At 43.5% G+C, this 121,896-nt stretch overlaps 3 protein-coding genes across 6 annotated transcripts; all 3 read left to right on the forward strand.

Annotated features, from left to right (window-relative positions):
* The first annotated feature begins 2,820 nt into the window (after window positions 1-2,820).
* On the forward strand, window positions 2,821-28,136 carry LOC110501811 (signal transducing adapter molecule 2). 2 transcript variants are annotated; one of them, XM_021579646.2, is made up of 14 exons: window positions 2,823-3,027; window positions 5,482-5,566; window positions 8,307-8,382; window positions 9,249-9,344; window positions 13,954-14,100; window positions 19,191-19,257; window positions 19,434-19,635; window positions 19,828-19,922; window positions 20,091-20,173; window positions 20,685-20,772; window positions 20,893-20,947; window positions 21,225-21,393; window positions 25,026-25,186; window positions 25,692-28,136. In XM_021579646.2, the coding sequence occupies exons 1-14, from the start codon at window positions 2,988-2,990 to the stop codon at window positions 25,858-25,860; spliced, it is 1,533 nt and encodes a 510-aa protein (XP_021435321.1). In that variant the 5' UTR covers window positions 2,823-2,987; the 3' UTR covers window positions 25,861-28,136. The 2 variants fall into 2 exon arrangements, with proteins under 2 accessions (XP_021435322.1, XP_021435321.1); XM_021579647.2 differs by lacking the exon at window positions 9,249-9,344 and having other exon boundaries at window positions 2,821-3,027.
* A 7,317-nt stretch (window positions 28,137-35,453) lies between these two features.
* On the forward strand, window positions 35,454-103,776 carry LOC110501812 (voltage-dependent L-type calcium channel subunit beta-4-like). 2 transcript variants are annotated; one of them, XM_036959227.1, is made up of 14 exons: window positions 35,454-35,725; window positions 36,611-36,694; window positions 73,829-73,948; window positions 74,197-74,319; window positions 81,428-81,558; window positions 84,213-84,289; window positions 85,381-85,400; window positions 86,107-86,187; window positions 91,673-91,731; window positions 95,544-95,653; window positions 97,625-97,776; window positions 98,223-98,318; window positions 98,897-99,091; window positions 100,861-103,776. In XM_036959227.1, the coding sequence occupies exons 1-14, from the start codon at window positions 35,675-35,677 to the stop codon at window positions 101,113-101,115; spliced, it is 1,554 nt and encodes a 517-aa protein (XP_036815122.1). In that variant the 5' UTR covers window positions 35,454-35,674; the 3' UTR covers window positions 101,116-103,776. The 2 variants fall into 2 exon arrangements, with proteins under 2 accessions (XP_036815122.1, XP_036815123.1); XM_036959228.1 differs by lacking the exons at window positions 35,454-35,725; window positions 36,611-36,694 and adding an exon at window positions 50,683-51,101.
* Window positions 103,777-104,546: 770 nt separating this feature from the next.
* LOC110501814 (ADP-ribosylation factor-like protein 5A) lies at window positions 104,547-120,517 on the forward strand. Of its 2 annotated transcripts, XM_021579651.2 has the most exons (6): window positions 104,547-104,966; window positions 109,668-109,728; window positions 113,457-113,604; window positions 113,831-113,914; window positions 114,409-114,560; window positions 119,783-120,517. In XM_021579651.2, exons 1-6 carry the CDS (start codon window positions 104,921-104,923, stop codon window positions 119,829-119,831), a joined length of 540 nt encoding a protein of 179 aa, XP_021435326.1. In that variant the 5' UTR covers window positions 104,547-104,920; the 3' UTR covers window positions 119,832-120,517. The 2 variants fall into 2 exon arrangements, with proteins under 2 accessions (XP_021435326.1, XP_036815124.1); XM_036959229.1 differs by lacking the exon at window positions 109,668-109,728 and having other exon boundaries at window positions 104,551-104,966.
* Window positions 120,518-121,896: the final 1,379 nt, after the last annotated feature.

Here is a 121,896-nt window from a genome sequence, read left to right on the forward strand (position 1 = left end):
GTCTACCTGTCTCAGCTAAAGTGGGGTGGCAAATACTCAGTAGGGTCTCTACTAACCAAATATGCTACGTTTTGGAGGGGAACTGTGTCATACATACCAGCAGCACTTCATTATCTACCCCTTCCATAGCCCCCAATGCAATGCACTGTAATAGACTGTACATGGTATACATATTGGCTTTTAGAGAGAAAGCTTTTACCTGTCTCAGCTAAAGTGCATGGGAAACTTTAACTTTAACACTATTATGTTGCTTACCCGGTATGCTTCCAGTGTGAAATCAAATGACAATTTAGACAGACAAAATGTAATCAATGATGAAATGACATACATGTTAACAACCCAGATTAATTTAATGGCGATGGTAATGGGTGCATCTTTACAGATTTAAATCAGCTCTTGGCCAGTCTTGACATGTGCCAAAACATGCATATGGAAGCAAGCACAATATGAGTCTGAAATGCACTTTTCACCTGTTTTATACTTTATTTAAAAAAATGTTGTTTTAACTTGTGCTCCTTCCCTTGTGCTCCTTCCAACCTCCCTTTCAATTATTGGGTAGAACTTCCAAAATAAATCTCTAATTTGATAGGCCTACCTGTAAAAGGGGAGGGGTGTCATATCCCCTCAACCAGTATAAAAGTGAATTAAAGGATAGACTACTTCCCCTTCAGAAATACCTGGCATTACAGTATCTGGTACTGCATGGATGTGATGCTTACCTATTAATACCTGGCATTACAGTATCTGGTACTGCATGGATGTGATGCTTACCTATTAATACCTGGCATTACAGTATCTGGTACTGCATGGATGTGATGCTTACCTATTAATACCTGGCATTACAGTATCTGGTACTGCATGGATGTGATGCTTACCTATTAATACCTGGCATTACAGTATCTGGTACTGCATGGATGTGATGCTTACCTATTAATACCTGGCATTACAGTATCTGGTACTGCATGGATGTGACACTTAACTATTCATTTTCTCATCGGTGCCCCAATTTAATGCCTTTGCTGACCTTGAAAGATAATCATGACACTATTGCTTATAAAATAATCTTGTCTATGTTATTACCCTTTTAATCTAGGTAACAGGCCTTTACTCTATACCAGTGTTTCCAAACCCTGGTCCTCGAGTACCCCCAACAATACACATTTTCATTGTAAGCCTGGAAAAACACACTCATTCAACTCATTGAAGGCTTGAGGATTAGTTGACAAATTGAATCAAGTGTGCTTGTCCAGGGTTACAGTAAAAATGTGTACTGTTGGGGGTACTGGGGGACCAGGGTTGGGAAACACTGCTCGATACGGCAAAACTTCATAGATAAGACTTGTAAATAATTTTCTCCATTGCTGTTCAGAAAGCGTGATTATACTGTGTCTTAGCCTGGTTAATATTCATGACATTTATTATTTTTTATTTAAAAGGTTGCTTTTGTGTTTATTTTCTTTTTTGGTGTATTGTTTTCAGGACTGTGGATACTGCTGGGTCATTTAAAGCGGTGTTGATGGATATGTACAACACTGTCCCCCTCCAAAACTAACCATATTTGATTATTTCCCACCACACTGAGACAGGTGGAAAAGTTCTCTACTAGCCAATATGTATCCCATGTACAGTCTGTTACAGTGCATTGGGGGCTATGGAGGGGGAAGAGAATGAAGTGCTGCTAGGTATGTACGACACAGTCTCCCTCCAAAACAAAACATTTTTGGTTAGTAGACACCGTACTGAGTATTTCCCACCCAACTTCAGCAGAGACAGGTCAAAAAGCTCTCTCTGCAAGCCAATACGTATCCCATATGCCGTATATTGCAGTGAATGGAGCGGGTGAGGTAAGGAGTCTACAAGTACTCTGCATTAAACCCGTTGCCGAGCACAAGAGACCTATTTCAGTTTTACAGACTTTATTGAGTAATTCCAATAACATATATTTGTATTTTATTAAAAGTGTATTTCTTTAAATATTGCCTACATATACAATAGCTTTCAACATACCAGTATTTTGTGTACACTTTCAAAATAAATGCTGGTATAAGTAATACATTATTAAAAATAAAATCCGCCAAATGATCCTTTTATTTATTCAAATGTAGTTGCAATGCTATGCAAAACAGTTGAAATGCACTAGTTCCCAAAAGTATCATTATTCCCCAAATATAGCATGTCTTTGCAATGGGACTCTTATTCCCTCCCAAAATCAGCGTGCTGCCAGTTTAATATCAAATATTTGTATAATTAGCTGTGATAATATCCTGCTGCTTGTTGAACGGTAATCCCAATGCTAAGGAACCGGTCCACCAAATCAGGAAATGAAAGTCGTAAACTGGGCCTGCGCGGTATTTTATGGGACTGTTTCGGCAACGTTTGACGTTACCGTGAGCAGTTTTGTTTAGTGCTTGTTTTGGCGCAAACAAAATATTGTGTGCGTAGCCTATATTTCTAATTACAACAAATGATGAATATCGATCGGTGTGGCCATTTAGACAGATTTACTGCTGTTGCTGCATGACTCTCTTTTTTACGTCATGCTTTTCGAACCATTCAATTTTTATTAAAGCCTTATAATAAAATAAAATGAACATTGGGATATTCTCATACGTACTTGTTCCTCCCTAGGGGTGGCAGTGTAACGTTATACCAGGATTTTTAATTGGGTCATAAGATGTGTCTTTTTATCTGCCTGTACATTATACATTTGAATGCAGAAATACAGCAATGTTAAATGTACGCTAATTAATGATCTTAACATATACATTAATCAATAAGTGTCGATATGATTTCAGTTCTATTTATTTTCCATGTAATGCTCGCAAATGTGTTCAGGCATTTTCGCAGCCACCTAACTGTACGGAAGAGCAACTGGTGAAAGTGTACAGGGTTTGATGGATGAGCAAGGGATTTTTTTACGTTCTTGAAATAAATATTCTAGCTACATTTTCTTTCTCAACAACGTCGGTTTATTTAAAGAAGTAGACATGCCTTTATTTGCGCAGAATCCATTCGACCAAGATGTTGGTAAGTTGAGCGCTTCATTTGGCATGTTGGTTAGCAGTGACCTAGCGTAACTACCGTAGCTTCGTACATGGCGAAACCTCTCGCCCGCAAGCTAACAACAACAACTAGCCAGCTAACGTTAGCCGGGCTGCATGTCTGTAGCTAGCTACCTTTACGTTCTGACCAAATGTGAGATTATCCACATAGCTAGCTAGTTATGCGGTTTGGTAAACTCGGTAACTAGCTTGTAGCAGACAGTCATCGGCCAGACTTTGTGCTAGCTATGTTAGCTAGTTGTTGTGTCATCACTTTATCGTAATGAACGATTTTCAATAACAAGACTGACTAAACTGCAACAAGCTCACACATTAAACAAGAACAACATTATCTAGCTAGTTAGTTAATTTAGCTTAATGCATTCATGAGTTGGGTTAGTTTTAGGTTTACTGAAAGGGAAGGAGGGTCTTGTATGCAAACGTTGTATGCATATAATATACAGTGCATTCGGAAAGTATTCAGACCCCTTGACTGTTTACACATTTTGTTACGTTACAGCCTTATTCTAAAATTGATTTAAAAATGTTATCCTCAGTCTACACACAGTACCCCATAATGACAAAGCGAAAATAGTTTTTAAAACATTATTTACTTATTTACATAAGTATTCATACCCTTTTCTATGATAATCGAATTGAGCTCAGGTGCATCCTGTTTCCATTGATCATCCTTGATGTTTTTCTGCAATTTGATTGGTGTCGACCTGTGGTAAATTCAAATGATTGGACATCATTTGTAAAAGCACACACCTGTCTATGTAAGGTCCCACAGTTGACAGTGCATGTCAGAGCTGAAACCAAGCCATGAGGTTGAAGGAATTGCCCGTAGGGCTCTGAGACAGGATTGTGTTGAGGCACAGATCTGGGAAGCGTACCAAAAAATGTCTGCAGCACTGAAGGTCCCCAAGAACACAGTGGCCTCCATGATTCTTAAATAGAAGAAGTTTGGAACCACCGAGACTCTTCATAGAGCTGGCCGCCCGGCCAAACTTAGCAATCGGGGGAGAAGGAGATGACCAAGAACCCGATGGTCACTCTGACAGAGCTCTAGAATTCCTCTGTGGAGATGGGAGAAACTTCCAGAAGGGCCACCATCTCTGCAGCACTCCACCAAATAAGCCTTTATGGTAGATTAGCTAGACGGAAGCTACTCCTCAGTAATAGGCACTTGACAGCCTGCTTGGAGTTTGCCAAAAGGCACCTAAAGACTCACACCATGAGAAACAAGATTGATGAAACCAACATTTAACTCTTTTGGCCTGAATTCCAAGTGTCACGTCTGGAGGAGACCTGGCACCATCCCTACGGTGAAGCATGGTGGTGGCAGCATCATGCTGTGGGGATGATTTCAGGGGCAGGGACTGGAAAATTAGTCTAGATCGAGGGGAAGATGAATGGAGCCAAGTACAGAGAGCTCCTTGATGAAAACTGGCTCCAGGACCTCAAACTGGAGCAAAAGTTCACCTTCCAACAGGACAACGACCCTACGCACACAGCCAAGACAACACAGGAATGGCTTCAAGACAAGTTTTTGAATGTCCTTGAGTGGCTGAGCCAGAGCCCGGACTTGGAACTCGATGCGAAAATAGCTGTGCAGTGACGATCCCCATACAACCTGACAAAAGCTTGAGAGCATCTGCAGAGAAGAATGGGAGAAACCCCTCAAATACAGGTGTGCCAAGCTTGTAGCATCATTCCCAAGAAGACTTGAGGCTGTAATCGCTGCCTCAAGGCTGTAAAGGTGCTAAAACAAAGTACTGAGTAAATTGTATGAATACTTTAGGTAAAGCGTTTTCATTTTTTCATTTTTTTTTACAAATTCGTAAAAAAATCAACTTGTTTTTGATTTGTCATTATGGGGTATTGTGTGTAGATTGATGGGGGTGTCATACATTTTAGAATAAGCCTGTAGTGTAAAACAAAATGTTGATCAAGTCAATGGGTCGGAATACTTTCCGAATGCACTGTAGCTAGCTAACCACCTCTAGGGTGAGCAGTTTAGCCATCATCTTTGGAACAGATGCTCTCGTATCTCCCAGTGTCCTTGTAGCTACAATAATACGAATTTCACTCTGTACAGAAATATATAGTTAGCCATGTGTAATGGCTTTATCACAAATAAAATAGTCTATTGGTCGCGTACACAGATTTGCAGGTGCAGCGAAATGCTTGTTTCTAGCTCCCAACAAAAAAAGTGCAGTAATAAAAAAATACCTACCAATCACATAATCCAAAAAGGAAAAAGAAAGCAATTAAGTCAGGTCTGGGATGTCCACATTTATATTGCGTGACTAAGTAATAATACATATGGTCTGAGCAAATCAACACGGTGACTGTGCCATCTTGTATCACAAATCAGATACGGAATAATTGTATTTTCCCAAATAACCACATGTATCTCGGTGTACCACATTTTCAGAGAAAGCCACCAATGAAACCAATACAGTGGAGGACTGGGCTCTGATTATGGATATCTGTGACAGAGTTGGACAGACGCCCAATGGGTAAGTTGAAGTGCGAATTCCTATTTCTAAAATATCAGCATTGTTTCTAAAATGTTTTCATTTTTTGGAAAAAAAACAAAAAAAAAAAACAGTACAGGTTAGGTTATTGTATGGGACAATTTACAAACATTTGAAAGATAATTAGGTAAATTTGTTTTGGTTTCCTTTATTTATTTTTTAAATGAACCTTTAACTTTGTTTCATCTTGATATGCGACGAACATTAATTAATTGAAGGTTAATTGTTGATGTACAAATCGAAATGTACCGATTTTAAGGTTGTAGTTATTGGTGCGGTGGGTTCACCAGAAATGAGGTTCCTGCTGAACAAGTTATAATGCCACTGCTCTAAACTAACTCCAGGACTCAAGTTGAGGTTATTGGTTATGATTTTTTTTTATAGCTATGGCGTTGAATAGCAGTGACTCAAAATGCAATTCATATCTGTATGAAAAAGTATGCAGTCACCACTGGCATTCGCTCTGGATAAGAGTGTCTACTAAATGTAAATACAGTGTTTCAGGAAGTATTCATACCCCTTGACTTATTCCAAATTGTTGTTACAGCCTGAATTCAAAATGTATTAAATATTTTTTTTTAAATAAACATCTACACACACACACAATACCCCATAATAACAAAGTGAAAACATGTTTGCAAATGTATTAAAAATGAAATACAGATCTAATTTACATAAGTATTTACATCCCTGATAGTTAAAAAATACCTTTGGCAGTGATTACAGCTTTGGGTCATCTTGAGTAATCTTGGGTTGTAATAGTAGTAGAGGGAGGGATTTATTTCAGCTTTTATTTCTTTCATCACATTCCCAGTGGGTCAGAAGTTTACATACACTCAATTAGTATTTGGTAGCTTTGCCTTTTCAATTGTTTAACTTGGGTGAAATGTTTTGGGTAGCCTTCCACAAGCTTCCCACAATAAGTTGGGTGAATTTTGGCCAATTCCTCCTGACAGAGCTGGTGTAACTGAGTCTGGTTTGTAGGCCTCCTGGCTCGCACACGCCTTTTCAGTTCTACCCACACATTTTCTATAGGATTGAGGTCAGGGCGTTGTGATGGCCTCTCCAATACCTTGACTACGTTGTCCTTAAGCCATTTTGCCACAACTTTGGAAGTATGCTTGGGGTCATTGTCCATTTGGAAGACCCAGTTGTGACCAAGCTTTTAACTTCTTGAGTGATGTCTGAAGATGTTGCTTCAATATATCCACATAATTTCCTTCCCTCATGATGCCATCTATTTTGTGAAGTGCACCAGTCCCTCCTGCAGCAAAGCACCCCCACAACATGATGCTGCCACCCCCGTGCTTCATGGTTGGGATGGTGTTCTTCGGCTTGCAAGCCTCCCCCTTTTTCCTCCAAGCATAACGATGGTCATTATGGCCAAACAGTTCTATTTTTGTTTCATCAGACCAGAGGACATTTCTCCAAAAAGTACGATCTTTGTCCCCATGTGCAGTTGCAAACCGTAGTCTCTCTTTTTTTGTGGTGGTTTTGGAGCAGTGGCTTCTTCCTTGCTGAGCGGCCTTTCAGGTTATGTCGATACAGGACTTGTTTTACTGTGTTTATAGATACTTTTGTACCTGTTTCCTCCAGCATCTACACAAGGTCCTTTGCTGTTGTTTTGGGATTGATTTGTACTTTTCACACCAAAGTAGGTTCATCTCTAGGAGACAGAACGCGTCTCGTTCCTGAGCGGTATGACGGCTATGTGGTCCCATGGTGTTTATACTTGCGTACTATTGTTTGTACAGATGAAGGTGGTACCTTCAGGCGTTTGGAAATTGCTCCCAAGGATGAACTAGACTTGTGGTCTACAAAAAACAATTCTGAGGTCTTGGCTGATTTCTTTTGATTTTACTATGATGTCAAGCAAAGATGCACTGAGTTTGAAGGTAGGCCTTGAAATACATCCACAGGTACACCTCCAATTGACTCAAATGATGTCAATTAGTCTATCAGAAGCTTCTAAAGCCATGACAAATTTCTGGAATTTTTCAAGCTTTAAAGGCACTGTCAACTTAGTGTATGTAAACTTCTGACCCACTGGAATTGTGATACAGTGAATTATAAGTGAAATCTGTCTGTAAACAATTGTTGGAAAAATTACTTGTGTCATGCACAAAGTAGATGTCCTAACCGACTTGCCAAAACTATAGTTTGTTAACAAGAAATTTGTGGAGTGGTTGAAAAACGAGTTTTAATGACCTAAGTCTATGTAAACTTCCGACTTCAACTGTTTATGCTTCATCACAATTCTATCCCTGAAATCTAAAGACCCTTCCTTGGACTTCATGTTCCTGTTTCTGCTTTGACATGCCCAGTCAACTGTGGGAACTTTTTTTTAAATAGACAGCTGTGTTTCATGTCCAAACAATTGAATTGGCCACAGATGGACTCCAATCAAGTTGTAGTGACATCTCAATGACGATCAAAGGAAATTGGATGCGCCTGAGCTCAATTTGGAGTGTCATTATGTAAAATAAATTTGCATAATTTCACTTTGCTATTATAGGGTATTGTGTGTAGATGGGTGAAAAAAAATATCAATTTTGAATTGCAGCTGTAACAACAAAATGTGGAATAAGTAAAAGGGTATTAATACTTTCTAAAGGCACTGTAACTGTATATTGAAGATGGTATACTTTTGGAAAACTCATGTAGGAATAACCTTCTACTTGAGCCATAATAACCATGTCTCTACCTGCCATTCTTCTCCCAGAGCCAAGGACTGCTTGAGGTCTGTGATGAAGCGAGTCAACCACAAGGTCCCACACGTTGCCATGCAGGCCCTCACCGTGAGTTCTTATAACTTACTTTATTATTAAATGTGGTATTCAAGACACCTGGAGCAAAAGCTGCATATCATTTGGTAGACCGTTGAAAAACCTACTGCTTAACTGTGTAATAGGCTTTATTAAACATGAATAACCTGATGTCAATAGAGAAATGGTCTGCATAGGGTGTGGGGTTAGTGTAAGGTCAGGTGTTTTAGTCTCAGCATGGTGTCAGGCCCTGGAGCTTGTTTAGTGACTGAGATCATAGACACAGTTAATGAGTCATGAATCCTTCTATAGAATGCATAGCAGAGTTTAAACAATTTGTTTGTATAAAGTCTGAGTGTGAATTTATTGGTTCAGGCATAAGCCTCAGTGACACCCTCCAGTCTGACGTAATAAAGTATTTGGGAAGAGTGGTCCATCTCCTTCTGCTCTTGGCAGTTATAGAGCTCTGAGCTCGTAACTCTCCTGCTCTGGGTAGCCAGTCAACCACAGTGTGATGATCCATGGCCCTGGATCCATTTGTTTTACTGCTTTGGTCTGTTCTCTCTGCTGCTTAGAGTTTTTATAGAGTGATGAGGCTAAGCCTCAGACCATGTGAGCCTTCTCTCTGACTCACCATTAGGGTATATAGTCACATGGCTGTTCCATTTTTTTGAATTCTCTCCTCACTCAGTCAACTTTAGCTCCCTCTGTCATAAAATCATGCATCATTTCAATGGTGTTACATTTATTAGTGTTAATACATTTATGTTATTCAATTAAATGTGGAATTGTGGAAGAGAATAAAAGCGTTGGGCTACTTCTCTTGCTGTAATGTGAAACTTCTTCATAAATAATCTAAACTGACTACTGTACTAACCTGGCTTTTCTCCCTGTTACAGTTGCTGGCTGCCTGTGTCAATAACAGTGGAAGAATATTTCACTTAGAAATCTGCTCGCGGGAGTTTGCCACTGAAGTCCGAACTGTGTTGAGCAGGGTAGGGAAGCTGTCTCAAGTTTTTTTTCTTTTGCAATATTTGTGATGAATTGAGGATGTTAAGACTTACACACGTGAGCAAGCATAACAATTAAATCAAATTGTATTTGTCACATGCGCCAAATACAACCGGTGTAAACCTTACCGTGAAATGCTTACTTATAAGCCCATAACCAACAATGCAGTTCAAGAAATAGTTACTCAAATACTAAAATATTTAGTGGGGGGGGGGGGTCAGTGTAAATAGTCCAGGTGGCCATTTTATTCATTCTTATGGGCTGTAGGTAAGAGCTGTTAAGGAGCCTTTTGGACCTAGACTTGGCGCTCCAGTACCTTTGGTAGCTCCTTACAGTCAGATGTCAAGCAGTTGCCATACCAGGCGGTGATGCAACCGTTCAGGATGCTCTCGGATGCTCTCGGTGGTGCAGCTATAGAACTTTTTGAGGATCTAGGGACCCATGACAATTTTTTTTTCAGTCTCCTGAGAGGAAAAATGTGTTGTGCCCTCTTCACGACTGTCTTGGTGTGTTTGGACCATGATAGTTTGTTGATGTGGACACCAAGGAACATGAAACACTCAACCCACTCCACTACAGCCCGCTGATGTTAATGGGGGCCTGTTCAGCCCTCCTTTTCCTGTAGTCATGATCAGCTCCTTTGTCTTGCTCACATTGAAGGAGAGGTTGTTATCCTGGCATCACACTGCCAGGTCTCTGACCTCCTTATAGGCTGTCTCATCGTTTTCGGTAATCAGGCCTACCACTGTTGTGTCGTCAGCCAACTTAATGATGCTGTTGGAGTCGTGCTTGGCCACGCAGCCGTGGGTGAACAGGGAGTACAGGAGGGGACTAAACACGCACCCCTGAGGGGGCCCAGTGAGGATCAGCATGGCGGATGTGTTGTTGCCTACCCTTACCACCTGGGAGCAGCCTGTCCAAGATCCAGTTGCAGAGGGAGGTGTTTATTCCCAGGGTCTTTAGCTTCATGATGAGCTTTGTGGGCACTATGGTGTTGAAAGCTGAGCTGTAGTCAATGAACAGCTTTCTCACATAGGTGTTCCTTTTGTCCAGGTGGGAATGGGTAGTGTGGAGTGTGATTGAGATTGAGTCATCTGTGGATCTGATGGGGCGATTTGCGTATAGAACTGGGTCTAGGGTTTCTGAGATAGTGTTGATGTGAGCCATGACCAGCCTTTCAAAGCAATACATGGCTACCGACGTGAGTGCTTTGGGGTAGTCATTTAGACAGGTTACCTTAGCTTTCTTGGGCACAGGCGCTATGGTGGTCTGCTTGAAACATGTAGGTATTACAGACTCGGGCAAAGAGAGGTTGAAAATGTATTTGAAGACACTTGTCAGTTGTAACACACATGTTCTGACTACACGTCCTGGTAATCCGTCTGGCCCCATGGCCTTGTGAATGTTGACCTGTTTAAAGGTCTTGCTCACATCGGCTACTGAGAGCGTTATCACACAGTCGTCTGGAACAGCTTGTGCTCTCATGCTTGCTTCAGTGTTGCTTACCTCGAAGTGAGCATAAAAGGCACTTAGCTCATCTGGTAGGCTCGCGGCTGGGTTTCCCTTTGTAGTCTGTAATAGTTTGCCAGCCCTGCCACATCCGACAAGTGTCAGTGCCGGTATAGTAGGATTTAATCATAATTCTGTATTGACTCTTTGCTTGTTTGATGGTTCTTCTGAGGGCATAGTGGAATTTCTTGAAAGAATCCAGATTAGTGTCCCACTTCTTGATAGCTGCAGCTCTAGCCTTTAGCTCGGTGCGGATGTTGCCTTGTAATCCATGGCTTCTGGTTTTGGATATGTACGTATTATCACTGTGGGGATGACATTGTGCACTTATTGATAAAGCCGGTGACTGAGGTGGTATACTCAAATCAAATAAAATTTTATTTGTCACATACACATGGTTAGCAGATATTAATGCGAGTGTAGGGAAATGCTTGTGCTTCTAGTTCCGACAATGCAGTAATAACCAACAAGTAATCTAGCTAACAATTCCAAAACTACTACCTTATAGACACAAGTGTAAGGGGATAAAGAATATGTACGTAAAGATATATGAATGAGTGATGGTACAGAGCGGCATAGGCAAGATACAGTAGATGGTATTGAGTGCAGTATATACATATGAGATGAGTATGTAAACAAAGTGGCATAGTTAAAGTGGCTAGTGATACATGTATTACATAAAGATGCAGTAGATGATATAGAGTACAGTATATACATATGAGATGAATAATGTAGGGTATGTAAACATTATATTAGGTAGTATTGTTTAAAGTGGCTAGTGATATATTTGATCATTTCCCATCAATTTCCATTATTAAAGTGGCTGGAGTTGAGTCAGTGTGTTTGCAGCAGCCACTCAGTGTTAGTGGTGGCTGTTTAACAGTCTGATGGCCTTGAGATTGAAAAACAGCTTCTGTCTCTCGGTCCCAGCTTTGATGCACCTGTACTGACCTCGCCTTCTGGATGATAGCGGGTGAACAGGCAGTGGCTCGGGTGGTTGTTGTCCTTGAGGATCTTTATGGCCTTCCTGTGACATCGGGTGGTGTAGGTGTCCTGGAGGGCAGGTAGTTTGCCCCCGGTGATGCGTTGTGCAGACCTCACTACCCTCTGGAGAGCCTTACGGTTGTGGGCGGAGCAGTTGCCGTACCAGGCGGTGATACAGCCCGACAGGATGCTCTCGATTGTGCATCTGTAGAAGTTTATGAGTGCTTTTGGTGACAAGCCTAATTTCTTCAGCCTCCTGAGGTTGAAGAGGCGCTGCTGCGCCTTCTTCACGATGCTGTCTGTGTGGGTGGACCAATTCAGTTTGTCTGTGATGTGTACGCCGAGGAACTTAAAACTTACTACCCTCTCCACTACTGTTCCATCGATGTGGATAGACGGGTGTTCCCTCTGCTGTTTCCTGAAGTCCACAATCATCTCCTTAGTTTTGTTGACGTTGAGTGTGAGGTTATTTTCCTGACACCACACTCCGAGGGCCCTCACCTCCTCCCTGTAGGCCGTCTCGTCGTTGTTGGTAATCAAGCCTACCACTGTTGTGTCGTCCGCAAACTTGATGATTGAGTTGGAGGCGTGCGTGGCCACGCAGTCGTGGGTGAACAGGGAGTACAGGAGAGGGCTCAGAACGCACCCTTGTGGGGCCCCAGTGTTGAGGATCAGCGGGGTAGAAATGTTGTTGCCTACCCTCACCACCGGGGGCGGCCCGTCAGGAAGTCCAGTACCCAGTTGCACAGGGCGGGGTCGAGACCCAGGGTCTAGGGTGTCAGGTAGGGTGGAGGTGATATGGTCCTTGACTAGTCTCTCAAAGCACTTCATGATGACAGAAGTGAGTGCTACGGGGCAGTAGTCGTTATCTTAGCTTTCTTGGGAACAGGAACAATGGTGGCCCTCTTGAAGCATGTGGGAACAACAGACTGGGATAGGGATTGATTGAATATGTCCGTAAACACACCAGCCAGCTGGTCTGCGCGTGCTCTGAGGGCGCGGCTGGGGATGCCGTCTGGGCCTGCAGCCTTGCGAGGGTTGACACGTTTAACTGTTTTCCTCACGTCGGCTGCAGTGAAGGAGAGTCCGCATGTTTTAGTTGCGGGCCGTGTCAGTGGTCATTTACTCCAATGTTATTGGATGAATTTTGGAACATATTCCAGTCTACTAGCAAAACAGTCCTGTAGCGTAACATCTGTGTCAGACCACTTCCGTGTTGAGCGAGTCACTGATGCTTTAGTTTTTGCTTGTAAGCAGGAATGAGGAGGATATAATTATGGTCAGATTTGCCAAATGGAGGGCGAGAGAGAGCTTTGTCTGTGTGTGTGGAGTAAAGGTGGTCTAGAGTTGTTTTTTTCCTCTGGTTGCACATGTGACATGCTGGTAGAAACGAGGTAAAACAGATTTAAGGTTGCCACCATTAAAGTCCCTGTCCACTAGGAGCACTGCTTCTGGATGAGCTTTTTCTTGTTTGCTTATGCCCTTAAACAGCTAGTTGAGTGCAGTCTTAGTGCCAACATCGGTTTGTGGTGGTAAATAGATGGCTACGAATAATATTGATGGGAACTCTTGGTAGATAGGCTGTAGACCACACTATCATAAGGTACTCTACCTCAGGCGTGAAATACCTCGAGACTTCTTTAATATTAGACATCGCGCACCAGCTGTTATTGACAAGTAGACACACACCCCTGCCCCTCGTCTTACCAGAAGTAGCTGCTCTGTCCTGAATACCAAGCCAGCTCTATATTATCCATATCGTTGTTCAGCCACAACTCGGTGAAACATAAGAAATTAGTTTTTAATGTCCCATTGGTAGGATAGTCTTGATTGAATATCATCCAGTTTATTCTCCAGTGATTGCACTTTGGGCAGTAGGACAGATGGTAGTAGCGGTTTACCCACTTGCCGTTGAATTCTCACAAGGCAGCTCGACCTTCCCCTGTATCTCCATCTTTTCTTCACGCGAGTGACAGGGATTTGGGCCTGGTCTTGGGCGCCATTATTATCATTCAGCTGGCTCTTTGTGTCAATGTTTTGTTTGTATCTACCTCTGTCAAATAAGTAGCCTAATAATAATTATTACTATTCCCAATGCAGGCCCACAGCAAGGTGTGTGACAAGCTGAAGGGGATGATGGTGGACTGGTGTGATGGGTTCCAGAAAGATCCACAGCTCAGTCTGGTCAGTGCCACCATCAAGTCTCTGAGAGAGGAAGGGGTCGTCTTCCCATCCTCTGGGTCACAGGTAATGTAGTCAACAACCTATCGTCTATCACCCTAACCCAGTGTTGCCTCTATCATTGTATAGGCCAGGCAGTTTCCTCTCACTACTAACTCTGTTACCCCCTTCCTAAAATAGTTTGTTTTTTATTTGTTTCATTTGATAATTTTGGTGCCAGATGGCCTGGATGTGCCTCACCTGGAAAATAAAACCGTTTGAACCGCAATGTCTTTAAAAAAAGTTTATTTTTTAAATTATTTTTTAACTTTTACCCCTTTTTTTTCTCCCCAATTTCGTGATATCCAATTGGTAGTTAGTCTGGTCCCCCATCGCTGCAACTCGCCCCCGAACTCGGGAGAGGTGAAGGTCGAGAGCCATGCATCCTCCAAAACACAACCCTGCCAAGCCGCACTGCTTCTTGACACACTGCTCGCTTAACCCGGAAGCCAGCCGCACCAATGTGTCGGAGGAAACACTGTCCAGCTGACGACCGAAAACAGCTTCCAGACCCTTGGCCCACTAAAAGGAGTCGCTAGAGTGCGATAAGACAAGGAAATCCCGGCTGGCCAAACCATTCCGGGACCCGGACGACGCTGGGCCAATTGTGCGCCGCCTCATGGGTCTCCCTGTTGGCTGGCTGTGACATAGCCTGGGATCGAACCTGGGTCTGTAGTAACACCCCAAGAACATATACTACCCACCACTGCGACCTGTATGTTCTCCTTGGCTGGTCCTCGCTTCATATTCGTCGCCAAAAACACTGGCTCCAGGTCATCGATAAGTCTTTGCTAGGTAAAGCTCCGCCTTATCTCAGCTCACTGGTCACCATAGCAACAACCACCCTTAGCACGCACTCCAGCAGGTATATTTCACTGGTCATCCCCAAAGCCAGCACCTACTTTGGCTGCCTTTCCTTCCAGTTCTCTGCTGCCAATGACTGGAACGAATTGCAAAAATCACTGAAGTTGGAGACTTCTATCTCTCTCACTAACTTTAAGCGTCAGCTGTCAGAGCAGCTTACCGATCTCTGCAGCTGTACAAAGCCCATCTGTAAATAGCCCATCCAACTACCTACCTCATCCCCATATTTGTTTTTATTTTTCTGCTCTTTTGCACACCAGTATATCTACTTGCACATATATCATTCCAGTGTAAATTGCTAAATTGTAATTACTTTGCCACTATGGCCTATTTATTGCCTTACCTCCTTAATTAATTTGCACACACTGTATACAGATTTTTCTATTATGTTATTGATTGTATGTTTGTTTATCCCATGTGTAACTCTGTTGTTTTTGTCGCACTGCTTTGCTTTATCTTGGCCAGGTCGCAGTTGTAAATGAGAAGTTGTTCTCAACTGGTTGGGCTATTTACAGATTGGTTATGTGCAGGTGTGATCTGTGAGCTGCTCTGACAGCTGGTGCTTAAAGCTAGTGAGGGAGATATGAGTCTCCAGCTTCAGTGATTTTTGCAGTTTCCAGTCATTGGCAGCAGAGAACAGGAAGGAAAGGCGGCCGAAGGAGGAATTGGCTTTGGGGGTAACCAGTGAAATATACCTGCTGGAGCGCGTGCTGCGGGTGGGTGCTGCTATGGTGACCAGTGAGCTGAGATAAGGCGGGGATTTAACTAGCACCGACTTATAGATGACCTGGAGCCAGTGGGTTTGGTGACAAATATGAAGCGAGGGCCAGCCAACGAGAGCATACAGGTCGCATTGGTGGGTAGTATATGAGGCTTTGGTGACAAAACGGACGGCACTGTGATAGACTGCATCCAATTTGCTGAGTAGAATGTTGGAGGCTAATTTGTAAATAACATCGCCGAAGTCATGCATTGGTAGGATAGTCAGTTTTACTAGGGTATGTTGGGCAGCATGAGTGAAGGATGCTTTGTTGCTAAATAGGAAGCCGATTCTAGATTTAATTTTGGATTGGAGATGCTTAACTTCTTGGTGACTGGAGGGCAGTATTGAGTAGCTTGGATGAATAAGGTGCCCAGGGTAAACTGCCTGCTACTCAGCCATAAAAGCTAGAATATGCATATAATTAGTATATTTGGATAGAAAACACTCAGAATGATTTTATTTTTTTTTTATTTCACCTTTATTTAACCAGGTAGGCTAGTTGAGAACAAGTTCTCATTTGCAACTGCGACCTGGCCAAGATAAGGCATAGCAGTGTGAACAGACAACACAGAGTTACACATGGAGTAAACAATTAACAAGTCAATAACACAGTAGAAAAAAGGGGAGTCTATATATACATTGTGTGCAAAAGGCATGAGAAGGTAGGCAAATAATTACAATTATGCAGATTAACACTGGAGTGATAAATGATCAGATGGTTATGTACAGGTAGAGATTGGTGTGCAAAAGAGCAGAAAAATAAAAATAAATAAATAAAAACAGTATGGGGATGAGGTAGGTGAAAATGGGTGGGCTATTTACCAATAGACTATGTACAGCTGCAGCGATCGGTTAGCTGCTCGGATAGCAGATGTTTGAAGTTGGTGAGGGAGATAAAAGTCTCCAACTTCAGCGATTTTTGCAATTCGTTCCAGTCACAGGCAGCAGAGAACTGGAACGAAAGGCGGCCAAATGAGGTGTTGGCTTTAGGGATGATCAGTGAGATACACCTGCTGGAGCGCGTGCTGAGTTTCAAAAACTGGTTGAATTATGTCTGTGAGTATAACAGAACTCATATGGCAGGTGAAAACCTGAGAAAATCCAACCAGGAAGTGGGAAATCTGAGGTTTGTAGGTTTTCAACTCATAGCCTATCGAAGATACAGTGGGATATTGGTCATGTTGCACTTCCAAGGCCTTCCGCTAGATGTCAACAGTCTATAGAACCTTGTTTGATGCTTCTACTGTGAAGGGGGGCCGAGTGAGAGAGGACTGAGCCAGGATTCTGGCAGATTGCCATGAGCTCGTGATGCGTGGTCATGTGAAAGTTAGCTTGCATTCCATTGCTTTTCTACAGACAAATTAATTCTCCGGTTGGAACATTATTGAAGATTTATGATAAAAACATCTTGAAGATTGATTCTATACTTCGTTTGACATGTTTCTATGACCTATAATATAACCTTTTTGGAAGTTTCTTCCGTCCTTTCGGCTGGACTTGCACGAGTGTTTGGATTTGTTTACCAAACGCCCTAACAAAAGGAGCTATTGGGCCATAAATGATGAACTTTATCGAACAAATCAAACATTTATTGTGGAACTGGGAGTCCTGGGAGTGCATTCTGATGAAAATCATCAAAGGTAAGTGAATATTTGTAATGTTATTTCTGACTTATACAATATAACGGATATCTTTTCTGCTTGTTGGTCTCTGAGTGCCTTACTCAGATTATTGCATGGTATGCTTTTTCCGTAAAGTTTTTTTTAGATCTGACTCAGCGGTAGCATTAAGGAGAAGTTTATCTAAAGTTCCATGTATAATAGTTGTATCTTTTATCAATGTTTGAGTATTTCTGTAAATTGATGTGGCTCTCTGCAAAATCACTTCATGTTTTGGAACTACTGAACATAACACGCCAAAGTAAAATAAGATTTTGGGATATAAATATGCACTTTATCGAACAAAACATTTGTGTATTGTGTATCATGAAGTCCTATGAGTGTCATCGGATGAAGATCATCAAAGGTTAGTGATTAATTTGATCTATTTCTGCTTTTTGTGATTCCTCTCTTTGGCTGGAAAAATGGCTGTGTTTTTCTGTGACTTGGTGGTGACCTAACATAATCGTTTGTGGTGCTTTCCCTGTAAAGTATTTTTGAAATCCGACACTGTGGCTGGATTAACGAGAATTGTATCTTTAAAATGGTGTAAAATACTTGAATGCTTGAGGAATTTTAATTATGAGATTTGGCGCCCTGCACTTTCACTGGCAGTTGGCGGGGTGGGACGCTACCATCCCAAATATCCCAGAGAGGTTACTGTGAGTCTGGAAGGAGAGTTTACAGTCTAACCAGACACCTAGGTATTTGTAGTAGTTGTAGTTGTCCACATATTCATAAGTCAGAACCGTCCAGAGTAGTAATGATGGACATGTGGGCAGCGATCGGTTGAAGAGCATGCATTTTATTTTGCTTGCTTTTTAAGAGCAGTTGGAGGCCACGGAAGGAGAGTTGTATGGCATTGAAGCTTGTCTGGAGGTTAGTTAGCAGTGTCACAAAGAAGGGCCAGAAGTATACAGAATGGTGTCGTCTGCATAGAGGTGGATCAGATAATCACCAGCAGCAAGAGCAACATCATTGATCTATACAGAGAAAAGAGCCTGCCCGAGAATTGAACCCTGTGGCACCCCCAGAGACTGCGAGAGGTCTGGACAATGGGCCCTCCGATTTGACACACTGACCTCTGTCTGAGAAGTAGTTGGTGTACCAGGCGAGGCAGTCATTTGAGAAACCAAGGCTGTTGAGTCTGCCGATAAGAATGCTAGCAGAAGGGGATTAGAATTCCGTTTGTGATTGTATTTGAGGGACAGTCTGGTACTCTATTAATTTGGTTGAAATGGTGGGCTGAGTGTCCTATTCTATATTAAAGGCCCAATGCAGTCAAAATTCTGTTTTTTCCTATTTTGTATGATATTGTACAACAGCTGATGAAACTAACCCTGTAAAACAGTTAAAACATTTGATCAGTGTTATTTCCTGATAGTTGCTGGTTGAAAATACAATCTACACAAGACCTTCTAATCAGCCGTTTTGCTTGAGAAATACTGCAGCAAATACCTTAGTTATATGTCAAATTGCGTGACTAAGATATCTACAAAACGTAAATGAATGACCGATTTCTTATTTTAGATGAATTCTGACGCTACGGCGTCTCAAGATGGACAAACAGTACTTTTGCTGCTTTTTTCTTATTTTTCAAGCAAGGTCTTTTAAGGGAGTATGTAAGCACATTTGTTTGGTTCGCCTAGCTGAGTTTGGGTAGCCGAACCAAAGCATGCTGACGCCTTTACTCGCTCTCAGTTTACTACCAAAATACTGCCTGTAAAGCCTGTAGTACCTATCAATCCCTACAGGTGGCATCAGTCACAGCTAATCCCAAATCCCCTCTGCTCTGGAAGGCTTCTCTCTAACCAACCACCTCTTATCAACAGGGGTCCAGCCTAAAGGGCACCACTCCAGCTGTTAGTAAACCATCTGACGATGACGACCTAGCCAAAGGTACAAATAATATCCAACAGATTCTAGAATACCACATCATATTACATTATGAATTGTGCATGTTGATGAATTAATTAAAACATTTATTAGACACATTAAAATCATTGAGAAGGACACAGTGTAGAGCAGTGTATTTCAATTTTGTTCCACTGCCTCTGTCCTCCTCCCATCTGCAGCCATCGAGCTGTCCCTGCAGGAGCAGAAGCAGTATGTGGAGACGCGACCTCTCACCGTGACCGCCGATCCCCCCTTCAATACCAACGGTGGCGGGGGTAGCAGGGATTCCCGGAAGTTGCGGGCGCTCTACGACTTTGAGGCGGCCGAGGACAACGAGCTCACCTTCAAGACTGGAGAGCTTATCCTCGTCCTGGACGACAGGTAACTAACGACATGCTGCTATGGAAACCTGGCTCTGACCCATATGATGGCCTGCTGTATAGGCAAATATGGGAACAAAAGTTCTTCAGTTACATGTCTGTTGTTCTGCAATGCATGCATTCATTTAGTTTACAATGGGAAGTGTTTACTTACAAGAATGTTTGAACTGATTTAATCATGTTGATGCCAAAGTGACCCAAACTGGTGGAAAGGAGAGAACCACAGAGGAGTAGGTCTCTTCCCATCCAACTTTGTCACGACCAACCTCAACGCTGAGCCTGAACTAGGTACGTTTCCCCTCTTTTCCTGTCCAGTACCATACCTCACTCCTGTACCACCATACGGAGAGTCTTTCTAGTCAAGTGTTTGGTTTCATGTTTTAAATCCTGACTCTAAAGTGGCTCTGAATAAGAGCGTTAGCTAAATGTGTAAAATTTAAATTCCTCTCCTAACAGTAACGTATGTGGAGAAGACGCCAGCCCCGGAGGAGCCCAGCATAGAAGCCAACGTAGAGCCTGAGCCTGTCTTCATAGATGAGGTGGGTGCTTCTACGTACCGTACCTACTGCATGACCGTCCATACATGTAGGCCTAAATCATGTTGTATCATCATGTATCTTTTCTTCTTAGATATAATCAGTCCACCATCAGTTTTGACCGTTTGACCATTGAAAACCCTCTTCATCAGTCTGTCAGTTGTAACTTAGTAAAGCGTTTAGAATGGTTGATAAAGTCTGACATGGCTTGTTATACAAAGTTGTAATGTAACATCGTATAACAAGAATCTTTCTCCCCATCTCGCACCCCCCCTTTCCCTTTTTTCTCTCTTCTTCCCCCTCTGTTCCTTCCCTTCTCCCCCGCTCTCATCCCCACCTTTCCCTTTTTTCTCTCTTCTTCCCCCTTCTTCCCCCTCTGTTCCTTTCCTTCTCCCCCTCTCTCATCCCCACCCCTCTTCCTCCCTCCCTCCCTCTCTCTCATCCCCACCCCTCTTCCTCCCTCTCTCTCCTTTCTTGCTCTCCCCTCTCTCTTCCTCCCTCTCTGTCTCTGCAGGAGAAGATGGACAGAGCGCTGTATCTGCTCCAGAACACAGACCCTGCTGATGCAGCACCTGACTGCCAAGAGCTGGTCCAACTGGAGGGTATAAAACAATGACATAATGCTCTGATAAATCCTAGTAGCCATGCTCACTGACACTGCAGTTGGACTATTTTCTAACACAGACACACAGTCTCACCTGATCAATGCTTTACCCACCCAGGTGCTTGTGAGCAGATGAATCCAATGATTGATGACAAGCTGGAAGACATTGACAGGTAAAATGAATTTAACTGTAGTATAATTAATTATTCATATTGGACTATATTTTCAATTGTATGTTAGAGGCTATACTATTTTATGTCAGTTTTATTTCTATTGGTTAGGCATGTGTGTTGTACAGAGTTATTCAAATTGTATGTATTTATACATACTTGATATAGTTTATATTGACTGTATCTGGATGACCGCTACGATCATCAGTCTTTGTCCTACTAATGTCGTGATGACCTCTATCTCCACCCCTCCCACTCTCTCTCCCTCCCTCCCTGGCAGGCAACACTCTGAGCTGTCTGAGCTGAATGTGAAGGTGCTGGAGGCCTTGGAGCTCTATAACAAACTGATGAACGAGGCACCGTTCTACACAGCCTACTCCAAACTGCAGTCCCAGCAGCAACCGCAGCAGCAGCCCCAATACGCACCTGCCTCCCAAGTCCCCATTCAGGTCAGGAAAAACAGACCACTGTCACATACACTACTTGACCAAAAGTATGTGGACATCTGCTCGTCGAACATCTCATTACAAAATCGTGGGCATTAATATGGAGTTGGTCCCCCCCTTTGCTGCTATAACAGCCTCCACTCTTCTGGGAAGGCTTTCCACTAGATGTTGGAACATTGCTGCAGGGACTTGCTTCCATTCAGCCACGAGCATTAGTGAGGTTGGGCGATTGCCTGGCTCGCAGTCGGCATTCCAATTCATCCCAAAGGTGTTCGATGGAGTTAAGGTCAGGACTCTGTGCAGGCCAGTCAAGTTCTTCCACAACAATCTCAACAAACCATTTCTGTATGGACCTCGCTTTGTGCACGGGGGTGTTGTCTTGCTGAAACAGGAAATGGCCTTCCCCAAACTGTTGCCACAAAGTTGGAATGACATTGTATGGCATTGGCATTGCCATACAATGTGGCATTGTATGCTGTTACGTTAAGATTTCCCTTCACTGGAACTAAGGGCCCTAGTCCGAACCAGGAAAACAGTCCCAGACCATTTTTCTTCCTCCACCAAACTTTACAGTTGGCACTATGCATTGGGGCAGGTAGCACTCCCCTGCCATCCACCAAACCCAGAGTTGGCCATCAGACTGCCAGATGCTGACACGTGATTCATCACTCCGGAGAACGCATTTCCACTGCTCCAAAGTCCAATGGCGGTGAGCTTTACACCACTCCTGCCGACGCATGGCATTGCACATGGGGATCTTAGTTCGCTCGTTGCAAACTAATTTGCCAGAATTTCACCCGTTAGACAAAATACGGAACGTTTCTGTATTTCACTAAAATAATAAACGTTTTGTTTTCGAAATTATAGTTTCCGGATTTGACCATATTAATGACCTAAGGCTCGTATTTCTGTGTTATTATATTATAATTGAGTCTATTATTTGATAGAGCAGTCTGACTGAGTGATGGTGGGCACCAGCAGGCTCATAAGCATTCATTCAAACAGCACTTTCCTGCGTTTGCCAGCAGCTCTTTGCAATGCTTCAAGCGTTGCGCTGTTTATGACTTCAAGCCTATCAACTCCAGAGATTAGGCTGGCAATACTAAAGTACCTAATAGAACATCCAATAGTCAAAGGTATATGAAATACAAATAGTATAGAGAGAAATAGTCCTATAATAACTACAACCTAAAACTTCTTACCTGGGAATATTGAAGACTCATGTTAAAAGGAACCACCAGCTTTCATATGTTCTCATGTTCTGAGCAAGGAACTGAAACGTTAGCTTTCTTACATGGCACATATTGCACTTTTACTTTCTGCTCCAACACTTTGTTTTTGCATTATTTAAACCAAATTGAACATGTTTCATTATTGATTTTATTGATGTAAAAGTATTCGGCCCCCTTGAACTTTGCGACCTTTTGCCACATTTCAGGCTTCAAACATAAAGATATAAAACTGTATTTTTTTGTGAAGAATCAACAACAAGTGGGACACAATCATGAAGTGGAATGACATTTATTGGATATTTCAAACTTTTTTAACAAATCAAAAACTGAAAAATTGGGCGTGCAAAATTATTCAGCCCCTTTACTTTCAGTGCAGCAAACTCTCTCCAGAAGTTCAGTGAGGATCTCTGAATGATCCAATGTTGACCTAAATGACTAATGATGATAAATACAATCCACCTGTGTGTAATCAAGTCTCCGTATAAATGCACCTGCACTGTGATAGTCTCAGAGATCCGTCAAAAGCGCAGAGAGCATCATGAAGAACAAGGAACACACCAGGCAGGTCCGAGATACTGTTGTGAAGAAGTTTAAAGCCGGATTTGGATACAAAAAGATTTCCCAATCTTTAAACATCCCAAGGAGCACTGTGCAAGCGATAATATTGAAATGGAAGGAGTATCAGACCACTGCAAATCTACCGAGACCTGGCGTCCCTCTAAACTTTCAGCTCATACAAGGAGAAGACTGATCAGAGATGCAGCCAAGAGGCCCATGATCACTCTGGATGAACTGCAGAGATCTACAGCTGAGGTGGGAGACTCTGTCCATAGGACAACAATCAGTCGTATATTGCACAAATCTGGCCTTTATGGAAGAGTGGCAAGAAGAAAGCCATTTCTTAAAGACATCCATAAAAAGTGTTGTTTAAAGTTTGCCACAAGCCAGCTGGGAGACACACCAAACATGTGGAAGAAGGTGCTCTGGTCAGATGAAACCAAAATTGAACTTTTTGGCAACAATGCAAAACGTTATGTTTGGCGTAAAAGCAACACAGCTGAACACACCATCCCCACTGTCAAACATGGTGGTGGCAGCATCATGGTTTGGGCCTGCTTTTCTTCAGCAGGGACAGGGAAGATGGTTAAAATTGATGGTAAGATGGATGGAGCCAAATACAGGACCATTCTGGAAGAAAACCTGATGGAGTCTGCAAAAGACCTGAGACTGGGACGGAGATTTGTCTTCCAACAAGACAATGATCCAAAACATAAAGCAAAATCTACAATGGAATGGTTCAAAAATAAACATATCCAGGTGTTAGAATGGCCAAGTCAAAGTCCAGACCTGAATCCAATCGAGAATCTGTGGAAAGAACTGAAAACTGCTGTTCACAAATGCTCTCCATCCAACCTCACTGAGCTCGAGCTGTTTTGCAAGGAGGAATGGGAAAAAATGTCAGTCTCTTGATGTGCAAAACTGATAGAGACATACCCCAAGCGACTTACAGCTGCAATCGCAGCAAAAGGTGGCGCTACAAAGTATTAACTTAAGGGGGCTGAATAATTTTGCACGCCCAATTTTTCAGTTTTTGATTTGTTAAAAAAGTTTGAAATATCCAATAAATGTCGTTCCACTTCATGATTGTGTCCCACTTGTTGTTGATTCTTCACAAAAAAATACAGTTTTATATCTTTATGTTTGAAGCCTGAAATGTGGCAAAAGGTCGCAAAGTTCAAGGGGGCCGAAGACTTTCGCAAGGCACTGTATATATAATATTTAAAAAAAATGTTTTTTAATCGGCTGATTAATCAGTATCAGATTTTTTTTGGTCCTCCTATAATCGGTATCGGTGTTGGAAAATCATAATCGTTCGACCTCTACTATGGAGATTGGAAGCTCGATTTTATACACCTGTCAGCAACGAGTGTGACTGAAATAGCCAAATCCGCTAATTTGAAGGGGACACACATACGTGTGTGCGGCCTCGGTGAAGGCAGAGAAGCTATGCCAGTGTCCAAAATGGCATCCTATTAATTGCCTAGTTAAATAAAAAATATCATATGGTGGGCTCTGGTCAAAAGTAGTGAACTATAAAGGGAATAGGATTCCATTTCAGATGCAGACCATGTGTGCTGTTTGTCCATTATGATGGCTGTCAGTCCCTCCTTGGAGACGAATGGGAGATTCCAGTGGTCATGCTTGGACTGTTTTACCACCTCACTTTCTGCACTGCAAATCAGTTTAGAAACAATCTCTTCCTTGTTGTGTACCTGGCTGCACCTGTAGTAATGTTGGTTGTATAGTTTAGTGGAGTAATGCAATGTACACTGTACTATGAAATGTGTTTTACCCAATTTCACATTGAACTTTCTCTTTTTGCTCCCCTCCTCCCTCTCTCAGGGTTACCCAGGTCAGCCTGGTGGTTCCTACATGCCTCCAGGGATGCCCCAGGGCCCCCCAGCCCAGCAGGCCTACATGGGCTCTGACCAGCCCGGACCCCTCCACTCACTCCACCCTAACGTCACATCTCCCAACGGTCAGCCAGCACAGCTTCCTTACAGGTAAGCCTCGTACTTTACAGGGTTACACGTCTCCTCTGTATACCGGTACTTTACAGGGTTACACGTCTCCTCGGTATACCGGTACTTTACAGGGTTACACGTCTCCTCGGTATACCGGTACTTTACAGGGTTACACGTCTCCTCGGTATACCGGTACTTTACAGGGTTACATGTCTCCTCGGGAATACCGGTACTTTACAGGGTTACACGTCTCCTCTGTATACCGGTACTTTACAGGGTTACACGTCTCCTCGGTATACTGGTACTTTACAGGGTTACACGTCTCCTCTGTATACCAGCCCTGACTAGGCAACTAGCTAGCTAAATGGCAGCCATTTTGTGAGGTCGTTCTTGTGTCTGGATGTTTGTGTTTTCAGACATGGATTTGTGAGTATTACATTTTTGGGGGTGGCATTGCTCCTGTGTTGAGGGTTAAATGTCTGTCTTAATGCTTGTGTTAGGCAGTAGGTGGCTAATATTGTACCATTCTGTCTTTTCACCGCAGTGTACCATATGCACCTGCCGGATACCCTCCACAGATGGGTGTGGCCCCACAGATGGACATGTCGGCCTATCAGAACGCCAACCTGCCTCCAGCCTCCTATCAAATGGCTGCTCCATCGCAGCAGGCCCCACACCAGCAACAGGCCTACTATCAGCAGCCTCTCCTATAAAGGCAGGCCGTGCAATACTATCAGGGCTGTCTGAGTGAGAAGCAGCATATCCCCACCAACAGACACAGTACAATGACACAATCCTCCCCCTCTTTTGTCCTTTATGAAAAGATTATGGCAATGGTATGAGGTATGCTTGTATAGGCTTGTGTCCCAAATGGCAACCTATTCCCCATGTAGTGCTCTACTTCTGACCAGGACCCATAGAGCTCTGGTCAACAGTAGCACACTATTTGGGGAAGAGAGTCATTTGGAACACCGCCTAGATTGTCACAAAGGTCAGTGTCTTTCTGAGAGGTGTGGAGCCCACAGGAGGAGACCAAATGCCAACCTACCACCCACCCACCACGGCCTGTTTGGAAGGGATGAATGTTTTGAAACAGTATGTGAAATAAGTACTTTTCCTTGTCTTGGTTTGCCTCTTTAAAACAGTGAAGGGGGCAGCTCATCAGCTGATCATTTCCAAACTGCTTCATTAATGTTGTGTGTATTTGTCCTTGTTCAGAGATATCTTTTGTTTGTTTGCTTTTTAATCATCTTCTATTTTTAAATGTTTGTTTTTCTGTTCACCGTCTGGTTTGGTGTCTGTCTGGAGATCAGTCCAAATGAAGGAACCCATGGCTGGCCAGGACCAGGGTTCGAGTCAATTCGAAATGGAATTGACCCCAACCCTGGCCAGGACTTTTCTATCCCCCTCTCTAACAGCGTCATCCACTTTAGTTGACCCTTCTTGGGGCCAAAGGTTATGGAGTGCTCTAGGTATGTCGTCTTGTTCTATAATCAGTACCATGTTTTATTAGATACTATGGTACAGTTAGAGATTAGCTTCCCATACACTGCCTGCCTTGCAACACTCTTTGGGTGTTTAATATGTTCTAAGAGTGACACATTTTATCATTTTCATTTCTGTGCAACTTCGATGTGATTTTGTTATGAAATGAACTGAAGTCATTGTTAAATACATTTAGAATTGTGACCATGCAGCCTTTCCAAATTAATGCTATTGTAGGTTTAGTGCACATTTTCATACACAACTTTTTTAGTAATGCAAATGTAATCTAGCCTGGGTGCCTGTCTGTTTCTACTCTATTGCCAACTCCTTATGGAATTTGTCATGTTTGCCTTGACAATGACAACAATGCAGTTGGCAAGACAGCATAAACAGATCTGGGACCAGGCTAAATGGAATCTTCAGATTATAGGGTTGTTGATTAGCAACATTCATGTGCCAAGGCTCTTGGCAACTTGGTAGATGTCCTATATACCTTGAGTAACAAGTTGTAATCGCAAGGAATAAGAGATTGATTGGAAAATGAGCCAAGTCCTAGCTATATCTTTCTATGGTCCTTCTTCACTCACTCTTCTGTTGAAAAGGCTTTTGACCATCGACGTTAGTAATAGATGTTTGTAATTATTAAATTAATATCGGTGTGCTTTTCATGTTTCTGGGCTGTAGGAGGTCACGTTTTCATATAAATCTTTTGTGGAAATAATGGTTATCTTTGGAATGGCTGTTTGCTCTGCATTTGGACCTTTAATTAGAAATTGTAAATGACATCACTTGTATATTATCTTTCTCTGGATTATATCCATATGATCAGCTATTATTTTATGGTTTATAAATGTATGGTATGCTTTCCCCTTTAATACTTTTTGGTTTTACTTTATTTGTGTCAGAACAAATGGCTACCGTTAGAACTGGCTCATTGATAAATGTGTGAATTGTACAAAGTTTTATAGCTAGAGAACTGTTTGGCCTAAAATGTTCATCTGAAATTAATGAAACTGTTGGGTGTAACCGAGGACCAGATTTATTTACTCCCCCCCCCCCTTAGCTGGATAGTCTACTCTGACTAAAATAATAACTGTGTCCACTTTATTCTTTTCTTTATCTGCATCTGAAAAGGTGTTGTAAATTAGATGTAAAATATCTTCTGGCATTGTCGGTATTGCACCTTAACTTTGTAAACAGTTTATTTACCACTGGATGCCTTGTTTTCTTTAGAAATAAAATCAAAATGGAAACATCTTTGGGAAAGGAATTGACCCTGAAGCTGCTGTATATCTAGAACTCTATATATTTAAAAAATATTCCAGGGAGTGTTCCCATTCAGTACTACCGATTTATTATAACTGACTCCATGTTTTGTTACTTCAAGATTTCTCTGTGTTATCATTGTAAATCCTTTTGTAACACCGTCAACTCTAATATTCTTTAAAATAAAATGTACCTGTGTTCACAGCTTTCTACTGATGGATGCAGTTTTTTTCATGTTGCAATATGTGTTCTCTGAAAACTCAGATGGACATCTTGTAAGTGTGTGCTGTTTGAGGGGATACTTTTGAGTCGTTCGAGAACAGTTCAATGACACATTTCTGATGTAGAAAGATAATAAAATGAATGTCTATATGCAACACAGATGCTGTATCTTAATTTGACCCAGTTTCTCATAGCAGGAAAATAATCAACTGGAAATGAGAATTATGTAAATTATCATTATTGGCCATTTTTTTTGTAGGGGCTGAATTTTTTTCCGTTGGGCTAATCATGTCTGAAATTTAAAGTGTAAATTACAAACTTTGGACACCTTTTAAACTTTGAATACACTACAAGTTTGCATTTCCTGCTGTGCAGGAAAATACCTGCAACAGGATGATCAAATTAAGATACGGCATCTATAATATTCAAGACAGATGGTGTGGGAATTTGATCTCACGTACAGAACATACTCCTATTCCCTTGTGTTACACAACTTAAGTCTCAAGTCTTTTCAGTTTCTCGTTGACCATGTATGGCAGGGGTAATAACCTCTTACCCGATAAGGTCTGGAGCTGGAAGGTTTTTTTGTTCCACTTGATACTTAATTGCACCAACCTGGTGTCCCAGGTCTAAATCAGTCTATGATTAGAGGGGAACAATGAAAGAAAGCAGTGGAACTGGCTTCGAGTGATGTATGGGGTCATATCTATTTGGAAGAGGGAGACCCATAACCACTATTCATCTTGTACCTGTGGAATTGGAGGACTGGAGGTAGTTCCTTATTGTCCGATATGTCATGTTCAATGGGTCACAAGTTTTGTTTCATCCTTTCGACTCTGTGAAGGGGTTAGGTCCATTCTGTTATAACAGCTTTAGTGAGGGGTGTGAACAATGGTCTACTGAGCAGGAAACATATTCACACGACATTAAACAAATCTCTCCAGAGAATCTCACTGTGGCCAGGAGACACGTTTTATTCAGTCAGCCTTTTCTTTATGATGTCTTCATATGATAGCTGGGGTGCTTTAGTGTAGTAAGGTTCTAGCACAGAGGTTGAAGGTTCAACAAGCCTGGTGTCCTGTCTAATTATCCCACTTCATGTGAGCTGTCTTTGGGTCTTGTTCTGGCTTGTGTGCATTTCCAAGATACTCTAGGGGCAATGTTTCCCAACTCCAGTCCTCCAGTACCCCCAACAGCACACACACATTTTTGTCGTTCCCCCAGACAAACTCACCTGATTCAACTCATTGAGGGCTTGATTAGTTGACAAGTTGAATCAGTTGTGCTTGTCCAGGGTTACAATAAAAATGTGTGCTGTTAGGGTTACTGGAGGACTGGAGTTGGGAAACATTGCTCAATCGCAGGGTCAATTTCTTGACTCTTTCTCCCACTCGAAAATGTCCTTGGAGAAGACTGAATGTACACAGTGTACAGAAATATTATGAACACCAGACATAGACTGATCAGGTGAATCCAGGCAAAAGTTATTATCCCTTATTTATGTCACTTGTAAAATACATTTCAATCAGTATAGATGAAGGGGAGGAGAAAGGATAAAAAATAAGGATTCTTAAGCCTTGATACAATTGAGACATGGATTGTGTATGTATGCCATTCAGAGGGTGAATGGGCAAGACAAAATATTTAGGTGCCTTTGAAGGAGGTATGGTAGTAGGTGCCAGATGCACCAGTTTGAGTGCGTCCAGAACTGCAACGCTGCTGGGTTTTTCACACTCAACAGTTTCCCTGTGTGTATAAAGAATGGCCCACCACCCAAGGACATCCAGTCAACTTGACATAGCTGTGGGAAGCATTGGAGTCAGCATTGACTAGCATCCCTGTGGAACGCTTTTGACACCTTGTAGAGTCCATGCTCTGACAAATGTAGTGTTCTGAGGGCAAAGGGGGGAGCAGCTCATTATTAGGAATGTGTTCCTAATATTTTGTGCACTCAGTGTGGTCCTCCATTGCTATGCCTACATGGTTAGTGTTATCTGGGATCCTTGGGACGTCCCTACCCTAGAGCCTAACCCTATCCCCCTCCTACCCTAAACCCTAACCCTTAACTATCATGTTTCAGGAGAAGACCCAGATACAGACAGATGGAAACAGGAGACAAAGGGCTGTGAGACATGGGTTTGATCCTAGACACATGAAAAATAGGATGTATACTGAGGGTACCAGGCAACAGAAGACGAACAGCAGAAGGGCTAAAGATCTTGGAGATGGGGAAAGGGCTGATAATCCAGGGAGAAAGTTTGCGGGACTCCACCCAGAGGGGCAGATCTTGGGTGGACAGATCTCGGGTGGACAACATCTTGACTGAAGGTATGACGACCTCTTGCTCCGGGAAGAGTGGGGGATGATATCCCAGGGAACACTCGAAGGGCGAGAGACCTGTGGCAGAGCAAGGATTGGTGTTGCAGGCATATTCAATCCACACTAGTTGCTGGATTGAGTTGGACAGGGGGTGGAACCCGGAGGACAGGCTGGCCGACGACCTAATGAGTGTGCAGAACGCCTTCCAGAAACGGGACGAGAACTGAGGACCCCGGTCGGAGACCATGTCCACTGGGAGACCATGGATCCGGAAAACATGCTGCACCATGAGCTGGGCCATCACTTTGGCAAAGGGTAGCTTGGGGAGAGGAATGAAGTGGGCGGCTTTGGAAAACTGGTCCACTACTGTCAGGATGGCGGTTTTGCCATCGGACGGGGGAGACCCGTGACAAAGGATATGTGAGAACAGGGACGGTGAGGAACAGGTTGAAGGAGACCAGCCGGAGCTTGCCGGGAGTCTTATTCTGCGCACAGATCGTGCATGTGGCTACGTCAGGAACTATGGTAGGCCACCAAAAGCGTTGTTGCACAAAGGCCAGGGTCCAAAAGGAGCCCGGGTGGCAGGCAAGCTTGGAGGAGTTGGCCCACTCCAGGACCGGGGAGTGGACAGCGTCAAGAACAAACATTCGGTTATCTGGGACCAATCCACCACCGCTCTCACCTTCGGATGTAGAGGGTGAGGATGTCGTCGAGGTAGACGAAGATGAACCGGTTCAACATGTCTGGAACACAGCCTGGAGCCTGGAACACAGCAGGGGCATTGGTAAGGCCAAATGGCATGACCAGATACTCGAATGACCGCTGGCCGTGTTGAAGGCAGTCTACCACTAGTCACATTCCCGTATCTGCACCAGGTGATAGGCATTTGGTAGGTCCAGCTTGGGGAACACGGTGGCCCACTGGAGCGCCAAGGAAGGCCGAGGAGATGAGTGGTAGTGGGTAGTGGTTCTTCACTGTGATGTCATTGAGGCCCTGGTAGTCAATGTATAGGCGCAGGGTTTTGTCCTTCTCCACAAAGAAGAACCCTGTGCCAGTGTTAGGAGAATTATATTATCCTGTTCATTAACAAATTCAATTATGTTACCCTCAGTCTGTTATATCAGGATTTGTAAGATACTGATAGAAATTAAAACAGACAGAGTCCCAGTCTACCAAAGTTAAATGTTTATTCAAGGAACGTTCTGACGTGCACAGTACAAGACCTTCAATTTATAGTGACACACATACTTCCACACAAACCATCAAATAGGCCCGCCAATAGAGATTAGGGGAGTACGTGAGAATAGTGTCTTCCTACCCTCCCCTAAGATAGGGAGAGACCTGGGACTGGGAAGTTCTCAGTGTCCCAGCCAAGGTCGCCCCGAATCTGGCTCAGACAGACAGTCTGTTCTCAAAACACTAGACACATTGTTCCCAAAACGTTGATTCTGACTAAAACCACACACAGTATTATAATATAATAATCAAATGATTCTAACACTTACACTCATGTATTATAATAATCTAATGATTCAAATCAATTTCATACAATCACATGGTTTCAGACCTATGGTTTCAGGAGTGTAACATTCTAATCATTTATTAAAACACATTTCCTCATCAGGAAGAAAGAAGGATGGATGAACCCTGCAGCTAGGAAGTCCTTAATGCTGGTCTCCATTGTCTTGGTCTCCGGACCCGACAGAAAGTACAGTCGTCCCCGGGGCGGAGTGGTGCCTGGGAGAAGGTTGATCCTGCGGTCATAGGATTGGGGCGGCAGGAAGCGTAGTGGCCCGGGCCTTACTGAACACCTCCCGGGAATGGAGGAGAGGTCCGGTGCAACTTCCAAGTCCCCAGAAAGACATCCCGGGGCAGGCTGTGCTGACTTCAGGCAATGAGCATGGCAGAACGGGCTCCAGCCCATGATGGCACCAGCGGCAGGGTAGCCTAGTGGTTAGAGCGTTGGACTAGTAACCGGAAGGTTAAATCCCAGAGCTGACAAGGTACAAATCTGTCGCCCTGCCCCTGAACAGGCAGTTAACCCACTGTTCCTAGGCCATCATTGAAAATAAGAATTTGTTCTTAACTGACTTGCCTAGTTAAATAAAGGTAAAACATTTTTTTTTTAAATAAGACCAGTCAATAAGGGGATTGTGTCTCTGGAGCCAAGAGAATCCCAAAACCATGCAAACCTGAGGAGACTTAATGAGCAGGAATTGGATCGCCTCGCTGTGGTTCCCTGACACACGTAGGTTGATGGGGGTGGTATTGTGGGTGACCCGGCCTATAGAGCGCCCGTCCAGCACTCTAACGTCCATGGGAATGGAGAGGGGCTGAGTGGGGATGCCCAGCTTGGACGCCAGGATAGCGTCCATAAAGCTCTCATCAGCCCCAGAGTTGATGAGTACCCTGAGTGATTTCAACTGATTCCCCCACAGCAAGATGGCTTGAAAAGGGTTGCGAGTAAGGGGAAAGGAAAAGTTATTCGTATGGCCCACCAGCCGTTCAGCTGGAGACAGCCTAGCTCTGCCTAGTTGCATCGGCTCAGAAAGAGGTGAATTGGCAGACTTCGGGGGAACTCGGGTAGCCTCGGGTTCTCTCTGCAACGGAGCCGCCTGGGACTTCCGGGATGTCTCGGAGGCGAGCCTTGGGTGGGTGAGTGAAATCGAACCTCCTCTCCTTTGCTCCCGTAGTCGCCCATCGATCTGAATGGTCAAGGCGATGAGCGAGTCGAGATTCATCGGTGGTTCCCAGGCAGCAAGCTCGTCTTTTACTTCCTCCGATACTCCGTGCAGGAACATGTCGAACAGCGCTTCCGGGTTCTAGGCACTCTCAGCTGCCAACATACAGAAATCAACTGCATAGTTGATTCCCACACTGTGGGAGTCTTGCCGTAGCTGGAGTAACTTTCGGGCAGCCTCTCTCCCGGACAATGGAGCATCAAAAACGTTCTTCACCTCCGCCACGTGTGACGGATGTGAAACGGCTAGCTAGTTAATGGTGGTGCGCGCTAAATAGCGTTTCAATCGGTGACGTCACTTGCTCTGAGACCTTGAAGTAGTGGTTCCCCTTGCTCTGCAAAAGCCGCTGCTTTTGCGGAGCGATGGGTAACGATGCTTCGTGGGTGACTGTTGTTGATGTGTGCAGAGGATCCCTGTTTCGCGCCCAGGTATGGGCGAATGGACGGTCTAAAGTTATACTGTTACATTGATGCTGTTGGCCCGGATCACTGGTTGCTGCGGAAAAGGAGGAGGTCAAAAGGGGGGTGAGTGTAACGGATGTGAAACGGCTAGCTAGTTAGCGGTGGTGCGCGCTAAATTGCGTTTCAATCGGTGACGTCACTTGCTCTGAGACCTTGAGGTAGTGGTTCCCCTTGCTCTGCAAGGGACGCGGCTTTTATGGAGCGATGGGTTCCTATATTGCCGTAGCCCAGGCAAGAGCCCTCCCGGACATTGCGTGTTGAGGTATGCTATCTTAGAGCGGTCCAAGGGGAGGGAACACTGAGCGAGAAACGCCCGACAGGTGCCCGACTCTCGGTTCCGGGCGAGGTAAGCGGGGTTCCCGGGAAATCGGGGTGGCCGGGTTACTGAGGGACTGGGAAGTTGCCATAGTGGTAGGCTGCCTAACAGACAACTCGCGGAATTGCTCCAATAATGTGTTCAATGCTCGGTCATGACGTTTGGCCAAAGTCTGGAACCCTTCCATAAGACCATGAAGCAACTCCTTGTGCCTTCTAATGGTGGCTCCTTGGGAGGAGATGGCTTGCGGAGCTGGTCTGAGTCTGCTGGGTCTGTCATGGCCAGTTCATACTGTCACATTTCAGGAGAAGACCCAGATGCATAAGGTGTCAAAGTAACAAAGTGTATTACTAGAACAGGGGGCTGGCAAAACGACAGGTCAAGGGTAGGCAGAGGTCAGCAATCCAGATCAGAGTCCATAAGGTACAGAACAGCTGGCAGTCTCAGGGTCAGCGCAGGAAAAGGTCAATGAACCAGGGTGGTGTGACAAGGTACAGAATGGCAGGCAGGCTCAGGGTTAGGGCAGGCAGAATGGTCAAAAACGGGAAAACTAGAAAACAGGAACTAGAAAAAGACAGGAGCAAGGGGAAAACACTGGTAGGCTTGACGAACAAAGCGAACTGGCAACAGACAAACAGAGAACACAGGTATAAATACAGTGGGGATAATGGGGAAAATGGGTGACACCTGGAGGGGGGTGGAGACAAGCACAAAGACAGGTGAAACAGATCAGGGTGTGACATTAAAATAACCCTTACCGTAACTTTTATTTTATTTTTTTCCATTTTACCTTAACCGTTTTAAATGTCAACTTCAATGGGGTGACATCAGATTTGGGATCTCCCTTTCCATGCCTGTTATGGAGAGGAAGAGGAAGCCCCTGGGAGAGGGAGTGCTTTGATCAACCAATCACACTCTCTTGACTAGCAGTGGATTACAAACAGTATACTTTAATAGAGGGCATCACAGCTATCTCTCTTGATCCCATCACCACACCACAGCTCCTTAGTCTGTTGAAATGTAAATATTCAATGTGTGTAATGCTATATATATGTTTTATGTCTGTTTTGATATGTTTACCCTGTAAGACAGAACACCAAATACACATGTATATTTAGTGTTAAGCTAATGGACAATAGTTTTATTGTCTTATCAATTCCCAAAATACATTTCAACAGGATTTCTTGTTTTCATATTTCATTCTTGGGTAAATTGTTACATTATTGTCATTCCAAATACATATGTACACACTGGCAGAGATTGTTCCAAGGTCAAAAGGAAATACAAACATAATATACAAACCTGTAATAAAACAAAACTGTAATGTAAGAAGATGATGTAAATAGAAACATCAATACATTCTCCAGATGAGAATGACAGATAGAGCCATTGACATAATGTAAATGGTTAGTAGGATGGATGATGCGAGAGGAAGAGCTCAGCAGCCAAGAGCGTGCCAGTTGCGCGTGCACATCTGTCGCGTAACCTACAACAGCAGCACAGAGTAGCACTACTGCACGCGCGCAAACAGATACCGGTTGGTTAATTCACACGAACTGTTTACCAAGAAAGCACTGTATCGTATCGTTCCTCTCTCTGTTGACAGTTTGTAAGCAACAGTGCAAAGCTGGAGGAACCAACTCAACAACCGCAACAGCAGTTGCCATGGACCGGGACAGAGAGGCAGCCTCCCCCTTGGACCGACGAACTAGCCGAAATGTCCCGGCACATCTACACCCGTCACGGTGCAGGCGATGGACTCCAGAAGGTAAAGTACCGCAATATAGTAGATACTCTGCTCTATAGGTTTCTGACTCTGTTCTCTTACTGCTGTTTATAAAACGTGTTAAATTCCCATTTTGCACATTTATGTGTAATTAACATTATCCTGTGGGATGACTATCAACTTCACTGCACCAAAATGGGGAAAGCATTCTCTATGAGGCTACCTACCTTCAGAAAGTTAGTTACAGATTCATGTTGGCTATATATTTATTTATTAATAGGCTAGTTTCTTTATTTTCTCACGTTTGTGAACAACGCTCAATAATCCGTGGTACGTCATAAATGTCGCACTGTATGTGATATAGTCGTGATCAGTGTGACGTTTAGCAGATGGTATGTGAATTTGATTGATGTGGTCTGAAATAGGGTATTTAATAATTCATCCATGTAGCTGGAATCCATTGATGAAGGGCAGACTGACTGAACACATGACCTAGTTTTACAGCCTCATACCAAAATATTAGAGCATCATACATATGTATCATCTTACAGCAAATAGTAAACATGTAATATATAGGTTCTAAAAATGACACACTTGTTTTTAAGTTTTTAAGGCAGAAATAAAATTTGATGCAGGTGTATTTTCTCTGCAATAAGCTACATCCTTAGTTCTTATGAAAGGTCACAAGCTGAGCTAAAGGTTAGCCATTAGTTTGGGGAGCCAATGCAAGTCTTCAGGTCTCAGCCAGAAGTGGACAGCAGGCTACACCGTTACAGACAGGATGGAAATGCATACAATAGGGACAGGCTATACCCAGGCACCTGATCACCCGTAGGGCCCCAGTGTTCCTTATGGTGCCCTTGTTGTCGTGCTGCAAAGTGAGTGACAGTGAGAATGAGGTGTGTGTTTCTGGCTGTACCTACTCAGGTGAATAGAGGGACCTACTCCAGACGCAGCCGGCTAAAGAGGTCTGACGGGAGCACCAACTCCACCAGCTTCATCCTCAGACAGGTGAGAGAGACAGATGGGTAACACATTACTACTCAATTACAATAGATCCCGATGCAACAACGTGTTATCACAACGTTTTTACGAGAGAAATTACAGCATTACTACACAGCAGGAGCAAAAATTGTATCAGGGCACAAATCCCACTACGGTACACTCTATGTTTGTCCAAAACAGGCTGTGCACAATACTATAAACCATATTTGCTGATAGTTTTTCAGCAGTGACTGCTCTTGTAATCCACAACCAGTTGTGTTATCCAATTAACAGTTGCATACTGTCTGTACTACACCCTGTACAAAATGTATTGTCTGAAGGAAACATTCTGAATGGTTCAATTATTCTGGGATAAGAGAACGGTCAACGAGACCGATATTGCTTCAACATGGGGTTGTCACCTCTGTTGCAGAGGAGCCAGTGGCCTTGATTTGAGTGTTATCGGGAATTCACTTCCTCTCATTATCTCTGTATTCACTCTCTGTATTCACTACCATTCATGTATTATTTTTTTATGAACGATTGAGACATATTGTTATGGACAAAGTCATAGTTGTCTCAGCACCTGTGTTCAACTGTATAACAAATGTAAAATAGTCCTTCGGTGTAAAACTACTATTGTGTAATACAGAGGGGACCATTTGCTGCTGGACTGTGAGATCCAAACTAATGGGTTGCCTAGGGAACTGGCTTCCATCAAGGCTATTCAACAACACAAGGACACCTGAATGTTATTGCCTACCTTTGTTCTGCTTCTCTATCTCTCTGTCAGGGGGCTGGTCTATCACGTGCTAGCTAGCGTTTGTGTCTGTGTGTCTGTAAAGCTTAACAAATCAGGTTCAGTTTGGATGAGATAATTGACATGAACAAAATACACGACAGATTTTCAGAGATAGTATGTCTAGAGATTTGCTGACACTTATGACTGACTATGAAGGATGTTATGAAGTCTTGCGCAGTTATAAAGCTTAATGAATGCATATATAAGGGGGGCTATGGTCAAGTGTTACATATTACGTTATACACTGAGTGTATAAAACATTAAGGACACCTTCCTAATATTGATTTGCATCTGCCCTTTTGCCCTCAGTACAGCCTCTACAAGGTGTCCAAAGCATTCCACAGGGATGCTGGCCCATGTTGACTCTACAAGTGTCGAAAGCGTTCCACAGGGATGCTGGCCCATGTTGATTCTACAAGGTGTTGAAAGCGTTCCACAGGGATGCTGGCCCATGTTGATTCTACAAGGTGTCCAAAGCGTTCCACAGGGATGCTGGCCCATGTTGATTCTACAAGTGTCGAAAGCGTTCCACAGGGATGCTGGCCCATGTTGATTCTACAAGGTGTTGAAAGCGTTCCACGGGGATGCTGGCCCATGTTGACTCTACAAGTGTCGAAAGCGTTCCACAGGGATGCTGGCCCATGTTGATTCTACAAGGTGTTGAAAGCGTTCCACGGGGATGCTGGCCCATGTTGATTCTACAAGGTGTCCAAAGCGTTCCACAGGGATGCTGGCCCATGTTGACTCTACAAGGTGTCCAAAGCATTCCACAGGGATGCTGGCCCATGTTGACTCTACAAGTGTCGAAAGCGTTCCACAGGGATGCTGGCCCATGTTGATTCTACAAGGTGTCCAAAGCGTTCCACAGGGATGCTGGCCCATGTTGATTCTACAAGGTGTCGAAAGCGTTCCACGGGGATGCTGGTCCATGTTGACTCTACAAGGTGTCGAAAGCGTTCCACGGGGATGCTGGCCCATGTTGACTCTACAAGGTGTCGAAAGCGTTCCACAGGGATGCTGGCCCATGTTGACTCTACAAGGTGTCGAAAGCGTTCCACGGGGATGCTGGCCCATGTTGATTCTACAAGGTGTTGAAAGCGTTCCACAGGGATGCTGGCCCATGTTGATTCTACAAGGTGTCGAAAGCATTCCACAGGGATGCTGGCCCATGTTGACTCTACAAGGTGTCCAAAGCGTTCCACGGGGATGCTGGTCCATGTTGACTCTACAAGGTGTCGAAAGCGTTCCACGGGGATGCTGGCCCATGTTGACTCTACAAGGTGTCGAAAGCGTTCCACGGGGATGCTGGCCCATGTTGACTCTACAAGGTGTCGAAAGCGTTCCACGGGGATGCTGGCCCATGTTGACTCCAATGTTTCCCACAGTTGTGTCAAATTGGCTGGATGCCCTTTGGGTGGTGGACCAATCTTGATACACACAGGAAACTGGTGAGCTTGAAAAAGACAGCAGCGTTGCAGGTCTTGACACAAACCGTTGTGCCTGGAACCTACTACCATGCCCCGTTCAAAGGCCCATTTATACATCTGAATGACACACATACACAATCCATGTCTCAATTGTCTCAAGGTTTAAAAATCCTTCTTTAACCTGCCTCCTCCCCTTCATCTACACTGATTTTTTGTGGATTTCACAAGTGGGGGATCAAAGATTTCCCCTGGTCAGTCTATGTCATGGAAAGAGCAGGTGTTTTTAATGTTTTGTACACTCAGTGTATGTTACAAAGAGGTTGGATCATTCAATGTGTTTGCTATACAAATGTATTTAATCTACTTTATATATAGGTCACTGCAGTCATGTGCTGTTTGAATGGTTACTTTGCATACTGTGGTATTTCAGGTCGCAGATGCGGTCTGGATAGGCAGAGAGTCTTAGTCTTCCTCATTCGATGTTCACCATATCCTACTTAAATGATACACTATTAACCATAGTGACCTAGTTTTAGGTCACTAGTTTTAGGACCTTGTTTTAGGCAGGGTAGCCTAGTGGTTAGAGCGTTGGACTAGTAACTGAAAGTTTGCAAGTTCAAATCCCCGAGCTGACAAGGTACAAATCTGTCGTTCTGCCTTCATTGAAAATAAGAATTTGTTCTTAACTGACTTGCCTAGTTAAATAAAGGTAAAAAAAGTAATAATTTAAGTCTTTGAATTGGAAGTAGAGCACAGTTTGTTCCATTCACAGTTTATTTATCTCTGAAATGGTAAATGCTTACCCAGTTGTGTCTTGCAGACAGGCATCTCACGCTGTTTGCCAATTACACTGGTATAATACGTGTGTGCCCCATTGAGGCAAAAGGTTAGAGGGAAAAGACAGCTTCTCACAAGTCGTCTAGGTAGACAAGGCATGCATTATTCATTAAAAATACACATGCACGCACGCACGCACACACACACACGCACACACACACACACACACACACACACACACACACACACACACTCACAGAGAGATATCCTGCACTGTTGCCTGGCTGACCTTCCTCATAACACTATATACAGTGCCTTGCGAAAGTATTCGGCCCCCTTGAACTTTGCGACCTTTTGCCACATTTCAGGCTTCAAACATAAAGGAATAAAACTGTATTTTTTTGTGAAGAATCAACAACAAGTGGGACACAATCATGAAGTGGAACGACATTTATTGGATATTTCAAACTTTTTTAACAAATCAAAAACTGAAAAATTGGGCGTGCAAAATTATTCAGCCCCCTTAAGTTAATACTTTGTAGCGCCACCTTTTGCTGCGATTAGAGCTGTAAGTCGCTTGGGGTATGTCTCTATCAGTTTTGCACATCGAGAGACTGAAATTTTTTCCCATTCCTCCTTGCAAAACAGCTCGAGCTCAGTGAGGTTGGATGGAGAGCATTTGTGAACAGCAGTTTTCAGTTCTTTCCACAGATTCTCGATTGGATTCAGGTCTGGACTTTGACTTGGCCATTCTAACACCTGGATATGTTTATTTTTTAACCATTCCATTGTAGATTTTGCTTTATGTTTTGGATCATTGTCTTGTTGGAAGACGAATCTCCGTCCCAGTCTCAGGTCTTTTGCAGACTCCATCAGGTTTTCTTCCAGAATGGTCCTGTATTTGGCTCCATCCATCTTCCCATCAATTTTAACCATCTTCCCTGTCCCTGCTGAAGAAAAGCAAGCCCAAACCATGATGCTGCCACCACCATGTTTGACAGTGGGGATGGTGTGTTCAGCTGTGTTGCTTTTACGCCAAACATAACGTTTTGCATTGTTGCCAAAAAGTTCAATTTTGGTTTCATCTGACCAGAGCACCTTCTTCCACATGTTTGGTGTGTCTCCCAGGTGGCTTGTGGCAAATTTTAAACAACACTTTTTATGGACATCTTTAAGAAATGGCTTTCTTCTTGCCACTCTTCCATAAAGGCCAGATTTGTGCAATATACGACTGATTGTTGTCCTATGGACAGAGTCTCCCACCTCAGCTGTAGATCTCTGCAGTTCATCCAGAGTGATCATGGGCCTCTTGGCTGCATCTCTGATCAGTCTTCTCCTTGTATGAGCTGAAAGTTTAGAGGGACGGCCAGGTCTTGGTAGATTTGCAGTGGTCTGATACTCCTTCCATTTCAATATTATTGCTTGCACAGTGCTCCTTGGGATGTCTTTTTGTATCCAAATCCGGCTTTAAACTTCTTCACAACAGTATCTCGGACCTGCCTGGTGTGTTCCTTGTTCTTCATGATGCTCTCTGCGCTTTTAACGGACCTCTGAGACTATCACAGTGCAGGTGCATTTATACGGAGACTTGATTACACACAGGTGGATTGTATTTATCATCATTAGTCATTTAGGTCAACATTGGATCATTCAGAGATCCTCACTGAACTTCTGGAGAGAGTTTGCTGCACTGAAAGTAAAGGGGCTGAATAATTTTGCACGCCCAATTTTTCAGTTTTGGATTTGTTAAAAAAGTTTGAAATATCCAATAAATGTCGTTCCACTTCATGATTGTGTCCCACTTGTTGTTGATTCTTCACAAAAAAATACAGTTTTATATCTTTATGTTTGAAGCCTGAAATGTGGCAAAATGTCGCAAAGTTCAAGGGGGCCGAATACTTTCGCAAGGCACTGTAAATGCATGTTAGAGGCAACATCTGCCAGAAATGCCTAGTGACTCTTTCCAGAGTGGGGATTTACTGAGGATCTGCTTAATGATACAATCTGGGATCTGGGAATCTATTCAATGGTCTTTTCAATGCTACTGTTTTGCTGAAAAACAAGTCCCAGATTGAATCTTTAATGGCCCACCTCAGAGAAAGTTGCTGCACTTATTCCGAGTAATTCCTGTCCTAGAGCGGAAATTGTTAATCGGTTCCACCTCGAAGACTGACGCAGGCTGCTAATACGTATTCAGGCATTGGGGGTGGGAACGTTGTGTTGATCACTATGTGTAGCAGAGAAATAACATTAAATAGCGCACTGACACAGCTGTCACTGTAACTAGCTATCATGCTAACCTTAGCTAGCTAATAAAAGTTGTGTGTACCGTTTCAGAAAAAGACTACCAAGAGACTAGTCTCCGCTTAACTGTGCCTATATTAGTGGTTGACATGTTGAGGGTTGGCGTTTGTCTGACTCCGTCACGACTTCTGCCGAAGTCGATGCCTCTCCTTGTTCGGGCGGTGTTCGGAGGTTGATGTCGCCGGTCTTCTAGCCATCGCCGATCCATTTTTCATTTGTTTTGTCTCGTTTTCCCACACACCTGGTTCTCATTTCCCTCATTATGTGTTGTGTATTTAACCCTCTGTTTCCCCCATGTCTTTGTGTGGTATTGAACAAAACACTATGTGTCTGACTTTGTGCTCAAAGGAATCAAATTTTTCTGAAGACGACAGAAAAAGCTTGCCTGCCTCTCATAGTGCATCAAAATTATTTGAGCACGAGCACTGCGGTCAAAACGTAAGTACAGTCGTGGCCAAAAGTATTGAGAATGTCACAAATATTAATTTCCACAACGTTTGCTGCTTCAGTGTTTAGATATTTTTGTCAGATGTTACTATGGAATACTGAAGTATAATTACAAGCATTTCATAAGTGTCAAAGACTTTTATTGACAATTACATGAAGTTGATGCAAAGAGTCAATATTTGCAGTGTTGACCCTTCTTTTTCAAAACCTCTGCAATCCGCCCTGACATGCTGTCAATTAACTTCTGGGCCACCTGACTGGTGGCAGCCCATTCTTGCATAATCAATGCTTGGAGTTTGTCAGAATTTGTGGGTTTTTGTTTGTCCACCCACCTCTTGAGGATTGACCACAAGTTCTCAATGGGATTAAGGTCTGGGGAGTTTCCTGGCCATATAGATATTGATGTTTTGTTTCCCAAGCCACTTAGTTATCACTTTTGCCTTATGGCAAGGTGCTCCATCATGCTGGAAAAGGCATTGTTCATCACCAAACTGTTCCTGGATGTTTGGGAGAAGCTGCTCTCGGAGGATGTGTTGGTACCATTCTTTATTCATGGCTGCGTTCTTAGGCAAAATTGTGAGTGAGCCCACTCCCTTGGCTGAGAAGCAACCCCACACATGAATGGTCTCAGGATGCTTTACTTTTGGAATGACACAGGACTGATGGTAGCGCTCACCTTGTCTTCTCCGGACAAGCTTTTTTCCGGATGCTCCAAACAATCGGAAAGGGGATTCATCAGAGAAAATGACTTTACCCCAGTCCTCAGCAGTCCAATCCTTGTAACTTTTGCAGAATATCAGTCTGTCCCTGATTTTTTTCCTGGAGAGAAGTGGCTTCTTTGCTGCCCTTCTTGACACCAGGCCATCCTCCAAAAGTCTTCGCCTCACTGTGTGCGCAGATGCACTCACACCTGCCTGCTGCCATTCTTGAGCAAGCTCTGTACTGGTGGTGCCCCGATCTCGCAGCTGAATCAACTTTAGGAGACTCAAACTCAATCAGCATGACAGAGTGATCTCCAGCCTTGTCCTCGTCAACATTCACACCTGTGTTAAGGAGAGAATCACTGACATGATGTCAGCTGGTCCTTTTGTGGCAGGGCTGAAATGCAGTTGATTTTTTTGGGGGGGGATTCAGTTCATTTGTATGGCAAAGAGGGACTTTGCAATTAATTGCAATTCATCTGATCACTCTTCATAACATTCTGGAGTATATGCAACTTGCCATCATAAAACTGAGGCAGTAGACTTTGTGAAAATTAATATTTGTGTCATTCTCAAAACTTTTGGCCACGACTGTAAACACTCCCCTATTCCCAGGATGGGCAGGCATGCATAATAATAAATCAACATGCTATATTTTTTATATGAATCTGGTGAAATCCACAAAGTACTTTAACAACTGTTACACGGGAAAACAATATTTAACACTTCTCTGTTGTATCAATGACATTAAAATCATAATTGAAAAAAGGCGCAAATGTACATTTGTTCCACCTGAGCGAGTCTGACCCCAAGTCATAAACCACTATGATGACACACCAAATGTGTTTGATGGATCACGGGAATAGAGCAGGAATAGGCTTCTGTAGGCCACAGTCCAAGCTATATCTTCCAATGGTGCGACTAGTGTCGGCATCCTAGATTATTAACGTTGACCACTATTGTAATTTGCTCCATGGCTCAGGCAGCCAAGTACCAGAGACAGAAAAGGAAGGGAGACACCCCACTCGCTGTTTTTTTTCTGGTTCAATGAAAGTCAGTGAACTAGGTAGACCAGACCCAGCTGCTATTGCTTTGGTGTCTATGGGAGACCCACCCGTTTTGTAGACCGGAACTGACTATTTTTTTCAATAGTAAACGGCCTAAGTGAACAATCTTCATATTTCCTGTAGCTAAAGACGATCTATTATGTTGCCCAACTCAGTCGTGACTCACACATTTTTCAGGTGTTTCCGATTAATGAACAATGCCATGCTGGTGGGTGGTACCATTCAAATAAAACCCAACCCTAAAAAGAAACATGGGCAAAAATAATTTGAGCGTCATTTCATAGGAAAAGACACGTCATTGGCATGAATATGCATGAAGAGGGCAGTTCGGTTTTGTCACTTCAAGCCCAAATATATCATACTTTGGCTATAACGATGACTTATTGACTTACATCATTGTGCAAAATCATGGGTAAGCTCCGCCGATCTTCTTTCAGCTTGAAAAAGTGGATTTCTACTGGTGTGGGCGTTCAAGGTGTTAGGGTTAGTCATGGATGAGCATGACAGTGTCTAGAGATGCAGATCTTGGGTGATCTTAAAAATGTACCCAACTCCACAGCCTGTTCAGACCAGGGGTTGCTCTGAGCTGTGTGTTTGGACAGTAATCTCCTCACAGAAGAGAATGGTGTCTGAAGGGTGTTAGGGACAGAAAGAGAGGGTTGAGAGTAATGAGGGAAGGATGGAGTGATTCTGAGAGGTTTCTGAGAGAAGCTTAATGAGGAGAAAGAATCGAGCTAGAGAAGACAGAGTCAAGAGAGAGGAAAGGTAATGGACACGTTCGTGAAAAGTTGAAATGATTCAGACTGTCAAGCGATGCAGCAGCATTTAATGTGTTCATCTCTCACCCCCAGATGTTGTGTTGAACAGTGGCACGTGAGCTTCCTGTATCCAGATGTTGTGTTGAACAGTGGCACGTGAGCTTCCTGTATCCAGATGTTGTGTTGAACAGTGGCACGTGAGCTTCCTGTATCCAGATGTTGTGTTGAACAGTGGCATGTCAGCTTCCTGTATCCAGATGTTCATCTCTCACCCCCAGATGTTGTGTTGAACAGTGGCACGTCAGCTTCCTGTATCCAGATGTTAATCTCTCACCCCCAGATGTTGTGTTGAACAGTGGCACGTGAGCTTCCTGTATCCAGATGTTCATCTCTCACCCCCAGATGTTGTGTTGAACAGTGGCATGTCAGCTTCCTGTATCCAGATGTTGTGTTGAACAGTGGCACGTCAGCTTCCTGTATCCAGATGTTGTGTTGAACAGTGGCACGTCAGCTTCCTGTATCCAGATGTTCATCTCTCACCCCCAGATGTTGTGTTGAATAGTGGCACGTCAGCTTCCTGTATCCAGATGTTCATCTCTCACCCCCAGATGTTGTGGTGAACAGTGGCACGTGAGCTTCCTGTATCCAGATGTTCATCTCTCACCCCCAGATGTTGTGTTGAACAGTGGCACGTCAGCTTCCTGTATCCAGATGTTGTGTTGAACAGTGGCACGTCAGCTTCCTGTATCTAGATGTTGTGTTGAACAGTGGCACGTGAGCTTCCTGTATCCAGATGTTGTGTTGAACAGTGGCACGTGAGCTTCCTGTATCCAGATGTTGTGTTGAACAGTGGCACGTGAGCTTCCTGTATCCAGATGTTGTGTTGAACAGTGGCACGTCAGCTTCCTGTATCCAGATGTTGTGTTGAACAGTGGCACGTCAGCTTCCTGTATCCAGATGTTGTGTTGAACAGTGGCACGTCAGCTTCCTGTATCCAGATGTTGTGTTGAACAGTGGCACGTCAGCTTCCTGTATCCAGATGTTGTGTTGAACAGTGGCACGTCAGCTTCCTGTATCCAGATGTTGTGTTGAACAGTGGCATGTGAGCTTCCTGTGTCCAGATGTTGTGTTGAACAGTGGCACGTCAGCTTCCGGTATCCAGATGTTGTGTTGAACATGGGCACGTCAGCTTCCTGTATCCAGATGTTCATCTCTCACCCCCAGATGTTGTGTTGAACAGTGGCACGTCAGCTTCCTGTATCCAGATGTTGTGTTGAACAGTGGCACGTCAGCTTCCGGTATCCAGATGTTGTGTTGAACATGGGCACGTCAGCTTCCTGTATCCAGATGTTTAATGCTGGCTTTGTGATGGGATAGTCATAGAATTGCAATGAGTCATTCAAGTTCTATGGGAAAATTACATGATCCGATCTGACCTATGACCCTGATCACATCTCTTAGTCTGGGCTCTGTCCCATGAACATGTTTTTAGCTCACGACAACCCCTTCTTTACTGAAATCAAGAAAAGAGGACTTTAACAGACTGAAATTACATTGCGTCTTTGCGGGGTGTACCAACAATACTGTAAAATATGAGATAATCCCATCCCATGTGATTTCATGGTAGCAGGCTGACTTTAGTTGATCTGAGGTGGTATTATTGAGTTATAGACTGAATGAACAGTAGTTCCACAATCCGCATCACTGGCTAACTCTGTCTGACAACCTACCAGTTCTATTATTGTACACTACAGTATTAAAGACATCCCTGTTCAGTATTTGGTTCTGTTAAGTAGTGAGTCATAAAATAAAACACTTTCCAAAGATGGGATCAATAAAGTACTACTCTACTGTTCTCTACTCTCTGCAGCTCCTTTGCCTAATTCAGTAGTGACTATACTACGGTCATCTCTAAAACGTTCAGGTCTTCTGCACTGAGATGAGATCATTTATCTCATCCTAGGTACTGGACAGAAACTTCCAGCCATGATTTTTCTGGGGCTCAAAGGTTACATCCATGACTGTCTTGAGTTGGGAAGGGAGGGTTCTTATTTAGATCTTCTAATTGAATGGGCTTCAACATTTATTCACCACTGAAATAAATCACAATTTGGGGTGAAGCGAAGCAGCGAAGCAGCGAAGCAGCGAAGCAGCGAAGCAGCGAAGCAGCGAAGCTCGTCTGAATTCACTGAATGTTGCCCGAGATGTAATTTCCTTTCTAAATCACAAATATGTGTCCCAAATGATCCAAATGGCACCCTATTCCCTCCTACGTAGTGCACTACTTTTGAGCAGGGCCCATAGGGCTCGGTCGAAAGTAGTGCACTATATAGGGAATAGGGTGCCATTTGGGACATTAACAATGTCTTAAATAAAACCATCCAGTTAGCCTATTTTTCTACTTTCAGTTATAGCATCAGCAGCTATTGGGAACTGATTACCTGTAGCTGAAAAATTAGGGACAGATGTAAGTTAATCAGTATCCTGTGCTATAAACACACACACACACAACTGTTGGTCATAATTACCATTTTATAAAGCACTGCTGCGAAAGCAAGAATCTCAAATCAATTGTATTTTGCACATCTGAACCAATAAAGATCTGATTGAGTCACTGATGTTATTCACAGCTCATTAGATGACATTGCAAACAAACCAACAAAAAGTATTACGGTAAGGCTTGATTTTCCCTCTTTCGTAGGTCGCCTGGCTGAACTCTGGAACAGTTTATTCAGGAGTTTCTTCTTCATGAGGCTATGGACACAGCTCTCCCACTTCTCACCCTTTCTCACTCTCCTCTCGCCTCATCTTCTCACCCCATCCTCACCCTTCCACCTCCTCTCCTTACCCCCTCTTCACCCTCCAGTTCATCCCAAAGGTGTCCGATGGGGTTGAGGTCAGGGCTCTGTGCAGGCCAATCAAGTTCTTCCACACCGATCTCAACAAATCATTTCTGTATGGACCTCGCATTGTGCACAGGGACATTGTCATACTGAAACAGGAAAGGGCCTTCCCCAAACTGTTGCCACAAGTTGGAGGCACAGAATCGTCTAGAATGTCACTCCTTTGGCTCAACTTACCCCACTCTCCCTTACATTGACATCTCATAGAGTGCATTGACAACAAAATCCTTGCCCTTTTGAAAATCGAATTGATTTTGAACCCTAATTCAGATTAGATATAAATACATTATAGTACAGTCAGACAGAGTGTCAGCTCTTGGTGCAGCAGGGTTTCTCTCCCTGGACATCTGTAGTGCATGAATGCTCTCTGCTGCCTGCTTCTAGATACTACTGAACATAGGCCATATAATCTCACACCTTAGAATACTGTACGTTCAACTCAACTCTAATTTTAAGTTATAGGTGGTTTTAGCTGGTCTTTATAGTCTGTATGTATTATGTAAGGTATAATCAACGAGGGGCTATGCGTTCTATGGAAAATAATGGACAACGTGGAAGGTGTGTTCCACGACGCTCTAGCAGGGTGGAACTGACCTTCCACAGGGTTGCATTATTCTCCAGTGAACGCATAGAGCCCTGAGTTGATTGTCACTTTTATGCCATTGCTATAACTTAACAGAAGTCGGGGGTGGATCTCAGGGGTTTACCACAGAGGTGGGAGGTGGATCTCAGGGGTTTACCACAGAGGTCAGGGGTGGATCTCAGGGGTTTACCACAGAGGTGGGAGGTGGATCTCAGGGGTTTATCACAGAGGTCAGGGGTGGATCTCAGGGGTTTACCACAGAGGTGGGGGGTGGATCTCAGGGGTTTACCACAGTGGTGGGGGGGGGGGGGGGGGGGGGTGAATCTCAGGGGTTTACCACAGAGGTGTGGGGTGGATCTCAGGGGTTTACCACAGAGGTGTGGGGGTGTGGAAAGGATGGACACTCCTCTTCCTCCCCAGTATCCTAAAAGGGTGGGGTAGGAGAGACTCAAACCTGTCCGGGTGTAATTTTTTATATTTTCAAACTAGAGCAGTGGTATTTCAACTATGGGTCAGGACTCAAAGTGGGGCCCTGGGCATGTGATCACACATTATATCTTCTTAATTTGGGTTGTTGGAGGATGATTTGGGTCACAGGAGGACTGTCAATTTCTCATTTGGTTCTCAAGCTAAAAATGTTGAAGAACCACTGAACCCCCCCAGCACTACACATCTGATTAAAATAACCAACTCATCATCAAGCTTTGATTATCTGAATCAGCTGTGTAATGCTAGGGCAAAACCAAACGTGTGCCCAGGGGGGGTCCCAGAACCAACTTGGGGAGACCCTGGACTAGAGGATGGCCAGTTTGTAGCAGTTGCACCTGCTGTAAGTCTCTTCATCACTAGAGGGCGACATTGCTCCAGTCTTCCACCATGCCTTGAGAAAGGAACCCACACAATGTGATGTGTTTCACTGCAATTTAACTTGATTAAAGCAAAGGGAAACACTCGTTTGAAAATCTATACATTTCTAGAAATGGAATCAGAAATGACCAAACATATACCATGAATATATTGCATCATTATGAAATAAAATAGATGTATGTCTAATTGTATATCACATGAGATTAGTCTATACACATTCATTTGTATTTTTTGTTATATTTTTTTCTTGACCCTTTGATCCCTTCCAATTATAATGACCTAGTGAATCTGTAGACTGCATGTTGGGTGTTTTATGGTCCCAGTGGCTCCATGAAGATGGTTTAACACAGAACCTGGGTATTGGAACACTGTGAGGATCAACACTGTGATGATTAACACTGTGTGGAACAACACTGTGAGGATCAACACTGTGAGGATCAACACTGTGAGGATCAACACTGTGAGGATCAACACTGTGATGATTAACACTGTGTGGAACAACACTGTGAGGATCAACACTGTGAGGATCAACATGGGTCAAGATCCAATTTGTAATGATTCATGTATGGCATGATGCTGTGTGTGTGAATGATGTGACAGTGTGTGTGTGTGGCTGTTAAACCTGGGTGATTAGGTCAGGAGATCCTCACACACACACATACAAACACACACACACTCTCGCCTCTTCAGCAAGCCACCTTATGACAGAGGAAAATTAAAAAGAGAGAGGGGAAGAGGGGAGGGGATAAAGGTAAAGAAATAGGGGAGGGGGATAGAGGTAAAGAGAGAGGGGAGGGGGATAGAGGTAAAGAGAGAGGGGAGGGGGATAGAGAGAGAGAGGGGAGGGGATAGAGGTAAAGAGAGAGAGGGGAGGGGGATAGAGGTAAAGAGAGGGAGAGGAAGGAGATAGAGGTAAAGAGAGAGAGGGGAAGGGGATAGAGGTAAAGTGAGAGGGGAGGGGATAGAGGTAAAGAGAGAGAGAGAGAGGGGAGGGGATAGAGGTAAAGAGAGAGTGGGGAAGGGGATAGAGGTAAAGAGAGAGAGAGAGAGGGGAGGGGATAGAGGTAAAGAGAGAGTGGGGAAGGGGATAGAGGTAAAGAGAGAGGGGAGGAGATAGAGGTAAAGAGTGAAAGAGAGAGAGATGGAGAGAATACAACACAGGGTTTTAGACACTGGTAAAGAAATACAAGAAACCACTGTTAGAGGTGGAGGGGAAAGTCGGCTGCTCTCAAGCTACAGACCCTCCTCTTCTCCCGTACCTCTTCCCTTCCTATCCCCTCATCTCCTTTCCTTTTCTCTCACTTCCTTATTCACCATCAGTGAGAATGCTTTTCCAAGCTGACTGGAGCATGAAGCAGCCAATCAGAAGCCTGCCCCCCTGCTCTGTCATCAGCCTGTGATTGAGGAATGGTTGGCTCTCCTCTCCTGCTCTCTGTTTGGAAGGGAGATAAAATGCCAGGTCTGGATCTAGACAGCAGCATCTGAGGATAACTGAAGCTCTGCGTTGCCTTATTAAGATGATGGAAATAAGGACAATTCTTTAAGCTAGGGGGGGAAACCATCTAATTCACCGTCAAGGCTCAGGGAGGAGAACAATAAGAAAAACTCCACCTGTTTCTCATTTCTGCTTTAGTGTTGTTGTTTTCTAGAGGGAATGTAACCCCTGTTAATCCATCTCTGGTGCTGGTTCTTCAAGCCATCCTTGCTATTTTTGTCAATTCTCAAGAGGTGCTTGTTGGAATATCAAACCTCCATGTATGATAATTTGTACCTACATGGATTGGAAGACTCGGAGGCGGTGAGTAATGGGGTGTAGTGTAAGGGTAGACCATGTAAGCAGTGGTAACTGCCTGTACGGTGCTGTTATTCTCTCATTGTTTGCGTGTGTGAGAGAGAGAGGGAGAGAGCGAGAGAGAGAGAGATGCCTGTGTATTGACAGAACCACACAGTTGATGCTGGTTGAACATGCAAACACACACACACACACACACACACACACACACACAGGGTTGGGGGAGGCTGGAGATTCAGCTTGTATATTATGTTTCCTCTGTTGAGTTGGAACAGAGTAGGTGGGTGGACCATGGAGGGGGGGAGGTGAGTGGAGGGGGAGAGGGGGAGAGGAGAGGAGGGATGGGGGGAGGGGAGGGGGAGAGGAGGGATGGAGGGAAGGGGGGATGAGAGAAGAGGGACGCATGTGTCTCTGTGTTACTGTCATCTCTTAACTGCACGGTTCTCTTGGTTCTCTGTAGGTTCTCTTGGTTCTCTTGGTTCTCCGTAGGTTCTCTTGGTTCTCCGTAGGTTCTCTTGGTTCTCTGTAGGTTCTCTTGGTTCTCTGTAGGTTCTCTTGGTCCTATGTAGGTTCTCTTGGTTTTCTGTAGGTTCTCTTGGTCCTCTGTAGGTTCTCTTGGTCCTCTGTAGGTTATCTTGGTCCTCTGTAGGTTATCTTGGTCCTCTGTAGGTTATCTTGGTTCTCTGTAGGTCCTCTTGGTCCTCTGTAGGTTATCTTGGTTCTCTGTAGGTTCTCTTGGTTCTCTGTAGGTTGTCTTGGTTCTCTGCACAGTTCTCTGTAGCTTCTCTGTACGGTTCTCTGTGTGGCTTTGTGTGATGCCACTGAAGGAGAACAGGCAGAGGAACCATTCCTTCATTCCATATCATTGAACACTGATCTGGACATACAGGGCTCTCTCTCGACCATCTACCATGCCTGTGGATGACTGATTAGCCAGTAAATGTTGTAACTCTCGCTGTGTGTGTGTTTAGCCAGCCGAGCCCTAGCCTTCCCTTTAAGGTTGTGATTGCTTAATGTATCCTTCTGTAGCCTCTTGGAACAGAGAGCTGCAAACATTTTGTCTCATTTAAAAGGAAAGCGTCTCACCATTTTCCTTCTCTCGCTCTGTTGTTTTCTCCTCTCACTCTCTTTCTATCTGAGGGAAAGGTGTAGTAAAGACAACACACACATAGGAATGCCGACGATCAAAGAACCTTGAGGTCTAAAACACAGAGCGATGCCGCAGTCCTATCAGTGCATGGAGATAGTGTCTGTCGACCTACGCAGAGCTACAACAGGTCTTCATAAACACAACCATTATCCTCCATTGCTATGGAGCAACCCAGCTTTACGTTGACGTGTGATGGGCATCAGTAAGAGAACCCCATGTTGGGGCTTGGTGGGGAGGGTAGGGAGGGAAAGGGGAGTATAGATTCACACTGTGTTGGGGCTTGGTGGGGAGTGTAGGGAGGGAAAGGGGAGTATAGATTCACACTGTGTTGGGGCTTGGTGGGGAGGGTAGGGAGGGAAAGGGGAGTATAGATTCACACTGTGTTGGGGCTTGGTGAGGAGTGTAGGGAGGGAAAGGGGAGTATAGATTCACACTGTGTTGGGGCTTGGTGGGGAGTGTAGGGAGGGAAAGGGGAGTATAGATTCACACTGTGTTGGGGCTTGGTGGGGAGTGTAGGGAGGGAAAGGGGAGTATAGATTCACACTGTGTTGGGGCTTGGTGGGGAGTGTAGGGAGGGAAAAGGGAGTATAGATTCACACTGTGTTGGGGCTTGGTGGGGAGTGTAGGGAGGGAAAGGGGAGTATAGATTCACACTGTGTTGGGGCTTGGTGAGGAGTTTAGGGAGGGAAAGGGGAGTATAGATTCACACTGTGTTGGGGCTTGGTGGGGAGGGTAGGGAGGGAAAGGGGAGTATAGATTCACACTGTGTTGGGGCTTGGTGGGGAGTGTAGGGAGGGAAAGGGGAGTATAGATTCACACTGTGTTGGGGCTTGGTGAGGAGTGTAGGGAGGGAAAGGGGAGTATAGATTCACACTGTGTTGGGGCTTGGTGGGGAGTGTAGGGAGGGAAAGGGGAGTATAGATTCACACTGTGTTGGGGCTTGGTGGGGAGTTTAGGGAGGGAAAGGGGAGTATAGATTCACACTGTGTTGGGGCTTGGTGAGGAGTGTAGGGAGGGAAAGGGGAGTATAGATTCACACTGTGTTGGGGCTTGGTGAGGAGTGTAGGGAGGGAAAGGGGAGTATAGATTCACACTGTGTTGGGGCTTGGTGGGGAGTGTAGGGAGGGAAAGGGGAGTATAGATTCACACTGTGTTGGGGCTTGGTGAGGAGTGTAGGGAGGGAAAGGGGAGTATAGATTCACACTGTGTTGGGGCTTGGTGGGGAGTGTAGGGAGGGAAAGGGGAGTATAGATTCACACTGTGTTGGGGCTTGGTGGGGAGTGTAGGGAGGGAAAGGGGAGTATAGATTCACACTGTGTTGGGGCTTGGTGGGGAGTGTAGGGAGGGAAAAGGGAGTATAGATTCACACTGTGTTGGGGCTTGGTGGGGAGTGTAGGGAGGGAAAGGGGAGTATAGATTCACACTGTGTTGGGGCTTGGTGGGGAGTTTAGGGAGGGAAAGGGGAGTATAGATTCACACTGTGTTGGGGCTTGGTGGGGAGTGTAGGGAGGGAAAGGGGAGTATAGATTCACACTGTGTTGGGGCTTGGTGGGGAGGGTAGGGAGGGAAAGGGGAGTATAGATTCACACTGTGTTGGGGCTTGGTGGGGAGTTTAGGGAGGGAAAGGGGAGTATAGATTCACACTGTGTTGGGGCTTGGTGGGGAGTGTAGGGAGGGAAAGGGGAGTATAGATTCACACTGTGTTGGGGCTTGGTGGGGAGTGTAGGGAGGGAAAGGGGAGTATAGATTCACACTGTGTTGGGGCTTGGTGGGGAGTGTAGGGAGGGAAAGGGGAGTATAGATTCACACTGTGTTGGGGCTTGGTGGGGAGTGTAGGGAGGGAAAGGGGAGTATAGATTCACACTGTGTTGGGGCTTGGTGGGGAGTGTAGGGAGGGAAAGGGGAGTATAGATTCACACTGTGTTGGGGCTTGGTGAGGAGTTTAGGGAGGGAAAGGGGAGTATAGATTCACACTGTGTTGGGGCTTGGTGGGGAGTGTAGGGAGGGAAAGGGGAGTATAGATTCACACTGTGTTGGGGCTTGGTGGGGAGTGTAGGGAGGGAAAGGGGAGTATAGATTCACACTGTGTTGGGGCTTGGTGAGGAGTGTAGGGAGGGAAAGGGGAGTATAGATTCACACTGTGTTGGGGCTTGGTGGGGAGTGTAGGGAGGGAAAGGGGAGTATAGATTCACACTGTGTTGGGGCTTGGTGGGGAGTGTAGGGAGGGAAAGGGGAGTATAGATTCACACTGTGTTGGGGCTTGGTGGGGAGTGTAGGGAGGGAAAGGGGAGTATAGATTCACACTGTGTTGGGGCTTGGTGGGGAGTGTAGGGAGGGAAAGGGGAGTATAGATTCACACTGAGCACTTTTTACACTATCCCTCCATCTGTCTTCCTGTACACTGAAATGACACTGTTATTACACTACTATTATACAGGCATGAACCTTTTCTACTGCTGTATGTTCTATTGCTGTATGTTCTATTGCTGTATGTTCTACTGCTGTATGTTCTATTGCTGTATGTTCTACTGCTGTATGTTCTATTGCTGTATGTTCTATTGCTGTATGTTCTACTGCTGTATGTTCTATTGCTGTATGTTCTATTGCTGTATGTTCTATTGCTGTATGTTCAATTGCTGTATGTTCTATTGCTGTATGTTCTATTGCTGTATGTTCTATTGCTGTATGTTCTATTGCTGTATGTTATATTGCTGTATGTTCTACTGCTGTATGTTCTACTGCTGTATGTTCTATTGCTGTATGTTATATTGCTGTATGTTCTACTGCTGTATGTTCAATTGCTGTATGTTCTATTGCTGTATGTTCTACTGCTGTATGTTCTATTGCTGTATGTTCTATTGCTGTATGTTCTATTGCTGTATGTTCTACTGCTGTATGTTCTATTGCTGTATGTTAAATTGCTGTATGTTCTATTGCTGTATGTTCTATTGCTGTATGTTCTATTGCTGTATGTTCTACTGCAGTATGTTCTACTGCTGTATGTTCTATTGCTGTATGTTCTATTGCTGTATGTTCTATTGCTGTATGTTCTATTGCTGTATGTTCTATTGCTGTATGTTCTATTGCTGTATCCTCAAGATCCTCAAGATCTGTCCAAGTCTATTTGTTTGTATCATCTGTTCTGTGAGAGGACGTCTCGTTGTTTCTTCTCCAAGGCATCTCTGCTCCAGAATAGCTCCTATATTCCTGTAGACTGTTGTTATTAGTGCTTATCACAGGTCTGTAGGTGTCAGTGGCTGCCGTTTTCGGAAGTGAGACGATAGACGATACAGAGTGAATTGTTTTGAAGATGCAAAGAGACTTTCTCCCCAGAAAGGGTGGTAAAAATCGGACCCCTCTGCGTGGGCATCGACTGTAGTGCAATGTTGTGCCACCGGCCAGGGCCAGCCTGGGTCGGGCCAGCCAGGGTCGGGCCAGCCAGGGTCGGGCCAGCCAGGGTCGGAGATGCCAATGTCATTTTTCATTTGTAGAGGAAACAGTTCCTGGATTTTGTTTGCTGGAGTGTGTTCAAGCACTGCAGCTCCGTTCGGAAATGCGTCAAATATGGTGACACACTGGCTGATGGATGAATCAGACTCCCCCCCCTCACTCAGCAAGCTGTTAGAGCTGCTGTAGGAGCAATCATCATACGGGGAAAACACATTTCCCAAAACTTACATTTCCATTTAAAGATGGAATCCACAGTAGGGAAAACAGCGCCACTGACCGCCCCTCAAACATTGTTATTGTTTTGTAGAAGAAGCAGAGGTGGGAGTGCTGGGGGAGGTGGGGAGTGCTGAGGGAGGTGGGGAGTGCTGGGGGAGGTGGGGAGTGCTGAGGGAGGCAGGGAGTGCTGGGAGAGGTGGGGAGTGCTGGGGGAGGTGGGGAGTGCTGAGGGAGCTGGGGAGTGCTGGGGGAGGTGCGGAGTGCTGAGGGAAGTGGGGAGTGCTGGGGGAGGTGGGGAGTGCTGAGGGAGGTGGGGAGTGCTGGAGGAGGTTCGGAGTGCTGAGGGAAGTGGGGAGTGCTGGGGGAGGTGGGGAGTGCTGAGGGAGGTGGGGAGTGCTGGGGGAGGTGCGGAGTGCTGAGGGAGGTGGGGAGTGCTGAGGGAGGTGGGAGTGCTGGGGGAGGTGGAAGTGCTGAGGGAGGTGGGGAGAGCTGAGGGAGGTGGAGAGTGCTGGGGGAGGTGCGGAGTGCTGAGGGAGGTGGGGAGTGCTGGGGGAGGTGCGGAGTGCTGGGGGAGGTGGAAGTGCTGAGGGAGGTGGGGAGTGCTGGGGGAGGTGGGGAGTGCTGAGGGAGATGTGGAGTGCTGAGGGAGGTGGGAGTGCTGAGGGAGGTGTAAGTGCTGGGGAAAGTGGGGAGTGCTGGGGGAGGTGCTGAGTGCTGAGGGAGGTTGGAGTGCTGAGGGAGGTGGAAGTGCTGGGGGAGGTGGGGAGTGCTGAGGGAGGTGGGGAGTGCTGGGAGAGGTGGGGAGTGCTGAGGGAGGTGGGAGTGCTGAGGGAGGTGGGGAGTGCTGAGGGAGGTGGGAGTGCTGGGGGAGGTGGGAGTGCTGAGGGAAGTGGGCAGTGCTGGGGGAGGTGGGGAGTGCTGAGGGAGGTGGGAGTGCTGGGGGAGGTGCGGAGTGCTGAGGGAGGTGTGGAGTGCTGAGGGAGGTGGGATTGCTGCCGGAGGTGCGGAGTGCTGAGGGAGTGTCGCGCATCAATCATTTTTTTGCAGTACATATACTGGCATGCTGCTGTTCTGTCACGTCTGCAATGATATCCGAGGGGAAAAAAACGATGTTTGTTGTTTGCAGTAATTACTTTGTTGTTGTAATATCGCAATCGGACGTGGCAGTTTCACCATTAAGGAGTCTAGCTTTAAATAGATGGAGGTCCATTCCTGTTTTAGGGGCGATGGATCGTTCATATCATCTGGCACTATGACAGTTAAGGTACCACAGTTATCTGCTGTACTCAGTCCTCAGACACTGTCTACACTGTGTCACCTGTCAAATGCTTTGTCTTTGACCAATGTTAGTCTGTCCACGAGAGATGAAGTACTTACTATGTAACATAAAGGGTATTGTAACGTCTGTCAAAGACTTTTCGATGGAAACACTAACGAGCAACAGTTGTTCTGGTGCGCTAGTTTTTAGTCACTGATTAGTTGGACAAATCACAATCTAGCAGGTATGAGCATCATCAGAATTTACAAAGGGGAAGGGACATTTGGCCCATAGACTTGCAGATCAAAGGGGGTTGAGCTACTGCCCCACTTCTGCTCCTGGTTCTAGTATCTTATCACATACATCTCCTTAGGAACTTAATCGAGCATCTGACCCAATTACGCACAATTTTAATAAATACGAGATTAGTAAATACTCTACCACAAAGTAACTACTGTATGATATTGGACCAATGTTAGTCAATTTACTGTACAGCTAAGAAACTAACCATGGCAATGACATCCAGGATATAAAGTGATCCAGGATATAAAGTGATCCAGGATATAAAGTGATCCAGGATATAAAGTGATCCAGGATATAAAGTGATCCAGAATATAAAGTGATCCAGAATATAAAGTGATCCAGGATATAAAGTGATCCAGGATATAAAGTGATCCAGGATATAAAGTGATCCAGGATATAAAGTGATCCAGGATATAAAGTGATCCAGGATATAAAGTGATCCAGGATATAAACTGATCCAGGATATAAAGTGATCCAGGATATAAAGTGATCCAGAATATAAAGTGATCCAGGATATAAAGTGATCCAGGATATAAAGTGATCCAGGATATTAACTGATCCAGGATATAAAGTGATCCAGGATATAAAGTGATCCAGAATATAAAGTGATCCAGAATATAAAGTGATCCAGAATATAAAGTGATCCAGGATATAAAGTGATCCAGGATATAAAGTGATCCAGGATATAAAGTGATCCAGGATATAAAGTGATCCAGGATATAAAGTGATCCAGAATATAAAGTGATCCAGGATGGAGTTATGGTATTGGTAGTTAGACAGGGAGAGAGAGGGCATGAGTGGTTCTCTGAGAGCTTCAGACTGACTGGGATCAGATAGGAGTTGGAGCAGAGGACAGAGGACAGAGCACAGAGGACAGAGCACAGAGGACAGAGCGCATAATAACTGACATTACACAGTGGAAGTGTGGTGTATACTGTACATAATAACTGACATTACACAGTGGCAGTGTGGTGTATACTGTACATAATAACTGACATTACACAGTGGCAGTGTGGTGTATACTGTACATAATAACTGACATTACACAGTGACAGTGTGGTGTATACTGTACATAATAACTGACATTACACAGTGGCAGTGTGGTGTATACTGTACATAATAACTGACATTACACAGTGGCAGTGTGGTGTATACTGTACATAATAACTGACATTACACAGTGGCAGTGTGGTGTATACTGTACATAATAACTGACATTACACAGTGACAGTGTGGTGTATACTGTACATAATAACTGACATTACACAGTGACAGTGTGGTGTATACTGTACATAATAACTGACATTACACAGTGGCAGTGTGGTGTATACTGTACATAATAACTGACATTACACAGTGGCAGTGTGGTGTATACTGTACATGTCTGACTGTTGGCGTGTCTTTGGCTATGCCGGATTAAGTGATATGACATGCTACTCTATAAAATCATTTTTCTGTAATTAATATTACCTGATTAAGCTAATAAGGTAGATAATTAACTAGAAAGTCGGGGCACCACGAAATAATATTTATCGAGCTGAAAAAGGAGAATGCAATAAATATTTACTCTGAGCTGCGCTTCGGTAGGTTGGTCGTAGATGCTGGCCGTGTTGCCCAACAGAGATCTTCCTTGTCCTTTGAAGAGTGTCTCTGGTGGTAAACTGGTTACTTGGTAGTATCGTGTAGCTTGTTAGAAGAGATCCTTTGTCTGTCCTTTCCTAGCCCACGTTTACAGCTGCGGTTGCTAACCGGTTGCTAGGAGGTATCACTTCATTAGTGAATAAGAGTTCAAAGTTCATACCAAATTGCCATACTTTAAGCTCATGCTATATTCTGGCTGGTATGGTCAAAATTCATCCATTCGGCGTGTCGCTCATCACCTTCACATTGAATCACAATGCTAATTTCGTTAGGTTATTATCTGAGCCCTTTTAACGTAGGTCTGTTGTCCACACGTCCTCGAACAGAAAGTTATATTTTCGTAAAGGGCTTAAATAGTGGAGAGAGAGAAGGGTGCGTTTCATAGTTTATAACCAATGTCTTTTCACAGGGGCGGGCCACTGAGTGAGCAGAGCTTTAACCTTATGAAAACCCAATTTATATAGTTTATAACCAATGTCTCTTCACAGGGGCGGGCCACTGATGAAGCAGAGCTTTAACCTTATGAAAACCCAATTCTCTCATTTGGAAGCTAAAATTACATTTCATCTTTTCACAAATAGTTTCATATTTAAACATTTCAAATGCACAACAATTCCATGTTAATCTGATAATGTGTAGACTTTCCAAGATACAGTTTATGTCATCCTATCATTAACAAGAATGTCTCAGATGACAACCGAACTTACATCATATTCATTAAGTACCAACGCATATTTTAAACTGTCTGGATTACCGAAATATGTTCCTTTCCCCCCACCTTTTGATGTTCCCAGACTATATGTTTAACAAAGGCTCTTCAAGAGTCTTTCTGTAGAGTCAAGAGAGAGAGGGAAGGGAGAAAGGTATTTATGGGGGGGGTCATTAACCTACCCCCAGGCCAACGTCATGACACTGTAGATAATAAAGGTGTGGTGGTCTCATTTGGATTTCTTTACTGTCCCATATTTCTGGACTTGTTACTGTACGTAATGAGGTAGTAAATAACAGTTATTTGTATTAATGAAAATCTTGCCCTGGAAGCATGAATCCTTATATAACTGCCTCACTGGTTGATTTCAATGTTTTTTTTCAGTCTTGGATATTTAGAATTTTCCCAAGATACCCTTTTTTTTGTTCTGCATATTTGTGAAGTTTTGTAAGGGACAGACGATGCTCCAGTTTTCCTATACCTTTGGGTTCCGTGGAATGATATCCTTGGCCAATGAAGTCGGTGGTGGATGGAAGAATTGCTTTCAAATGTTTTCATGACACGTCATTGTTATCTGGTATACATATTCAGTATACATCATGAATATTGTTTTACAGTGGATTCACAAGATCTTTACATTCCTCGGTCTGGCTCAGAGGGAACCCTTATGAAAAATAGTATAGTATACTATGGTATAAATACTATAGTATTCACTGTAGTATTTTTGCAGAATTGACTGTAGTATTTACTATAGTATTTATGTTTTATTTTCTCCTTCAGGAAACCTACTGGAGAAATACTAAAAGAGCAAATTTTCCATAACCGTACATACGGTATATTTACGAACATTGATCCAAAATCATACATTAGTTACTGTGCGGGAGAGTATTTACTAATCTCGTATTTACAACAAAAATTGTGTGGAATTGCTCAATTAAGTTCTGGGAGGAGATGTATGTGATACGATACTACAACCAGGAGGTAGGTAGGACTGGGATCTGAACAGATAGTTCAGTGCTTCTGCTCTGTAGGGAACATAATATATGGTCTATACTTGGCATGTAGGTTTCTCACTTATGGGTGGCACAAATTGTGATATGGGGGAGGGGAATGGGCAGGGTATATGCATATTAAATACTGTAGTATATACAGTACTGTAGTTTAAAAGGGTTGTATTTTTGTATACAGTACTGTAGTTTAAAAGGGTTGTATTTTTGTATACAGTACTGTAGTTTAAAATGGTTGTGTTTTTGTATACAGTACTGTAGTTTAAAAAGGTTGTGTTTTTGTATACAGTAGTGTAGTTTAAAAAGGGTTGTGTTTTTGTATACAGTACTGTAGTTTAAAAAGGGTTGTGTTTTTGTATACAGTACTGTAGTTTAAAAAGGGTTGTGTTTTTGCGGACTGTAGTGTTTTTTACGAACATTGCTGTAGTATTTACTAGTATTTTTTGCGGATAATACTGTAGTATTTACAATAGTATTCTACAGTATACTACAGTTTACTATATACTATATAATAGTAAGTACTGTAGTATTCTATAGTAAACTGTAGTATTTTTTCATTTGGAAGGGGCATCCTTGACCACTATGATAACACTTAGGCCATGAAGCATATGCTCTATCACAAAAAATGGAATAAGGAAAAGCATTCGTTCCACTGTGAAAGTTGGTCTGGATTGTAATTAGTTAGGATTGTTGTGCAAAGGGAAGCGCTATTCCAGGAGAAAACATTGGTGGGAGGGTGTATTGTAAAGCAATACATCATGGGTAACTGCTCATGTCAAGCAACTTTTTGTAAGCATGTTTCTCTGCTCCCGTGAGCTTATGCACAGCTATATGTGTGTCTCTCTCTCCCTCTCTCTCTCTCATCCTCCCTCAGTATAGCTAAGTCTCTCCCTGATCCTCCCACTGTCTTCCCCATCCTTCCCCAGTATGGTGGAGTCTCTCTCCACATCCTCCCTCAGTCTCTCCCATCCTCTCTCCCATCCTCCCCAGTCTCTCCCATCCTTCCCCACTCTCCCATTCTCCCTCAGTCTCCCCCATCACCCCCCAATCTCTCCCAATATAGCTGTCTCCCCTATTCTCCCCCATCCTCTCCAGTATTGCTGAGTCAGCAGTAATGGTAAGACAGACCAGCTGGCTGCCTGTTCTAATGTGTTCCAAAGTGGAGTGATCGTCTGACTGTGAATCCCGTGGAGTGCTGTTGAAGTAAACCCTCCGCTTTCTGCTGAACCACAGAACAGCTTGTCTGCCAGTATAGAAACACATTGCTGCCTAAATGTATGTCTGAGGAAGATGATTCATCTTAGATGGTAGTGTTGGAGGAAGTCCTTTGTGAATTATTAACTATTATTATATTTAAGATGGGGTTTAGTGACCATGTTAGATTTATTTATTTTGTCTTATCCAAATGCATCATATCTTTCTTATATTCTATTACTGTGCCATGGACCCATGTAGTCAGTGGAGAATTTTCCTGTTAGATCTTCATGCTTCAGCAGTTGAGAAGATGCATGTAGATTGCAGTGTGGTCCACTAGGTTTGTACCAGAGGATGGGGGAAGGTTAGGTTAAGAGTGGAGAGGAGAGGTGGAGATTAGGTTGAGAGCAGAGAGGAGAGGTGGAGGTTAGGTTGAGAGTGGAGAGGAGAGGTGGAGGTTAGGCTGAGAGCAGAGTGGAGAGGTAAAAGTTTGGTTGAGAGCAGAGTGGAAGGTTAGGTTGAGAGCAGAGAGGATGGGGGGAGGTTAGGTTAAGAGTGGAGAGGAGAGGTGGAAGTTAGGTTGTGAGCAGAGTGGACAGGTGGAGATTAGGTTGAGAGCAGAGAGGAGAGATGGAGGTTACGAGTGGACAGGTGGAGGTTAGGTTAAGGGTGGAGAGGAGAGGTGGAGATTAGGTTGAGAACAGAGAGGAGAGGTGGAGGTTAGGTTGAGAGTGGAGAGGAGACCGGAGATTAGGTTGAGAGTGGAGAGGAGAGGTGGAGATTAGGTTAAGAGTGGAGAGGAGACCGGAGATTAGGTTGAGAGCAGAGAGGAGAGGTGGAGGTTAGGTTGAGATTGGAGAGGAGAGGTGGAGATTAGGTTGAGAGCAGAGAGGAGAGGTGGAGGTTAGGTTGAGAGTGGAGAGGAGAGGTAGAGATTAGGTTGAGAACAGAGTGGAGAGGTGAAGGTTAGGTTGAGAGCAGAGAGGAGAGGTGGAGATTAGGTTGAGAGCAGAGAGGAGAGGTGGAGGTTAGGTTGAGAGCAGAGAGGAGAGGTGGAGGTTAGGTTGAGAGCAGGGAGGAGAGGTGGAGGTTAGGTTGAGAGCAGAGAGGAGAGGTGGAGGTTAGGTTGAGAGCAGGGAGGAGAGGTGGAGGTTAGGTTGAGAGCAGAGAGGAGATGTAGAGGTTAGGTTGAGAGCAGAGAGGAGAGGTAGAGGTTAGGTTGAGAGCAGGGAGGAGAGGTGGAGGTTAGGTTGAGAGCAGAGAGGAGAGGTGGAGGTTAGGTTGAGAGCAGGGAGGAGAGGTGGAGGTTAGGTTGAGAGCAGAGAGGAGAGGTAGAGGTTAGGTTGAGAGCAGAGAGGAGAGGTGGAGGTTAGGTTGAGAGCTGGGAGTAGAGGAAGGGGTTGGGTTAAGCGTGGATAGGAGAGGTGGCGGTATAGGCTCATCGCTGGTACACAGAGAAACATGCTACTCTGCTGGCTTTATTCCGTATTGTACAGTGGAAAACCCTACAACCCATATATGTAAATAGGCCAAAGGAATGTCATGCCTCACATGGTTGTGACATCATGTGTGTTACAACATGTCACAGTATATCTACAGAACCCTCCATGTCTCCAAATGTCCCTGTGTTGTTAGGTATTTATTGTTTCTCCTAAAGCCAGTGGAGCTCCATAGTCCACACTGTCCACACAGGAGAGGGGGAGGTTGCTGTTCTTCACAGGTTATAGCATGTGAAAATGATATAGACACTGAATAATTTTGTGAGCGAATGGAAGAGAAGGTGGTGGTCGTGGTTGATATACGCAGTGCCTAAGATCGTTTGTCAGAGAGAGAGAATATGAATTTCAGCAGTAGTAGCAGCAGGAGCAGTAGTGGAGATGATAGTGGCCCTCTTCTCTCTCGTCACTGAGCCTGCTGTCCTTATGTAACATGTAATGTGGTCACATGACTGACTGGGGTCAAGGGGCAGGGGGTGACGAGTGGCTGATGGTGATGCTGATGCTATGGGGCCTGTGAGTCTTACAGTCCAGTACAGTAGCCTACAATGTGATAGGCCAAGTGGACAGACAGCCAGTGTTAATCAGTAGTTGTCTGCACAGTATCTGCACAGATGAAACCCTGCCTAGGGCATAATGAGTAACTTATTACGTGTCATTATGATCAAGCTTGTCTAGAGGTAGGATGTGTGCCTTGTCTTCTCCTTAGCAACATCACACGTCACAGTAGACACATCGTGACCCAGAACTATCAGTTGTCTTTGTGACTGCACACTGAGCTGATCATCGTCACCGGCACCGCTGATGCCTTGCAGCACCTTCGTCAGGAGGCCTGAAATATGAGTCCCCTCGGCTCCCCTCAGAATCATCCACCCCCTCACAGCAGGCATGTGCTGTGTTCTGGCATTTGGGGCTTCGCTGTGCTGCTTTTAGTCTTTTTCTGTCTCTCTCTCTCTGTCCCTCTTTATGTGTCTGTCTCTCTCTCTCTGTCCCTCTTTATCTGTCTGTCTTTCTCTCTCTGTCCCTCTTTATCTGTCTGTCTCTCTCACTCTGTCCCTCTTTATCTGTCTGTCTCTCTCTCTCTCTGTCCCTCTTTATCTGTCTGTCTCTCTCTCTCTGTCCCTCTTTATCTGTCTCTCTCTCTCTCTGTCCCTCTTTATCTGTCTGTCTTTCTCTCTCTGTCCCTCTTTATCTGTCTGTCTCTCTCTCTCTGTCCCTCTTTATCTGTCTGTCTTTCTCTCTCTGTCCCTCTTTATCTGTCTGTCTCTCTCTCTCTGTCCCTCTTTATCTGTCTGTCTCTCTCTCTCTGTCCCTCTTTATCTGACTGTCTCTCTAATACTCTCTGTCCCTCTATGTGTCTGTCTCTATCTCTCTCTGTCCCTCTTTATGTGTCTGTCTCTATCTCTCTGTCCCTCTTTATCTGTCTGTTTCTCTCTCTCAGTCCCTCTTTATCTGTCTGTCTGTCTCTCTCTGTCCCTCTTTATGTGTCTGTCTCTCTCTCTGTCCCTCTTTATCTGTCTGTCTCTCTTTCTCTGTCCCACTTTATCTGTCTGTCTCTCTCTCTCTGTCCCTCTTTATGTGTCTGTCTCTCTCTCTGTCCCTCTTTATCTGTCTGTCTCTCTCTCTCAGTCCCTCTTTATCTGTCTCTCTCTCTCTCTCTCTCTCTCTCTGTCCCTCTTTATCTGTCTGTCTTTCTCTGTCTGTCTTTCTCTCTCTGTCCCTCTTTATCTGTCTGTCTCTCTCTCTCTGTCCCTCTTTATGTGTCTGTCTCTCTCTCTGTCCCTCTTTATCTGTCTGTCTCTCTCTCTCAGTCCCTCTTTATATGTCTCTCTCTCTCTCTCTCTCTCTCTCTGTCCCTCTTTATCTGTCTGTCTGTCTTTCTCTGTCTGTCTTTCTCTCTCTGTCCCTCTTTATCTGTCTGTCTCTCTCTCTCTGTCCCTCTTTATCTGTCTGTCTCTCTCTCTCTGTCCCTCTTTATGTGTCTGTCTCTATCTCTCAATTCAATTCAATTCAAGGGGCTTTACTGGCATGGGAAACCTATGTTAACATTGCCAAAGCAAGTGAAGTAGATAATAAACTAAAGTGAAATAAACAATAATAATTAACGGCGAACATTAAACTCACAGAAGTTCCTGAAGAATTAAGATGTCATATTATGTATATATACAGTGTTGTAACGATGTGCAAATAGTTAAAGTACAAAAGGGAAAATAAATAAACATAAATATGGGTTGTATTTACAATGGTGTTTGTTCTTCACTGGTTGACCTTTTCTTGTGGCAACAGGTCACACATCTTGCTGCTGTGATGGCACACTGTGGTATTTCACCCAGTAGATATGAGAGTTGATCAAAATTGGGCTTGTTTTCGAAGTCTTTGTGGATCTATGTAATCTGAGGGAAATACAGTGCCTTGCGAAAGAATTCGGCCCCCTTGAACTTTGCGACCTTTTGCCACATTTCAGGCTTCAAACATAAAGATATAAAACTGTATTTTTTTGTGAAGAATCAACAACAAGTGGGACACAATCATGAAGTGGAACGACATTTATTGGATATTTCAAACTTTTTTAACAAATCAAAAACTGAAAAATTGGGCGTGCAAAATTATGTATGTGTCTCTAATATGGTTATACATTGGGCAGGAGGTTAGGAAGTGCAGCTCAGTTTCCACCTCATTTTGTGGGCAGTGTGCACATAGCCTGTCCTCTCTTGAGAGCCAGGTCTGTCTACGGGGGCCTTTCTCAATAGAAAGGCTATGCTCACTGAGTCTGTACATAGTCAAAGCTTTCCTTAAGTTTAGGTCAGTCACAGCGGTCAGGTATTCTGCCACTGTGTACTCTCTGTTTAGGGCCAAATAGCATTCTAGTTTGCTCTGTTTTTTTGTTAATTCTTTTCAATCTGTCAAGTAATTATCTTTTTGTTTTCTCATGATTTGGTTGGGTCTAATTGTGCTGCTGTCCTGGGGCTCTGTGGGGTGTGTTTGTGTTTGTGAACAGATCCCCAGGACCAGCTTGCTTAGGGGACTCTTCTCCAGGTTCATCTCTCTGTAGGCGATGGCTTTGTTATGGAAGGTTTGGGAATCGCTTCCTTTTAGGTGGTTGTAGAATTGAACAGCTCTTTCTGGATTTTGATCATTAGCGGATATCGGCCTAATTCTGCTCTGCATGCATTATTTGGTGTTTTACGTTGTACACTGAGGATATTTTTGCAGAATTCTGCATGCAGTCTCAATTTGGTGTTTGTTTCATTTTGTGAATTCTTGGTTGGTGAGCGGACCCCAGACCTCACAACTATGAAGAGAAATGGGTTCTATAACTGATTCCAGTATTTTTTGCCAGATCCTTCCTAATTGGTGTCTAGATGGAATTTGTATTTGTGGTCCTTGTAACTAGACCTTTTTTTTAACACCATTATTTTGGTCTTGCGGAGATTTACTGTCAGGGCCCAGGTCTGACAGAATCTGTGCAGAAGATCTAGGAGCTGCTGAAGGCCCTCCTTGGTTGGTGAAAGAAGCACCAGATCATCAGCAAACAGTAGTAGGGTGAGGCCGGGTGCTGCGGACTGTTCTAGTTCCCTCGCCAATTCGTTGATACAGTTATGTTGGAGTCATTAAAACTAGTTTTTCAACCAATACACAAATGTCTTGTTAACAAACTATAGTTTTGGCAAGTCGGTTAGGACATCTACTATTGTTGTATTTCACTGTATCACAATTCCAGTGGGTCAGAAGTTCACATACACTAAGTTGACTGTGCCTTTAAACAGCTTGGAAAATTACAGAAAATTATGTCATGGCTTTAGAAGCTTCTGATAGGCTAATTGACATCATTTGAATCAATTGGAGGTGTACCTGTGGATGTATTTCAAGGCCTTCCTTCAAACTCAGTGCCTCTTTGCTTGACATCATGGGAAAATCAAAAGAAATCAGCCAAGACCTCAGAAAAACATTTGTAGACCTCCACAAATCAGGTTCATTCTTGGGAGCAATTTCCATACGCCTGAGGGTCCCACATTCATCTGTACAAACAATAGTACGCAAGTATAAACACCATGGACCACATAGCTGTCATACCGCTCAGGAAGGAGACGTGTTCTGTCTCCTAGAGATGAACGTACTTTGGAGCAAAGGACCTTGTGAAGATGCTGGAGGAAACAGGTACAAAAGTATCTATATACACAGTAAAACGAGTCCTATATCGACATAACCTGAAAGGCCGCTCAGCAAGGAAGAAGCCACTGCTCCAAAACCGCCATAAAAAAGCCATAATACGGTTTGCAACTGCACATGGGGACAAAGATTGTACGTTTTGGAGAAATGTTCTCTGGTCTGATGAAACAAAAATAGATCTGATTGGCCATAATGACCGTCATTCTGTTTGGAGGAAAAAGGGGGAGGCTTGCAAGCCGAAGAACACCATCCCAACCGTGAAGCACGGGGGTGGCAGCATCATGTTGTGGGGGTGCGTTGCTGCAGGAGGGACTGGTGCACTTCACAAAATAGATGGCATAATGAGGCAGGAAAATGATGTGGCTCTATTGAGCTTGGTTGCAAATGGGTCTTCCAAATGGACAATGACCCCAAGCATACTTCCAAAGTTGTGGCAAAGTGGCTTAAGGACAACAAAGTCAAATCAAAATGAAATTACATTTTATTTGTCACATACACATGGTTAGCAGATGTTAATGCGAGTGTAGCGAAATGCTTGTGCTTCTAGTTCCGACCAAGCAGTACTATCTAACAAGTAATCTAACAATTTCACAACAAGTACCTTATACACACAAGTGTAAAGGAATGAATAAGAATATGTACATAACAATATATAGATGAGTTATGGCTGAACGGCATAGGCAAGATGCAGTAGATGGTATAGAGTGCAGTATATACATATGAGATGAGTAATGTAGGGTATGTAAACATTATATAAAGTGGCATCGTTTAAAGTGGCTAGTGACACATTTATTAAATCCAATTTTTTATTATTAAAGTGGCTAGAGATTTGAGTCAGTATGTTGGCGACAGCCACTCAATGTTAGTGGTGGCTGTTTAACAGTCTGATGACCTTGAGATAGAAGCTGTTTTTCAGTCTCTCGGTCCCAGCTTTGATGCACCTGTACTGACCTCACCTTCTGGATGATAGCGGGGTGAACAGGCAGTGGCTCGGGTGGTTGTTGTCTTTGATGATCTTTTTGGCCTTACTGTGACATCGGGTGGTGTAGATGTCCTGGATTGCAGGTCGTTTGCCCCCGGTGATGCGTTGTGCAGACCTCACTACCCTCTGGAGAGCCTTACGGTTGTGGGTGGAGCAGTTGCCGTACCAGGCGGCGGCGATACAGCTCGACAGGATGTTCTCGATTGTGCATCTGTAAGAGTTTGTGAGTGTTTTTGGTGACAAGCTGAATTTCTTCAGCCTCCTGAGGTTGAAGAAGCGCTGCTGCTCCTTCTTCACCCGCTGTCTGTGTGGGTGGACCATTTCAGTTTGTCCGTGATGTGTACGCAGATTAACTTAAAACTTTCCACCTTCTCCACTACTGTCCCGTTGATGTGGATAGGGGGCTGTTCCCTCTGCTGTTTCCTGAAGTCCACGATCATCTCCTTTGTTTTGTTGACGTTGAGTGTGAGGTTATTTTCCTGACACCACACTCCGAGGGCCCTCACCTCCTCCCTATAGGCCGTCTCGTCGTTGTTTGATAATCAAGCCTACCACTGTAGTGTCATCTGCAAACTTGATGATTGAGTTGGAGGCGTGCATGGCCACTCAGTCATGGGTGAACAGGGAGTACAGGAGAGGGCTGAGAACGCACCCTTGTGGGACCCCAGTGTTGAGGATCAGCTGGGTGTAGATGTTGTTTCCTACCCTCAACACCTGGGGGCGGCCCGTCAGGAAGTCCACAGGGCGGGGTCGAGACCCAGGGTCTCAAGCTTATGACGAGTTTGGAGGGTACTATGGTGTTAAATGCTGAGCTCTAGTCGATGAACAGCATTCTTACATAAGTATTCCTCTTGTCCAGATGGTTTATGGCAGTGTGCAGTGTGATTGTGATTGTGTTGTCTGTGGACCTATTGGGGTGGTAAGCAAATTGGATTGGGTCTAGGGTGTCAGGTAGGGTGGCGGTGATATGGTCCTTGACTAGTCTCTCAAAGCACTTCATGATGATGGAAGTGAGTGCTACGGGGCGATAGTCATTTAGCTCAGTTACCTTAGCTTTCTTGGGAACAGGAACAATGGTGGCCCTCTTGAAGCATGTGGGAACAGCAGACTGGGATAAGGATTGATTGAATATGTCCGTAAACACACCAGCCAGCTGGTCTGCGCATGCTCTGAGGGCGCGGCTGGGGATGCCGTCTGGGCCTGCAGCCTTGCGAGGGTTAGCACGTTTAAATGTTTTCCTCACGTCGGCTGCAGTGAAGGAGAGCCCACAGGTTTTGGTAGTGGGCCATGTCAAAGCGAGCGAAGAAGTTTTTAGTTTGTCTAGGAGCAAGACATTGTGGTCCGCGACGGGGCTGGTATTCTTTTTGTAGTCCGTGATTGACTGTAGATCCTGCCAAATACCTCTCGTGTCCGAGCCGTTGAATTGCGACTCTACTTTGTCTCTATACTGACGCTTAGCTTGTATGATTGCCTTGCGGAGAGAATAGCTACACTGTTTGTATTCGGTCATGTTTCCAGTCGCCTTGCCCTGATTAAAAGCAGTGGTTCGCACTTTCAGTTTTGCGCGAATGCTGCCATCAATCCATGGTTTCTGGTTGGGGAAGGTTTTGGAGTGGCCATCACAAAGCCCTGACCTCAATCCTATAGAAAATATGTGGGCAGAACTGAAAAAGCGTGTGCGAGCAAGGAGGCCTACAAACCTGACTCAGTTACACCAGCTCTGTCAGGAGGAATGGGCCAAAATTCACCTAACTTATTGTTGGAAGCTTGTGGAAGGCTACCCGAAACATTTGACCAAACAATTTAAAGGCAATGCTACCAAGTACTAATTGAGTGTATGTAAACTTCTGACCCACTGGGAATGTGATGAAAGAAATAAAAGCTGAAAAAAATAATTGTCTCTTTTGTTCTGACATTTCACATTCTTAAAATAAAGTGGTGATCCTAACTGACCTAAGACAGGGAATTTTTACTAGGATGTCAGGAATTGTGAAGAACTGAGTTTAAATGTATTTGGCTAAGGTGTATGTAAACTTCCGACTTCAATATGTTGAAGAGGGTGGGACTGCATCCCTGTCTCACCCCACCTCTCTCTCCCTCTCTTTCCCCTCTCTCAATATCCCCCTCTTTGCCTTTCTCCCTCTTTCCCCCCTTCTCTTTCTGTCCCTATCCCACTTTCTTTTTAGCCCCTACTTTCTATTTATGTACAGTCTGTCCCTACAGCTTCCTCTATCTCCACTTCACACTTTCTCGTTACGTCATTTCCACTCTGACTGAGTGAGTGGGTGTTGTACCGGGGAACTCTCCCACCCGCCATTGACTCGTTAATAAGAGAAAGGGTGGTGTGTGTGTGTGTTGTGTGTGGCATCTGGGGGGCAGCTCTTCTGATCGTAATGACATGAGACTGGCTCTGCCTGAGGCTGGGTGGGGGACCCAGCCACCGTATCCACCCCCACCCAGGGAGACAGAGACCGCGACACACTATCTCTCTGTCTCTGTCTCTCTTTCTCCCCCCTCTCTCTTTTGCTTGCTCTCCCTCCCTCTCTCGCTCTCTCTTTCGCTCTCTCTTTCACTCTCTCCCTCCCCTCTCTCTGCCCCACTCTCTCTCTGTCTCTCTTATTGTCTCATTCTAATCAGACCTGTGCTCTTCTGAGAAAGGACTATTGAATACATTAGCAATAGACTACTTTGATCCAGGAATCAAAAGATCCCACACAAAAGGAACAATCCCCTTGAAGGTTGATTAACCTTGTTGCACCGGGCCTAAAAAGGCAACAGACGTTGACCAAGCTTTCTTTGAACCTTTTAGATAAATGAATCCCACTGCTGCTTCCAGTGAATCTAGTAGAAGTTGTAATGACCAACCACACTATACTGCACGTCATGGTGGTTTAACTGGTCATCTACCCTGTCGCTCACTCACAGTTCTAACGCTAGTCCACTCTGCTCCCTTCAGTCTGACATTTGTTTTTGAATTATTTGTGGGTCTGTGTAATCTGAGGGAATATGTCTCTCTCTCTCTCTCTCTCTCTCTCTCTCTCTCTCTCTCTCTCTCTCTCTTTCTGTCTGTCTCTCTCTATCTCTTTCTCTTTGTCTCTATCTCTCTCTCTTTGTCTCTCTCTCTCTCTCTCTCTCTCTCTCTCTCTGTCTGTCTCTCTTTCTCTCTCTCTCTCTTTGTCTCTCTCTCCTTCACTCTCTCTCTCTGTCTTTCTGTCTCTCTCTCTGTCTTTCACTCTCTTTCTGTCTCTTTCTCTCTCTCTGCCTGTCTCTCTCTTTCTCGCTCTGTATTTTTCTCTCTCTCTTTGTATCTCTCTCTCTTTGTCTCTCTCTCCTTCACTCTCTCTCTCTGTCTTTCTGTCTCTCTCTCTGTCTTTCACTCTCTTTCTGTCTCTTTCTCTCTCTCTGCCTGTCTCTCTCTTTCTCGCTCTGTATTTTTCTCTCTCTCTCTGTCTCCTTCTCTCTTTCTCTGTTTGTGTCTATCTCACTGTTCAGTTCCTCCTCATGCAGTATTGATCCAGCCAGTCTCTCTTTATTCCCACTCTCTCTCCACTTAATGTGGTTTCCAATGTGATCACTTCAACTAAGATCGGCTGGGTTGCTCACCGCTCGCCAGCTGTGGGCTTCAAAAACATTCCTATATTTGTGAGTTGTGTCTCCCGGCTCACCAGCTTTAATCAGGGTCCCTGTGATCCCGCTTGGAGAGGCATATTCCCGCCCACTCAACGTACGGACTCCACCTCTGTAGCACCTGGCTGCAGGCCTATCATAGCCACCTTCACTCAGTGCTCAGTACATTCTGACAATATTAGGACATGGGCTCCTGAGTGGCGCAGCGGTCTAAGGCACTGCATCTCAGTGCAAGAGGCCTCACTACAGACCCTGGTTCGATTCCAGGCTGTATCACAACCGGCCGTGATTGGGAGTCCCATAGGACGACGCACAATTGGCCCAGCGTCGTCCGTCCGGGTTAGGGTTTGGCCGGGGTAGGCCGTCATTGTAAATAAGAGTTTGTTCTTAACTGACTTGCCTGGTTAAATACGTTTAAATAAACAAATAAAAATACTGTAGGGTAACCATATATCCTTTTATCTGTTCAGGATGACAGCTTTCATAGTGATGACACAGCTCACAAACTTCACTGACCTGTGTAAGCATGGTAAACATTCCTCATAATAACAATGACAACTACAGAGGGGTTCAGACAGCAAAAATATGTCGTCTTTTTCAGGGACAAATGTCACAAATGTCTTGGCCCTTTATAGGGTTCAGCTGACTCCTACACTAGCCAATCATTTTACTGTTGTCTTCTTTCCTGCCTGTTGCCTGACTGTTACCTGACTGTTGTCTGACTGTTACCCAACTGTTATCTGACTGTTATCTGACTGTTATATTGTCCCTCTGCAGGGTTCAGCTGACTCTTACACTAGCCAATCATTTTACTGTTGTCTTCTTTCCTGCCTGTTGCCTGACTGTTACCTGACTGTTGTCTGACTGTTACCCAACTGTTATCTGACTGTTATCTGACTGTTATATTGTCCCTCTGCAGGGTTCAGCTGACTCCTACACTAGCCAATCATTTTACTGTTGTCTTCTTTCCTGCCTGTTGCCTGACTGTTACCTGACTGTTACCTGACTGTTACCTGACTGTTATCTGACTGTTATCTGACTGTTATATTGTCCCTCTGCAGGGTTCAGCTGACTCTTACACTAGCCAATCATTTTACTGTTGTCTTCTTTCCTGCCTGTTGCCTGACTGTTACCTGACTGTTGTCTGACTGTTATATTGTCCCTCTGCAGGGTTCAGCTGACTCCTACACTAGCCAATCATTTTACTGTTGTCTTCTTTCCTGCCTGTTCCCTGACTGTTACCTGACTGTTACCTGACTGTTATCTGACTGTTATCTGACTGTTATATTGTCCCTCTGCAGGGTTCAGCTGACTCTTACACTAGCCAATCATTTTACTGTTGTCTTCTCTCCTGACTGTTGTCTGACTGTTACCCGACTGTTATCTGACTGTTATCTGACTGTTATATTGTCCCTCTGCAGGGTTCAGCTGACTCTTACACTAGCCAATCATTTTACTGTTGTCTTCTCTCCTGACTGTTGTCTGACTGTTACCCGACTGTTATCTGACTGTTATATTGTCCCTCTGCAGGGTTCAGCTGACTCTTACACTAGCCGACCATCGGACTCAGATGTCTCCTTGGAGGAGGAACCGGCAGGAGGAAAGCTGGAGAAGGAGCAGCAGGCTGCTGTACAGCTGGAGAGGGCCAAGGTGAGACACCTGCAGGGTGTTCCACTGTGGAGCCTTATGCTATACTAGGCACATAGGGCCCTTGTTCTGAACCTATCATTGGAAAGGTCCCAGAATGCAAGGCTGGTTGAAATGAAGTTATTTATTAAAACCACATTCCAACCAGAACTGGTATATTTGCAGAACATTTTGCCCACTGGGTTATGGTTGAGCTTATCTAGCTAGGCTAGGCACTCTTCTTATACATGGCTTTTCCTGTATCGTCTCAGGCCAAAGCGGTGGCCTTTGCTGTGAAGACTAACATCAGTTACTGTGGAGCCCTGGATGAGGATGTCCCTGTGGCAGGAACCGCCATCTCCTTCGATGCCAAGGACTTCCTGCACATTAAAGAGGTACAATATACTGTACAGTACATAACAACCCTACTGCTACAGCTATGCCTGTGTCTGAAATGGCATTCTATTACCTATGTAGTGAACTACTTTTGGCCGGAGCCCATGAGTAGTGCACTATATAGGGAATAGGGTGCCATTTCAGACAACCTATGTTTGCTGCAAGCCATATCTGTTCAAGGGCCATTATGGATGAATCAATATCAATAATGCATGTCCCGTTTTAGATCCGAGAACAATGGACTAGTGAGTGTGTATACAGCCTAGTATGTCTGTGGAGTTTACACACTCTTGTCATTGTGTTGTTTTGTGTTGACTTTCAAAGTTACATAGAGTGTGTAAGCAGTCGCCTAGGGCCCCCGGCCGTTAGAGGGCCCGACCCAAAATATGTTTTTCTTTATTTTTTGGGGGGGGAACTCAGTCAGGGTTTCAACTTGCTGTTGAGAGTTAGAATAGTAGAATACACAAGGTGCAAGTTCTAAATGTGGTTGTGCATCAGCAATTTTCAGTTTTTCTCCTGCTTTGTCACTCAGTTAGCCCATGTCAGCTAACATTGTTTAGATTGTTAAGTTAGTCTAGCCAGTTATCTAAACGTATAGTAATCATGTCCGAATACCAGTGGTGTAAAGTACTTGAGGTAAAATACTTTAAAGTACTACTTCAGTAGTTTTGGGGGTATCTGTACTTTACTCTACTATTTATATTTTTGACAACTTTTCTTTTACTTCACTACATTTCTAAAGAAAATAATGTACATTTACGCCATACATTTTCCCTGACACCCAAAAGTATAAATGTGTATAATTGCAGGAAATTAGCTTTAAAATTACAACATTTTCTCTCCACCCCATGGTAAAATGTGTATACCGAAAGCAAACCTGCTTTAAAACGGCAATAATGTCTCTCTTCCCAATGGCAAAATTAGTAGAATGACATGACATTTGTTATAAATTGCTCAATTGTCTCTTCGCCCCATGGCAAAATGTGTAGAACTGCAGAAAACTTGCTTTGAAACGGCAACATTTTCACTACGCCACATGACAAAATGTGTAGAATTGTAGGAAATTAACTTTAAAGCGTACATTTTTCTGTCCACCGTCATTTCTCTCCACCCGCTTGGTGGGGACTAAGATTGAATCATACTACACCGGCTCTGATGCTCGTCGGATGTGGCAGGGCTTGCAAACCATTACAGACTACAAAGGGAAGCACAGCCGAGAGCTACCCAGTGACACGACCCTACCAGACGAGCTAAACTACTTCTATGCTCTCTTTGAGGCAAATAACACTGAAACATGCATGAGAGCACCAGCTGTTCCGGAAGACTGTGATCACGCTCTCCGCAGCAAATGTGAGTAAGACCTTTAAACCGGTCAATATTCACAAGGCCGCAGGGCCAGACGGATTACCAGGACATGTACTGCGAGCATGCTCTGACCAATTGGCAAGTGTCTTCACTGACATTTTCAACCTGTCCCTGACTGAGTCTGTAATACCAACATGTTTTAAGCAGACCACCATAGTGCCTGTGCCCAAGAACACTAAGGTAACCTGCCTAAATGACTACCAACACGTAGCACTCACGTCTGTAGCCATGAAGTGCTTTAAAATGCTGGTCATGGCTCACATCAACACCATTCTCTCAGAAACCCTAGACCCACTCCAATTTGCATACCGCCCCAACAGATCCACAGATGATGCAATCTCTATTGCACTCCACACTGCCCTTTCCCACCTGGACCAAAGAAACACCTATGGGAGAACGCTATTCATTGACTACATCTCAGCGTTCAACACCATAGTGCCCTCAAAGCTCATCGTTAAGCTAAGGACCCTGGGACTAAACACCTCCCTCTGCAACTGGATCCTGGACTTCCTGACGGGCTGCTCCCAGGTGGTAAGGGTAGGTAACAAGACATCCGCCACGCTGATCCGCAACACAGGGGGCCCTCAGGGATGCGAGCTCTGTCCCCTCCTGTACTCCCTATTCACTCATGACTGCACGGCCAGGCATGACTCCAACACCATCATTAAGTTTGCCGATGACACAACAGTAATAGGCCTGATTTTGCGAGTCGTAGAACCACTGAATTCTAATTTCAAAGCTGTGGCAAGTTTAGCGTAGTCATTTAGCACGTGTTGCTGTTGTAGACTAATGAACCTTGTCACGTGTCTATTCGATGTTCGCTTCAACAGGTAAACCCTGTCACAACCCGTAGCGTTCGTGTAGCCATCCAACGCGTCCTCTATGTCAGCTAGGAACGTCTCAGTATCGTTTGGCTGACCTGGAACGGGGTCAAAGGTGGGGAAATTCTTGATGAGTTTGTCAAGGTATTCCGCGCCAGGCGAGCGGAGAGGGTTGGCTTCATCCTGTGGAGAGATTGGGGCCGAAAGGCCAAGAGGAGAAGCCAAGCCTTGTTGTTGTTGGCCAAGAGGCGCAATATTACTATGTGCCGAATGGCCAAGAGGAGAAGACTGAGGGACACATGAGGGAGGCAAGGTCTGAAACCTATTGTCTTTACTCCTGTGAGTACAGGGCTCCGGTTGCTTGGATTGGTAGTCACGCTGTAGAGCGTGACCATTCTGGATTTCCTCCAGATGTTTCCTAAGGGTACCTATTTCCTCCGCTTGGGGCTGTTTTTCTGCAAAGGGACCAGGACGACTGATCCGTGTAAAGGAAAGAATGAATGGGGCCATGTATCGTGAGATTTTGAGTGAAAACCTCCTTCCATCAGCAAGGGCATTGAAGATGAAACGTGGCTGGGTCTTTCAGCATGACAATGATCCCAAACACACCACCCGGGAAACGAAAGAGTGGCTTCGTAAGAAGCATTTCAAGGTCCTGGAGTGGCCTAGCCAGTCTCCAGATCTCAACCCCATAGAAAATCTTTGGAGGGAGTTGAAAGTCTGTGTTGCCCAGCAACAGCCCCAAAAAATCACTGCTCTAGAGGAGATCTGCATGGAGGAATGGGCCAAAATACCAGCAACAGTGTGTGAAAACCTTGTGAAGACGTTTGACCTCTGTCATTGCCAACAAAGGGTATATAACAAAGTTTTGAGAAACTTTTGTTATTGACCAAATACTTATTTTCCACCATTTGCAAATAAATTCATTAAAAATCCAACAATGTGATTTTCTGGATTTTTTTTTCTCATTTTGTCTGTCATAGTTGAAGTGTACCTATGATGATTACAGGCCTCTCTCATCTTTTTAAGTGGGAGAACTTGCACAATTGGTGGCTGACTAAATACTTTTTTGCCCCACTGTATATAAATATAGGCAAGTCAGTTATGAACAAATTCTTATTTACAATGACGGCCTGCCAGGGAACAGTGTAACAGTGTAACCCACTTTTCCCTGGCAGGCCGTCATTGTAAATAAGAATTGCCTTGTTCAGGGGCAGAACGACCTTATCAGCTCGGGGATTCGATCCAGCAACCTTTTGGTTAGTGGCCCAACGCTCTAACCACTAGGCTACCTGCCACCCCAAAAAGACAAATACATAGTCAAGAAAGAGTGTGCTCTTTCCAGTCTTTTCAGTCCTCTGAAGCAGGTCGTCAGCAGATTGTCACTGTCAAAAACACTGTCCTTGGAGAGCAATTCTGAGGTAATAATTTTGCACGGACTGAGCAAGTATTTATTTTTTTTGTATTTATTTTACTCCCTTTTTCTCCACAATTCCAGTTGGTAGTTACAGTCTTGTCCCATTGCTTCAACTCCCGTATGGACTCGGGAGAGGCAAAAGTCGAGAACCATGCGTCCTCTGAAACACTTCCCCGCCAAGCCACACTGCTTCTTGACACACTGCACGCTTAACCCCGGAAGCCAGCCGCACAAATTTGTCAGGGGAAACACCGTACACCTAGCGACCGTGTCAGCATGCATGCACCCAGCCCGCCACAGTAGTCGCTAGAGCTCGATGGGACAAGGACCGGCCAAACAAGATCCGGCCAAACCTTCCCTAACCTGGACGACGTTGGGCCATTTGTGCGTCGCCTCATGGTTCTCCTGTTCACGGCCGACTGCGGCAAAGCCCGGTATCTAACCAGGATCTGTAGTAACGCAGCTAGCACTGCGATGTAGTGCCTTAGACCACTGCGCCACTCACTGCGCTTTTGTATGTGTTACATCCCCTGAACAACTTCAAAACATCATCCTGTTTAACAACAACCCTCTCAAACATTTGTAATGATGCTTCCATTTGGTTTACCTCTGACATAAAGTTGTCTGAATCAAATCTTGAGAAGAAAACATTCAGTTCATTAACCATGTTCTGGCCCTCATGTCTCCCAAGGTCAGCACTGTTTTTTCCCCTGCCTATGTGGGGGGCACTAGACATGGATTTAATACCTTGCCAGGCCACCCTGTGTTTCCTGAGGAGAGGCTCCTCTCCACCCTTTGCTTGTATGCCTCCTTGTTCACCAGTATCTGTCTTTTGATCTCACATTGTACATCTCTTACATCCTGTCTATCACCCTCAGCATGAACTGATCTCACGTTGTACATCTCTTAAAGCCTGTCTATTCCCCTCAGAATAAACTGATCTCACATTGTACATCTCTTAAAGCCTGTCTATCACCCTCAGCATAAACTGATCTCACATTGTACATCTCTTAAAGCCTGTCTATTACCCTCAGAATAAACTGATCTCACATTGTACATCTCTTAAAGCCTGTATATCACCCTTAGCATAAACTGATCTCACGTTGTACATCTCTTAAAGCCTGTCTATCACCCTTAGCATAAACTGATCTCACGTTGTACATCTCTTAAAGCCTGTCTATCACCCTCAGCATAAACTGATCTCATGTTGTACATCTCTTAAAGCCTGTTAAAGCCTCTTAAAGCCTGTCTGTTACCCCCAGCATAAACTGCCTTCTTCCTATTAGATGTTGATTTTAGATGTTTTGATACCTAAGGCTTATTGTTAGAGAAGATTTTTCAGGTTTTAGTAGACACAATTGACAACACAGAAGTTTACAGAAGTTTGAAACAACATCTGTGAGTTCATCGAGATCAGTGCTGCTGTCCTCAAATACCTCCCACATTGTACAGTCAAAACACCCCTGGAGACCAGATACCTCCCACATTGTACAGTCAAAACACCCCTGGAGACCAGATACGTCCCACATTGTACAGTCAAAACACCCCTGGAGACCAGATACCTCCCACATTGTACAGTCAAAACACCTCTGGAGACCAGATACCTCCCACATTGTACAGTCAAAACACCCCTGGAGACCAGATACCTCCCACATTGTACAGTCAAAACACCCCTGGAGACCAGATACCTCCCACATTGTACAGTCAAAACACCTCTGGAGACCAGATACCTCCCACATTGTACAGTCAAAACACCCCTGGAGACCAGATACCTCCCACATTGTACAGTCAAAACACCCCTGGAGACCAGATACCTCCCACATTGTACAGTCAAAACACCTCTGGAGACCAGATACCTCCCACATTGTACAGTCAAAACACCCCTGGAGACCAGATACCTCCCACATTGTACAGTCAAAACACCCCTGGAGACCAGATACCTCCCACATAGTACAGTCAAAACACCCCTGGAGACCAGATGCCTCCCACATTGTACAGTCAAAACACCCCTGGAGACCAGATACCTCCCACATTGTACAGTTAAAACACCCCTGGAGACCAGATACCTCCCACATTGTACAGTCAAAACACCCCTGGAGACAAGTGATACTGTTGTCATTCCAGATCTGGACAGTTTTAACTGTGGGTTTCTCCCTCTCCAGGAGCTGACAGTAGGTTGGCCTGAGGTAGACCACATTTTGGTCTGATGTCCCCAGGGGAGGTCTGGTGGTAGCAGAGAACGCATTTGGTATTGTCCCATAGCACAAGTCAAGAGTCTTATTTTTCCTAGTGTGACATTTCACATACTGGTGGTATGTGCACAGGACTTTGTGCAAAGTACAGTTGTTAAAATCCCCTAAAATAAATGTGAGTGCGTCTGGCGAGATAGATTCCAGTTTCTGTGACAGATTATAAATCATCTCTGGTGCCTTTTGCTATATTAGCTTTTGGTTGAATGTACACCACGGTAACAAACAATTGAGGGAACTCACAGGCAGATAGTAGGGTCACAGTGCCACAGAAAGCAGTTCAATGTCGAGGGTTTCAGAGTCTCTCTCTTACCAGGATCCATTTACACCACTGGTCCCTGACAAGCAGGCAGACGCCCCCATCATGATGTTCCCTGTGATGCTCAGATCACGGTCCACTCTGACCAGAGTGAAGCCGGCTCCACTTCCCTGTCCGGGACTCTGTTATCCAGCCAAGTCTCAGTAAACGCCAGCAAACAGGCCTCCCGGTATTCGTGTTGGAAGCCAAAATTTGCTGACAGCTCATCTGCTTTAACCCTCAGTGACAGGGCATTGATCAGCACGTGGTGGGAATGGAAATTTGTTCTTTAATTTTTTAACTCTTTGTCTGATTGCCCCATGTTTTCTACGTTTGCATTTGGGTTTGTAATCCACTCGCAGACAATCAGGGATTAGATGGGTCATTGGGATATCTATCGCGTTTGTGTTTGGTGTTTGAGTTGCATTGTAGTAGGAACTCTCTGCTGTATTGGATTCTGCTGCCAGTAAACTTTTTCATCATTTAGTCTGTTTGTAGCAGGTCAACATGATCAACAAGATCAGTCCAACACCCCACCACTGTAAAGCCATTGTTGACAGATGGCAAATAGTTTACAAACAAAGTGTTCAAATTCATGTTGCAAGTTCTAGCAACAGACCTAGCAACAGGAGCTAGAACTCATCGAATCCCATTGTGACGCAGAGGGGGACACTATTTGGCATGACAGGCCCCCAAAAGGCTAGAGCCGGTCCTGACTGTATGTCTATGAATTGTTACACACTTCTGTTCTAAGACATTCGCTTTGTGTTGCTTTGCCCACAGCCACATATAGTGTGTATTTTTCCTTGGAGTTTGCACACTCTCTTCTGTTCTGTTGTTTTGTGTTGTCTTGTCCACTACAGACGTACAGTAATGAGTGTACATGTCAGTGTATAACAAACACACACACACTCACTTCACTCATTGTGTTGTTTAATGTTGTCTTGTCCACTACAGAAGTACAGTAATGACTGGTGGATCGGCCGGCTGGTGAAGGAGGGCTGTGAGATTGGATTCATCCCCAGCCCTCTGAAACTAGAGAACATCCGTCTACAGCAGGAGCAGAAGAGAGGTACACGCTCTTACGGGTAAGGCCCTGGTTGAGGGGCTGGGCAGGGGCTGGGGGGTGAGACGTTTACTGTGGGGGTGGGCTTGTTTGGGCAAATGGGCTGGGCTGGTGCTGGGAGGGTTTGGTAGGGTGGAGGGGCTGTGTTGGAGGGTGGGTTTAGGGTCTGGGGGGTTGGGTTGGGTGGAGGGGCTGTGTTGGAAGGTGGGTTTAGGGGCTGGGGGATTGGTTGGATAGGTGGAGGGGCTGTGTTGGAAGGTGGGTTTAGGGGCTGGGGGTTGGTTGGATAGGTGGAAGGGCTGTGTTGGAGGGTGGGTTTAAGGTCTGGGGGGTTTGGTTGGGTAGGTGGAGGGGCTGTGTTGGAAGGTGGGTTTAGGGGCTGGGGGGTTGGTTGGATAGGTGGAGGGGCTGTGTTGGAGGGTGGGTTTAGGGGTTGGGGGGGTTGGTTGGGTGGAGGGGCTGTGTTGTAGGGTGGGTTTAGAGGCTTGGGGGGGTTTGGTTGGGTGAAGGGGCTGTGTTGGAGAGTGAGTTTAGGGTGTGGGGGGGTTGGTTGGATGGAGGGGCTAGGTTGGAGGGTGGGGTTGGGGGTGTTGGTTGGGTGGAGGGGCTGTGTTGGAGGGTGGGTTTAGGGGCTGGGGGGTTCGGTTGGGTGAAGGGGCTGTGTTGGAGGGTGGGTTTAGGGTCTGGGGGGGTTTGTTGGGGTGTTGAGGGGTGGGTTGGGGGTTGGAGAGGGGATAACTGTTTCTAAGAAATGTCCTGAATAAGCATTAATCAACTATTTATTAACGACTTTATTAAGCATTGGTAAAAGTATTATAAAAGTTTACTGAAGAGGGAAAGCGACATGGGTGCGTCTGATGAGAGGCCACCTACTCCAGGTGTGGCTCTGCTGTAACTAGGGTGGTTTACTCATAATAACAGATTGGTGACACTAATATGAAAGAGATGGTATGCATCATCTTATATAAGTTTCCTCATAATCAACTATGACAGAGAGAATAGTCATTCTCCCACTATTGAGTCATTCAGCTCTGTTTTAACTCTTTGTTGTCTACTTTAAAGGACACTTCAGCGTTGGCCTCATGTTGCCGAGGGTTACGTTATGTAACAATTGTGGTAAAACAGTGGGTATGTCATCTCACATAGTGCCTCGATAGATATTATCTCCAAGACAATCACTGCTCATAAATTATATATTAGCCTCTTTAATCCCAGACCCTTTGTTATCACAGTTCCTGGAACAATGTGTTGTCAATACTCATCTGTTCTAGAATGTATTTATAGTATTCATCCATTCTACTGGTAGACCATTCTACTGGTAGACCATTCTACTGGTAGACCATTCTACTGATAGACCATTCTACTGGTAGACCATTCTACTGGTAGACCATTCTACTGGTAGACCATTCTACTGGTAGACCATTCTACTGATAGACCATTCTACTGGTAGACCATTCTACTGGTAGACCATTCTACTGGTAGACCATTCTACTGGTAGACCATTCTACTGATAGACCAGTCTACTGGTAGACCATTCTACTGGTAGACCATTCTACTGGTAGACCATTCTACTGGTAGACTATTCTACTGGTAGACCATTCTACTGGTAGACCATTCTACTGGTAGACCATTCTACTGATAGACCATTCTACTGGTAGACCATTCTACTGGTAGACCAGTCTACTGGTAGACCATTCTACTGGTAGACCATTCTACTGATAGACCATTCTACTGATAGACCATTCTACTGGTAGACCATTCTACTGGTAGACCATTCTACTGATAGACCATTCTACTGGTAGACCATTCTACTGGTAGACCATTCTACTGGTAGACCATTCTACTGGTAGACCATTCTACTGATAGACCAGTCTACTGGTAGACCATTCTACTGGTAGACCATTCTACTGGTAGACCAGTCTACTGGTAGACCATTCTACTGGTAGACCATTCTACTGGTAGACCATTCTACTGGTAGACCATTCTACTGATAGACCAGTCAACTGGTAGACCATTCTACTGGTAGACCATTCTACTGGTAGACCATTCTACTGGTAGACCATTCTACTGATAGACCATTCTACTGGTAGACCATTCTACTGATAGACCATTCTACTGGTAGACCATTCTACTGGTAGACCATTCTACTGGTAGACCAGTCTACTGGTAGACCATTCTACTGGTAGACCAGTCTACTGGTAGACCATTCTACTGGTAGACCATTCTACTGGTAGACCATTCTACTGGTAGACCATTCTACTGGTAGACCATTCTACTGATAGACCATTCTACTGGTAGACCATTCTACTGATAGACCATTCTACTGGTAGACCATTCTATTCTAATGCTAAATATTCAACATGGACACAAATCAAACTTTAGTTTAGAAGTGCATTTAAAACTGTAACAAACTTTACAGTAACAAATAATAAAATGAAAGAGATAAAAAACAAGCAAAAGGCAATAACAGAGAATAATTAAATAACATTAAAACACCAAGGATGTCTAAAGTAACAATAAAATGACTGATTAAAGACAGAGAACTCTGTTATTTACCCTGTTTCTCCTGAGGATGGGAGTTGTGTGGGACTCCCGTGATGGATGAGACTATCTGTCTGTGTTCCACATTAATGTTTCTTCTCTCTATCTCTGTCTGTTATCCTTTGTGCCTTGCAGTAAGTCCAGTGGGAATTCCTCCTCCAGTCTAGGAGACATGGTTTCAGGCGGGTTCAAATCCAACCCTCCCTCTGCAGGTGAGCCTCCAGACAGAAGCCTATTAGGGGAAGAGCGTCTCTCCAGGTCGAGCGCCTCCCTACCCGTTTGTCAGAATTATTAATTTATCATCTATGATCTAATTGTCCTTGTCTCTAACATGCCATATCATTGTTGCTCAGTGTGTTGTTTATTAACTATTATTATTTATGTATTATTATTATTGTTTATTATATGTTTATTAACATATCAAATCCAGTGTTAGACGAACTGTCGGTCACTTCACATTAGTGAACTATGAACTGAATGGTTATCAGAGTATATGTACTCAATGGCATTGTTCTACTCTTATGAGAAAAATCAAGTTACTTCAAAATGCTGCAGCTGCTCAATACAAACGTTTAGAGTAAGTTAATATGTGAAAATAGGGAACAGTGTCTGGAGGTTGGGTGGATGGAATGTGGAGTTGTGCGATCTTTGTGTCTTCCAGAATGTGCCATGCACGTTCTATTGGACTGGAATGAGGTGAGCCATGCACTCTCAGTCCACTCCTCCTCCTCTTCCTCTTCCTCCAAGAGGATTATGGACAAGCATAATGTCCATGCATTGAGTTTGTTTTAAGGCAAACATAACCCTATAGCCCAAACCCTGTTGGGCGAAATTGTATGGTTTGATGACAAGTTAAGATGAGAGATGGTTTATCCAAATATAAGGATTTGCTCCATCTTATATCCATCTTAACATAAATTGAAATATTACTCTCTTAATTTGAAATATAAAAAAAATTGTAAAAAATAAAAACTTTTAAAGGATAATGCAACTTACCAAAGGCTTTAGCAGACTCACTTAACAAGTGTAACCAAGGCTGTCACCTGCAAAGGAAGGTTTGGAATAGAAGCAACAAATAAATCAAGTGTTTTCACCACTAATATACTGTCTACATACTGTATATGTAGTACTTCATTTATTTGTGTGATAAGGTATTTGCATCCATTATTGTACTCTTGAAATATTTCCATCAGTATTAGAGGAGTACTGAAAAGGTATCTCTCTAACGTGTTGTACTGTATATTGTATTAAGTTTCTGCCTGGCGTTCATAGGCAATTATCAGTTGTTTTCTCATTTTTACAGGAAAACAGAAGCAGAAAGTGGTGAGTAGTAATAACATGTTTTATTCACTTTAATCCATCCACAGGTAAACCCCAAGATCTGTCACCACACAGAATCTGCTTGCACCTAGACTAATCATATACTGTATTATATATATTACTGTGTTATTCATCTAGGTGCAATGGCATCCTCCATATCAGCATTTCAATCTTTATTTTAGGCATACAGACTAACTAATAGGTTGGACTTTATTCACCCCGATTAATATCTTAGGAATAAATACTATGAAGTGTCTTTGCAGACCTGATTGAGCTCACTTTAATACCATGTAGACCTGTCTTCTTTTATTTCATTCCAGCCCTGGCAAGTACCAGGGCTTAATGATGCTATTAAATTGATTGACCAAAGAAAAATAGGAGTCGCATAAATGAATTGGATGGCTCATCTTTAACAATGACATGCTGGCAGTATTTTAATTATAACACTTTTTCAGCACATTATCAGGAAGTAAAACAGAAACGTCCCAATGTCTTAATAGCATAACTTAATGACTGTAATATACAGTAATATATCCAGCTACTGTTATACTCATTATTTTGTACCTGTGTTGTAACACTGTTGTACCACTGTAATTCCACAGATACACTTTCTTGGTATTAAATAATACTTAATAAAAGGACATAATGGTGAATGGCATGTTACTGTTGCTGTGTCTGTGCTCCCTCTAACCCTCGACCTCTGCTACAGACTGAAAACATCCCTCCCTATGACGTGGTCCCCTCCATGAGACCAGTGGTCCTGGTAGGACCGTCCCTGAAGGGATATGAGGTAGGCATCATGACAATAATATTTTCAGTCTCTTGTAAAGTGTTTTATTCGGCCTCCAATACAGCTAGTCAGAACAACTGCAATATTTGGTTGTGTGCGATACAGGGACTCCAATTCCCAGCTCTCCCTTTTGGAATCTATATTGAGGGCCGTCAACGTGCAGACTAGTGGTTGAGATGCAGCTTCATTGAAGAGGTTCGCTGACAGTGAATAACTCCCCCGTTCATTGTCAGAGTAGATATTTGGAGCTATCCAAAAATAACAGCTATGTCTGGCTTATCCATTCCTTGGTAACTAACCACCAATGAGGGTTTGCAGAAAAAGGAGGGCAGCATCTTTTCCTTGATATGTATGGGGGAAGTGGGGAGCCAGGATAGTCGTCGGTCCACATTGCCGCGCCACTGTGTTGCTGTGGTAACAACCTTCTGGGTAAAACACATCAGTCTGAAAAAGTAGAGCATGGCTTGAAATTAGAAACACAGAGATAAACAGCACCAGAAGAAGCTCTCTGTGTGTGTGTGTGTGTGTGTGTGTGTGTGTGTGTGTGTGTGTGTGTGTGTGTGTGTGTGTGTGTGTGTGTGTGTGTGTGTGTGTGTGTGTGTGTGTGTGTGTGTGTGTGTGTGTGTGTGTGTGTGTGTGTGTTTGTGTGTGTGTGTGTGTGTGTGTGTGTGTGTGTGTGTGATAATACATTGTAAAAAAATAAACAAGACAATTTATGCGAAGGTTATGCGAAGGTGGATGGAATGGAGGCACAATTTCTTCTTCTTAATGTGATTTTTTCCTCCAATTTACAGAGATGTGTCTATTGGTCCAAACGATCCAATTACACTGACTTGTGTGAACAGCATGATGCTGTTGTTATTAATGCTCAATGTCAAGAGACCTTACCGAACATCCTTTTTCCTCTAAAAATGTCCCTTGTGAAATGTAAAAGAAAATGTTTTAACGTTGCCGTGAAATATTCTGAACAAAAATATAAACGCAACATGCAACAATTTCAAAGATATTACTGAGTTACAGTTCATATAAGGATATCAGTCAATTGAAATACATTATTTAGGCACTAATCTATGGATTTCACATTACTGGGAAGGGGCACACCCAATGGGGAGCCAGGCCCAACCAATCAGAATGAGTTTTTCCCCACAAAAGGGCTTTATTACTGACAGAAATACTCCTCAGCACCCCCTCAGACGATGCCGCAGGTGAAGAAGCTGGATGTGGAGATCCTGGGCTGGCGTGGTTACAAGTGGTCTGCGGTTGTGAAGCCGGTTGGACGTACTGCCAAATTCTCTAAAACGACATTGGAGGTGGCTTATGGTCGAGAAATGAACATTGAATTCTCTGGCAATGGCTCTGGTGGACATTCCTGCAGTCATTATGAAAATTGCATGGTCCCTCAGAACTTTAGACATCTGTGGCATTGTGTAATATGACAAAATCGCCAATTTTAGAGTGACCTTTTATTGTCCCCAGCACAAGGTGCACTTGTGTAATGATCATGGTGTTTAATCAGCTTCATGATATGACACACCTGTCAGGTGGATGAATTATCTCGACAAAAGCTCAAATGTTCACTATCAGGGGATGTAAACAAATTTGTGCACAAAACCTGAGAGAAATATGTTTTTTGTGCACATGGAACATTTCTGGGATCTTTTATTTCAGCTCATGTAACTGTAACAGTATAACGTTAGTCCGTCCCCTCGCCGGGCTCGAACCAGGGACCCTCTGCACACATCAACCACTGACACCCACGAAGCATCGTTACCCATCGCTCCACAAAAGCTGCGGCCCTTGCAGAGCAAGGGGAACCACTACTTCAAGGTCTCAGAGCAAGTGACGTCACCGATTGAAACGCTATTAGCGCGCACCACCAATAACTAGCTAGCCATTTCACATCGGTCACATAACATGGGACCAGCACTTTACATGTTGCGTTTATATTACATGTTGCGTGTATATTATCCAGGCCAACCAGTGGTTGCAGGAATATGCTCAATGCTTGAACCGTTGTCGGGGCGGCAGGTAGCCTAGTGGTTAGAGCATTGGACTAGAGCAAGATCGAATCTGACAAGGTAAAAATCTGTCGTTCTGCCCCTGAACAAGGCAGTTAAAATAAGAATTTGTTCTTAACTGACTTGCCTAGTTAAATAAAGGTAATAAAAATGTTGAAATATGTAGACTAGTTTATTAAATCTCATCTGCAAGCATAGCCATCATATGTTAAAGACTCAATAGACTTCATAAACAAGATCTCACCATTCACGGGATTAACAGAAGACTGTATTTTGGTCACGTTAGATGTCGAGTCTATATACCAGCATTCCCCATACCGGGGGCTGGCAGCCCGTGCTCACGATTTGAGAGACCGTGATGCTAACAACTACCCACCAATAAACGTTATTCTAGAGCTGGCTGAATATGTTTTGACATATAACTATTTCAGGTTTGATAATGAATACTACCTCCAAACGAATGGATCATCGATGGGCTCCACATTCACTCCGAGCTATGCTAACTTTATGTGGGTCATTTTGAACATTTTGTTAACAATGAAAACAAAAATCCACTTGTGAGTAAAGTCCTGAAGAGGTATCAATATATTGACGAGAGAAGAGCTGTCAGACTTGATACCATTACTCAATGACATTGACCTCAATCTCAAATTCACTATTGAATGTGACACTAAACGTGTTCATTGCCTCAATATGTTTATTGAGAAATCTAATGGAACCCTGTTTACAACTCTGTATAGAAAAGAAACAGACAGAAATACTTTATTACAGGGGGACAGCTTCTACCCGAGCCATTAAAAAGGGGACTTCCAAGAAGCCAGTTTTTCAGACTGCGCTACATGCCACTCCACAGAGGACTATCTAGAAAAAGCAGCGGATTTGCACAATAGTTTTTTAAGAGGCTACTCTCCACAATGTGTGGATTAAACTCTTAATTTGGCATTAGGGAAAACACGAGATGAACTGCTACAAAAAGACCCACTAGAGCTAAAGAACACTATAATGTTCACCACCACATGAACTCGCGCAAAGTGGGAGATGCTGTCAAGAAACACTGGCATGTTTTATCATCAGACCCAGTTTTGCCAGCTGAATTTAACAATCCACCACTTATTGTATATAGGAGAGGTCGCAATTAACGCGATTATTTTGGTCCAGCCACAAAAGAAAATGAGCCAGGCTCTTTTACGCCTGTTAAGGGATTTTTTATCAATAATGACTAATTATGTATACATTTCAATCAGGACTGACTAATCAGAATACTATTATGTTACTGTATATGTATGAATTTTCTTTTTAATCCTAGTACTGAATATAATGTGTGTAAATATAATCAAGAATTAGAACAATGACTGTCTGTTCATTTGGTAGAAATGAATTAACTTATCGTCAGACTGGCTAGAATGCTTATCTACACAGGAAGACCTTGGCTCGGTCATAAATGATCTAAATTGGTGAGAGACGATGCGGGAAGGCTTGAGAACTATACTGCCATTGTACCGGAGTGGTGAAGAAACGGGACAGTTCGAAAACTAATGACGTCATTTTCAGTTTATAACCTGTGGTAAACTGTATCATGTTCAGTACTCTCGAGAGTAAACGCTACTGATTGATTTTGAGACTGGTCTCTGTCCATTTTATACAAATAAGGGTCTTACAAATTCTTAGGAGTGCACAGAGTGTTTAATTGAATTGGTTAAATAAACATAAAGGAATTTAATTCCTGTAACAACGCCCTCTTCCGAATGGTAGCTATAAATGCAGAGGTTGTGCACAGTGTAACAATATGATGTGTGAATATTGCTGTGACCCACATACAGGAAAACTGTTCACAAAAATGACATTAGTAAATGCTCCACCACCCATGTTATCTACATGATGAAATGTCCATGTGGGCTGTGTTATGTAGGTAAAACCTCTTGTTCTTTCAAACAGAGAATTAGTTAACATAAAAGTTAAATCGGGAGACATGACAGGGATTATCCAGTCTCAGTACATTTTAATGACCAAAAACCTTTAGATTTTGTGTCATAGAGAAAGTTAAGATATCAGACAGGGGAGGTGATATAAATAATACTCTGAGCAAAAGAGAATGTTTTGGGATTTTCACCCTCTAGACATTATTTGTTAAAGGTTTTAATGATGAAATGCCTATGTATGTTATGCTGTAAATGTGAACATGAATTAATTCCACCATTTCAGATTACTCTGATGTTTTTATTGTGCTGTACCCAATGATTTATGAAAACTTGCTTGATTGGTTGATGTCCTCATTGTGGTTTTACAGACGTGTTTAATATGTTTAATGTACACACTTTATTCGAATATTTATGAAATGTACATTGTTATATTTGTGTAACACTTATTTTCCCTCGACTCCAAGCCCATTCGTTGCATCGAACGAATGTGAGTGGAGCTATAAGGGTGCTATTTAAAAGAAAGCTCACCAAGCTCTGACGAAGGCCTTGAGGTTGAAACTTAAAGCTGTGATACTAGCAAGTGCGGGTTTCCTCTTTTCGTCTTATCTTGTTCAACTGTTACCAGGCACCTGCAAAAAAAGATAGCTCAGATGTGCAAGTGCCTTTTGAAATTTGTTCAGTGTATATAGAATACGGTTATTGTTGTGTGCAAAGCACACAAATTGTCTTCAACTCCTTGTCGTTATATATGTGGATATACCATATAATTGCTCCCTGCTCCTTGCTGGCCTTGTCCTTGCAACTACAGTTCTTTTCATCTTCAGATTCTAATTGAAATACCTTGCAAAAATAGCATTCATGTAGACTGGTCTGACCTGCTATAGCCCAATTCATCACACCAAGTTTTTATGACACTTCATTTTAGGCCTTAATCACCTTATTTAATGTACCCAGGATTAATTCTGTAGAAAATTAGGTGGAAAGAAACCAGAGATCATGCTTCTCCTTTGCTGGATGTTTTGGACCAGTGGGATAATTCACAGGCAAGGCAAGAGGAGCCTGGTGGGACCTAACGGTTGGATGTCATAATGAGGAATATGGAGAAATCTTTATTGGATAGGTATTGGTGGTGGATAGGGAAATATGGGACAGGGTCTTAGCACTCATGCTGCGTTCATACTGAAATTTAGCACTCATACTGAAATCAAAAAGGAAGACAAGGTTGACAACGGTTCTTTTGACAACCTTGGGCACCTTTGTCCATAACATGTGCTATTTTTTAACATTGAACATCAAGGTATGTAGCTTCACCATATGAAATGGGTCTTGTCACAAGGGCTTTCTTGCCATGAGGAAGGCTCTTTGAAAGGCTTGCTGTAGCTGTGAGGAATTGTCAATGCATTTCTACTCGTTTATTTCCTTTCTGGCTGTCAACCTTTTTCACTTTCCCTCACTTTCTCTCTTTCCCTTCTTTTTCTCCATCCTTTCCTAACTTTCTCCTCTGCCATCCTCTGCTGCTCTTCCTGGCTCTGTGTGCTGCGTGTGCAGGTGACAGACATGATGCAGAAAGCGCTCTTTGACTTCCTGAAGCACAGGTTTGATGGCAGGTGAGGAGTTGTGTTGTCAGCACTATCCCTGTCCCTGCGTACTGTCAACCCTATCCCTTCATATTGCACTTACACTCTGCCTGCTTACTGTAGCATCAGGCTCTCAGCTGCTCATGGCACCTATGCAAACTACTATAAGCTAGTGCGGAAAATACACTGAATGTACAAAAAATGACATAGACTGACCAGGTGAATCCAGGTGAAAGTTAGGATCCCTTATTGATGTCACCTGTTAAATCCACTTCAATCAGTTTAGATGAAGGGGAGGAGCAGGTTAAAGAAGGATTTTTAAGCCTTGAGCCAATTGAGACATGGATTGTGTATGTATGCCATTCAGAGGGTGAATGAGCAAGACAAAATATTTGAGTGCCTTTGAAGGGGGTATGGTAGTAGGTGCCAGGTGCACAGGTTTGAGTGTGTCAAGAACTGCAATGCTGCTGGGGTTTTCACCCTCAACAGTTTCCCTGTGTGTATCAAGACTGATCCACCACCCAAAGGACATCCAGCCAACTTGACACAACTGTGGGAAGCATTGGAGTCAACATGGGCCATCATCCCTGTCGAATGCTTTCGACACCTTTTAAAGTCCATGCCCCAACGAATTGGGGGTGCAACTCAATATTAGGAAGGTGTTCCTAATGTTTGGTATACTCAGTGTAAACACCTTCCTAATATTGCGTAGCACTCCCAATTGAAGTGGATTTAACACATCAATAAGGGATCATAGCTTTCACCTGGATTCACCTGGTCACTCTTTGTCACGGAAAGAGCAGGTGTTCTTAATGTTTTGTATTAAACTATTAGGCTATTTCTTCACATAATAAGTGCAGAAATGCACACATGACAGTAGGCTATAAATACAAATGTTCCATTAGCAGGAAAACACCATTATCAAAAGTGACCTCAAATGCGATTATGCATGTAATGCTTTAATTATAAAGGTGCATTTTTATGGTGAAAATGTTCTTCCCCAAATTTGAAGCTCATGCGCTGTTTATGTATGCCAGTTAGCCTCTAACCCCTTGTAAAGCGGATTCATGTGCTTAATTTTAAGAAATGATTTGGCCAGTTTAGTTGTGATACAAACCTTATCAAAACATATAGGCCTATGGGCTAGGCTACATGTGTCACGTTCTGACCTTAGTTACTTTATTATGTCTTTGTGTTAGTTTGGTCAGGGCGTGAGTTGGGGTGGGTAGTCTATGTTCTTTTTTCTATGTTGTATTTCTGTGTTTGGCCTGGTATGGTTCTCAATCAGAGGCAGCTGTCGATCGTTGTCTCTGATTGAGAATCATACTTAGGTTGTCTGTTTTCCCCATTTTGGTTGTGGGTGATTATTTTCTGTGTCTGTGTTTTCTGTTTAGTGTATGTCACCTTGCAGAACTGTTTCGTTTCTTCTATTCACTTCGTTATTTTGTTTTGTGTGTTCAGTTAATAAATGAACATGGACAGTTACCACGCTGCGCATTGGTCCGATATTTCATACTCGTCGTCAGACGACGAAGAGATCCGTTACAGAATCACCCACCACAACCGGACTAAGCAGCGTGGTAACCAGGAGCAGAGGGTTCTGGACTCCTGGACATGGGAGGAGATTTTGGACGAAAAGGGTCCCTGGGCACAGGCTGGGTAATATCGGCGCCCCAGGGAAGAGCTGGAGGCAGCCCAAGCAGACCGTCGGCATTATGAGGAGTTGGCACGGCAGCGCAACAGGGACTAGAGGCAGCCCCAAAAAAATCTTGGAGGGAGGCACCCAGGGAGTGAGACTAAGTCAGTTAGGAGACCTGAGCCAACTCCCCGTGCTTACCGTGGAGAGAGGTGGACCGGGCAGGCACCGTGTTATGCCGTGAGGCGCACGGTGTCCCAAGTGTGCAGGCATAGCTCGGTGCGCTACATCGCAGCTCCTCGTATCGGCCGGGCTAGAGTGGGCATCGAGCCAGGAGCTATGAAGCTGGCTCAGCGCATCTGGTCTCCAGTGCGTCTCCTCGGCCCGGGTTATATGGCACCAGCCCTACGCACGGTGTCCCCGGTTCGCCAGCACAGCCCAGTGCGGTCTGTTCCACCCTGCCGCACTTGCCGGGCTACGGGGAGTATCCAGCCAGGACAGATTGTGCAGGCTCGGTGCTGGAGACCTCCAGTGCGCCTCCACGGTCCGGTCCATCCGGTGCCTCCTCCATGCACCAGGCCTCCGGTGGCAGCCCCACGCACCAGGCTGTCTCTCCGTCTCCTCCCTCCAGGTGCTCCCTCCTGTCCAGCGCTTCCGGAGTCTCCCTCCTGTCCAGCGCTTCCGGAGTCTCCCTCCTGTCCAGCGCTTCCGGAGTCTCCCTCCTGTCCAGCGCTTCCGGAGTCTCCCTCCTGTCCAGCGCTTCCGGAGCCGCCCGTCTGTCCTGAGCTGCCGGAGCCACCCGTCTGTCCTGAGCAGCCGGAGCCGCCCTTCACTACGGCGCTACCGGAGTCGCCCTTCACTACGGCGCTACCGGAGTCGCCCTTCACTACGGCGCTGCCGGAGTCGTCCTTCACTACGGGGCTACCGGAGTCGCCTTTCACTACGGCGCTACCGGAGTCGCCTTTCACTACGGCGCTACCGGAGTCGCCCTTCACTACGGCGCCGCCGGAGTCGCCCTTCACTACGGCGCTGCCGGAGTCGCCCTTCACTACGGCGCCGCTGGAGTCGCCCTTCGCTGCCGGAGTCGCCCTTCACTACGGCGCCGCTGGAGTCGCCCTTCACTACCGGAGTCGCCCTTCACTACGGCGCCGCCGGAGTCGCCCTTCACTACCGGAGTCGCCCTTCACTACGGCGCCGCCGGAGTCGCCCTTCACTACCGGAGTCGCCCTTCACTACCGGAGTCGCCCTTCACTACGGCGCCGCCGGAGTCGCCCTTCACTACCGGAGTCGCCCTTCACTACCGGAGTCGCCCTTCACTACGGCGCCGCCGGAGTCGCCCTTCACTACGGCGCCGCCGGAGTCGCCCTTCACTACCGGAGTCGCCCTTCACTACCGGAGTCGCCCTTCACTACGGCGCCGCCGGAGTCGCCCTTCACTACCGGAGTCGCACTTCACTATGGCAATGCCGGAGTCTCCCATCTATTCGGGGCCCGCTGCAAGGGTCCCCAGTTCGAGGTCGGCGGCGAAGGTCGCCGCTCCAAAGGCGCCACTTAAGTGGGCCACGTCCCGCCCACCCAGACCCTCCCCTATAGGTTCAGGTTTTTCGGCCTGAGTCCGCACCTTTGGGGGGGGGGGGGGGGGGGGTAATCTATGTTCTTTTTTCTATGTTGTATTTCTGTGTTTGGCCTAGTATGGTTCTCAATCCGAGGCAGCTGTCGATCGCTGTCTCTGATTGAGAATCATACATAGGTTGTCTGTTTTCCCCATTTTGGTTGTGGGTGATTATTTTCTGTGTCTGTGTTTTCTGTTTAGTGTATGTCACCTTGCAGAACTGTTTCGTTTCTTCTATTCACTTCGTTGTTTTGTGTGTTCAGTTAATAAATGAACATGGACAGTTACCACGCTGCGCATTGGTCTGATATTTCATACTCGTTTATTATGCTGGGCATCATTCACAAGTGATAATATATCATAGGCTAATATTCACCTGGTCAGTCTTAGTCATGGAAAGAGCAGGTGTTCTTAATGTTTTGTACACTCAGGATATGTAAAGCAGTTATACATGATCATTGAATACTTTGCCAAAGTAAATAATCTGACCACCTGTTTTGACTAAACACTTTCTCTAGGATTATAAACATGGTAGTAGCCATACTTTACATGTGGGTTTGTGATATTCTGTATGCATTGAATCTGTTGCATTTAGGATATCTATTACGAGAGTAACAGCAGATATAGCTCTGGCCAAGAGGTCAGTGCTCAACAACCCCAGCAAGCGGGCCATCATCGAAAGATCCAACACCAGGTCCAACCTAGGTATCATCTGGATGACACTGAATACTGCTATTCTTCACTCAGCTGTTTTGTATATGTGAAAAAGGAAATTATAAACTGGGTGGTTCGAACCCTGAATGCTGATTGGCTGAAAGCTGTGGTATATCTGACTGTATACCAGGGGTATGACAAAACATTTATTTTCACTGTTCTAATAATGTTGGTAACCAGTTTATAATCACAGTAAGGCACCTTGGGGGTTTGTTAAGGGCTGCATCCAAGCACTTCTCATTGCGTTGTGCTTAAGAATAGCCCTTAGTTGTGGTATATTGGCCATATACCACACCCCCTCGTGCCTTATTGCTTAATTATACAGTACCAGTCAAAGGTTTGGACACACCTACTCATTCAGGGGTTTTTCTTTATTTTTGCTATTTTCTACATTGTATGATAATAGTGAAGACATCAAAACTATGAAATAACACATATGGAATAATTTAGTAACCAAAAAAGTGTTAAACAAATCAAAATATATTTGAGATTCTTCAAAGTAGCCACCCTTTGCCTTGATGACAGCTTTGCACACTCTTGGCATTCTCTCAACCAGCTTCATGAAGTAGTCACCTGGAATGTATTTCAATAAACAGGTGTGCCTTGTTAAAAGTTAATTGGTGGAATTTATTTCCTTCTTAATGCGTTTGAGCCAATCAGTTGTGTTGTATCAAGGTAGAGGTGGGTGGTATACAGAAGATAGCCCTATTTGGTAAAAGACCAATTCCATATTATGTCAAGAACAGCTCAAATAAGCAAAGAGAAACGACAGTCCATCATTACTTTAAGACATGAAGGTCAGTCAATCTGGAACATTTCTAGAACTTTTAAAGTTTCTTCAAGTGCAGTCACAAAAACCATCAAGCACTATGATGAAACTGGCTCTCATGAGAAAGGAAGACCCAGAGTTACCTCTGCTGCAGAGGATAAGTTCATTAGAGTTAACTGCACCTCAGATTGCAGCCCGAATAAATGCTTCACGGAGTTCAAGTAACAGACATCAACTGTTCAGAGGAGACTGTGAATCAGGTCTTCATGGTCGAATTGCAGCAAAGAAACCACTACTAAAGGACACCAATAAGAAGAAGAGACTCGCTTGGGCTAAGAAGATCGGTGGAAATCTGTTCTTTGGTTTGATTAGTCCAAATGTGAGATATTTGGTTTCAACCGCCGTGTCTTTGTGAGACGCAGAGTAGGTGAGCGGATGATCTCCACATGTGTGGTTCCCATAATGCAGCATGGAGGAAGAGGTGTGATGGTTTGGGGGGCTTTTCTGGTGAAACTGTCAGTGATTTATTTAGAATGAAAGGTACACTTAACTAGCATGGCTACCACAGCATTTTGCAGCGATTCACTATCCCACCTGGTTTGCGCTTAGTGGGACTATAATTTGTTTTTCAACAGGACAATGACCCAACACACCTCCAGGATGTGTAAGGGCTATTTGACCAAGAAGGAGAGTGATAGTGCTGCACCAGATGACCTGGACTCCACACTCACCCGGCCTCAACCCAATTGAGATGGTTTGGTATGAGTTGCACCGCAAAGTAAAGGAAAAGCAGCCATCAAGTGCTCAGCATATGTGGGAACTGTTGGAAAAGCATTCCTCATGAGTGTGCAAGGCTGTCATCACGGCAAAGGGTGGCTACTTTGAAGAATCTCAAATATAAAATATATTTTGATTTGTTTAACACTTTTGGTTACAACATGATTCCATATGTGTTATTTCATAGTTTTGATGTATTTCACTATTATTTTACAATGTGTAAAATAGTAAAAATAAAGAAAAACCCTTGAATGAGTAGTTGCGTCCAAACATTTGACTGGTACTGTATATACTGTACTTATCAGATCCTATAAAGTGTGTATTGCACAGAATTTGTGGAATTGATGTCTTCCGATTTTGGCAATATAAAGGGTTGTTGATCCACCATCTGTGATCACTGTTCTGTTTCCCCACAGCGGAGGTTCAGAGTGAGATTGAGAGGATATTTGAGCTGGCCAGATCCTTACAGCTGGTGGTCCTGGATGCTGACACAATCAACCATCCAACCCAGCTCATAAAGACATCCTTAGCACCTATCATCGTGCATGTTAAAGTATCCTCTCCTAAAGTAAGTTTTAGGCTTCGCCTTATCCTCAAATGGTTCTATTTTTGCTACATCCCCAAGGTGGAAATGGGAGGGAAACAGGCTCCAAGAGTAAAATCATTTTGACATGTATGAATTATGCTGCTTTTATACACACAGCTGTACCCAAGTTTCTGTAAGAGTTTTTTTTTAAGGTGAATTCAAAGTTTTGCCATTTTTCAATTTCCATCCTTGACCAATCTGATTTGTGTTGCTGCTTTCTTCTGACTTGATATATACAGTGCTTGACTTGGGCAGGAGATCATCATAAAATGTTCTACAGCTTGGGCTCCTGTTCCTCTTATAGAATATTATGTCAAAAGTATTGTGGAGCTCCTGCACCTAAAAATTAACAGTACCGGCACCCAAAATGTGTACCGTAGCCTATTTCAGTCCAACTCCAGCACTGTGAATATATAAACTATCCACAGGTTCTTCAGCGGTTGATCAAGTCGAGAGGGAAATCCCAGAGCAAACACTTGAATGTGCAGCTGGTGGCAGCAGACAAACTAGCACAGTGCCCTCCGGTAGGTATACAATAACTTTCAGTACACCCTGTCAACTGCTGGTCTCTGGCCTCCCATAAGGGACAGTAACCCTCAGTACACCCTGTCAACTGCTGGTCTCTGGCCTCCCATAAGGGAAAATAACCTTCAGTACACCCTGTCAACTGCTGGTCTCTGGCCTCCCATAAGGGACAATAACCTTCAGTACACCCTGTCAACTGCTGGTCTCTGGCCTCCGATACGGAACAATATACCCTCAGTACACCCTGTCAACTGCTGGTCTCTGGCCTCCGATACGGAACAATATACCCTCAGTACACCCTGTCAACTGCTGGTCTCTGGCCTCCCATAAGGAACAATATACCCTCAGTACACCCTGTCAACTGCTGGTCTCTGGCCTCCCATAAGGAACAATATACCCTCAGTACACCCTGTCAACTGCTGGTCTCTGGCCTTCCACGAGGGGCAATAACCGACAGTTAACTGCTACTTCCAGCAACTCAATCCCTCAGTCACTAAGTCAGAATGTCTCTCTGCTCTCCCCTCTCTCCCTCTCTCCCTGTCTCTCTCGCTCTCTCTCCTCTCCCCCTGTCTCTTAGGAAATGTTTGACATCATTCTGGATGAGAATCAGCTGGAGGATGCATGTGATCACCTGGCAGAGTACCTGGAAGCCTACTGGAGGGCAACACACACCTCCCTGAGCACCCCTCTCAACCCTCTGCTGGGCCGCAACCTGGGATCCACTGCCCTCACTCCGTACCCCACAGCTATAACTGGGCTGGTCAACCAACCGGTGAATCAACCTGACCTTACTTTGACTGATATTTGCCCTCTTATTTGACTGGGAAACTGGTCTTATAGTGTTAAAGTAGATACGGTGGCAATAGCTATTATCTCGGGCTGTGATTGGTGATTGTCAAGTAAATAACTGTTGGTCTCACGGTATTTGACCGTTAATTAACATAAACACATTTAGCATCTCCTGTCTTCTGCACATAGATTTACAAGCCACTGATGCAGACCTTTGGAACATCTACATTTTAAAAAGTCAAATAAATCCATGTAATAAAGCCTACACCTTCACAATATATCCATTATTTATTTTAGACAGGTCTAAAGAAACATGATATGAACAAAATGTAGTCTATTTCAGAAGAACAGAGTAGCATACTCTGAGCTGTCCTTATGTTAGGCTATGTCTGGCTATGCCATATGGCTGTGGGATACTACTAGTTCATTTAGCAGACAAGATTTGCTTAGAATTCTGTGACATTATATTTTTTAAATGATTGTATGAAGAAAACAATTGAACAAAATATACATATTTTCTCCAAATGATTTGAGGGAGTGCACACATGCGGCTATTCTGTGTTGAGTGGTTAACAAAGAAATAGGCCCTTCTATATGCTTAATTTTCTGTTGTTAATGTAACTTTAGTTGTTCTATAAACGTTGGGCTATATGTTTTGATTTTTAAAACATTGTAAGGCTGCATGTTGCGATTAATTATGATTTTTAAAAAGTCGCTTGAAAGGCATGATCTCTACTTTGTTTTTTTGCGGAGGCTTTACACACTTAATCAGTCTCTCATTCACAATTTGACAAGCACTTGATAATGCCTTGAATTTCACAGCGGCAACCCCTTTATGATTAGAAAAAGTTGCAAAAAAAGGCAGTTTTTTATGCTGGGCATCATTCACAAGTGATAATATAGAATTCAGAAGTGGTAGGCTAATATTGTCACCCATCATTTAATCTTGTCTTTACATATACTAAATAATATATGTGTGAAATTTGTTTTGATATAGAATGGACCATTATCATGCACCTGTCTCGAAACAGGGGCAGCAGGAAAAAATACAAATCTATGTACTTAAATAGCGAATGGAGGACACATTTCCCATGGTTCATTTTCATGCCAGCCAGGTAGGCTATACTCCTGTTGTAAAGATAAACAATTGGCTTAATATTAGGAAAGTTGAGAAATAAATATAGTATGCCTAGCCTATAGAAGGCTGATGGGATCCTACTCGTTTTAGTGGAGGCCATCACTCTGTTTTCTTGTAAAATTGTATAGCCTATAGAAATGTTGAGCAACATGAGCTCTCATGAAGTGTTTGATTTGATTTTCTAAAACATTTGCATTGAGTGATTAGAGGGACAATAGAGTGCTGAGTACCAGGCAGTCAGCAAGTTTGGTAGGCTACTAATGACGATCAGCAGCATCAGAGTTTGGAGAAGCCTAATTACGGTGACTAAACGGTCATGTGGAATTTGACTGCCTTCATGACTTGTGACCGCTGGTTTGGTGGTGATACGGTCACCTTAACAGCCCTAATTATGGCTAGTTGTTGGGCAAATTGGTTGTAAATAATTCATTGAAAATTGTATGAATTAGTAGTGAAGTGATACAGGAATATGATACCGGATTGCTGCCTATTTATCAAGGACGTTTTGCTCACTACTACAAGATAAAAAAAAACAATTATACCGTTTTGAAAAAGCTGATTCTATAGTCAACTGCTGAATGTATACAATATGTCCTCTCTTTCTCCCTGAACAGGGTCAAAGAAACACAAACAGGAACAGCAATCACACAGCAGGAGAACACTCGCCATCAGACGAGAACTACCACAATGAGCGGCAGAGGAAGAGCCGTAACCGCCTGTCCTCCGGCTCGCAGCACAGCCGGGACCAGGTCCACTACCCCCTGGTGGAGGAGAATTATCATGACCCCTATCAGGACACGTACAAGCCCCACCGCAACCGTAACGGCTCCCCCGGAAGCTACAGTCATGACTCCAGGCACAGGCTTTGAGCTGAAGACCCCCTTATGTCACTTAGGCTTCTCTTCCCTTCACAGTGGGTACGACACAGCCACACGACCACTCTCTAGTTTAATTGTACTGTAACCAACTTTTTTTATAATGTGTTAGTACCTCGCTTTTCCTCTGGCACTGGTTCACGGTGAAAACGTGAACATTGACCAACTAAAAATCTAATCTCTATGCCTTTTTCTTATGAGGGAGACAAAAAATAGGATGAGGGGCAGATTTTCACCATGGTTTTTTTCTAAGGGAAGGCCCAACTCTGGGCTTGTCTTCTTTTTAACATGGCAAGGCCTTGACATGTTGGTGTGAAAGGGGTGGCCATGTGGTCTGGCCATCGACTCCCTGTTGTCTCAGTGTTAGCAGGGCTAGCTGTCGTGGTGGTCTTGGTGACCCATCAACACCTGCCTCGAACCAGTGCCAGACAGCGTCAAGCGTCCCTTGATCAGCACAGAACTTCTTTGCACATTTCCAGGAGCCAATAGCAGCAGAGTCAGTGCACTGTATATTTAATTAATGTCACTAAGTTGTTTGAAATTGTCTTGGATTTGAGTGTTTTCAGTCCTGTAGCCTACAACCAGTTTCTCAGAGTCGGCAAAGTTCCTGTTTGTCAAAATGTTGAGGGATTTTTCTAGCGGGGTCCTGAATCGGAATCTTCTAGTTTCCAGGGCTTTTATCCCCTTCTTCTCCTCAATGATACTTAGCTAATGCCATTAGGGCGGCAGGGTAGCCTAGTGGTTAGAGCATTGGACTAGTAACCGAGAGTTCAAATCCCCGAGCTGACAAGGTACAAATCTGTTGTTCTGCCCCTGAACTGGCAGTTAACCCACTGTTCGTAGGCTGTCATTGAAAATAAGAATTTGTTCTTAACTGACTTGCCTAGTTAAATAAAGGTTTAAAAAATAATAATAATTGCGACGTGCCGCACAGGACAAGAAATCACACTTTTGTAATGAAAATTTGCTAAGTAAATTAAGTGAGTTGCAAGTTTCATATCTTGTGCTCTTTCAGGAAAGGGTGCGTCCCTTCGTTATATACAGTACACTCTAGTGTGAGGACTATTCCTATCAGTTTTTAGTATGCTGCAACCAAAGGAAATAGCCTAATTTAAGTTTTTCCATTAGTACTCATGACTAGGAATAAAATATACAGTAGAGAGGGATGATATGCCCATTGAGCTTAATTTTAACTGTTTAAATGGGTTTCATAATTGACTAATGATCGAAGGATAGGCTTTAGTATAGATGGATATACTTCCAATCAGGGAAATATTGATCATTTGAATTGAGGTATACCCCATTCCATTTACTGTACATGCAGCCTGTTATAGTGATGCCATTTGCATCATATTTTATTGTCTTTTAAATGGTCTTGTGAATTCAAGTGTAATATATTCAAAGAAAGTCCTGCTTGGCAAGTAAAGAAATAACGTCTGTCCGTGGACCGACGTTTCATTGGTTTAGAATGATCAATGGCAGCATGTCTTTTTGTCAATATACAGTATGTCATGGAATAATGATTCAGTGCTGTTATGTATGTGTTAGGCCAGAAAAATCCCTAGGAGACTGTAGTTGAGTGAGTGACTGTTGTTTAGGACAGTCTCAATTGAACAATTAATTTAGTCAACAGTAACACATAAGCGGATGAGAGCGCTTCATTCAGTCTGCTATGAAGTTATATTGTTGATTTCATGAAACAAAGAAATGGTTTTCTTTGGTCATAATTACTATGTAAAGCACTTTGTGTGTCTAGAAAGGCGATATATAAGTCAAATCAATTAATTGTAATTATTTGCCAACCATCAGCTCTTCTTTTCAATGCCCCATTTAAAAGTCTTCCATGTCCTGGCCATTAAAAATAAATAATGTTGTTTTTTAATGAACGATTTTACTTTCCTAAGCATTGCATATCAAAACACCATGACAAATGAATTGTTCAAAGCCTTATTGCTTAACCCAGGCCTTGTTTTAAACTTTTTTGGGGGGTACTGTAGCAATGGAGGGGCTTCTCTCCTATCCATATACATATCCTCAAAATGTAGCATTTTATTTCACAGTTTTTATGGTCTAAATGGTTAGGAACAATTATAGAGGTTTAGTCATATGAAGAGAGTGTGAAGGGTACAGACTAGGGAGTTCTGTATAGAGGTTCATGTCAGAGAATGTCTCTCTGTATGCTACCAGTTATGCATAGATCACCAATAGAGGGTATGTATCAGAAACCCCCAACCAAACAAATCACAACATATTTTATTTGTTTTCTTCGAATACCTTCTTCTGTTGCCAAGATAGCTTGATTTCTGTTAGTGCTGTGTTCTATAAAGGCATGCTGGTAAAGAGAAAAACAATTGGACAAACTAATCTAGAGAAAAAGAGAAATGTACTATGCAAATGTGTACAGTGCTGCATGTTGATGCTTTTCCTCCCTCGGCTACTTAGCGGCTTCGTTGGAGTTCAATAAGATTGTGTTCTTGTTATTTTTGGGAAAGATAAAATTCAAAAGGGAAATGCGAAACTGCATGACTAATACAACTTTTTAATTTATCAAGAAGAAAGATAAATATGTTTTATGGGAAATTGATGTAAAATGAGAACTACCTAGTTAAAATGAACTTTTTTATCAAATAAATTCAGAGCTCTGTTATAATGATGGTCCAGATTCCACTTTTCTTCATTGACTCCCATCTTCAAACAGATATGTTATCTTAAGATGTAGGCTATTGAGTTGGCCCTTCTTATCAAAATATTATTTTATTTTCACAAAGACAAAACACAGTGCGGTGCACACCCAGTGGGTGATATAGTGAATCATAATTTCTTCATTGTGGCCAATTGTAATGTCCTTGATTTGTTGTGTTCAATTGATGTTTGTTTGACCCAGAGCCAGGTTAGATCAGTGGTTCCTAAACTTGTCTTCTGTGCAATATGGAGTCCCATGAAATTGGGGTCCCCTGAGAAAATCTGTAATCATATCAAACAAATGAAGAACTTTTCTCTTCAAATGAGTATAGGATACAACCTTTTCGTATAAATGTAAGGCCTTTTATACTATTATAATTCGTTTTCATGTAATTAGTATGTGTTGGAACAGCGAGCGGGACCTTAAATTGAGTGAATATGAACACAGCGTTAGGGAATGTCATTTTCCCACGTGGGGTCCACTGCATTTTCTACTGTCAATTGGGTTTTGTGCAGAAAAAGTTTGGGAATCCCGGGTTAGACCCCACATGAACTGAATATACGATCTTATTAAATATATGGCATTTTGTGAATGGCTGCAATTGCCTCACTCCAAATGATGAATGACCTGAAGTGCCTATGGATGCAGTACTACTGGATAGTGGGCTTTGCACACATAATGCAATGTAACGTATAAGGTGTCACCCTAAACTTTATTCGTCATAATTGTCTCTGATTTGGTAATCCATCCTCACTGGGCGGATTGTGGAGAGAGCATGCGTCAGTGTTGACGACTGCACTCCAGGGCTAGCTAATCAGCTACCGTTGTATTCTGTAGCTAGAAATGCAAAAACGTCGTCCTGTAATTCTATTTCGGCCATAAAGGAAAAGCCTTCGTGCAAAAATGATAACTTTATCAATAAGCGTTGATATTACTGGTCTCTTTTCCACCGTCAAATATTGCCAGGTCGTGTGACTGCATTGCCCGATTTACGTTAGCAACATCTTCAGGAATTCGCCAGATAGCAAGCTAGCTAGCCAGTCAGCTAGTTACCTAGCTAAATTACTGCCAAATTGGTCGTAGTTAGTTGCCTCCAAAGGCTCTACAACAACAGCCATGGGAATAATTTTCACCAAGCTATGGAGGCTTTTCAATCATCAAGGTATGTCAGACCTATCGTTGACGTCGAGTGTGTAGTTAGCTAGTTAGCGTAGCACGTTTCCTAGCGTCTAACGTATCCAGCTGAGTTCATGTTGTTATTTAGATAGTCCAGCTGTTAGCCAACAGCCAAGAATGTTCCAGTGTTTACAAAACTGCTAGCTAGCTATTACATTTTATATATATATATATATATATATATATATATATATATATATATATAATAAAAATGGGGGGGGTGTAAAGTCATTATTATAATAATTCGTTCGGTGTTTATCTGTCCTATGTGAAATTCTTGGCATGTGGGAATTGGACATATTTTTTTCATATCCCAACTTCCCCTGACTGAGAGATCCTCTGAGACGGCCAGGGTCTGCCATTATTAACGGCGACCCTGGAGCAGTTAGGGTTTCGCTGCACTTGCGATGACATCAGCAAATATGTGTACTTTGATTTGAAGGGCACGTCGACAGCTCGGGGAACTACAGACCTTTCGGTTACAGGCCCAATGCTCTATCTGTTAGGCTACCTGCCGTCCACAAAGTACTGTAGTGTAATACACAGGAGGTTGGTGGCAACTTAATTGGGGAGGACGGGCTTGTGGTAATGCCTGGAGTGGAGTGGTATCATTCCATTCGTTAGGTTCCAGCCATTATTATTAGCCATCCTCCCCTGGTGTAATAGCTAGCTATATTGAATGATATCACCATGTGTTTTGTATATTGTTATAGCTATATCACTACTGCATTGTTCAGAGAGCCTTGGTTCTGGACCGCAACTATGGGAGTCTGTTTGGACATTGGGATGACATTTGGACTCCCGTCCTCGCTGTGTACCACATTTGTTGAGTCAGCCTAGCTAAAGTTCAGGATCACTGGAGAGTAAAATGGAACTTGAATATTAATTTTGAGCCTTAGCCCAGCAACTGGCCTTTGATGCAGTATTTTTCCAGTTTTCCCTCACAGATGGTCTGCTAAGAGCTGTGCTGAATGTCCTCTTAAGTGCACTGTGTTTTTGTCTAATTTAGCTGAAAATGTAATCAATCCCTCCCTGCTGAATCCTGAACTAACTCAATCTGTAAACAGATCTGTGTGAACCTGTAACACGAGACCCGAGGGCAGCAGAGTGCTCCTATGGAAAGTTCTCTCTCTTGGCCTCTTTTTATGTAGTATGTTGGCCTATTCTCAGGGGGTCACTGACTGTGTTAAAGGATTGTTTGCCTAGTCAAATCAAGGTCGTATACATAAACAATCCCAGATATTGAAACTAAAGACTAGAAACTAAAGACTAAAGACTACTGTTCACTCCTATCCCCACATGCAGTCAGTGCCACATCAGGATGTTTACCTATGGATGAACACAAAGCAGTCATGACGACGACGAATCCTGTTCTGTTGTACCAGGCTGGTCCCAGATGTTTGTGTTTGCTAACTAAATTGCTGTCATTGTCAAGCCTAACATGTTTGGCATGGAAATTCCATTAGGAGTTGACAAGAGAGCTACTGTTGTCGCAGGCTGTTTACCTGTTACTACCAGACAGCCAGGCCACTCTCCGCGGGGTCGATACAAAGCGGATGTTTCCGTTTTTCAGGAATACGGTATTTTCCACCTAACTTCCATTTCCCCTGAAAAACAAATGTGTGGACTCTGCTCAGGCATCTTTTTTACGCCTGCTAGGTTAGGTTAGAGACGGGTATACCTCCCACCCAAAGCATGTCCCATCATGAAGAGCTTTTTATGCGTTTCAAGTAGTGATTGGGGGAAAAATCGATACAGTTACATATTGGGATATTATTGTGTGTGAGGTCCCTGCCAATTCCCAGCCCTAGTTTTCAAGGCTGCTGAAAGGGGGAAATATAAGCGTTTTCAACAACTATTGACCCACTTTATTCGCTGTCAGTGTAACTCTTGTTACAGGCATACAGCATGACCCATCTCTTAGCGGTTCCATATTGGTTCAGTCAGAGCAATACTGTAGCTGAATTGTCTCTTAAAAACCTAGGCTAGTTTCATTGGACTCTCCTCTCACAATGTCTTTATTTGTAATATAAAGACCTTGTCCTCTCACATAGGCCTATTGTAATTGGCTATGCCCGGTGTCTGGGGAAGGCTTTGATTGGTAGTCGTCCACAAGCAACAGTGTTCCACGTGTCATAAAGCCCATGGTCCGAGAGACGTTAAGTTTATGTCGCTGTGTCAGTAGTACTTCAAAAAGGAATTTCAAAGACTTCTCAATGTGGGCTGTGGCAGTTTTAAATAAAAAAAACAGCAGTTCATTCACAAGGTGAATGACAAGTAAAATAGACTAGCACAGCACCAGGTACAAAGGTCCTTTACAGTGAATATAGTCTATATTGTTGAAGGAACCGTGTGCACCAATTTTAACTGCAACACAGCCTAAAACACCCGAGGTACCTTTGCAACAGAGACAAGGTCTTATGCATTAGTTTACGCAAGACTAACTGGAGACCTCAAACTCAGGTGACAGATGCGTGCTCTTTGCAATCTGCATTTTGCAGTGGCTGCAAAAAATGTTCTCATATCAAGGTCTGCTCTCTGTTAAATACATTTTGTTTTCAGCACTTTTATTTCCATGACTGATCAAAACTAGTTTTCTCCTGGCTGTCTCTTGACCCTCTGCAGCAGACATATGGCACCAAAGTATAGTGATAATATCGTATCGTCCCTGGCGTTTCCCAGCCCTAGTGTCTATCTAGATAACGCCCACCAAAAAAAGTGTCTACATAATGTCATAGCTTAGACCCCCCCACATGGGAAGTTGGCTTCCTGTGCTACTTGGTGTCATCTGAAGTTGTTTCGTAAAGCAAAAATAGGAATTTCCCTTTCCTTAAAAAATGAACACCAAAGTAGTCTTATTTGTGACCGTGAATCGAAGTAGACCACTCCATTTACTGTAAACAGTCCCGAGAAGCAGTCAAGTTGAATCCCGGTGCTGTAGCCTAAACACTGGGGATTGTGCTGCAGGTCTGCCAAAAATACATGTAGCAAGAGACAGGACAATTATTAATTATTAAGGACAAAGGGGAGTGAGTATTAAGGACAAAGGGGAGTGAGTATTAAGGACAAAGGGGAGTGAGTATTAAGGACAAAGGGGAGTGAGTATTAAGGACAAAGGGGAGTGAGTATTAAGGACAAAGGGGAGTGAGTATTAAGGACAAAGGGGAGTGAGTATTAAGGACAAAGGGGAGTGAGTATTAAGGACAAAGGGGAGTGAGTATTAAGGACAAAGGGGAGTGAGTATTAAGGACAAAGGGGAGTGAGTATTAAGGAAGAGGGGAGTGAGTATTAAGGAAGAGGGGAGTGAGTATTAAGGAAGAGGGGAGTGAGTATTAAGGAAGAGGGGAGTGAGTTAAGGAAGAGGGGATTGAGTATTAAGGAAGAGGGGAGTGAGTATTAAGGAAGAGGGGAGTGAGTATTAAGGAAGAGGGGAGTGAGTTAAGGAAGAGTGGAGTGAGTATTAAGGAAGAGGGGAGTGAGTATTAAGGAAGAGGGGAGTGAGTAGGCCTAGCTCTAGATCCAATCCAAATATACACCGCCTACTCCTGCCTGTGGCTTTTAAAAGGGGTGGATATTGTTTCAGCTTATTAGTCATATGTTTGCTCAGCCTGCTGTGCCCATATCTGGCTGGATTAGCCATACTGGACATGTCTTGAATTCCGGTCAAGGTGTGGTTTTTGCATTAGTATGAACCATCCCGATGACCTTGTATGAACCATCCCGATGACCTTGTATGAACCATCCCGATGACCTCGCACGAACCATCCCGATGACCTCGCAAGCTTAAATTCTCTTTTCACTACTGCTGCATGGATACAGAATGTAAGCTTGCCAGATCAGGATAGTTCGTACGAGGCTAGTTTTGTATAGGCCATGTACCTTCTTCAGTCATACTCATGAGGACTAGACCAACTTCACAGGTGTAATGTAATGTCTTGTCTAGTGGCAGCTAGCACCATGCTAACAACATTGTAGTGTGTGTGCTAAGAGTATCCTGTCTTTTGTTTTGGTCCAGTGTTTCTTGTTGGTGTTTATTTTTCTGTCTGCCAGTGACAGTGTTTACATGGAGCCGTATGTTTGAGTGCAGATGGCTTTGTTCAGCTGAGCAGGTGGGTCAGTATCCGTTCTGTGTTCAGCTGAGCAGGTGGGTCAGTATCCGTTCTGTGTTCAGCTGAGCAGGTGGGTCAGTATCCGTTATGTGTTCAGCTGAGCAGGTGGGTCAGTATCCGTTATGTGTTCAGCTGAGCAGGTGGGTCAGTATCCGTTCTTTGTTCAGTTGAGCAGGTGGGTCAGTATCCGTTATGTGTGTGCCATCCATTACCGACAGCTGCTGCTTTAAACCTTAGCAAGCACAGCACTGAGACCACTCACTCTAGTGTGTGTGTCTCTGGCACTGCCATGTCTCAGAGAAAGGGCAGTGAGAGAGCAGTTTGGATATGTGTGTAACATTGCAGTTTATCACTGTGAAGTCTTAAGTCTTGCAGCTCATATAATGAATGGCTTGTTTAGTTTATGACTGTGCTGTGGAGAGCTGAATAACACATATCCAAATGACTCGATTGTGCTGCTCCGTATTGGGAGCGTAGGTCAGCCACTGGGCATTGAAGTCAGACTTATTTTTGAAGTTTATAGTGTCTTGTGATTATTTGAATGTGTTTTTAAAATGTATTTCTTCTCACTTTTTCAGAGCACAAGGTTATTATTGTGGGCCTGGACAATGCAGGGAAGACCACCATTCTTTACCAGTTGTAAGTAGCCTATTGTACCCTTTTTTTAAGGGGAAGAGAGGGACGTCTATGAAAGGGAAGATGTAATTTATGTAGTGCTTTTCATTATACTGATAATCTCAAAGACTGTAAGAACTTAAACAAAAGTAGGCCTACATGTAGTTATTGGCATGGACAATGGTCTTCAACAGAGGCTGTTATTGGGTTGGACAATGGTCTTCAACAGAGGCTGTTATTGGGTTGGATGTATAGGTCACATCCAACTCCGGTGGGCTGCACATAGGCCAAGCCTAGAACAGTTTCCTGAAAGTCAGTCAAGAAGAGCCTTCACCCTCAGCACTCTCCTCCGCCACTCTGTTCTCAGTTCTTCTGATGCCCTGAAGCAGGCATGGTTGGGTGGGGCTGCTATGCCATTTATCTTCTGTTCTATTGGTTTTCATATCAACTTTCTTTCGTTGTCAATCCTAGTCATATTAGCAACCCATCTTAGTGGTTGCATCTTTAGATACCCCCTATTTCTAAGTTTCTAACAGAGATTTTCATCTTATCACAAAATAGAACCGCTATTAGGTGCTCTGTTTAGAATGGTGTTTTCCTGCAAATTCCATTTGGGCAAATTACGTTTTATTGGCTGCTTCATTACATAAGTTGCATGTTCTGTTAAGATGCATTACCATAATCTAAATGTGATTTCTGTCATTCTGAGCACTGTGGGTGGACGCCATAATGGTTTATGTACCCAATGCATATGGGTTAGAGGTCGACCGATTAATCGGAATGGCCGATTAATTAGGGCCGATTTTCAAGTTTTCATAACAATCGGAAATCGGTATTTTTGGGCGCCGATTTTGCATATTTTTAAATATTTTTTTATATACCTTTATTTAACTCAGCAAATCAGTTAAGAACACATTCTTATTTTCAATGACGGCCTAGAAACGGTGGGTTAACTGCCTTGTGCAGGGGCAGAACGACAGATTTTCACCTTGTCAGCTCGGGGGATCGAATCTTGCAACCTTACGGTTAACTAGTCCAACGCTCTAACCACCTGCCTCATTGCACTCCACGAGGAGCCTGCCTGTTACGTAAATGCAGTAAGCCAAGGTAAGTTGCTAGCTAGCATTAAACTTATCTTATAAAAAAAACAATCAATCAATCATAATTACTAGTTATAACTACACATGGTTGATGATATTACTATTATTTATCTAGCGTGTCCTGCGTTGCATATAATCGATGCACGCTGGGGGATGATTTAACAAAAGCGCATTTGCGAAAATAGCACAATCGTTGTACCTAACCATAAACACCAATGCCTTTATTAAAATCAGTACACAGAGGTATATATTTTGAAACCTGCATATTTAGCTAAAAAAAATCCAGGTTAGCAGGCAATATTAACCAGGTGAAATTGTCACTTTTCTTGCGTTCATTGCACGCAGAGTCAGGGTATATTGTCGTAGCTGAATCAGAATTAGTTAGGTAACAAAGATAAATAAGATGTTTTATTTACTTTGAGATACTTGTCATTAGAATGTCTCTTTTTGGACTATACTGTCGGCAGTTGCATTTTTCCTTTCTTCTCTAGGGAAAAGTCACTTGGGGCCCAGAGAGGGGAGAGGTCAGAATGGAACATTGTCTTCCAATGTGAATGTATCTGTTATTAAACCATGTGATGGGAAGATGTCGTGAAAAATTGCAAGATTTTGTTATAGTGCTTGTAAGATTATTTTATAATCTTTGTATTGCATTAGAATGGTTGTTTTATTCGACAGAATAGAATCTGTTGAATATTGTGTGTGTTCCACTGAGGATGGGCCTCTATGAGAGCACTGACAGAGGAGATTTACAATGTCTTTGGCCAATAAAGCCTAAAGAGTATTCCAGATCGTGAGGTAATGTTTTGGTACTGTGAAGTACTAGGTACGAGATTAGAATCTCGTTTTAGAGACCAAACTGAACAATAATTTATAGCTAATGCTATCTGGCTATGGGATACTCCTTTTTTTAAGTTAAAGGCCCTTTGTGAAGAGTTCCTGAGATCTGTGGTTTGTCATGTAAGTTGAGAGGGGTGCATCTTTGCTATAAAATATCTCAGTTGCCATTATGTTGACACTCAGAATTCATTTATAGACACTGAATTGATCTGAGAGTCAAAGGGCTATGGGGAAGCTCATATAATTACAGATTAAGTTTAAAATGTAACTCTGACTTGTGTGTGGTTTGTAAACTCTCCTGGGTTTAGTAATACAGGAAATTACCACGACAATATGCAACAGTTTGGGCAGCCTGGCTCATTGCGAACTAATTTGCCAGAATTTTACGCAATTATGACCCAACATTGAAGGTTGTGCAATGTAACAAGAATATTTAGATTTAGGGATGCCACCCGTTAGATAAAATATCGAACGGTTCCGTATTTCACTGAAATAATAAATGTTTTGTTTTCGAAATGATAGTTTCCGGATTCAACCATATTAATGTGTATTTTTGTGTGTTATTATGTTATAATTAAGTCTATGATTTGATAGAGCAGTCTGACTGAGCGATGTTAGGCAGCAGCAGGCTCGTAAGCATTCATTCAAACAGCACTTTCGTGCGTTTTGCCAGCAGCTCTTCGCAAGCACAGCGCTGTTTATGACTTCAAGCCTATCAGCCTAATGGCTGGTGTAACCGATGTGAAATGGCTAGCTAGTTAGCGGGGTGCGCGCTAATAGCGTTTCAAACGTCACTCGCTCTGAGACTTGGAGTGGTTGTTCCCCTTGCAGAGCTTTTGTGGAGCGATGGGTAACGCTGCTTCAAGTGTGGCTGTTGTCGATGTGTTCCTGGTTCGAGCCCAGGTAGCGGCGAGGAGAGGGACGGAAGCTATACTGTTACACTGGCAATACTATAGTGCCTATAAGATCATCCAATAGTCAAAGGTATATGAAATACAAATGGTATAGAGAAATAGTCCTATAAATACTATATTGACTACAATCTAAAAACCTCTATCCTTGGATATTGAAGTCTTCTGTTAAAAGTAACAACCAACTTTCATATGTTCTCATGTTCTGAGCAAGGAACTCAAACGTTAGCTTTTTTACATGGCACATATTGCACTTTTACTTCTCCAACACTTTATTTTTGCATTATTTAAACCAAATTGAACATGTTTTATTATTTATTTGAGGCTAAATTGATTTTTATCGATGTATTATGTTAAGTTAAAATAAGTGTTCATTCAGTATTGTTGTTATTGTCATTATTACAAATACATTTTTAAAAATCGTCCGATTAATCGGTATCGGCTTTTTTTGGTCCTCCAATAATCTGCATCGCCGTTGAAAAATCATAATCGGTCGACCTCTATGGGTCCAGTAAATTTCTCAAATGGCCAGTAAATTCAAATCTTCCCGGTCACATTGTCCGGCACCATATTTTCCTAACGGAAATCTTGATATCACCAGATTTTTTTTTCTTCTGTTGGACCCGGGATTTGAACTGCCAACCCTCTGGTTTCTGGCTCGTCTCTCTAACTGCTAGGCTGCCTGCCTAAGGTCCTTGGACTATAAGGAGTAACGTTAGGCTCCTTTTGTCCAATATTGAGCTAGGTTTTGGTTAACCCACAGTTCATGGAAGAATGATACAATGGGGCATAGATTACAAAGTGAAGTGAACTCTGGGAACCCCTTTGTTCTCATGCCTACCAGAATTGTATCTGACTTTTTTTTTGCATTGATTGAGAACCTTCTGTGCTTGTGATGCAGTTCTATGAACGAGGTGGTGCACACCTCTCCTACAATAGGCAGCAACGTGGAGGAGATAGTGGTGAACAACACTCATTTCCTGATGTGGGACATCGGAGGGCAGGAGTCACTGAGATCCTCCTGGAACACGTACTACACAAACACAGAGGTCAGACCACGTATTGTGGCTGTATGGCAGTTATTATTATTTTGTAGTTTTATTTTTTATTAAATTAACAAAAACTGTTCAACAATATTGCTATGCAATTGTTTTTTTTAAACGGCTCAATACAATGTTTCCAGTGTTTTTACTTCGGTATAAGAGCAATTTACTGTAAAGTGTTGCCGGCTGTCTTTTTAACTGTCCTTATCGCTCTCCCCATCTTTCTCTCCAGTTTGTGATCATAGTGGTGGACAGCACTGACCGAGAGAGAATCTCTGTCACCAAAGAGGAGCTCTACAGAATGCTTGCACATGAAGTGAGTTGTTGGTCTTCTTGTTCATGTTTTATGTGAGAGGACGTATGACAATATGTGTGGGTCAAGATGGTATGAGTTCAGTACAACCCACAGCAGAAGACATGGCAGCAGCCGGTGTTCCACGATGGTCTATGACACGCGTGTCAAACTCATTCCACGGTCCGAGTGTCTGCGTGTTTTTTGCTCCACCCTTGTACTTGATTGAATTAAGGTCACTAATTAGAAAGGAACTCCCCTCACCTGGTTGCCTAGGTCTTGATTGAAAGGAAAAACCCAAAACACGCAGACACTGTCCTTCGTGGAATGAGTTTGATACTCCTGGTCTATGAGCATACGGGCACCTCTCGCTTTTTCTCCTCATCCTCCTTCTATTCCCTCATTGTATCATTTACCAGTCCTTCTCCTCCATCCATTTTAGTACTCCAGAGTTGAAATTAAGTGTGTTAAACTCCAAATTCTCTCTCTCTCTCTTTCTCGCTCTCCCCCCCCCTCAGGATCTGAAGAAGGCGGGCCTGCTGATCTTTGCTAACAAGCAGGATGTGAAGGGCTGCATGTCTGTGGCTGAGATCTCCCAGAGCCTGCAGCTCACATCAGTCAAAGACCACCAGTGGCACATCCAGGCCTGCTGCGCCCTCACTGGGGAGGGGTAAGAAATTGTATTTTCTCCTTGGCGGACCAGACCACTCTCATTAAAACTAGCACTTGTCTCAAATATTGACTAAATTGGTGTCCGCTAACCATCTTAGGGACTGGTGCTGTTCCATGACCCCAAGGTTGAGAAACTGCTGTAGACAGTGCTAGCACTGGTAGTACTGGCAATCATTTACTTAGGCATACAGTGCATTTGGAAAGTATTCAGACCCCTTTACTTTTTTCACATTTTGTTACACGTTACAGCCTTATTCTAAAATGTATTAAAAAGTTATTTTTACTCGTCAATCTACACACAATACCTCATAATGACCAAGTAAAAACAGGTTTTCAGAAATTTTTGCAATGTATTAAAAATAAACTATGACATTTACATAAGTATTCAGACCCTTTACTCAAGTATTCAGACCCTTTACTCAGTACTTTGTTGAAGCACCTTTTGGCAGTGATTACAGCCTCAAGTCTTCTTGGGTATGATGCTACAAGCTTGGCACACCTGTATTTGGGGAGTTTCTCCTATTCTTCTCAGCAGATCATCTCAAGCTCTGTCAGGTTGGATGGGGAGCGTCGCTGCACAGCTATTTTAAGGTCTCCATGTTTGATTTGATTTGTATCTCTTTTAGTCCCCATTTGGACTAATCTTCCAAGAGTCCTTAAACATTAAAATACAATTTATAATACAAACACATTTTCACATATAACATAGTATTACAAACATACATAATATACTAACACAATGACCCAATAAATACTCAATCTAAAAAATATTGATTCTTCATCTACTATAGTCTCACAACATTTCTATGTATTATATTTAAAAAAAAAAATAATAATAATGTTTACATTTATATATTAAAATGTTTCTAGTTTGCTCAGTTAATTTATTCAATTTCTTTAATGCTCTAAATCGAAATGTTATTTTGCCTATTTCTCTTTTCTGTCTGGATAACGCATCGATGGTGGACAATCTATTCCTAGTATTTATGGCATGTCTGTCTCTTACCAACTGAATACCGTTGTGAATAGAACTTGGCCATTTTAAATTATGTATATTATGAAAAAAATAAGCATGTTTTTTTCAATAATCCTGTCGATTGATGACCAACCAAGAACACTGCGCATGACTGCAACAGAAGAACCATATCTCCACCTTAAAACAATCCTTGCTGCTTTGTTCTGTGCATTCTGCAGCCTCCTAACTTCACTTAATGATGCATTTCCCCAGACCACAGAACAGTAGTTCACCTGACTCTCAATTAATGCTTGTGTTATTTGCTAAATAATTTTTCCTGGTAAATATTTAGCTATCCTTCTGATTATGTGTGCTGTTTTATTTTTTTATTTTTTACATAGATTAGTTATTTGAGACGACCATGATAAGCAATTGTCTAGCTGCACTCCCAATAGTTTGGTTTCTGCCACTTCTTCAATTTGTACTCCTCCCATACTTAATTGTATCCCATGCTGTTTTGGTATTTTCCTAGTTGAACAGACCAACATAACTTTGGTTTTCTTGATGTTTAAAACAAGTTTGTTTTGGCAAACGCACTCCCCGATATTCTCCAAATCTCCTTGTAAAGCTTGCTGTACCTGTTTAACCGATTGTCTTGCTGCATAAATTATAGTATAATCTGCAAATATAGTAGCTTGAGTTTCAGCTAAGGCATATGGAAGATCGTTGGTATATATTAAATAAAGAAGTGGCCCAATACAGCTGCCCTGCGGTATTCCACAGTTTAACACATGAGGGAAAGAAATGGAACCATTGATATAGGTGGACTGTTTCCTGTCAGTTAGATATGACTGTACCCGATTCAATGCTACCTCCTTAAAACCATAATGCATTAATTTTGTCAAAATTATTTCATGATCCACTAAATCAAATGCTGCACTGAAATCTAAAAATAGAACACTCACAAACTTGCCATTATCCAGAGCCACTGGTCAGTCGCATCAACCAATGCAGTGGTAGTGGAATGTTTTTTATGATAAGCATGCTGATTGGCTGTAATCAGATAATTATTTTCCATGTACTCCCACATTTATCTGCTCACAATACCCTCCAATATCTTACTGAGTGTAGGGAGTACACTAATTGGTTGACTATTGGCAGGAGTAATGGGTTCTTTGCAGTCTTTCGGAATAGGTTACAGTTTCGCATGCTTCCATACATTTGCAAGTGACCAGTTAAAAATGTATTTCAGTGGAACTGCAATCTGGGGAGCAGCACAGCAAAGCAAAAAGTTGTCCATAAGACCATAACCTGTAGATTTACCATCAGGTAATGACTTCAATAGGTTTAACACCTCCTCCACTGACACCGTTTGTAGACTAAAAGAGCAGATCTTATTGCTCATAATATGATCATCAATCCATTGGACAATAGCTTGTTTGGAAGAATGTATGTTTACATTGTTGCTCAGTAATTTAATTTTCTTTGCCAATCATGTTGCAGATTTTTTTACAATCAACTGGTTTTGTTATTATTCTCCCGTCAACCTTCACACTAGATGGGCATGATGAGATAGATGTACCAAGTAAGCCCTTAACTGTGTTCCATACCTTTTTAGAATCATTTTTACAATCAATAAACGCATCATTGTAAAAACGTTTTTTTTCCTTTCGATTCAATTTAACTGCATAATTACGTAATGTTCTATTATTCTGTTCATCAATTTCTAATTTTGACTTGGCTGCTAAGACTTTTGCCATATTTCTTAGAGAAAAAGCCACACCCAGTTCATCATCAATCCATGGAGATGGACGGGCACCAACTGTACTCTTTCTTATAGGGGCATGATGGTCCATTACCTCAGTGAGCAAATCAATAAAACGTGCTGTAGCGTGATTTAAATAATCCTCTAGATAAATCAGCTCCCAGGGTACAGCAGCCAAATCATTTAGAAATAGCTCATGATTAAATGTTTTAAAATGTATTTTGACCACAATCCTAGGGGGTGTCTTTGGAACCTTGGTGTTCATGGTTATGGTCACAATATTATGGTCTGTCCATCCCACTCGCATTGATCTGGCTTTTAAGCATTGCAATGGTATATTACAGAAAATCAGATCTCCATCTTCAGAGATGTTCGATCAGGTTCAAGTCTAGACTCTGGCTGGGCCACTCAAGGACATTCAGAGACTTGTCCCAAAACCACTCCTGCTTTGTCTTGGCTGTGTGCTTAGGGCTGTTGTCCTGTTGGAAGGTAAACCTTCGCCCCAGTCTGCGGCCCTGAGTGCTCTGGAGCAGGTTTTCAAGTACAATTGAAGTCAGAAGTTTACATACACCTTAGCCAAATACATTTAAACTCAGTTTTTCACAATTCCTGACATTTATTCTTAGGTCAGTTAGTATCACCACTTTATTTTAAGAATGTGAAATGTCAGAATAATAGTAGAGTGATTTATTTCAGCTTTTATTTCTTTCATCACATTCCCTGTAGGTCAGAAGTTTACACACACACACACACACACACACACACACAAACACAAACACAATTAGTATTTGGTAGCATTGCCATTAAATTGTTTAACTTGGGTCAAATGTTTCGGGTAGCCTTCCACAAGCTTCCCACAATAAGTTGGGTGAATTTTTTTGACATTCCTCCTGACAGTAACTGAGTCCGGTTTGTAGGCCTCCTTGCTCGCACACGCTTTTTCAGTTCTGCCCACAAATGTTCTATAGGGTTGAGGTCAGAGCTTTGTGATGACCACTCCAATACCTTGACTTTGTTGACCTTAAGCCATTTTGCCACAACTTTGGAAGTATGCTTGGGGTCATTGTCCATTTGGAAGACCCATTTGTGACCAAGCTTTAACTTCCTGACTGATGTAATGAGATGTTGCTTCAATATATCCACGTAATTTTCCACCCTCATGATGCCATCTATTTTGAGAAGTGCACCAGTCCCTCCTGCAGCAAAGGACCCCCACAACATGATGCTGCCACCCCCGTGCTTCACAGTTGGGATGGTGATCTTTGGCTTGCAAGCCACCCTTTTTCCTCCAAACATAACGATGGTCAATATGGTCAAACAGTTCTATTTTTGTTTCATCAGACCAGAGGACATTACTCCAAAAAGTACGATATTTGTCCCCATGTGCAGTTGCAAACCGTTGTCTGGCTTTTTTATGGTGGTTTTGGAGCAGTGGCTTCTTCCTTGCTGAGCGGCCTTTCAGGTTATGTCGATATTGTATTACTTGTTTTACTGTGTATATAGATACTTTTGTACATGTTTCAACCAGCATCTTCACAAAGTCCTTTGCTGTTCTGGGATTGATTTGCACTTTTTGCACCAAAGTAAGTTCATCTCTAGGATACAGAACGCGTCTCCTTCCTGAGCGGTATGACGGCTGCGTGGTCCCATGGTGTTTATACTTGCGTACTATTGTTTGTACAGATGAACGTGGTACCTTCAGGCATTTGGAAATTGCTCGAAGGGATGAACCAGACTTGTGGAGGTCTACCTTTTTTTTCTGAGGTCTTGGCTGATTTCTTTTGATTTTCCCATGATTTCAAGCAGAGGCACTGAGTTTGAAGGTAGGCCTTGACATACATCCACAGGTACACCTTCAATTAACTTAAATTATGTCAATTAGTCTATCGGAGGCTTCTAAAGCCATGACCTTCCTGACCAAGGCCCTTTTCCCCTAATTGCTCAGTTTGGTCGGGCGGCCAGTTCTAGGAAGTCTTGGTGGTTCCAAACTTCTTCCATTTAAGAATGGTGGAGTCCACTGTGTTCTTGGGAACCTTCAATGCTGCAGAAATGTTTTGGTAACCTTCCCCAGATCTATGCCTCGACACAATCCTCTTTCGGCGCTCTTCGGACAATTCCTTCGACCTCATGGCTTGGTTTTTCCTCTGACATGCACTGTCAACTGTGCAACCTATATAGACAGGTGTGTGCCTTTCCAAAGATTGTTTAATCAATTGAATTTACCACAGGTGGACTCCATTCAAGTTGTAGAAACATCTCAAGGATGATGAATGGAAACAGGATGCACCAGAGCTCAATTTCGAGTCTCATAGCAAAGGGTCTGAATACTTTTTTGTTTAGAATAAGTAACATAACAAAATGTGGGAAAACGGAAGGGTCTGAATACTTTCTAAATGCACTGCGTGTTAGTCTGAAGAACATACATTTGTGAAGTATCAAAATATATTCCCACAAACTGATAAATCCATTATCTTGTTTCCTTATGTCTCCCTACCTTTAGGTTGTGCCAAGGCTTGGAGTGGATGACGTCACAACTGCGAGTCAGATGACCTTTGACCCTGATCAACAACTAAAACAACAGGTGTGCTGTTCCTCTCCTTTTCTCTACACCTTCAGTCCTGAGGGGTGTAGTGGTTGGTTGGCGGTTGACGGGTGGCCCTCTCCATGAAGTCTTTGGCCTGACCCAGCCAGCCAGACTGCCAGGATGTTGTTTTTCTGCTGCGTGTTTATTTATTACTACAAAACACTGCCTGAGAACTGTGAGCAACCAGAACTGAAAAACTTTTCAGGATCAATTCTGGAAAGAAAAGTTCAAAAGACTGATAAGAATTCCAGTGTGTTGAATTTCTGAATCTGCAAGGTTGGTTTTCCAACTAAAAAAAGATATGGACTATCTGGGACTGGAGGTGAGCTTGGACTTAAAGAGGACTCGTATTTAGTTGTTTGGGTGAGCCTGCCTGCCCCGCGTGGCCTTGTTTCAGTATTGCCATACTGTCTGAGATGGTGGTATTGCCCTGTGTGTACAGTCCAGTATTTACATTATGACTGCGTCCCAAATGGCGCTCTATTCCTTAATTCACATTTCATTACCTTGTGCCTGCTGCATCGGAATCCTGAAGTGATGATGGCTGAAGATACTGAGTCACAGAACCGAAGAGCGGGAAATCCAACTCTCTCAGCTCATATGAAATACATTGGAAAAAATAAAGTGTTTTTATCTGTTTTGGGTTCATTACATTTGTCGTGAATGTGTATTTATTTGACAGGTAAGAAATATTCCTATGTTTCTGGTTATCTTCGTATACCCTTGTAATGTGGTTTTGTCATTCTCAGGGATACAAACTAGTCACCTTTAGGTGAAATTCGCCGTTTTGAATCCAAAATAGGTGACCTATGTGGTTCGTGTAGATCCGATGAGAAAGTTTGGGAGGGGCGGCTTTGGATCACTATTGGCTGTAAGCGAACGAGCGATGCTCGTTTGGAGCAATACTGGTTGTATCCAAGGCTATCGATTGTGCCCCAAAAGTGTACTCGAGCGGCAACAGTGTTGCCAACTCCTCAGTAAGGGAAGTAGCTATTGGCTGTCCTATTTTTTTTTATCAACTTTTTTTTATTTTTTATTCTTCGTAAAACAAATATCAACTTACATTGCTACATCAAACATGTCTAGCAAACCAAACACAGGTATTAACAATGCTCAAACATACAACAAATATAAATACAATACAAAAAAGAAACAATTTAAGTGCAATTATATTCACTCTGAAAATATCTTATTATAATGATTCATGAAGATATTATTTTTGTTATTCACTAGGGTTAGTGTTCTAATAAGATAATTCAATTCAATCAGAAAAATTGGTAATTTTGGTGTAGAATTTTGGAATTTTTGTTTGTGTATAAAGTATTTGGCAACAATAATTTTAAAAATAACAATAATTTCAGTGGTTTTGTTATCATTGCAATAGTAACATATGTTATGTTAAAATTATAGGCAGTGTTCATAATGGTAGATGAGTACTTTGCAAGGTTTTCCCAAATTTCGGGCACAAATTTACATTCAAAGAACAAGAGACAGATTCTCACCTTATTTTTCACAGAAAACGCAGATATCATCAATAGCCACAAATTTGGACATCATAGAATTACATGCATATATCTTATGCAAAATGTTGAAGTGCTCCCTTTTCTGATCATCACTTGATTTCCCTGAATTTACAAGCTACTAAAAAATCAAAAGGTACTCGAGGATATTGGAAATTAAACAATACACTTCTTAAAGATACTTATCTCATTGAAAACATAATCATTAGCTAAAGATATTTTTGCTAGAAAAGACTTGGGTCATGGAAGTCGATGGGAATTTTTCAAATATAAAGTCAGAGTGGTAGCCATTAAACGCGCCAAATAGCTGATGCAATTAAATAACAATAGAGAAAAGGAGATGATGAGGAAGCTTGACAGTTTTCTAAAGAAAGATAATCTATCTGAAGAAGAGAAGAAGAAGAGTCTGTGTTCAGGTCTTTACAACTAGAATTAGAACAGACTTACACGGATCTGGCAAAGGGTGCCTTTGTAAGGTCAAGAGCCAAATGGATTGAAGAGGGGGGGAAA

The sequence above is a fragment of the Oncorhynchus mykiss genome, chromosome 22, assembly GCF_013265735.2.
Source record: "Oncorhynchus mykiss isolate Arlee chromosome 22, USDA_OmykA_1.1, whole genome shotgun sequence".
In the NCBI taxonomy this organism is placed as follows: Eukaryota; Metazoa; Chordata; class Actinopteri; order Salmoniformes; family Salmonidae; genus Oncorhynchus; species Oncorhynchus mykiss.

Coding starts and splice junctions, on each gene's coding strand:
- LOC110501814 (XM_021579651.2), top strand. CDS start 104,921: ATGGGAATAATTTTCACCAAGCTATGGAGGCTTTTCAATCATCAAG. Junction 113,605..113,830: donor CGTACTACACAAACACAGAG/GTCAGACCACGT, acceptor CTTTCTCTCCAG/TTTGTGATCATAGTGGTGGA. Junction 113,915..114,408: donor ACAGAATGCTTGCACATGAA/GTGAGTTGTTGG, acceptor CCCCCCCCTCAG/GATCTGAAGAAGGCGGGCCT.
- LOC110501811 (XM_021579646.2), top strand. CDS start 2,988: ATGCCTTTATTTGCGCAGAATCCATTCGACCAAGATGTTG. Junction 20,773..20,892: donor AGAGCTGGTCCAACTGGAGG/GTATAAAACAAT, acceptor TTACCCACCCAG/GTGCTTGTGAGCAGATGAAT. Junction 25,187..25,691: donor CCAGCACAGCTTCCTTACAG/GTAAGCCTCGTA, acceptor TTTTCACCGCAG/TGTACCATATGCACCTGCCG.
- LOC110501812 (XM_036959227.1), top strand. CDS start 35,675: ATGTCCCGGCACATCTACACCCGTCACGGTGCAGGCGATGGACTCCAG. Junction 85,401..86,106: donor GAAAACAGAAGCAGAAAGTG/GTGAGTAGTAAT, acceptor CCTCTGCTACAG/ACTGAAAACATCCCTCCCTA. Junction 97,777..98,222: donor TTAAAGTATCCTCTCCTAAA/GTAAGTTTTAGG, acceptor AACTATCCACAG/GTTCTTCAGCGGTTGATCAA.